This window comes from Chiloscyllium punctatum, chromosome 11, assembly GCF_047496795.1.
Source record: "Chiloscyllium punctatum isolate Juve2018m chromosome 11, sChiPun1.3, whole genome shotgun sequence".
Taxonomy (NCBI): Eukaryota; Metazoa; Chordata; class Chondrichthyes; order Orectolobiformes; family Hemiscylliidae; genus Chiloscyllium; species Chiloscyllium punctatum.
The window spans coordinates 21,545,267-21,689,445 of NC_092749.1; the positions used below are offsets into that span (position 1 = coordinate 21,545,267).

The window sequence follows — 144,179 nt, forward strand, 5'->3', positions numbered from 1 at the left end:
TTTCTGGCATCATGCTATTGTTTGGAAACTTGACTAATTCAATCCTGCTGTCCAAGACCAGGTCGAGTATATGGAAAGAATGCATTCATTTTTCAATCAAATGACACTGGAATGAAAAGCAATGAATAATTCTCCAGACCGCTGTGGCTCAGCAGCTTTTTTGGTTATTAGGAGACTAAGTTTCCCTGAAGCATCAGACACTCTCACTTTTCAAGAGTTGACAAATTTAATTAAAGAATATTCTGACCCCAAGTCTCCTCTAATTCTCAAATGCTATTGGTTTTACTGGGGAATTTGAGAACCGGGGAATCTTATCAGGATTTTTAACTGGGTTAAGATGACTAGCAGAGGCATGTGACGTTTGTTTAACCCTTAACAAGATGCTGAGAGATCATTCAGGATTAATGGTATAACCATGCAAAAGCACCTCCTAATAAAGCCTGACTAGACTTTAAACTATCCTTTTAGATTAGATTAGATTCCCTACAGTGTGGAAACAGGCCCTTCAGCCCAATCAGTCCACACTGACCCTCCGAAGAGTAACCCACCCAGACCCACTTCCCTCTGACTAATGCACCTATCACTATGAGCAATTTAGCATGGCCAATTCACCTGTCGTGCACATCTTTGGACTGTGGGAGGAAACCGGAGCAAACCCACCCAGACACGGGGAGAATGTGCAAACTCCAAATAGACAGTCACCTAAGGCTGGAATCGAACCTGGGACCCTGGTGCTGTGAGGCAGCAGTGCTAACCACTGAGCCACCAAGCGGACTTTGCCTTCTCGATGCATTTGCTGCATCAAGAGAAGTAATTTTTTCTGACAAATTCCAGGTGCAAGAGGCGAGCTACTGGGCGTTACATGCTGAACAGAGGCTGGAACCCAACCCGACGCTAAAACACCCCAGAGGAGTTACAAAAAAAAAAGAATTGGTTTATGGCCTCACACTCAGTGTAGGAGGGATGTCATGATTGTTGCAAGGTCAGCCAAGTGAGCCTCTTAGAGGTCCCCTGCTTGGGGCTGCTAACCTGGTTAACAGATATAAACAGGAGTGTGAGAGGTTCTGTGTATTCTGACAAATGATTCTGAGGAAGTTGAATCAGTGTCAAGGACTCTTCACATGTAAGTAAAGGATGACTTGGTGACGGGATACTGGCCTCTGTGGAGCTATTTCAGTCAGCGTGAGTGAAGTCTTTGGCTGAATAAGATAAACATTAAGTTAGTACATGAAGTGCTTCAAAAAGTTATTCATGGCTCACATCAACTTTAGCCTCCCAGCTTGCTTTGATCCCTTGCAATTTGCCTACTAGTGCAACAGGTCCATGGCTGACACCATTTTCCTAGTCCTACATTCATTCCTGGAGCATTTGGATTATAAGGATACCTATATCAGGCTTACTGACTACATCTCCACCTTCAGCACTATAATCCCAACCAAACTAATCTCCAAACTCTGAGACCTAGGTGTCTGCTTCTCCATCTGCAACTGGATCTTCGACTGCCTGATCCACAGACCGCAATTGGTGAAGATAGGCAACAGCATCTCCTCTACAACAATCCTCAACACTAGCACCCCAAAAAGATGCATGTTCAGCCCCCTAATGTCCACCTTGTACACTCATGACTGTGTGGCCAAACTTTGTCTGAATTCCATCTCCATGTTTGCTGATGACAGATATCAAGCAATGATTAGTCAGAATTCAGGAAGGAGATAGAATGCCTGTTGTCATGCTGCAATGATAATAATCTCTTCCTCAACGTCAGCAAAAGAAAACTGATCATTGACTTCAGAAAGAAAGGAGGAGGACTCACCTCTAGCTCCTATCTTGAAGCTGAGGTGGAGAGTGTCGAGAGCACCAAGTTCTTAGGAGTGATGTTAACCAACAATCTGTCCTGAACCTCCCATGTAGATGTGATGGTTAAGAAGGCACAACAACACCTCTTCTTCCTTAAGAGGTTAAGGAAATTGAGCATGTAAGTAAAAACTCGAACTAGTTTTGAAAGATACACCATTGAAAGCATTCTATCTGGATGCAGCAGACTTGAAACAGCAACTGCTCTGCCCAAGGCAGTAAGAAACTACAGAAAGTTGTGTACATAGCCCAGACATCACGCAAGCCAACCTTCCATCCAGTGACTCCACCTACACTTCTCATTGCCGCAAAGAGGCAGCCAACACCAAAGACCCCTCCCATCCCGGTTATAATCTTCCAATGTCAGGCCAAAGTTACAAAAGCTTAAACACGCATACCAACAGGTTCAAGAATAGCTTCTTCTCTGCTGTTATTAGAACAGACCTCTCAAATTTCAAATCTAATGTTGATTTTGCTTTTTGTACACCCACTTTTTTTGCTGTAACTTCATATTCCACTCTCTGTTCATGATGTGGAGGTGCCAGTGTTGGACTGGGGTGGACAAAGTTAAAAATCACACAACACTAGGTCATAGTCCAACAGGTTTATTTGGAAGCACTAGCTTTCAGAGTGCTGCTCCTGATGACAGCTCCCTGATGAAGGAGCAGCGCTCTGAAAGCTAGTGCTTCCAAATAAACCTGTTGGGCTATCATCTGGTGTTGTCTGATTGTTAACTTTGTCCACTCTCTACTCGATCACCCTATGATCCTTGCATGTTATGGTTTGCCCATACTGCATGCAAAAGAAAACTTTTCACTGTGCTTATGTATATGTGACAGCAATAAATCAAATCAAAATCAAAAAAATCTGGAAATTTGGTTCAAGATAGGAACTTTACTGGTATGTAGAATCATAGAGATGTACAGCATGGAAACAGATCCTTCGGTCCTACTCGTCCATGTCAATCAGATATCGTAACCTAATCTCATCCCATTTGCTGTATCAAGTTCTATTTTAGAGTAAAAGTCTGATTCCCAACATACTGTTGCATTAAAGTACTTGAATGAATTGGTATTTGTAAACATTTTAACTATAGTTATAAGAGATATTGTTGATAATATGTATGATTAATAATGAGTAAAACCAGTGTCAGTGTGTGAGGCAAAGGCAAAATGAGTACATCTGGGAATTCAGGAGAGGATGTAAGAAGGACTTGAAATAAAGTTTACTGCAAGAAAGAAAGTCTCTGCAGCAAAGGGTGAGCAAGAAAGGATAGAGGATTAGTGAATATTTCTACTCTTTAGAGTCTTCAGTTTGTGTTTATGTCTCTTGTGTCTTTTTTCTGTATCTTTTCTTAAAAATAGCTTAAATACAAACATGGTATCATGTTTAAAATTAAAATAAAGTGAAAAGAACAGGAATTCTAAACAAATTACTTAAGTACAATGATATTGGCAGGGTGAGCGAAGTATTGCTGCTCTAGCATGTAGAAACCACCTGTCATTAATGTTTATAAGAATGTGGGCATCTGGGAGGTATCACAAAATGGCTGTAGGAGCTGCACAAAATGGCTTCTGCTTGGCTTACTTGGTCTGATGAGTCCTGATGAAGGGCTTTTGCCCGAAATGTTGATTTTCCTGCTCCTCGAATGCTGCCTGACCGGCTGTGCTTTTCCAGCACCACTCTAATCTAGACTCTGATTGCCAGCATCTGCAGTCCTCACTTTTGCCTAACTTGGTCTGTACTGAGTCACACAGATACATGTGACTCAGAACAAACAAGAGACCACAGACTGATGTAAATCTGGTGAAATATTATAAATGCACAAGTAATCGTTTAACCCTAAACAAATATGATTCTAAGAACAAGTTGTTTACAAGAAATCATGATAGGCTAGCGCAAAAGTGCACGTGGACCTTGGGGAATCTGATTGATTGTTACTATGTGATCATGCTCCATGTCTGACTGTGAACAATGTACATCAACCCTGTGCAAACACTGTAAGTCGTCGGATTCTTTTGGTGGCCTAGGAGTACTCATACTTCTGGGCTGATCAGAGTCTACTGACCCGGCCGTATCAAATAATAAATAATTGATTACGTGGTTGACAAAGAGTCGTTTACAGGTGTGTTTATTGACCGATCCCATGAACCCGAAGTCCCAGACAACAGTCTGGATCGTCATTTGCAACTCAAAGAACCTCAGATCCAACACTTTAACTTGCAGATAGATTGAAAAAAACCAAATTGACAGAGATTCCTTGAGGAAGAATTCAGGGAATGTAAAGGGGACAATTTCCTGGAAGAATATGTTGCAGATTCAAAACAGGACCAAGCTAATTTGAATCCAGTAATTTTGAGGCAGTTTTAATAAGTAATCTTAGGGTAAAAGATATCCTAGAAAAGAGACCATAACTTTGTTGGATTTGGTAATCATTTTTAGAATAAGAACCTGGGTCAGAAACAACGTGGTAAACTTAATTAAAGGTCATTGCAAAACAGTTAAGGTAAAGTTGGCTACAGGGACAAAGTTCGTCTCCTCTCCTCTGGTCAGTGCTGCAAGAGACTTGTCAGAATGGAAGTATGACTGCATTTCTGAATCTCCTGCAGACATCCTTTGATGTATAAAACAGAAGGAGCTGAAATGGAAATCTGTATGTGATTGCCACTCCTTCGAAAATCTGACCCTTTATGTCAACAGAGTCATGGAACAAAATGCAAAGGAAGTGGTAATGACTGTTATGAAAAAATGTATTTGTCCAGAGCAGGTGCAAATGACAGAATAATGAACAGTCCAGAAGCAAAAACATTAAAAATCAAAATTCAGCATGGCATATGGCAAAAGAAACAGAGTGAAAATGGGGGACTGGGTTCATGGTCTGAATTTGTTGAACTCAATGTTGAAGGCTGTAAAGTGCTTCAGCAGAAGATGCAGTGCTCTTCTTCATTTAGCTTAGCTGAATACTGCTGCAGACTGAGAACAGCTGTAGCAATTCTATGCAAGTGGCATTCCTGGCAGGTCATCCAGGATTCTCTGTTGTTTAATTCTCCTTCCTTGAGAATGCTTTGGAGAGAGGTTCTGCATTCGTCCTCTGTGCTTTGCTGTAATGTAGTCTGTAATGGTCTGAGAACATTTTCCATTTGAATGCAACATCAAGGCAACATCAGCATCATAGCTCAAGGCAACATTTTCCAATAAGGAGGTCTTCTCTACTTCCCTCCCTGATCTTCTCATTCCTCTTTGTCCTCCTCATACTTTCGATCTGGTGCGTATTAAGGTTGGGCACTGGAAGCAGAAAACCTTGCAAATTCTGTTCTGGGAATACAGTGTCTGATTGCTCTGCCTTTCATTTGATAACATTCACAGCAGCAAATATAAAGACTAAGGTGCTGAGTGAACATGAACTATCATAAAGATAATCGGCAGTTAATCTTTTGGGGAAACAAGGAGAAATTCTTTTACGCAGCAAGTTTTTATCATCTGCAATGCACTGCCTCACAATGTGGTGCAAGAAGATTCAATAATAATTTTAAAGAGAAATTTGGATAAATAGAGAAAACACTGCAGTGATATGGGGAACAATCAGGAAGAGTGGAACTAACAAATCAAAATCAATGTAAGCAAAAGATTTTGACCAAGGACATCAATTATTAAACTTACTGCTCCCAGAAGGTAGACAGAAGTGTGTAGTTTTAGCTGCTATTCTGTTCATTTGTTCATCAATTTTCTCTCACCTTCCCTGCCTTTTCACCTTTCAGTCACCCAACATGTCACCTCTTGTTTCTTCCCTCTGGTGTACTTTGACAGCTTTTTTCCTTTTTTCCCTCATCTTCCTGACGTAACAGGGAGGCTGGAGTGGTGTTGGTGATGATTCCTGGCTCGGAGATCCAATGTGTGGACTCCTGGAGTGGTGGTGGGTGTCGGCTGCAGTGATGAGGGAGTGGGGCCTCCTGGAGCGGGAACCTTGCTGCAGTCCTGGAGCCATTTTTGGGAGCATGGCCGATGAAACTGAACTTCATTTAAGTACTTTCGTTTTATTCTTTTCTTACTCAAAATGGTGCCAGACTGTGGTGACAGAAGACCTTTCACTGTATCTCCCTAGATGTGTGTGACAATGAATAAATTATTCATTCATTCACTATCTCTAAGGCCTGAATCTTTCACTATTTTCCTAGTGTCCCAGTCTTGAATATCTTGAATAAATTCTCCATAGCTCATATTGCCCATTGAGACTGCTGTTACTCTGCCAAATGCCAACTTATTCATCCACTGGGGACTAACCTCAGTGTCATTTCCTTCTACTCATCTCATCCACCATTATTGCCTTGGAAACTGCAAGTGGACTCATATCACTATCCAGCTCTGCGTTTGCCTTTAGAGTTCCCTTTTACAAGAATCTTGCTGTACAGGATCACATTGTTTACAAAACTTCACGCAATGCACATAAAAGAGCACACAATTTTACATGCCTTGTACTAAATGTACCTGTTATTATCTTAAATCGGAAATGGTGTATCCGCAAAAACATTAAGTATAGGTGATATCCACCTCCACACACACTACCTTGATCTCCTTTCATCCTGAATTAACTAATGATACGACAGTACAGTTCCAAAGCTGTTGATCCTTTACCAATGTTTCATACTACATTTTGTGTGTGAAATACTCTGTGTTGACATTTTTGACAACAGGAACATTACAGATAAGACTGGAAATGAAAAATTTAACCCATCTGGTCTATGCTTTGCAAAAGCATACTCTTTGCATCCTGAATAATAAAAACAAAAGAACTGCACACGCTATAAATCAGAAGCAAAAACAGAAATTACTGGAAAAGCCCAGGTCTGGCAGCATCTGCGGAGAGATAACAGAGTTAACATTTCAGGCTGAGTGACCCTTGCTCAGAATGGTTTGCGTGGAGTAAAGTCATAAATGGTGATATATAAATACAAATTTTTCTTTCAAACTTATAGACCAAGGCTTGAACCTGGGCATCTTTCTTTGTCTTTTTCAGAATAGCACCACTGGGAAAATCATAACTTAACCCATTTGTCTGGACATTGATATATTTCTGCAAACTGCTGGTCAATGTTTCTAAGGTATAAAATCAGTGTTTCACATGACCCTAAGTGTTTCTCTCCCAGCAAAAATAGTTGGAAAAAGCTTTGGGGAGAATGGGATATAAATTTTTTCCTCATTTTATAAAATCTCATTTTGCAGCCCTCGCTGCCTGTTTTGGATTTGATCCGATAATTATCACTGGTTTTCAGGCACCTCACCCAATAAGCTATTAATGTTACGCAAAACTTTAGGAAACTTTATTAAGTGTTAACACACAGTACATGTTTGGCCATGTTAAGTTCTTGCTTTCATCCATCAGTGTGTCTGCTATAACAAGACAGTTCACTTCAAATTATGCCCTTTTCTAAAAACAGTGTCATTAAAACAAAGCACAAAGTGTTCCTATGGAGTTCTACTGAGTCACTGATTATCTAATTTTTGGCTGCTGATTACATTATTAATTTATGTTTAAAACAGACAGTTAATGCCTAAGGAAGTATTAACTTCTAGAAGATAAAGCTGTCTGGGCTTGACAACAAGTTTCAGGGAAATACTCAAAATCAGCTGTTAATACATCCAAAGCATCTCATAGAGATGTACAGCACTGAAACAGACCCCTCAGTCCAACTTGTCCATGCCGACCTTACATCCTAAATAAATCTAGTCCCATTTGCCAGTATTTGGCCCATATCCCTCTAAACCCTTCCTATTCATATACCCATCCAGCTTAAAGTACTTGATTGACTGTCAAATGTTTTGAAATGTTCTAGGATTGTGATCGGTTCTACACCATACAATGCCTACAGTGTGGAAACAAGCCATTTGACCCATCAAGTCTACACTGACCCTCTAAAGATTATCACACCCAGACCAACACCATCCACATAACCCTACAATTCCCATGGCTAACCCAGCTACCCTGCATATCCCTGAATACTATGGGCAATTTAGCATGGTCAATCCACCTAACCTGCATATCTTTGGATCGTGGGAGGAAACTGGAGTACGCGAAGGAAACATGCAGACACAGGAAGAAGGTACAAACTCCACACAAACTCTTGGATCCCTCATGCTGTTCAATTTCACCCACGGGCTGTGTGGAGTTTGCACATTCTCCCCTCATCTGCGTAGGTTTCCTCCAGGTGCTCCAGTTTCCTCCCACTGTCAAAAGATGTGCGGGTTAAGTAGATTGGCCATGCTGCTGGTAAACTGTAAATAGGGTGGTTGACTATTGTCTGCAATTTTAGACATGTGTGACTTGAAATGTTTGGGGGAATCTCTGTTAAAGCTTACTGAAAAAGCACATGACAGGCTAATAATAACATTATACTGGGTTGTTCCTGAAGTTTTATTAAAGGTGTTTTGAGAGATCAGGAGAATTTGCGTGGAGGTCCAGCACCTTACAGACTAATGTCTAACCATTGGATCAATTACAAACTTAAAAAAAAACAGATTCTTGTCTGGCAAAGGTATGAAGGTTTATGGAACTGAAATAGATGGATAGATTGAGTTTTAAGTCAATGCACCGGGTGTAACACTTCTTCAGGACTGGGGTTAGATGTAAGGGGGTGGGGGAGGGTTTAGGTTGGGGAGAAGGGGCGGAGTGGTGAGGTAAAGACAGGTGAACACAGATGGAGGGTACGGTATGGCGGTCAATGGAAGGAATGAATCCGTTTGGTAGCTGGAAGGAAGGGTCGGTCAGAGGAATGGAAGGGAGAGGGAGGGGCTGGAAAGGGAGTTGGGGAAGGGAGGTTATTTGAAATTGGAGAACTCAATGTTGAGTCCTCTGGTCTGTCAGCTGCCCAGGTGGAAGAAGAGATGTTGCTCCTCCAAGTTACAATCTGATTTGCTGTGGCAATGGAGAAGGCCAAGGATGGTCATGTCAGAAAGGGAGTGGGAGGGGGATTTGAAATGGGCAGTGAGTGGGAGGTCAGGTCAGGCCAGGTCAGGTGAGTTTATGTTTGGTCTCACCGATGTAGAGTAGATGTAGAGGAGCACCAGATACAGTAAACTAGGTTGAAGGAGAGGCTGGTGAACCTCCGTCTGACCTGGAAGGATTGTTTGTGGCCCTAGATGGAACTGAAAGAGGTGGTGTGCTGGCAGGTTTTGCATCTTTTAGAGTTGCAGAGGAATGTGCCGGGGGTTGGGTGACTTGATGGGGAGAGTGGCGCAAACCAAGGATTGGCGAAGGGAACGGTCCTTGTGGAAGGCAGAGAGGGGTGGGGAGAGGAATATGTTCTTGGTGGTGGGGTCTAGTTGGAATTAGTGAAAGTGTTTAAGGATGATGCATTGGTTGCAGAGAGTGGTGGAGTGGTAGGCGAGGACAAGGGGGATCCTATTTTCATTGCAATTGGTGTGGTGAAGGGGGGTTTAAGAGCAGTGGAACAGGGAATGGAGGAGGTGTGGTGGAGGGCTGTCTGGATGACGGAGTGGGGGGGGGGAAGCACTTGTTCAAAATAGATGGACATCTGGGATGCTTGGGAATGGAACCTCCTCATCTGAGCAGGTGAGACAGAGACAGAGGAATTGGGAAAACGGGATGGAGTACTTGCAGGGAGAAAATGAGGACTGCAGATGCTAAAGATCAGAGTCAAAAAGTGGAAAAACTGGAAAAGCACAGCTAGTCAGGCAGCATCCGAGCAGCAGGAGACTCAACGTTTCGAGCATAGGAACACTCCTGATGAAGAGCCTGATGAAGGGTTTATGCCCGAAACGTTGACTCTTCTGCTCCTCAGATGCTGTCTCGCTGACTATGCTTTTCCAGCACTACACTGGAGTTCTTGCAGGATACAGGGCGGGAGGAGGTATAGTCCAGGTAGTTATGAGAGTTTGGGTTTATAGTAAATGCCCTTCTGTAGACTGTCACCGGAATGAAAATGAAGAGGTCAAGAAAGGGAGAGAGGTGCCCGAGATGGACCAAGTGAATTTGAGGGCAGGATGAAAGTTGTGGGTGAAGTCGATGAACTATTCCAGTTCAGCCCGGATGCAGGATGCTGCACCAACACAGTCATCGATGTAATGGTGGCCAAGAGTTGGAGTACAGTGCCTCTGTAGGTACTGAAGGGGGACTGTTCAATGTAGCCAACAAAGAGGCAGGCGTAGCAGCTGCCCAACTAAATGCCCAAGGTCAACCCCTGGATTTGGAAGAAATGGGAAGAATTGAAGGAAAAATTATTAATGGTGAAGACTAGTTCAGCGAGGTGGGGGAGCTTATTGGTGGAGGAGGACTGAATGGGTCTGTTGGAGAGGAAGAAGCTGAGGGCCTGAAGGCCACCCTTGTGGGGTATGGACATGTATAAGGATTGCACGTCCACAGTGAAGATAAAGTGCTGGGGTCCGGGGAACTGGAAGTTACTGAAGAGGTGTAGGATGTAGTTAGTGTCGCAGATGTAGGTAGGAAGTGTCAGACATAATCCGCGACACACCCAGGCTGAACTGGAGACTTCACCCACAGCTTCCACTGCACCCTTAAATTCACTTGGTCTATCTCGGACACCTCCCTCCCTTTCTTGACCTCTTTGTTTCCATCTCCAGCGTCAGTCTATTGATGGACGTTTACTGTAAACCACAGAATCTCATAACTACCTGGACTACATCTCCTCCCACCCAGACAACTGTTCCATACAGTTCTTCCCTCAAACACACTGAGCACCCAATCACATAAACAATGCATTAGTGCAAAAGAGGAAAAGGGTACTGTCATCCGTTCCCAGCTCAGTCGAAGCAAAACGCTCAGAGACACAGTATAGTTTTACCTCCTTCATCTTTATTCCGGGCCCTGGAGGGAGAGAGAACAATCGCCCATGTGCATAGAGACCTGAGATCTCGGTCTTCTCTTGAACAGCAGATTCTTAATCAATTATATAGTCATCCAGTGCAACATCCGGATAAGGCAACATTCATATTGATTGAGTAACCATTACAATCAGCAAGTGTCAATAGTAGAGATTAAGCCATCTGGTGTTATATCTTAACTAGCTTCACATAATGAATGCTTTTCACCTTGTTAACTGACTTTGCATAATGAATACTTTTTCACCTTATTAACTTGATTTACATAATGAATGCTTTTTCACCTCGTTAACCCACTACCCTTGCCTCCAGCACCTCATTGTTTACTGCAAGTTCTTATCTGGTCAAAGTCATGCTAGCTGAGCCTTTTGTCAAGCAACCCTAAACCTAACTCTTTCCCTACCTGCTCATACCTTATGCAGTTTTTGATTCCCTCCTTTTATCATGTCATGATAACCACCTAGATGACACTACCTGCTTTCATAAGACTCTGACAGCCAGTATTTAAGTAAGTTATTGACACACTACATTCAATGATTATAACAACAAAAATTACTAGTCTGTTACAATAAATAGAGTTTGAAAAATCCTCCCATGTGGAAAAAATTCACCAGTGAAGTTCTTAAATCCATAGTCCTTAGTGACCTGTCCACCCCCTCTAAGTCAAGTGGAAATGAGCCCTCCGCCCCCCTCCCCCCCACCCCCCAGTTCTCCAAAATCTCCTTCAGTAAAGTCCAAACTGAAAACAAAATCTAGTCTGTCCTTGCACACCACTCCGTGGAGAAATTCAAATTCTTGGGTAAGGACAGTTAAATACTTAACAGAGCTGAAGAGACTTCCATCCTTGTAGAGATTTGCCAGATGAAGAATACATCTGAGCGTGCAGCGCCGCAGCTGCAGCAGCAGGCAAGGTGAACACAGCATTCTTTGCTGCTTCTGCTATTAAATGTAACAAAGCCAACTGGCTGTTGTGATGTTACCTTGATCAGTGAACCATCATATCCCTTACATGATCGAAAGACAAGGTAAAGCTCACATGGTTTAATGTCCATAGGAAGGCCACTGACAAAAAGCATCTCGACCTCCTCTTTGCCATTGATAGCTTCTTCACTTTTCATGCTCACGACTGGGGAGCTAATTGAATCTGTTGGTTCAGGTTGTGGAGGGGCAGGCTATGGTCCGAGGGCATGCTTTACCTGTGAATGGAGAAACTCTAGAGAAGATGTTAGCTGCTGAAAGTATCTTTCATTTCCTCTCTCATTCCTTCCTTACCAAGGTGGATATCAGTATGGAGACAGTCACACATTTAACTACACTAAATTGTGTCTGCCTATTTTAAAATTCTTTGAATTTTTGAAGTCCATTACTCTGTTCACTATTTATGACATTATCAAGTTTTATACAATCTATAAACTCTTAAACTGTACTGCCTAAACAATTCAGTCAATTATAAACAACATTGATCCTAAAATCAAACCCTCGTGGGACCCCATTCAGGTTATTCAAAAATTATTTTTCTTTAACAAATTGAGACTTGGTAATGTGAAAGCTGTCAGGAAAGGTATTTCAAAAGTCTGGAACAGCAAGAAAACAACAAAATATCTCCTGTGCTTTAGCAACTGAAGAGGCAGTTTCAGTTCAGATTTAAATCTCAAATATTTGTAGGAAACAAATGCTGAATATTTTAAAATATGTTCTCCAAATGAAATTTCCCAAATAAAACAGTTGGAATTACAATGGCAACTTTGGCAGAGATCAACATTTTTGAATTTGCAATATGAAGGTGGCCAATGAAGTCTTAACAATAATTAACAGAACTGAAATAGCTCAGCCTCAAGTTCTAATATTCTCCAAAATCTTAAGAAATCAAACTCAAAATTCACTCTTCTTTTTGTGAACACTCTGCATTAAAAGCACAGCAGCAAAGATATTTTAATACAATACTCTCATCTGGTTAAAGCATGACCACTGACCCAACTTTTTTAAACATGCATTATAGAATTTCAAACACATCAGGGGCTCAAGGCACGGAGTCAATTTGTTTTAAGGTTACAAGTTTGATCATTTTAAAAAGGACCTTATGCTGTACAGTTTCAATGCAAAAACAAAATCTGCTCCATTACATTACCCCCAAAACACACTGAATTGATATCCCAATTCAAACAAGGCAAACCAGACCACATGGTGCTACAGTCCAAGCTACTCTCTTCCCCTAGAACAAAGACTCACAGAGCCTCAAATTTCACCATCAGGGGAACTTTAACCCCTTTCTCACTTGACTTCTCAAGGGGGCTCGAACCCCAATCAAACACAGAGGACTCAAATCTCAATTAAACACAGAGGACTCAAATCCCACCACAGTGCAGAGGACTCGAACCCTGATACAGCGTGGAGGACTTAAACCTCAATAAAACCCAGGGGACTCAAACCACAATACAGCGCAGAGGACTTGAATCTCAAATTAACCCACCCAGGGACTCGAACCTCAATACAATGCGGATGACTCAAACCTCAATTTAACCCACTTAGGGACTCGAACCTCAATTTAATCCAGGGGACTCAAACCCCAATACAGCACAAAGGACCCAAACTCAATTAAACCCAGGGGACCCGAACCCCAATACAGCACAGAGGACTCGAAACTCTGTCAGTGCGCTTACAAAACTGTGTCTCTCAAATGAACCAATTACCATTTAGATGTCCCCCTCGAAGAGTACATAGAATAGAGCACAATCAAGGGAGGGGACTGTTTCCGGCACACAGGAATATTGAGAGGGACCAAGGTTTAAAATCTTACCTTGTGGGCCCATCTGTCTTGAGACATAGATGCTCCAGGCGATTGCTGACACCGTCCGATAGTCGGTATTCGTTTGGATCCTGCCGACTACGCCAATATTGTCATCCTGTTCCTGTCTCAGTCGAAGCAAAATACTCAGAGACATGGTATAGTTTTACCTCCTTCATCTTTACTCCAGGCGCTGGAGGGAAAGAGAACGATCACCCATGAGCACAGAGACATGAGTTCTTGGTCTTCTCTCGACTAGCAGATTCTTAATGAATAATATAGTCACTTACAGGGAGCAGCATCCAGATAAGGCAACATTCGTACTGATTGGGTGACCGCTACAATCAGCAAGTGTCAATAGTAGAGATTGAGCCATCTGGTGTTATACAATGAATGTTCAGAACCTTAACTGGCTTCACATAATGAATGCTTTTCACCTTGTTTAACTGATTTTACATAATGAATGCTTTTTCACCTTGTTAACTTGCTTTACCTAATGAATGCTTTTTTACCTCATTAACCCACTACCCTTGCCTCCAGCACCTCATTGTTTACTACAAGTTCTTATCTGGTCAAAGTCTTGCTAGCTGAGCCTTTTATCAAACAACCCTAAATTTAACTCTTTCCCTACCTGCTCATACCTAATACACTGTCTCAGTACAAAAGAATGATCAGCTAGCACGCAGACATTTAACCCAAACTGAATAAGGACAAAGCTTCAGAGTTCCAGATCTACATCTAAATACATGGGTTAATCAAGACATTATGCTATTGCGTCTAATTCAGGTGATCACATTTGATGCAAAATTGGTCAAATCCTACGAAAGAAACAGACAACACATCCAAGTTGTATATGCTCAACCATCTGTCATATAAGGTGATGACTCTGATATTGAAAGTATCATATCAGACAACAACCATACATCAATAATGATTGATATATATTCATCCATCATGACAGATCACTTACTGCAGAATGAAGCTACAAGCTGAGTCATTGTTGCTGAACAAGAATTAGATCCACATGTGTTGTATGTCCATAAAATATTGATATTACTAATATATCCATGTGTGTATTTATAACAGGTTTTCTATTCTTCAATGGGAAAAAGGGGGATGTTGTATTGTTGTACAGATTTCAGAAAAGACTATATCACGACATGTGATGCTCTGGCACTACAGGACTCCATCCTACTCTCGATTAGTCAGTCAATAGTCAGACAACCAGAAAGTTATCCAGCTAGACAGTCAGCTAGTCATCCAGTTAACTATGTGCATACTATGATAATAATACAAGTAAGCAAAGAACCCAGATCATACATATAAATCTAAGCTCTCATATTAGTGTATGCAGATGGTTAATAAACTTCCAGATATCTGTCTCAATAAGAAACTGAGTACCTGGGGCATATGTTGTGTGGGCTAACATATAGAAAACAATATCATCTCAGTCACTGGTCAAATAGGAACCAAGAGACATAGATTTTATTTGTGCAGAAAGTTTATTGACTTAGCAATCCAACTGTTCTCTCCCCCACTTCCAGCTGTCCCCCTCGATACATGTGTTGATATCAATTAATAACCATCAACTGTTAACCTCTAACCTAATTACTTATTATATTAACAAAAGATAGAAATATATTTTCTACAATTTGAATCGAATCATAGAACAGGCTCAAGGGGCTGACTGGCCTTCTCCTGATCTAACATTGTGTGTTCTCATGGTTTTCTATATTTGTTTTAGATATTAAATGCAGTATGTTGATTTCTGTTAAATTGTAAGAGTCACATTGGGGAAAGACAATTAAGAGTCATAAAGTCATAGAGATATACAGCATAGAAACAGACCCTTCAGTCCAACCCATCCATGCCGACCAGATATCCCAACCCAATCTAGTCTCACCTGCCAGCACCCAGCCTATATCCCTCCAAACCCTTCCTATTCATATACCCATCCAAATGCCTCTTAAATGTTGCAATTATACCAGCCTCCACCACTTCCTCTGGCAGCTCATTCCATACACATACCACTCTCTGCGTGAAAAAGTTGCCCCAAAGGTCTCTTTTATATCTTTCCCCTCTCACCCTAAACCTATGCCCTCTAGTTCTGGACTCCCCGACCCCAAGGAAAAGACTTTGCCTATTTATCCTATCCATGCCCCTCATGATTTTGTACACCTCTATAAGGTCACCCTTCAGCCTCCGACAATTCAGAGAAAACAGCCCCAACTCTCCCTATAGCTCAGATCCTCCAACCCTGGCAACATCCTTGTAAATCGTTTCTGAACCCTTTCAAGTTTCAAAACATCTCAAGCATCCATCAAATGCATTTTCTGCATTTTAACAATTTTTAATTACAAGTTTCCGTCACTTGCAGTCTTTCTGATTTCTGTAACAATGTTTGGCATTCTATCAGAACGAAAGCTATTCTCAGCTGAATTGCCTCGGTATCTCTAAACACTGGACTAGTTTAAAATAATTTAAAGCTTTCATAGTGGGAAATGTTTCCTTCTATATATTCCATGCAATTTTTCAATCTTATTTTAAACTGGTTTGGATTGCTGACTCATCCCCTGATATGCAGTATAGGGATATGAAGGTAGATGGTGGGCACCCTCTACTGCCATCTTTCATAATGTTCTCATCTATGTATACTAACACAGTGTCTCCTGTAATTATTCATTCATTTGCTAATATGGGGCAGGGGGTATAAAAGATCCCAGGGAGTAGCTACAACTCCCGCCTCACCTTAAAGAAACACATCAAGATGAATGGAAACCTGTGGAAACTATTGATATTTTGTGTTTTTACTACAAAAATAATAGATTTATGTGCATTCATTATTTTTATTAAGTATCATAAACAAATCATTAATTCATACCAAATGTATAGTCATGCTCATGTTATAAATATTAATGCTACAAGGAAACTTGTTTATTTATCCCAATTTGTGACTTAAAATCAACCTCTGTGCATTCATACAGAGTACCTTTAGTTCTGCCAGATTTCCTTCCTGTTATCAATGTGATATAATTCACTTATGCCAACATGGCTAATTTTAATGAAATCTGTCTTTTATTTGGGTTTCATCATGAGGCTAGAAAGTCTCATGAAACTTCGACAGTAACAGTTCTACATTAACTGAAAATTCTTTCACCTGTTGATCCACAACTGGCTATCCCTTAAATAACAGTCATAGAGACGTACAGCACGGAAACAGACACTGTGGGCCAACTTGTCCACGCTGACCAGATATCCTAACCAAATCTAGTCCCATTTTCTAGCATTTGCCCCATATCCCTCCAAGCCCTTCCTATTCATATGCCTATCCAGATGCCTTTCAAATGCTGCAATTGTACCAACCTCCACCATTTCCTCTGGCACCTCATTCCATACATGCACCACTGCCTGCACGAAAATGTTGCCCCTGAGGTCCCTTTTATATCTTTCCCCTCTCTCCCTTAACCTATTCCCTCTAGCTCTTGGCTCATCCACCCCAGAGAAAAGACTTGGTCTATTTCTCCTATCCATACCCCCCATGATTTTATAAACCTCTATATCGCCACCCCCAGCAACTGACGCTCCAGAGAAAACAGCACCAGCCTATTCAGCCTCTCCCTATAGTTCAAATCATCTAATCCTGGCAACATTCTTGCAAATCTTTTCTGAACCCTTTCAAGTTTCACAACGTCCTTCCAATAGGAAGGAGACCAGAATTGCACACAATATTCCAAAAGTGGCCTAACCAATGTCCTGTACAGCCGCAACATGGCCTCCCAACTCCTATACTCAATACTCTGACCAATAAAGGAAAGCATACCAAACGCCTTCTTCGTTATCCTATTTACCTGCAACTCTACTTTCAAGCAACAATGAACCTGCACCCCAAGGTCTCTTTGTTCAGCAACACTTCCTCAGATCTTACCACTAAATGTGTAAGTCCTGCTATGGTTTCCTTTTCCAAAATGCAGCACTTCACATTTATCCAAACTAAACTCCATCTGCCATTCCTCAGCCCATTGGCCCATTTGATCAACATCCCATTGTACTCTGAGGTAACCTTCTTCGTCGTCCACTACACCTCCAATTTTTGTGTAATCTGCAAACTTACTAACTATGTCTCCTACGTTCACATACAAATCATTTATATAAATGGCAAAAAGTAGTGGACCCACTACTGATCCTTGTGGTACTCCACTGGTCACAGGCCTTCAGTCTGAAAAGCAACCCTCCACCACCACACTCTATCTTCTACCTTCGAGCCACTGCTGAATGCAAATGGCTAGTTCTCCCTGTATTCCATGAGATCTAACCTCGCTAACCAGTCTCCCCTAGAGAACCTTGTCAAATGCCTTACTGAAGTCGATATAGATCGCATCTACCACTCTGCCCTCATCAATCCTCTTTGTTACTTCTTCAAAAACCTCAATCACGTTCATGATAATGATTTCCCATGCACAAAGCCATGCTGACTTTCCCTGATCAGGAAGTTTAGAACTAGGGTGAGGTGGGGGAAGGGGAAATGAGGAAACCGTTGAAGTCCACATTGATGCCCTGGGGTTGAAGTGTTCCGAGGCGGAAGATGAGGCGTTCTTCCTCCAGTCGTCTGGTGGTGAGGGAGCGGCGGTGAAGGAGGCCCAGGACCTCCATGTCCTCGGCAGATGGGAGGGGGAGTTGAAATGTTGGGCCACGGGGCGGTGAGGTTGATTGGCGCGGGTGTCCCGGAGATGTTCCGTAAAGCGCTCTGCTAGGAGGCGCCCAGTCTCCCCAATGTAGAGGAGACCACATCGGGAGCAACGGATACAATAGACTAATATCATCTATTGTATGGAGGTCATACATGGAGGTCCTGGGCCTCCTTCACCACCGCTCCCTCACCACCAGACGCCTGGAGGAAGAACGCCTCATCTTCCGCCTCGGAACACTTCAACCCCAGGGCATCAATGTGGACTTCAACGGTTTCCTCATTTCCCCTTCCCCCACCTCACCCTAGTTCTAAACTTCCAGCTCAGTAACTGTCCCCATAACTTGTCTAGACTTGTCCTACCTGCTTATCTTCTTCTCCACCTATCCACTCCACCCTCTCCTCCTTGACCTATCACCTTCATCCCCTCCCCCACTCACCCATTGTACTCTCTGCTACTTTCTCCCCACCCCCCACCCTCCTCTAGCTTATCTCTCCACGCTTCAGGCTCACTGCCTTTATTCCTGATGAAGGGCGTTTGCCCGAAATGTCAATTTCGAAGCTACTTGGATGCTGCCTGAACTGCTGTGCTCTTTCAGCACCACTAGTCCAGAATCTGATTTCCAGCATCTGCAGTCATTGTTTTTACCTCTTTCCCTGATCAGTCCTTGCCTTTCCGAATACATGGACATCCTGTCCCTCAGGATTTCCTCCAACAACTTGACCACCACCGACATCAGGCTCATCAATCTGTTCTTCCCTGGCTTTTCCTTACCACCTTTCTTAAATATTGGTACCATGTCAGCTAACCTCCAATCTTCTCGCACCTCAACTATGACTATCGATGATACAAGTATGTTGTGGTTCTGTTCGCCGAGCTGGGAATTTGTCTTGCAAACGTTTCGTCCCCTGTCTAGGTGACATCCTCAGTGCTTGGGAGCCTCCTGTGAAGCGCTTCTGTGCTGTTTCCTCCGGCAGTTATAGTGGCCTGTCTCTGCCGCTTCCGGTTGTCAGTTCCAGCTGTCCGCTGTAGTGGCCGGTACATTGGGTCCAGGTCGATGTGTTTGTTGATAGAGTCTGTGGATGAGTGCCATGCCTGTAGGAATTCCCTGGCTGTTCTCTGTTTGGCTTGCCCTATAATGGTAGTGTTGTCCCAGTCGAATTCATGTTGCTTGTCATCTGTGTGTGTGGCTACTAAGGATAGCTGGTCGTGTCGTTTCGTGGCTAGTTGGTGTTCATGGATACGGATCGTTAGCTGTCTTCCTGTTTGTCCTATGTAGTGTTTTGTGCAGTCCTTGCATGGGATTTTGTACACTACGTTGGTTTTGCTCATGTTGGGTATCGGGTCCTTCGTTCTGCTGAGTTGTTGTCTGAAAGTGGCTGTTGGTTTGTGTGCTGTTATGAGTCCTAGTGGTCGCAGTAGTCGGGCTGTCAGTTTGGAAATGCTCCTGATGTATGGTAGTGTGGCTAGTCCTTTGGGTTGCGGCATGTCCTCGTTCCGTTGTCTTTCCCTTAGGCATCTGTTGATGAAATTGCGAGGGTATCCGTTTTTGGCGAATACCTTGTATAGGTGTTCCTCTTCCTCTTTTTGCAGTTCTGGTGTGCTGCAGTGTGTTGTGGCCCTTTTGAATAGTAATCTTGATGCAACATCATTTGTGTGTGTTGGGATGGTTGCTTTCATAGTTTAGGACTTGGTCTGTGTGTGTGGCTTTCCTGTAAACCTTTGTGGTGAATTCTCCGTTTGGTGTTCTCTGTACCATCACGTCTAGGAATGGGAGTTGGTTGTCCTTTTCTTCCTCTCTAGTGAATCGGATTCCTGTGAGTGTGGCGTTAATGATCTGGTGCGTGTTCTCTATTTCTGTGTTTTTAATTATTACAAAGGTGTCATCCACATATCTGACCCAGAGTTTGGGTTGAATTTGCGGTAAGACTGTTTGTTCTAACTTTTGCATTACTGCTTCTGCTATGAGTCCAGAGATCGGTGAGCTCATGGGTGTTCCGTTGATTCGTTCATATATCTGGTTGTTGAATGTGAAGTGTGTTGTGAGGCACAAGTCCAGTAGTTTAAGTATGCCGGCTTTGTTGATAGGTTCAACGTCCTGTTGTCTGTTACGTCTGTCCAGCAGGTTGGCTATTGTTTCTCTGGCTAGGGTTTTGTCGATAGAGGTGAACAGTGCTGTTACATCGAATGAGACCATAGTTTCTTCCTTGTCTATGTGTATATTTCTGATGATGTCCAAGAATTCCTGTGTCGATTGTATAGATTGTCTGGATCCGCTGATGAGGTGTTTCAGTTTCTGCTGTAGTTCTTTAGCCAGTTTGTGTGATGGTGTCCCTGGTAGTGATACTATGGGTCTGAGAGGGATGTCTGGTTTGTGCACTTTGGGTAGTCCATAGATTCTGGGGGTGTTGTTGCTTTCAGGTTTCATTCTTTGTAGGTCAGACTTGGTTATCTGTCCGTTTTTTTGTAGATTCCTCAGTGTGTTGTTTATCCTATTGGTGAGCTGTGGGGTGGGGTCAAACTCCCTCTTTTGGTAGGTGTTGGTATCTGCAAGTAGTTGTTGTGCTTTTTGGATGTAGTCTGCTTTGTCCAGGATGACTGTCATTCTGCCTTTGTCTGCTGGTAGTATGATTATGTTCTTATCGTTTCTTAGTGACTTAGTGCTTCCCTCTCCTTGGTGTTGAGGTTATGTGTTTGTCTTTTTCTTGTTATCAGTGGTACGATACTTTGTCTCACTGTTTGTTGTGTCTCTTCTGTCTGTCCATTGTTCCTGAGTGTGCATTCTAGTGCTGCTAGGAAGTCTGCTGTCTTGGCGTCCCTGTCGTTGTAATTGAGTCCCTTGGCCAGTATTGTTCTTTCCGTGTCTGTGAGCTGTCTGTGGGAGAGGTTTTTAACCCAGGTGTGTGTTGTGGTGTCCTCTTCTTTGTGTGTTAGTTTGGCCATTTTTTCTTTTAGTGCCATTTTTTTGCGGTGTGTTGTCCTGTTCTGTCCTATGATCCGGGTCCATTCCTGATTGGTGGTTTTTGAAATTAACGATTTTTGGCACGCAATTTCTTGTCTGTTGTGAGCATCTGTAATCATTACCTGGATCATCCTGAATCCGTTCTGCCTGGCTGTGTCCCTGGCTTGTGGATTGTTGACTGGTGGTCTGTATCTGACACATCGTGGAAGGATTCGATTCTTTAACACTGACAGAAGAGACACAACAAACAGTGAGACAAAGTATCGTACCGCTGATAACAAGAAAAAGACAAACACATAACCTCAACACCAAGGAGAGGGAAGCATAAAATCACTAAGAAACGATAAGAACATAATCATACTACCAGCAGACAAAGGCAGAATGACAGTCATCCTGGACAAAGCAGACTACATCCAAAAAGCACAACAACTACTTGCAGATACCAACACCTACCAAAAGAGGGAGTTTGACCCCACCCCACAGCTCACCAATAGGATAAACAACACACTGAGGAATCTACAAAAAAACGGACAGATAACCAGGTCTGACCTACAAAGAATGAAACCTGAAAGCAACAATACCCCCAGAATCTATGGACTACCCAAAGTGCAGAAACCAGACATCCCTCTCAGACCCATAGTATCACTACCAGGGACACCATCACACAAACTGGCTAAAGAACTACAGCAGAAACTGAAACACCTCATCAGCGGATCCAGACAATCTATACAATCGACACAGGAATTCTTGGACATCATCAGAAATATACACATAGACAAGGAAGAAACTATGAGGACATGCCGCAACCCAAAGGACTAGCCACACTACCATACATCAGGAGCATTTCCAAACTGACAGCCAGACTACTGCGACCACTAGGACTCGTAACAGCACACAAACCAACAGCCACTTTCAGACAACAACTCAGCAGAACGAAGGACCCGATACCCAACATGAGCAAAACCAACGTAGTGTACAAAATCCCATGCAAGGACTGCACAAAACACTACATAGGACAAACAGGAAGACAGCTAACGATCCGTATCCATGAACACCAACTAGCCACGAAACGACACGACCAGCTATCCTTAGTAGCCACACACACAGATGACAAGCAACATGAATTCAACTGGGACAACACTACCATTATAGGGCAAGCCAAACAGAGAACAGCCAGGGAATTCCTACAGGCATGGCACTCATCCACAGACTCTATCAACAAACACATCGACCTGGACCCAATATACCGGCCACTACAGCGGACAGCTGGAACTGACAACCGGAAGCAGCAGAGACAGGCCACTATAACTGCCGGAGGAAACAGCACAGAAGCGCTTCACAGGAGGCTCCCAAGCACTGAGGATGTCACCTAGACAGGGGAAGAAACGTTTGCAAGACAAATTCCCAGCTCGGCGAACAGAACCACAACAACGAGCACCTGAGCTACAAATCTTCTCCCAAACTATGATACAAGTATCTCTGCAAGGGTCCCAGCAATCACCTCCCTAGCTTCCCACAGAGTTCTAAGGTACACCTGATTAGGTCCTGGAGATTTAACCACTTTTATGCATTTCAAGATATCCAGCACCTCCTCCTCTGCAATATGGACATTCTTCAAGATGTCACCATCTATTTCCCTGCATCGTATATCTTGCATATCCTTTTCCACAGTAAACACTGATGCTAAATACTCGTTTAGAATCTCCCCATTTCCTGTGGACCTACACAAAGGCCGCCTTGCTGATCTTTGAGGGGCCCTATTCTCACCCTAGTTACCCTTTTGTCCTCAATGTATTTGTAAAAAAACCTTTGGATTCTCCTTAACTCTATTTGCCAAAGCTATCTCATGTCCCCTTTTTGTCCTCCCGATTCCCCTCATAAGTATATTCCTACTGCCTTTATACTGTTCTAAGGATTCTCTCGATCTCTCCTATCTATGCTTCCTTTTTTTTCTTAACCAAAACCTCAATTTCTCTAGTCATCCAACATTCCCTACACCTACAAGCCTTTCCTTTCACCCTAACATGAATATACCATCTCTGGACTCTTGTTATTTTCCAGCCATCCCTTTACCTGCAAACATTTGCCCCCAATCAGCTTTTGAAAGTTCTTGCTAATACTATCAAAATTTGCCTTCCTCCAATTTAGAACTTCAACTTTTAGATCTGGTCTATCCTTTTCCATCACTATTTTAAAACTAATAGAATTATGATCACTGGCCCCAAAGTGCTCCCCCACTGAGGCCTCATCATCACCTCCAAGCCACTCACCATCCTGACTTAGAATATATCACTAAACCTACAATGTCACTCAGTCACAAACCCGGAATACTCTTTTAAATAGCATTACGGGTGTCCCTACATACCAAAAATGCATTGACAAGATGGTTCATCAGGGCAATTTGGGGGTAGGCATTAAATGTTCATCTTGCCAGTGAGACCCATATTCTATTATAAAATAAAGAAAGAAAGAAACTCTACCAGTTGCCACAGTGAAATTTGAACATGTGTCTCCAATGGTTTGGATGAGGGAAATGAACATACTGGCGTCAAGTCTGGGAATGACACAAAAATGGATGGGAAGTTAAGTGGCTAGGATGACACAAAGAGTCTAAAAAAGGATTTGTGAAGGTTAAGTGAGCTAGCAAAAACTTAACAGATGAAATTATAATATGGGGAAATCTGAGGTTATGCACTTTCGCAGGTAGAATCAAGGCACTAAGTATTATTTAAATGGGAAAAGACTGCAGACAGCCACAGCACAGAGGCATTTGTGGTTATTATGCATAAATCACAAAAAAAACTAGCATCCAAGTTTAGCTGGTAATCGGGAAGGCAAGTGGAATGTTGGGTCTGTACTCATTGGGAGTTTAAAAGAGTGAGAGGTGAGTATACTGAAACATGAGGTCTTGGGGGCCTTGATAGAGTAGATGAGGAAAGGTTGTTTCCCTCTCTGGGATAGTCTAGGACCAGGGGGCATACTCTTAGGGTAGGGAATCAACCATTTAAGACAAGAAATAAGGAGGAATTTCTTCTCTCAGGCTAGTGCAGATTATAGGCTGTCAAGGCTAGATCATGAAGTATACTAAAAATTGAGATGGGAACATCAGAACAAAAGTAGGAACTTGTTACACCACTCAATGTGATCATGGCTGATCTGTGGCCTAACTCATACACCTTTCTTTGCCCCATATCCCTTGATACCTTTTCTTAACAAAAATATATCTATCTCAGATTTAAAATCAACAATTAATCCTGCATCCATTGCCATTTATGGAAGAGAGTTCAAAATATCTACCTCCCTTTGTGTGCCAAGTGCTTTCTAACATCTCTCCTGAATGATCTGGCTCTAATTCTCAGAGTGTGCGCCCTAGGTCTTGAATTCCCAACCAATGGAGATAGTTTATATTTATCTACTCTACCTTTTCCTGTTAATATCTTGAAGACTTCATTCAGATTATCCCTTAACCTTCTAAATTCTGTAGAAACAGGCCTAATCTCTCCTTTATAACAACTCCTGAAATCTAGCTATCAGATAGATAGATGGATTTTTAATCAGGAGGGGAATCAAGGATAATGTGGAAAAGGTAGGAAAGTGAAGTCGAGGATTATCAGACCAACCACAATCTTATTAAATGGCAGAACAGACTTGATGGACTGAATGGGCTACTTCTGCTCCTATACCTTACGGTCTTATGACCAGTTAAATGAAGAGTTTTCTGCAAGGTTTGTGAAGGTTTGTACCTCAGGTTGAGGTTTAGGGCATAGGTTTACTCACTGAGCTGTAGGTTTGATATCCAGACGTTTCATTACCTGGCTAGGTAACATCATCAGTGGCGACCTCCAAATGAAGCAAAGCTGTTGTCTCCTGCTTTTTATTTATGTCTTTCTACTGGATGGGGTTCCTGGGGTTTGTGGTGATGTCATTTCCTGTTCGTTTTCTGAGGGGTTGATAGATAGCAACTAGATCTATGTGTTTGTTTATGGCATTGTGGTTGGATGCCAGGCCTCTAGGAATTTTCTGGCATGTCTTTGCTTAGCCTGTCCCAGGATAGATGTGTTGTCCCAGTCGAAATGGTGTTTTTTTTTCTCCGTGTGTAGGGCTACGAGGGAGAGAGGGTCATGTCTTTTTGTGTCTAGTTGGTGTTCGTGTATCCTGGTGGCTAACTTTCTTCCTGTTTGTCCTACATAGTGTTTATGGCAACAGAGGAGAACCACCTATACAACGTATTCAAGAAGAATGGATACTCAAAAAATACAGTGCGCAGATTCCTCAAGAGCAAACCACGACAAGCAGACCAAACACAGCCAGAAACCCTAACCACCTTACCATACATCAAACAAGTTTCAGAAATGACAGCCAGACTACTAAGACCCCTTGGAATCCTAGTAGCATACAAACCCACCAACACTCTCAAACAAAAACTAACAAACTTAAAAGACCCAGTACAATCCATGGACAAAACCAATGTCATCTACAAAATTCCATGCAAGGACTGCCACAAACACTACGTAGGACAAACAGGAAGAAAGCTAGCCACCAGGATACACGAACACCAGGTAGCCACAAAAAGACATGACCCTCTGTCCCTCGTAGCCCTACACACGCATGAAAAAAACCGCCATTTCGATTGGGACAACACATCTATCCTGGGACAGGCTAAGCAAAGACATGCCAGAGAATTCCTAGAGGCCTGGCACTCCAATCACAACGCCATAAACAAACGCATAGATCTAGATGCCATCTATCAACCCCTCAGAAAACGAACAGGAAATGACATCACCACAAACCCCAGGAACCCCATCCAGGAGAAAGATATAAATAGAAAGCAGGAGACAACAGTTTCGCTTCGCCTGGAGGTCGCCACTGATGACGTTACCTAGCCAGGTAATGAAACGTCTGGATATCAAACCTACAGCTCAGCGAACAAACCTACACCCTGAAGAGTTTTCTTTAATTTAAAGCGAGACAGGTTGACTCCGGTGGGATCTGAACACAGAATCTTGTGACTCAAAGGCAAGAGAGATACCTACTGGGCTACGTATATCACCAAAACCTTAGAAAGGGTAAATAGAGAGTTTACTAGTATGTAACCATTGATGTGGAACTTTAGTTCAGAGAAGAGATTAGGAAAGTTAGGATTGTTCTCCTTGAGATAGTTAAGGTTAAGAGAAAACTTCATAAATACTTTAAAGATGATGAAGCTTTTTGATGAAGTCAAAGAAAAACCTTCCCTCAGGAAAGAAGGTCAAGCAGTCATAGATTCAAAATCATTGGCAAAACATCTAATTTTGTGTTTCATATCCAGAGTTCTTGGAATCTGGAAGGTTTCCTGAAGCGGTGGTGTGATAGCTAGTTCCAAAAAATATTTTGGTTGGTCGAGCAGTTTTTGAGGGTATGGAACTTACAGGGTGACAAATAAAAGATGGAACTATAAAACCTTCAAAAGCCAGCAGAAGTATGATGGACTGAATGGCCTCCTACTATAGGCCTTGTGCTTCTATGATTTACTACAGCAGGTTAAGGCACTAAGGATAATGAACTATTTGAACAAATAAAGGCTAAGACTGACAAGAAGATGCATTAATGAAAGGAACTGGTATACTGCATAATTCATTCTTCGAAATATTTAATAATCTGTGAGTTCCTACATTACAAGAGTGATTCCCAGAAAGATTCTGTGTTACTATTTCAATTGATACAGTACAGCCAGTCATCACCAATCATATTGTTCATCAATTCATTAACTTTTACACTGTATACTTTAAATTCTAACTGATATGCAGCCGAATGAATTGGAGGTAGCAATCCAATCAAAGAGCTCAACTGAGAGTTTGACTTCACAGAACTGATTTATGTCACAAGTTTCTGGAATCCAATCATTATGTTGTAATGCATCAGCAGCCATCCTATTAGGGCTTTACAGGTTGCCCTGTCTTCACAATACAAGAAAGATCCTTTGGTAAATAACAGTAAAGTTAAAAGGCAGCTTTTCCAGTACATGCAATGACTCACACACGAACAAACTATGAATGCTATAAATAATGCCAAAAATGAAATGTTTGCAGAATTGACACATTGGGACAACATTATGTGAGATTTATGATCTGTTTGACTGATAAAGATTGCACTTGAACTTAACAAAGCAATGTAGAATTTTCCAATTTGATCTAATATTGCTGCTTCAATTGTCCGAGCTAAACCTCCCAGCTATGTGGTCCCGTGGCACCAATCTTCCTTCATACATCACTGGCGCAAACCACACAAATTTATCCACCAAAGCCTGCAGTGACTGAGGTCACTAAACTCCAGAACCAATGAAGTTTTCTTTGAATCTTCTTCTCGGAGTATTCTTGGCCCAACGTTTGGTGGCACTTCCCAGCTGCACCAACAAGCTCCTGATTTTCTCAACTGCTCCACATCCCTTATGCTGCTCACACCTGCTGTCCTTGGAGATTTTACTGTTTCCCATTCACAGTCTCCTAATTCTCTTCAAAATTTCAAAAAAGCAAGGAAATAGGTTATCCACTTAGTTTAAAATGTTGGCAACTGCATGTGTGCATGTGATAAAAGCAGGAGTCAAGGGCAGGGATGAAGGGATGTTCAGGCAATGACAGAGAGGATAAGAGAGCAACAAAGGATGGAATGTCAGAGAATGAAATGAGACACAATCAGGCTGTACACATGGGCAAACTGTGCAAGGAAGTATAACCATTTGTACATACTTTCCACAGAGAATATTTCCTTTTACTTCTCTGATGAATGGAATACCATTTGCCAATTTCCATAAATGTACTAGGCAAAAGTGAGGACTGCAGATGCTGGAAACCAGAGTTTAAATCAGAGTGGTGCTGGAAAAGCACAGCAGGTTAGGCAGCATCCGAGGAACAGGAAAATCGACGTTTCACACAAAAGCCCTTCATCAGGAATAGAGGCACGGAGCCTCCAAGGTGGAGAGATACTCCATAAATATATCTACTGGAGCTTTGTCAAGTAATCCATTGAGGTAGAAACTGAAGAATACAAATGGATGCAAAGAGTAAGTGAGAAATGTTCACATGGAATTCAAAGTAATGTATGAGGTTCTCCATTTGTATTCATGAAAGAAAAAGGCTCGTGGTGAGAGACCAGATGTGTATTAGCAAAGGATTTTAGTATTCAATTTCATAAGTCAATGTAAGTTAATGTACAGGTACAAAATGTTAGCAAGAAAAGGAAATTGAATCCTTTAAAAGGCCTTAAAATATTTGAATTCATATGAGGAACTAATGCTTCAGTTCTACAAAGCTTTGACCAGATTCTAATAGTATAGCATTCAGTTTTGCACACAAAACCTGAGGAATACTGTCCAGGTTCACAATAATATTAGGTCTTAAATTGTTAAATTGTGAGGAGACGCCGTATAATCTTGCTTTGCATTCCATTGTATTTAGGAGAGACTGGGCTGATGTGGCAAGGTTGTTTAAATGTTAAAAGAATTTCATGCAACAAGAAAGCAATCTTGTCCTGTGGTGGACGAATTTAGAAAAAAAAAATCAAAATTAAAGCTAGACTAAATGAAATCTGGGAAAAAAAACTTTTCCAAACAAAAAGAAGCAATGCTTTGGAATCTGATTCTTCAAAGGTTGTGGATGTGTTGAAACTTTCAAGACTGAGGTGAATGGATATTTGTTCAGTAACAGTATAAAGAGATACTGATATAATTGACCATGGGCCAATTGAATGATGGACAAGTTTGTAAGACTGAATGATCTACCCTAAATTCAAAGCCTGATGTCAACATTCATCCCTAATCTGAAGCACAAGTTACACTGCTGCCAGATGCTTTTTCCATATGGGACTCCTCAAAGCCCAGAAAATACGTTTGGTCATTGAAAGGTCCTCAACACCTTCACACCATATCACTTGCTGATAGGAGAGAAAAACCAAAAAAAAACAGCATTAGTTTTCACGTTGACACTCATGACACCCAGCTCCACTCTTTCACTGTCTCTAAATCGTCAGATTGCTTGTTTGATACCTTATCCTGGATGAGAAGAAGTTTCCTTCAACTAAATGTCTGAAATACAGAAGACTTTGCCTTCAGACCCAGCAACAAATTCAGTTTCCTAGACACAAACTCCAACCCTTCTCACCTTACCACCTGAAGGTGAATCAGACCATTTGCAAGTTCTGCATCCTATGTGATCCTGAGTTTAATGTCTGAGCACATATCAGCAGCATTGCCAAGACATCGTATTATTTCTGTTTGTGTTACCTACCTCAGCTCATCTGTTGATGAAATCGTTGTCCTGGCTTTTGTTACCTCCAAATTTGGCTGTTCAAACACACTCTTGTCCAGTTTCCCATCATCCAACCCTCAACAGAACTGAACTCATCCATTGTGGAAGTCCAGTGGCTTAATGAAAGAGCTGGGGATTGTAGGTGCGATGTAGAATTGCACAACTGCATTGTTCAGGGGATGTGGTGGTGATGCCACTTGATTCGCAAATGTTCTGAAGATGTGTGTTTGAGCCATAGTAGATGATGAAAGTGAATTTATTAAAATCTGAAATAGAGACCTAGCCAAATGATGACAATGTAACCACAGTTCTTTGAGATAAAGATCCATCTGGTTCACCAAAGCTTTTTAGGACAGTAAATCTTCCATCTTGTAGAAAATAAGGACTACAAGTGCTGGAAGTCAGAGTTGATAAAATGTGGAACTGGAAAAACATAGCAGATCAGACAGATCGGAGAAGCAGGAAAGTAGGTCAGGACCCTTCATCAGGACTAAGGAGGGGGAAGGGAGCTCAGAGATACAAAGAGGGAGGGGGATGGGTCCGGGGGAAAGGTAGATAGGATAGTAATAGGTGGATGTGAGAAAGATAGGTGGCCCAGGTAGGGAGTCATTTTGATTGGTCAGTGGAAACGGTGGAGGGTTGAGGTGAGAAGGAAGATGAATGGTTAGATCAGGTCAAGGAGGTGGGGAGTAAAAGGAGGGCGGGACATGGGATAAGGATGGGGATGGGGAGATTTCGAAACTGGTGAACTCTATGTTGAGAGAGTCTTCCCACTGACCAATCACTATAACCCCCTTACCTGCATCCACCTATCAGCATCCCATCTACCTTTCCCCCAGTCCCTCCCTCGATTTATCTCTAAGCTCCTTTCCTTCTCCCCAGTCCTGATCTGAAACATTGACTTTTTTGCTCCTCTGATCTGCTGTTTTTCCAGCTCCACGTTTTATTGAATCGTCCCTCTTTACCTGGTCTTGCTTATATGTCATACCAGACCTATAGCAATATGGCTGACTCGTAACTGCTCTTCCAGTCAATAAATTGTGGCCTTGATAGGTGTGGGATATAGGTAAATTAATGTTACTTCTGCAATTCTGCAATTCCATTTTACAAAGTAAAATGAACTCACACCAGTGTGTAATTGTTTTAGCCACGAGCTGAGTCAACAAGAATGGAAACGATGTGGAGGAAATATATAATTGTTTTTGTATTAGCTAAAATTGTATGTCAGAATGAGGTGTGCCAGCAAAACAATGGTAGACATTACGGGCAAGTAGATAAGATGTTGTGAGGGGATGAAGTTAAGCTAGATACGCCTGTACAAACGGTAGGTATAAACATCTGTTTCCCACTTTTACAGAGACAGAGGAACAAACCCCAATTAAAAGGGTCATAGGGATCAGAACAGCCTCGGGAAAGGCACAGATGAAGGGGGTAGATAATGATGAAGAAAGAATATGCCCAACAATGACCTACAGCAGGATGAGGTCAAACAGCCTTGTGAGGCCAGGAATAAGCATTTTGTCACAGACAAGGCCGGATAAGGCAAGAGATAAACAGGGGTAATGGGGGTCGGTCTTAGGGAAGTGGACGATGTAAGCAGGGGAGGAGCGATGTAAAACAAAAGACATCAAATCATATAAATATTATGTATGAATTGAACTTGGTGTGTGTATGTCCTCTACCTTATAGGCACTGGACATCTCACCCACTTGCAAGTATAAAATAAAGGACACTGCTGATTCAGATTTTGTCTCGGACTGCAATTATTGAGGTGTGTGAGCTTTGTTTCTCACAATAGGGTTGGCAATATAAGATTAACAAATCAAATAACTCACACCCGAGTACTAATATCCGTTGTTCTTCAGCTAACTCACAGACATTGGACTCACAGACAGTTTCCTGACATGAAAATTCTCATCCTTGTTTTGAAATTTTCCACGGTCTCTTTCTTATAGAACATAGAACATAGAACATAGAACAATACAGCACAGAACAGGCCCTTCGGCCCACGATGTTGTGCCGAACTTCTATCCTAGATTAAGCACCCATCCATGTACCTATCCAAATGCCGCTTAAAGGTCGCCAATGAATCTGACTCTACCACTCCCACGGGCAGCGCATTCCATGCCCCCACCACTCTCTGGGTGAAGAACCCACCCCTGACATCTCCCCTATACCTTCCACCCTTCACCTTAAATTTATGTCCCCTTGTAACACTCTGTTGTACCCGGGGAAAAAGTTTCTGACTGTCTACTCTATCTATTCCTCTGATCATCTTATAAACCTCTATCAAGTCACCCCTCATCCTTCGCCGTTCCAACGAGAAAAGGCCGAGAACTCTCAACCTATCCTCGTATGACCTACTCTCCATTCCAGGCAACATCCTGGTAAATCTTCTCTGCACCCTCTCCAAAGCTTCCACATCTTTCCTAAAGTGAGGCGACCAGAACTGCACACAGTACTCCAAATGTGGCCTAACCAAAGTCCTGTACAGCTGCAACATCACCTCACGACTCTTGAATTCAATCCCTCTGCTAATGAACGATAATACTCCATAGGCCTTCTTACAAACTCTATCCACCTGAGTGGCAACCTTCAAAGATCTATGTACATAGACCCCAAGATCCCTCTGTTCCTCCACCTGACCAAGAACCCTACCATTAACCCTGTATTCCGCATTCTTATTTGTTCTTCCAAAATGGACAACTTCACACTTGGCAGGGTTGAACTCCATCTGCCACTCCTCAGCCCAGCTCTGCATCATATCTAAGTCCCTCTGCAGCCGACAACAGCCCTCCTCACTGTCCACAACTCCACCTATCTTTGTATCATCTGCAAATTTACTGACCCACCCTTCGACTCCCTCATCTAAGTCATTAATAAAAATTACAAACAGCAGAGGGCCCAGAACTGATCCCTGCGGAACTCCACTTGTAACTGGACTCCATGCTGAATATTTACCATCTACCACCACTCTCTGACTTCGACCGGTTAGCCAGTTTTCTATCCAATTGGCCAAATTTCCCTCTATCCCATGCCTCCTGACTTTCCGCATAAGCCTACCATGGGGAACCTTATCAAATGCCTTACTAAAATCCATGTACACTACATCCACTGCTCTACCCTCATCCACATGCTTGGTCACCTCCTCGAAGAATTCAATAAGACTTGTAAGGCAAGACCTACCCTTCACAAATCCGTGCTGGCTGTCCCTAATCAAGCAGTGCCGTTCCAGATACTCGTAAATCCTATCCCTCAGTACCCTTTCCATTACTTTGCCTACCACAGAAGTAAGACTAACTGGCCTGTAATTCCCGGGGTTATCCCTATTCCCTTTTTTGAACAGGGGCACAACATTCGCTACTCTCCAGTCCCCTGGTACCACCCCCGTTGCCAGTGAAGACGAGAAGATCATTGCCAACGGTACTGCAATTTCCTCTCTTGCTTCCCACATAATCCTAGGATATATCCCGTCAGGCCCGGGGGACTTGTCTATCCTCAAGTTGTTCAAAATGTCCAACACATCTTCCTTCCTAACAGATATCTCTTCTAGCTTATCAGTCCGTTTCACACTCTCCTCTTCAACAATACAGGTTATCTGTAACCTTCTCCAGCCTTACAGTCATCTGGTATCTCTGATGGCAGGAGTTGAAGAGGCAGCTGACTACCGCCTTCTCAAAGGCAATTCAAAACGCTGACATTGCTTGCAATGCACAAATGCTGACTTTGCTGTCAATGCTAACATCCCATGAACAAACTGGGGGGGGGGAATAATCTTCTTCAAATGAGTGTTAGATCTCATTCCATTATGTCCCCTGTGAAGGAGCGAGGAATTTCAAAGGGTGCTAAACGGACAGGAGTTATTGTTCAAGGAAGAGCAGCAGAACATTGAACAGGAAAATAAGCAGTTACGCCAATTTTTCTATGTGCAAGCACAGTGGGAGCCAGACTGGGACAATATAAAGTAAAAAGGAACAGTTGTTGAAAGTGTAAACTTGTGTGGATATAGGGGAGGTGTCAGTGGGAGATTGAATGGATTGCAATAACCAAGTTGATGAGGGAAAAGGCAAATAACATTTTGTTTTTGTAAGATCCCACAGGCGAATCCCTTACCTCTGCAAACAGGCTGTTCTGTGGTAATGGAAGACACGGTTCAGCGGCGGCGGCATCCTCCAGTAAGAGGGAGGGGGGAGAAGGAGGGCGGGAAAGGCGGACGGGCAGAGAGAGAGAGAGGGAGGGGCGGAGGAGCCAGGGCACCTCCCACTGACAGTGACTCGGACACCGGGAGGGACGGCAACCGGAGAGACCATGACAGAGAACGGAGCCGGCGGAGGAGGGGGCCTGGGTCAGGGCCACGGCCACGGCCACAACGGGGAGCTGAGCTGCGGCCCGGAGCCGGGCGAGAGGCCGAGGCCCCGGCTCAAGAAGCCCGAGCTGGGCAACAGAGTGACGGTGGTGCTGGGCGCGCAGTGGGGGGACGAAGGCAAGGGCAAAGTGGTGGATCTGTTGGCGCAGGACGCCGACATCGTGTGCCGCTGCCAGGTGAGGAGAGGGAGAGGAGGGGGACGGAGCGGAGACTCCCGGGGTTTCCCCGTCTCTAACCAGCGAGGCTGGGCCCAGGCCCGGGGCCTCTGTGTTGCCAGAGGAGACAGTCAGCAAACTCCCTCTCTCTGTCCTTGCTCACTCCTCCTTGTCTTCCCTTTCTCTCGTTCTCTTTTTTTTTCCCCCGTTCTCTCCCTCTTTCTTTCTCTTTCTCTCTCCATTTCCTCCCTCTCCTTTTTTCCCATTTCTCTCCCTTTTTTCCTTTCTCTCCCTCTCTCTCTCCCCCACCCCCCCTCTCTCTCCCCCACCCCCCCCTCTCTCTCCCCCACCCCCCTCTCTCTCCCCCCCACCCCCCCTCTCTCTCCCCCCCACCCCCCCTCTCTCTCCCCCCCACCCCCCCTCTCTCTCCCCCCCACCCCCCATCTCACTCCCCCACCCCCCCTCTCTCTCCCCCACCCCCCCTCTCTCTCCCCCACCCCCCCTCTCTCACCCCCACCCCCCCTCTCTCTCCCCCACCCCCCCTCTCTCTCCCCCACCCCCCCTCTCTCTCCCCCACCCCCCCTCTCTCTCCCCCACCCCCCCCCCTCTCTCTCCCCCACCCCCCCCTCTCTCTCCCCCACCCCCCCCCTCTCTCTCCCCCCACCCCCCCTCTCTCTCCCCCACCCCCCCCTCTCTCTCCCCCACCCCCCCCTCTCTCTCCCCCACCCCCCCCTCTCTCTCCCCCACCCCCCCCCTCTCTCTCCCCCACCCCCCCCTCTCTCTCCCCCACCCCCCCCCTCTCTCTCCCCCACCCCCCCCTCTCTCTCCCCCACCCCCCTCTCTCTCCCCCACCCCCCCCCTCTCTCCCCCACCCCCCCCCTCTCCCCCACCCCCCCCCCTCTCTCTCCCCCACCCCCCCCTCTCTCTCCCCCACCCCCCCCTCTCTCCCCCACCCCCCCCTCTCTCTCCCCCACCCCCCCCTCTCTCTCCCCCACCCCCCCCTCTCTCTCCCCCACCCCCCCCTCTCTCTCCCCCACCCCCCCCTCTCTCTCCCCCACCCCCCCCTCTCTCTCCCCCACCCCCCCCTCTCTCTCCCCCACCCCCCCCTCTCTCTCCCCCACCCCCCCCTCTCTCTCCCCCACCCCCCCCTCTCTCTCCCCCACCCCCCCCTCTCTCTCCCCCACCCCCCCCACTCTCTCCCCCACCCCCCCCTCTCTCTCCCCCACCCCCCCCTCTCTCTCCCCCACCCCCCCCTCTCTCTCCCCCACCCCCCCCTCTCTCTCCCCCACCCCCCCCTCTCTCTCCCCCACCCCCCCCTCTCTCTCCCCCACCCCCCCCCTCTCTCTCCCCCACCCCCCCCTCTCTCTCCCCCACCCCCCCTCTCTCTCCCCCACCCCCCCCTCTCTCTCCCCCACCCCCCCCTCTCTCTCCCCCACCCCCCCCTCTCTCTCCCCCACCCCCCCCTCTCTCTCCCCCACCCCCCCCTCTCTCTCCCCCACCCCCCCCTCTCTCTCCCCCACCCCCCCCTCTCTCTCCCCCACCCCCCCCTCTCTCTCCCCCACCCCCCCCTCTCTCTCCCCCACCCCCCCCTCTCTCTCCCCCACCCCCCCCTCTCTCTCCCCCACCCCCCCCTCTCTCTCCCCCACCCCCCCCTCTCTCTCCCCACCCCCCCCTCTCTCTCCCCCACCCCCCCCTCTCTCTCCCCCACCCCCCCCTCTCTCTCCCCCACCCCCCCCTCTCTCTCCCCCACCCCCCCCTCTCTCTCCCCCACCCCCCCCTCTCTCTCCCCCACCCCCCCCTCTCTCTCCCCCACCCCCCCCTCTCTCTCCCCCACCCCCCCCCTCTCTCTCCCCCACCCCCCCCTCTCTCTCCCCCACCCCCCCCTCTCTCTCCCCCACCCCCCCCTCTCTCTCCCCCACCCCCCCCCTCTCTCTCCCCCACCCCCCCCTCTCTCTCCCCCACCCCCCCCCTCTCTCTCCCCCACCCCCCCCTCTCTCTCCCCCACCCCCCCCTCTCTCTCCCCCACCCCCCCCTCTCTCTCCCCCACCCCCCCCTCTCTCTCCCCCACCCCCCCCTCTCTCTCCCCCACCCCCCCCTCTCTCTCCCCCACCCCCCCCTCTCTCTCCCCCACCCCCCCCTCTCTCTCCCCCACCCCCCCCTCTCTCTCCCCCACCCCCCCCTCTCTCTCCCCCACCCCCCCCTCTCTCTCCCCCACCCCCCCCTCTCTCTCCCCCACCCCCCCCTCTCTCTCCCCCACCCCCCCCCTCTCTCTCCCCCACCCCCCCCTCTCTCTCCCCCACCCCCCCCTCTCTCTCCCCCACCCCCCCCTCTCTCTCCCCCACCCCCCCCTCTCTCTCCCCCACCCCCCCCTCTCTCTCCCCCTCCCCTCCCCCCCTCTCTCTCCCCCTCCCCTCCCCCTCCCCTCCCCATCCTCCCCCTCCCCTCCCCTCCCCATCCATCTTTCTTTCTTTCTCTCTCTCTCTCCCTCTCTCTCCCCTTCCTCTTTTTCTGTCCTCCCTCCGGTTTATTTCTGTATTTTGGCGGATTCTGCCTTGACTGTGATGTTTATACTCGACACCCAGTACGCTGCTTCCTCTCTTTAATTGTCTCTGTGCTTTTGGCAAAGAGGAAACCACAGAGACCTTTATTGTTTATATTTTAACTGAGGGAATTCTTGTTTTATTATATTCTTTGGATTAAATTATAAGTGGATAAAGATGTTTATTCGAACCTCGCCCTTGATTCGCTAGTTTCTAATGCCCCTTGGCGGGAGAAATATTTCTGAGTCAGCCGCATGTTCCTGTCTCACTGAGTGTGACAGAGTAATGGGACTAGTTCCTCTCGCCTTTAACCCTCTGGCCTCATTTCTAAATTTCCAACACCCCCAACATACAGTAATTAAAGTATTTGATTGTGAAACCACCAACAGTCACAACTTTCCATTTTAAAATTAAAGGCCATTCACTACAGAGGATACAGATGTGCAAATAATTTGAGGTTTGATCACTGTTCCTTCAGATAAGCATTAAAGTGGCCAAGGGCATATCCCCCTCAGTTGGAAAATAAGATTGTTTTGCCTATTTTGAAACTATACTGAGACAAAGTTTGCCATTTTTAAAAATAAACTCAAACTTGTAAGGGTATTGTGTTCAATGAAATTTTAATGACACACTTAAATAATAACTTGTGCACTAAACTTTGTCTTCCTGAATGCATTGAGGCATTGTGATATTTCATTAGGAGCAAGCAACATGGAAACATCACATTGTCACTAATATTTTCTGTTAAAAGTTGCAGAATTTTTTTGAGGATTGTGCCTGACTCATCAAAGACAAAAGTGAGGACTGCAGATGCTGGAGATTAGATTCGAGAGTGTGGTGCTGGAAAAGCACAGCAGGTCAGGCAGCATCCGATGAGCAGAAAAATTGATGTTTTGGGCAAAAGCACTTCATTTTCCTGCTCCTCGGATGCTGCCTGACCTGTGCTTTTCCAACACCACACTCTCGACTGACTCATTAAATTCTGTCCTTCTAAAGCACTTGCATCCAGCCTGCACTAGAATAGCAAAATTTGCACTTGTGTAGTCTTTTATGCATATTCCAATACAGTGCTTAAAAGTGTCCTATTTGTAATATTAAATATTAAGTGCATACCAAATAAAAGAAACCTCAATGTGCTGTTCATTGTAGAGAAGTGAACCCTCATGTCTTGGTGAAAGTTTGTCTTTCCACCAGTGTCAGCAAAATTACATTATTTAGCCATTCATCTTCATCTTTGAATTTAATTATCAAATTCTTTTGTAGAACAATGTGCACCATTGTAATTAATAAAATTTGAAGTGCTTTCAGATCCTTGGCAGGGACGTGATTAGATGCTGCATAAATGAAAGGCTTTCTTGCATGTGACTACTTATTCGTTTATGGGTACAGCATTTATTGTCTCTCCCTAATTGACTTTGATATGGTGGTATTGAACTCTTGAGTCCTTGTAGTGTATGTATACCCGTGATGCTTTTCCGGAATTTAGAAATGTGTGATGTTAAGATATTTGTAGTATCCCTGTATCACCCTTGAAAGGATGAATGAGTTCTTTGGTATTAAAGCTTACTTATGAACTGTTGTTATGGAACTCTAGATCTTCCATTATCAGAAATAACAATGCTGTGATACAGCAGTCGCTGTTGAGTCAATTCTGTGTCCATAAATATTTCTGGCTTTGATGCAACAGTTTATAGCATCTTTTCTGTTAGTGCACACCGTCTTGGCTTCATTTGGCGAGCCTGCTGAACACGATGAAATGTGTTGCTATGTAAATTTATAATTAGTTTTTGATACCTGTTCGAATGGATCAAGGACTGAACTTCGTTGACTGTTGCTTTGGAACGACTCTGTCAACAGTAAGCAAATTATGCTTCCAAAAAAGGTGCTAATTTTCTTGACTGGGTTGATGTAGTAACTATAGAGAGATCAACATTAAATGATGTATTATGTTCTGTTCCTTTGACGATATGTCAAATTACAGAACATGCAAGCCAAACACACAGACTAGTTTGGTAATGTAACTTTAATAGGGAGTTTGTGAAAGAAGTAGGAACATAAGCAGATATTACTTTACTTCTCTTTCCCCACAACAGTTAGGCAAAACTGTCAACAAAACAAGTGACTCTTGTGAAGTTTAAATTCCCTCATGGTCACTTAGCAACCCTAGAACAGTAACTAATACTGTTTTCTTCAGTATACTTTCTGCTGCAAAATAAAGCCACATCCAAACTTTGCCCTTTTGGACAACATAATTAACACTGGTGTAGCAGTACACTGCATCGGTCCTCACCTACTCAGAAATGGTAATTGAAAGCAGGGCTGACAGTCTTCTGTCTTTACAAGGTAACCTTGGTCATGAAATATTCTTTGGCTTGGGGAACAGATGGCAGACCAAGTCACTTGTCAGTACATTGACTTATGGTGCTACATTTATTACTAGAACTGCTACATGAAGCAGTTTTGTAATGGTCATAGCTGCTGTGCTGCAGAAACCACCCAGTTACATTGCTCAGACTCAATTCATTGGCAACAACATCTGCACATTTGTTTAAAGTGGGCAAATGAGAATTTATTGCTTCTTTTACCTGTTGGGCATAGTTGGTGATTGTGGACACGATATGAGCAAAGTAATTTGACATTATGCTGAAATGCATTGCTATTTTAGAACCTAATATTTCAAATTGTATTGGACTTGTGTTGTAGCTCACTGAGATCGTCCTGATACAGAATTGGTCACCCTCTCATTCACCCAAAACCCCTCTGTGCCCTGAGAATTCTGGAATGTATGAATTTGGTGTCTGTTTATACACAATAGGGTGTCTGAGTTATATATTATATATTTTTTGTTACATTTTTTTCTACTTATAAATTCCACATTGCATTTTACAGAAATTAGAATGTCTGAAACTGAATATCTGATTATTTCATGCACGTAAAATGCTTTATTTAAACAACTTTCTCAGTCTGCCCTGCCACCTTAAGTGATTGTATAGCTCTGAGCTGATCAGACATACACCATAGAATTATGTAGGTGAGGTCATGTCTCACTAATGTAACAAATTTGTTTTGAAGAGCATAATAACTAGGTGGACAGATAAGTCTATGGATGTTGTTCCTCTGAACTTTCAGAAGGTAATTGATAAAATTCAACTGAAGATTATGAACAAAAAATGACCTATGGAATTAGAAATAGTGGGTATGGGTTGATGATTGTTTGTCTAATTGATGGAAGTTAGATTAAAGTGAAGTACTCTGATTGACTTACTGAAACAATGGTGTTCCCAAGGATCTGGACTGGGCCTCTGATTGTCACCATGTGCATGTACCATGACGTTGATGAAGGAATAGAAAGTTCTACATCCAAAGTTTGCAATGCCACTCTGATGGACCAGTCAGTTGTGTAGATGGGAACTGGAAGTTACTACAGTTATACACAGATTAGATGAGTGGACAGAAATTCCAGATGGAGTTCAGTGTAGTACAATATGAAGTAATGAACTGTAAATCTAAGAAAGGCAAATCAAAACATTTTCTTACTGGTGAGAGACTACAGTCTGTAGGAAATGTGAAGGGATCCTGGTTGTCCAGGAACTTGAGTCACGAGAAGCTTGTGGTTCAGATACAAAAAGTAAACAAAGATCGACGAAGTAAGGATGCCAAGAGAAAGGATTCAAAGATGAATAAATAGAGGAAGTTGAGGAGCACTTCGCCTATAATACAGATGTCTAGCCTGCTCCACCCTATAATCTTTGGCTTTATTACATAGCTGTTCATAGCGAGAACCTACTCCCATAAATAATACCCAGTTAAATTGCCCAAATTTTGTTCTGTTCTCTGTTGCTTTGCCCATATTGTCTAAGGTAGTGCTGTCTCGAATATCACTGATTGCCTCACAGTAACTGCTGTTCTGTTGATATGGAGACCAAGTATTCTAACTTTACATTTAATTATCATTTCAGGGTTTATGCATTGAAGTGGTGGAAAACACACTGGGGGGGGAGGAGATGAAGTATTAATTTGGGGGTGGTGGGGTGGAGGGAAAGTATGCTTTCTATTTTTGTCTAACCTTTTTCACAACTACAGGTCATTCCAAGATGGTATATAGCCAAGAAGGTACTTTTCGAGTATAGTCATAGTTGTAAGAAACAGGGCAGCTAATTTACCCTCAGCAAGTTCCCAAAAAGAGCTATGTGGTAATGACCAGGTAATCAGTTTTGTGATGTTGCTTGAGGGATGGATAAATACTGGCTAAGACTTTTCCTGTTCTTCTTAAATTCACACCATGGATTAATTTTTGCATTTACCAAAGAGCATCTTGGTTAACATGTCCAAAAGTGCAACATTTCTTCGGTGCTGCACTGGAATGTTAGCTTTTATTTTTGTATTCAAGTCCTAAGTTGGGTCTTGAACCTCCCACTTTCTGATTCAAAAGCCAACTGAGCCATACATGATACAAATGGTAGAGTTAATGTGTAGAATTTTTGAGTGGGGCAGATAGGAATACAATTATGCATCGTTATATTTGTCACATGGTGTTTTAAGAGTTCAGTGATGGCTGCAGAGATTAACAATGGCTACAATTGTTTATCCTCTATGGTACAAGACCTTAGAGTGCAGGTTCATAGTGCCTTGAAAGTAGAGTCACTGGTAGATAGGATAATGAAGAAGGCTTTCCTTTATTGGTCAGAGTGTTGAGTATCGGAGTTGGGCGATCATGTTGTGGTTGTACAGGGCGTTGGTTATATGTGCAGTTCTCGTCTCCTTCCTATCGGAAGGATGTTGTGAAACTTGAAAGGGTTCAGAAAAGATTTACAAGGATGTTGCCAGGATTGGAGGATTTGAGTTATAGGGAGAGGCTGAATAGGCTGGAGCTGTTTTCCCTGGAGCGTCGGAGACTGCAGGGTGACATTATAGAGGTTTATAAAATCATGAGGGGCGTGGATAGGGTAAGTAGACTAGGTCTTTTCCCTGGGGTGGGGGAATCCAGAACTAGAGGGCATAGGTTTAGGGAGAGAGGGGAAAGTTATAAAAGAGACATAAGGGACAACCTTTTCACACACAGGTTGGTACATGTGTGGAATGAGCTGCTGGAAGAAGTGGTGGAGGCTGCTAGAATTGCAGCATTTAAAAGGCATCTGGATAGATGTAGGAATAGGAAGGATTTAAAGGGATATGAGCCAAGTGTTGGCAAATGGGGCTAAATTAGGTTAGGATATCTGGTTGGCATGGACGAGTTGGACTGTAGGGTCTGTTTCCGTGCTGTACATCTCTAAGTTGTAAATCCTATGTGCTCGTGAGGTATTCTTGATATGCATGCCCCTGAATTAAAATAAGATACTGCTCTGCAGAGAGAAATCTGGGAACAGCTGGGATTTATTCCCTTTTCTTAAGCACTTGTTCTCTGCTTGTGTCCTACTCGATAGGGAGATAGTAACAATCAGGAACCATGTGATGGAGAGGATTGTCAATGTCACAAAAAAACTACATTCACATGTGAATTGTGCATCTATTTACTTCCCTGACGAGTTATAGGAATGCTGATAAGCTAAGAGTGCAAATTCTTTAAGTTTGGCTTGAGGTTCTCCTATCTTGTTTTCATATTTTGAAAACATTTCAGTGTTTGATAATGAATATTTCCCTAACAATGACTATGACGTTTAGTAAAAGAGAAGAATTTGACTAACCAGTTAAACATGTTGTTTTGTTGACTTTTTTTAAACATATGCTCATAGTTGAAACAAGTTTTCATTCTTGCTGTCAAATTGAAACATTTAAGATCATGGCCTTTTCCTCTTAATTTTGTTGGCGTGGTAAAAATGTTGTTGGCTACTTTATTCGCCTTGATGTAGATCATTAAACCAATGACTGCTCTCTACAACCAGGATGAGCAGCAAAACTAGGGAAGACAATGGTGTAGTGGTAATGTCACTGGCCTAGTAATCCAGAACTCCAAGTTAATGTTCTGAGAACATGAAATTGAATGCCACCATGGCAAATGGTAAAATGTGAATTCAATTTCTTTTTTTGAAAAAACGTCTGATATAAAAAGTTAGTCTTTTGGCCACCATATAGCCATTGTCTTGAAAATACATCTGGTTCACTCAAGTCCTTCCTGGTCAAACCGTCATGTTTCCAGATACATCGCATTACCCCTCTGGGCAATTAGGGATGGGCAGTAAAGCCTGGCATAGCTAGCAACTTCCATATCCCATGATCAAATTTAAAAAAAAATTTAGTTCTGGAACATGTAAACAAAAGTTATGATTTTCTTGGGATTCTTGATTAAACTGAACTTGGACAAACTCTAAGGTGGTATCACTGGACTATTTATTTAGTCTTATTGCCAAGTTTTTCTCTAGTAACTGCTGGTATTCAGTGTGTCACTTAATGGCTTGACCTTCAGTGTGATCCACAAGTGAGCTGCTATTTGCTGCACTATTTTTGGAAACAGTAAAGTTTGCATATCTGATTGGCTACACAGAACCTGAGGCATTTGCTAAGCGACACCCAAAGGTTGAATGTTAATTTGCAAACTAAAATATTAATTGCCTTGCACAGCGAAGGATCCATTTGTCAAGATATTGTTAAATAATGGGCAAAGTCTGTTTGATTAACATTAAAAAGATAGATTTATAATTTATTTAATATTAAAATAATGTTAATTAAAAATAATTCTACTTACATTAACACTTGAAACACCATGGCATAAAAAGCTATGGCCACGTGCTGGAAAATGGGATTAAAGTAGATATGCAGTTGATGACAAGTGTGGACATGTGAGCCAAATGATGCCTTTGTGCTGTAAGATTCTGTGACTGTATAATTCTTGAGACTTGCTGTTTGTCACATCTATATCTTGTTATATTTACAAATACTTAAGTGCTGGTTATGCAGCATAGTATTTTATCAATGCGTACTGTTATAGCCTGTATCATCTTGTAAAAACAGCACTTGCATAATTTTTTTTTCATTTTTTCATCAACCTGTTCAGATATGTTATACATACCTCTGGAACAAATTGGTCTTGAACCTGGCCCTCAACCATAACACAATATATTACATTTCTTGCTCATCAATGTGTTATATTCTCCCAGTGTAATTTTAATCCAGGCCTCTGGCTCAGAGGTAACGACACTAGCACCACAAGAACTATAACATATTAATTTCTTTCTTTATTAACCTGTTTTTCTAATCAAGCTGTTCAAGATGTTCCGAGATGGAGCAGGTAGAACTTGAATCTGGACCCCTCAGTCCAGAGGGAAGGACAGTACCACCGTGTCACAAGCGGGTCCAAATGCAATATTATTGGTGGTACGGTGGTTTAAACCACCTGTCTTTGCTTGCCATGTTCTTCCTATGAGAATAAATGCAAGTATTCCTAACGATTAATTGGGAGTAAGACCATAGAGTATTCACTGATATGCATTATTGCTGTGAGCAATATTTTAAGTCGTCAGCAAATTATTGTAGAACGCAAACCTAATTTCCAGCGTTGCTGAATAAGCATGTGATTGCAGTTCCCAGTGGCGTTATTGGAAAAGTGTTTATTTTCTTTTCGAATCCCTACAGAGTGGAAAAAGGTCTTTTGGCCCAACAAGTCCACACTAATCCTCCGAAGAGTAATCCACCCAGACTCATTCCTACCCTATATTATTCCTGACTAATGCACCTGGCCTACACATCCCTGAACACTGTGGCCAATTCACTTAACCTGCACATCTTTGGATTGTGGGAGGAAACCCACGCAGACATGGGGAGAATGCGCAAATTCCACACAGTCACCCGAGGCTGGAATCGTACTTGGGTCCCTGACACTCTTTGGGGCAGCAATGATAACCACTATGCCACCCTTGTGTATGGTGTGAAAGGCAGTAAAAACACTAGCCGTTAGCTTCATTATCAGTTCCGTTCAAAGCACGCTTTTCTGTTCAGTTCAGAAAACACCAGAGTTGAATTCAGAAGCAAGTGTTAGACCATAAGAGTTGGAGCCATATTAGGCCATTTGCCCCACTGAGTGTTCTCTGCCATTCAATCATGGCTGAAGTGTTTCTCAAATCCTCTCTCCTGCCTTCTGTAACAGAGACAGACATAGACGTCATATGGGAATCCACAAGGCGATTGGAGGAATAGAAAATTTGCAAGTAGAAAAGGCAGCAGTTTTAGAGAATAAACAAGGGGACGCCACAATATTAGTGGAGAAAAGCTCAAACCTAAAGATGTTAGAAAAATAATAACATGCTTTCATTAAACAAGACGGGCCATTCCAAAGCTAATTGCTTTAAGTTAAATGGCAAACTGATTGTAGTCGTATAACTGCTAAAAGAATGCTCCGAAAAATGTGCTTCAGAAAACAAAATGGTATTTAAACTGTGATTATAGTATAAAGAGAATAGTTTTCCTTAGAATCCACTAAGAAGGGTGAGATGACTTTGAAGGGTCAAGGAAATGCTTTCTTAGTAATTGCTACATAGAATCAGACCACTATAAATTCTGAATATTTGTATTGCAATGGAGAGATATTTCCTTATTCTTCTGATCAAAGAGGAAAGCCAATAGAGATATTGAGACACACTGGAATAGGTCAGTCACTGATAGTAGCTGATCATTTTTTTTTGCCTTTCAGGCAGAATAATGCAAAAGAAAATGTGAACTGGAGATAAAAATGGAGGTTACAAATCAGTCCCTTGTAGCAAGTTGGATTAGAGAGTATCTTAGTAAATGAAGAATTTCTAATTGGACTAGTGAAACAAATCCTGACAGAAGGAAATTATTTCATCTTGGGAAATGACTTAGCTGGTTCAAAAATATTAGAAAAACCATTGAAGGTAAAATTAACTGAGATGCCACAAGAATTTATGGATTGTTGACTGTCGTGACTTGTGCCCACAGAAGACAGGATGAGTCATTGTCTAAGGAAAATATTTGAAAATCCACTGATCCAAACCAAGTTTTGAAAATGGACCAGGTATATCTAACCCATAAAATGGAGAACAAATACAAACCAACCTCTGACCAGCCCATCAGACTTCTCAAAAAAAAACTGGTGCGCTGTACTTTGTGATCAACCTTTGTGAATTAAATGAGCCTTTGTAGTCTGTTTTGACATAAACGATGACCCAAGTGTGAAAAATACTTCAACCAAAAATCAGACTTGTCTCTGAATGGCTTGAAAATTTTTCCATTGCGTTTGTTGGAAGCTTGGTTAATTGTAGATTTTAAGAAATAAAAATACAATATATACAAGACCTTTCATGTCTGTCTAAGTTTATAAAAAATACCGGTCACAGTATGTTTAGTGAATACAATGTCAGCCTAACTAATACTGAATTTTCTCATTACTAGCCCAAAGGTTGAGCCTTCAAGTCTGACTTCACATTTTGGGCATATAACTTGGGTGAATGCTTCAGGGCAGAATCAAGAGAATATGATGTCAGTATTTCAGATGACCATTGAAGATCAAAGAGGAACAGTATGTTCTGGCTAGCATTCCCCCCTCAATCTAAACTGATAAAAATCAGAATAACTCATCATTCACCCTGTTGCTGTTATTTGGAGTCTTGCTCTGTGCAAAATGGCTGCTACAAATTTCACTTACTTTCAAAATAACTTGCTGTATGTGAAAAAGTTTTGAATATCTTGACATCTTAAGATATTACATAAATGCAGATCTCTTCTTGCATTACTGTGACGTGATCTAGTTAGTAGTTCACTGGTTGACAGCCTCCATTTCTAACATGCGGTGAGGCACAACTAACTGAGGTGCTACCGTGCAATAGACTGGAGTGCTGTCTTTACCTGGAGGCATGGAGTTTGGGTCCAGTTCAGGATCACACAACACAAGTCTGTACTGGCCATACAGGTCACTAATGAAACAAAGTTGAACCTTATCAATCCAAGCATGCAATTCAGTGCTAAATTAATCTCCTGTAAAAGGTCTGATGGAGGCTGGTGTGAAAAATAGAAATGTCAAGCTGATCATGTGGCATGGAGTTCTGATCTAAGGTTATGGTTAAACATGGTGCAACAGAGTGAAAAGAGCTTTACTCTGCTTCTGACTGTAAGTTTGGTGTATGCTAGACATCTCAATTTTTAAACCTTTTTCCTTCAATATACAGAGATATATTGCAATAGATCTATAGCTGGAATTACATTCCCAGAAGTGGTATCTGTTTTTAAAGTGATATAGTTTCGCAATATAAAACATGCAGGTGGGGGGGGGGGAAGGGTGGATTTGGAAAAGTATGTAAAACATTCTTGAATACTAGCATTGCCCACCCTGTGAGGTAAATATACTTAAAGCAAGCAATGGTCCAAAACAACAGCTTGTCTGGGGAGTAACATTGAATAAGTCTATGGAAATATTTATCAAATCCACCCTTTCGGTGACGGAGCTAAGTTTGGTTTGGCGAAGGACCATGTTATTCTTTGTAATTTTAATTTAATTAATTCTATGCTGTTTTTTCAACATAAACAGGGCTTGTGAGGCCATTTTAATTTTTCCAATTGGTTTGTACTCATGCTGAACAAATGTTCAGGTGGACATTACCCACATAATAAATTGTTGATACCATTGATGTTTCTATAAGTTGAATTATCATCCATCTTTTAAAGATGTTTACAAGCCAATCATTCTATACATGCTGCACATTCTCTTGCATTCATTTTTACAGCTTGGCTTAATTTGTTTTGAAGAACAGTGTTTCTTCTCATTATTAAACATTCTGCATTGAATCTTAAAATAGCAGGTGTGAAATATTTTTCAGTTGTATGAAGGTGAACTTGTTCACTGTTATCCTGAACTATATTTAAAAATGAAATTGGAATCTTGGGAGAAGGAATAATTTGACAGGGTCAAGAAGTTTACTTCTTCTGGTGATTAGGTAGGAAAATAGGGGGGGGGGGGGAGAACCTTAAGTTGTAGGAAATCCCAGAATCAAGTTTAACTTAGGTTTTACTAATTTTTCTTGTGGGGTCGAGCCTGTTTTTTTAGATTAGATTAGATTACTTACAGTGTGGAAACAGGCCCTTCGGCCCAACAAGTCCACACCGCCCCGCCGAAGCGTAACCCACCCATACCCCTACATCTACATTTACCCCTTACCTAACACTATGGGCAATTTAGCATGGCCAATTCACCTGACCTGCATATCATTGGACTGTGGGAGGAAACCGGAGCACCCGGAGGAAACCCACGCAGACACGGGGAGAATGTGCAAACTCCACACAGTCAGTCGCCTGAGGCGGGAATTGAACCCGGGTCTCAGGTGCTGTGAGGCAGCAGTGCTAACCACTGTGCCACCGTGCCACTGTTATTTGGTAACTCTAAAACACCTCCACCCAGAAAATAACTCACTCAGTAGCTCACCATTTAAATCATGAAGAGCTGAATGGTGACTGAGGTCTAGTATCTCGCTGTATCACAGGCCTCAACATTGGCCATCTTGGTTGGCAGAAGCTGTCCGCCTACTGGAGACCAGCGATGTCCAGGAACTAAATTCTGCCATTTGAAACATACCCCTCGGGCAATTAAGCAACAAGCATGTAAGTTTTTCTTTCCCTCCTTAGGTAGGGCAGGGTTGAAGGTGAGAACTGGAGTGGCTTTCTGAGGCCACCTCCTTTCTTGCCATCTGTGCCTCCTATTTCCCCCAGATTGGAGCAACTGGTGGCCGTCTTGCAACTTGGCAAGCAGTTTGTTCTGATTTCAGTTAGAAAGCTCGCTTCAAAACAGAAAATGCTGGAGATATCCAGCAGGTCTAGTGGTATCTGTGGAGAGAGAAACAGTGTTCATGATTCTAGTTTAATATGATTTCTTCAGCACGAAAAAGGGCTGGAAATGCTGTTAACGTAGGAGGAGGAGCGAATGGAACAGATTGTGCATCCTCACCATTTTTTTTTAAATAGAGTGCTAATAGTAGTAAAGGAATGATTGAGATTGTAAAGTAGGCGTAAATGATAGTGTAAAGAAACCCATAAATAAGTGCTGGGAAGGGGTTGTAGTCAAAATGAAGAATAGAAGCCATGTTCTGAAGTTGTTGAAACCAGAGTTGAACCCTTGAGGTCCTTAAGTGATAATTAATGGTCACTTAATTGTCAGTGAATCGATAAAGCCTCCATCATCATGTCTTTTCAGCAATTAATTGGAGAGGTGGTGAGATGGGATGAGGTAATCTCCAACTCAACAATTATCTCCTCTTGTCATCACCCCCAAAGATGGGAGGATATCACACAGTGAGTGTTGACTATGATGGCTGTCTTAGAGCAAGCGAAGATGGAGCTGAGTGTTAGTGAGCCTTAAGTATGTTTGCATAGAATGAACCTACACCTGTTCCAGGATGCCGTTTATCATCTTGCTTTATATGACGAGTGACACATTTTTAGCCCAAACTGCATACACGTACTTACTGCTTGCCTTCTGGAAGATCTGTTTTGCAGTTAGCATCCCCACTAAATTTACAAGCCAGTGACCATCTTTCAGTTTTGCATGAATATATGAATTGTGCTAAGTAACTGGAGGAGCCATTGAGACTTAATCAAGCAGGACTTGCTTTTGATTCTTTTGGTCAACCACTTTTTAGTTTAGCAGAATGTTACTGTTGTTGGTGAGGTCTCTACTGAAGTTACAACACTAGTTTGGGACAATGAGGAAGTCCCTAGTGCTCCTCTTATAAATGTATATTCTGATCCAATTCGGGTAAGTTTAAGATTTAAGTTTTAATTTTACTTCTTACGACATCAATCTGGATAAAGGAAACAAATACTTAATGGGAACTGGAAGAGATATTTATTAACATGCCTTTCACTTGAGGAGATAGCACCAATACTAATTGCCAATTTTCAGTTGTTTGCAATTTGACTACCTCCATGTCAAAGAAATGACCAGGTCCTTTAAACTGTTGGTCCTGTGATGGTTTTGATCTGAAAATCATGCAAGTGCCAAAAAGTTGCCAAGCTTTGATTATAACTAATCAAAATTTTAGTTAGGCCACGTTTGGAATATTGCCAAACTACCAGAAGGACATGGACGCTTTGGAGAAGGTGCACAGAAGGTTCACCAAGATGTTGCCTGGTCTGGAGTGTTTTACTTATGAGGGAGAGGTTGGATAAACTCTGATTGCTTTCACTGGAAAGACAGAGGCTGAGGGGTGATCTGACAGGTCTACAAAATTGAGGGGCATAGATAGAGTGGATAGTCAGAGGCTTTTTCCCAGGTTGGAAATGTTAATTGGAAATGTTAACCACAAATGAGCGCAGGATCAAGGTGAGAGGGAGAAAGTTTAGGAGAGAAATGAGGACACAATCTTTCTCTTGTGTGGTAGGTGCCTGGAATGCATTGCCAGTGGAGGTGGTTGAATTAGGCATGTTAGCAACATTTAAGGTGTATCTTGAGAGACGTGAATGTGAGGCGAGCAGAGTGATAGATGCTGAGCATGAGCACCGTGGCTCAGTGGTTAGCACTGCTGCCTCACAGCGCCAGGGACCCGGGTTCAATTCCTGCCTCGGGCAACTGCCTGTGTGGAGTTTGCACATTCTCCCCATGTCTGCGTGGGTTTCCTCCGGGTACTCTGGTTTCCTCCCACAGTCCAAAGATGTGCAGGTCAGGTGAATTGGCCATGCTAAATTGCCCGTAGTGTTCGGTGGATTAGTCAGGGATAAATATGGGGGGGTTGGTTTCTCTTCGGAGGGTTGGTGTAGACTTGTTGGGCCGAAGGGCCTGTTTCCACACTGTAGGTAATCTAATTTAATAAGCAGCAGGTCTAAATGAGGATTAGGGATTGGCACAGTCTTGGTTTGAAGGCTGTTCCTGTGCAGTATTGTACAATAAGATTATGCCTTATCAAAGTATTATTGACATGCAAGGAATGAGTTATTATTCAAAAGTTGAAGATACTTCATTTATGTATTTGAAAGTCAAAGATCTTAAATTTATCACAGCTGAAGAAGACATTAGTGATCACTTCTTTAAATTCTGACTGATCTACTGTAGAGCTGGATCAAGACTGACCTCTGTGAGGAATACAGTCTTTCAAAGATTGTGTCAAATGGCCCAGTTTTTGAAGAGACTGCAATGTATCTAAAACTTAAATGACTTGTCATGTTGGGGACAGTTTAATCTGCCTGTGAAAGTTACTGTATTGCTTTAAAAAAGAAAGGAACAATTTGCTTCTAAATTGATGGTTTATAGGTTATGCTCTAAATGCAATCTGCCTGTTCTGTGCTAAATCCACCAAACCCTGTGACGTAAAGTTAAGTTGTTGACTCGAGGCACATTGCGTCCATTCGTTATATATAGGGATAGACTTCAGTTTTCAGTTGCCACAACCCTGCATGCAAATGTTGCCTTTTTCAGTGAACACAAGGTGAAAAACTACTAACTTGTCAAACTTGGATCCATGTCAGTCTAGGCTAGATTGCTAGTTGCTGCTGGTTCTTGCTTCCTGGCCCTCTTTTTAAGGATCATGCCCTTAATCACACAAAAGAAAATGTAAAACTCAAGGTGATTGAGAGAAAGTTGAAATAACATAAGGAAAAACTTTTTTATGAGTGAATGACAAAGATGTGAAATGCCCTGGTTATAGTACGGTTGAAATGGATTCAGAAGTAGCTTTCAAATGGAAATTAACTAAAAACTTCGAAAACATTTTGCTTGAATACACAGGCAAGAGTAAGGGGAAGTGGAACTGGCTGAATTGCTCTTTTAAAGAGCTGTCATGGAATCAGTGGCACTTGGCCTCTTACTGTGTGGTACTGTTTCATGTTGTGCAATTGGAGTCACCCTCCACCTACTTAAACAAGTCATGCTGCACTTTCGCGTTGGGTTTATAGCAATTTGAAACAAGACCCCAATTGGTGCCAATCTGCTGGTATTCTAAATGTAGTATGAGATGGATCTGTAAAGAACTGGGGCTGTCGAGGCCACGTTTTACCTGTTACTGATGCTCTTATGAGTGCGTGATACAGGTTAAATTGGGCTGGGTTCTGATATAAAAGACATACAGAAATCTCAAGTTATCAGATTAAATTATGATTTTATGTTTCTTAAAGTGTATTTCCATTTGAAAGAAGCTGAACCTATTAACATCTCTCACATGATTTTGCGTGAGTGAAGATATTCCAAAGTGGTTCCACCCTGTAATAAATGCCCAATGCTCTTCACAAAGGAGCTGCTTTTAGGATTTATTTACAAGAGGATGGTTTTAATTTCCTTTGCAATACATTCTATTATTAATAAATGCAATAAGGACAATCTTGTACAGCAGTTCGGATTGTTCTCCCTTCCCAGCCAAAACATTTTGAGATGTGATTTTGAATTCATCCAATCCAACTTGGCTTCTCCCTGCAATCAAATAATGTTGTCGCCATTGGTGAGATTGCTGCTGTGCAGTGAAAGGGACTTGAATTTCTTTCATTAGCTGAAAAGGGTATGCACGTTTTTACTATTCCATGCTGCATGGAAATGAGTTAATCTCCATCAACAGCAACTTCATCTGTACTAAATGTAAATGATAGGCTTTACAGAATATGTATCATAGGACTTTCTCTTCTCTCCATACCACAAACCCAAAAGAGCTTTATTGTTGAATGCTACTGACTTTTTTTTCATCAGGCCATGTTTTACAAGTGTGTTTTGTTTTATTCTAAAATTAGTTTGCCTTGTCTCTTTGCATTATACTCCTGACCTAATTAAAAATCACTTTGATGTCTCTTTGTAGTTATGACCAGCATGCATTGTCCTTGCTTTGCTATCTCTGCAGTAATGACATTGATACTACCAACAGAGGTGTTTGAGGATATGTCTCCAAGAATGATTTCTCTTTCCACTCCTGATCTATTTCCCAATGGACTATTCAACGATTTAACCTTGGTGACTTCCTCTTGCTCATCTACTTATTGCTTTTTAGTGACAATGTCTGCAGGTTGCAATCTACCACATGTGCACTGACCGTCATCCAGCACTATTTCTCCCCTCCTACCCCCACCATCCCAGTATTGTTAGGTTACAGGACCTGCTCAGCATTCAGTAATCGATGAACTGCTGTTTCTTTTAAGTTGTACATTGGAAGATGGAAGCCATTGTCTTTGTCTTCTGTCATAAATTTCATTTGCTTGTTATTGATTCCATCCCCTTACCATTCTATCTCTGGTGAAATCAGATTGTTGTCGTCTCCAAGAGATCCATTCAACTTTAAACCCAAGGTGCCTGTAATATAATATGCCTGTAGTTGTAACATTACCTTACATCTGCTTCAGCCATCTGAAGCTGAACCACTCCATCCATACCTTTGTTACCTTCCACTTAACTAATCCAGAACTTTTTTGGCCTGTCTACAATTCTCTGAAAACTTGGCTCATACGAAATATTGCTGTCAGATTTTATCCTGTGCCAAATCCTACTTGCTCAACATCTCTTTCCTTGCTATTTATTGTCTGTCTCTGATGACCTTGTCATTAAATCATCCTCGTAATCTTGCTCCTCCCTATCTCAGTAACCTAATCCAACCATATATTCCTCCATCCCTTTGTCGCTAACCATGAATACGAAATACCTTCTTTCACCTCACCATAAGCTGCCATGCCTTGAATTTCCATATGCTGTGGAATTCCTTCTGCAACATTATTTTTTTCTCCATCTCTGAAAGCATGTGATCACCCCATACATAATGTGTCGTCCTTCAGTTGAATTTTGTTTTGGGAACCATATTGGGAGCTTTTGTTTAACAGTATGTGCTGGAAAATACATCTTGCACATTCATTGGTTGCTCAATTACCCAGTAATTTGAACAAACGGATCTTGGACTTCTATCAAATTTTAGCTACATAAAAGATGCATTCTGATTTCAGTTTGTTTTGGCAAGGGAGCAATTGTCAAATTGAATTAATAGTTTACATATTTTAAATCCTCTTTGCAAAGCACAGGGGCGGTATTGTTTTCATTTTCTTTTTACAGTCATCCAGTGGGTGTGCTGTCTTGGAGCTGGATTTACATTGACTAAACACAGTTTTAAGCATCGGATTCGACAGTCTGGTGTTTGGTCTGTGCTGTTCATGACACATCTTTGGATAAGGGTTCAAGAAATTAGGTGGTACAGTAATAGATTTCCCTAAAGTCCAGGGTTTCCACTCAGTGAAAATTTTAGTTGCTCGAGTAAGCAACGAATAATTGGTTCGCAGTTGTCACTTCTGGAAAAGAAAACCTGCGATGCATTTGAAAATACCAACCATCCTAAGATTAGATTAATTCCCTGATTAATAAAAGATGCTACAGGACTGCAAGTTATTGTAGTTTCAGGCGTCTATCATGTGGGCCAATTGAACAAGCTGTTCATTTGAAGGTGTAACTCATCAGTGAGCTGACTGAAGGTGCTTCTCCGTGGCTGAATATCAGCCTTTATTTGGACTTCAGTGGTATGCGACAGTAAAATAGAGAAATAACCATTTGAAGGAGGATTGTGGCTCGACAGGAGCTCTTTGTCAAGAGTTTCCATTCAGCTGTGTTTGTTTAGTTGGTTTGCTGCTTCAAATGTCCTGAATATTTGTGGATTAGCAAACAGGATCTGATTTACTGCTATGACAGTTTGTGTTATTTTAGGAATCATTTATATTCCAATACTTCTTCGTGTATAATGTGATGCTTCCTATGACTTCCAAGAGTAAATGCCATTACCCTTATCTGTCTATTTTCTCTCTTTAAACACCCACCACCATCACCATTCCACTCTCTCCACACCCCCCCTATATTTAGCCAGAGAAATGCTCAATTGAAAGTCATCAAAGGCATACAAAAGCAAAGTGCTGTGGACGTATGAAACCTGTAAAGCAGAAAATGTCTGAAATACTCAGGTCTGAGAGAGAAACAATTACTGTATCATGTTTGTGACTTTACATCAGAGCTGGCAACATTAGCAATATAGTCGGTTTTGAGTAATAAGTTAGGGTAGGATGGGAAGATCAACAAATGTAGATATGTGATATGGTGGACAACTGGAAATATTCAACTAAGAATTCCTGGTGCAAGACTAGATAGAGTGGTTAGAGGGATAGTACAGATGCAAAAGATGTGTAGAGGGGGTATTAATAGCAATGGCTGCCATCTGAAAGCAAAGAAAAAGGAAGCAAAATAGGGTAGAGGTAATGATCTAAAATTCATGAATTCAGTCATTGAGTCCAGAAGACTATAAAGTGCTAGTTGAAAGGTGCTGCTGCTTTGGTTTGCATTGAGCTTCATTAGAACATGAAGGTATACCAGAATATAAAGGTCAGAGTGGGAGGCAGTTGGGGAATTAAATTGAAAGATGTTTGGAAGTTCAGGTTTAAGAACTGTCCAGAAGTATTCTCCAAAGCAAACACCCAGTTTGCATTTGGTCATCTCAACATAAAGTAGGTCACACCCTGAGCACAATATATTCAAGTGGAAGAAGTGATATTTAACTCGAATTTTTGAGACCTGCTACAGAGTGCAGAGAGGAGGTAAATGGGCAAGTGCTGCATCTTGTACTTGAGGAAAGGTGCCAAGGGAAGAGGGTGATCTAACTAAGAAATGGAACAGGGTATCAGGGTGAATGATCCCATTGAAAAGCTGACAAGGAAGGGAAAGGTGTGTTTGGTGGTAGCAGCATGTGAAAATGGAGGAAGATGAATTGTTGAAAATGGAGGCTGGTGGGTTAGACTGAAGGGTCTGTTTCCATGCTATACATCTCTATGACTCTATAAGAGGAACCCAATGATGGTTCGGGGAAATGGAGAGAGCAAAAGAGGGTGAAATGGAACATGTGGCAGAGGGCCTTGTCAATCCTGGTGGGGGAAATTCTCATGAAAAGCTCTTGAATGGAAAGTTGTGTCATCAGACAGATGTAACAGAGTCCGAGAAACTGGGAGAATGGAATAATGTCCTTAGTGGAAAGATGCTGCAGGGCAGTATCACTGAAGTAGTACTTTTGAGCAGCAAGTTGTTATATGGAGTGCACTTCTTGAAATGGTGATGGAAGTACTTGAAGGGAAATCATTATAGGCCAATGGAGAAAGAGAACTAATTGGATAACTCTGAAAGATCAAATGTCCTCCTATGCTGTCATGTACTTCATCTTTTGTATTTAAGGAAAATTGGTGCTATCTTTATATCTTCTGCTTTACTGTCTCTCTTCAAAAGATTTGATTTGCCTTAAGCACAGCAGTCTTTAGGAGAGTGGATAAAGTGTGCTCTTTGACAGAAGAAAGCATAAAAATAGCCTTCATCTCTGAGAACTTTGACTCAGTTAGGAAGTGCAAGCTCTGAATTTGCTTCTCTTTCTGCCCATATAAGCTATTCGTGCTGTTGGTCAATTCACTTTTGTGTCTATTCATACATTTGGCATCTACTTTGAATCAGATATTAGTCATTGTGCTTGTGCATTCTTTCCAAGTTACTATCGTCACAAGCTGAGCTTCTATTGAAACTGATGTAATTTTTGGTCTGGGTGGAGATGTTTGGATTTTCCCCTCCCTTTATTTCCTTCTGTGTTCCATTTGACACCCTGAAACAGTTCAGATGGTCAAAATAGTTTGTACACTTCATACAACAACATGGCTACCATGCCCTGGGTTGCTCTCTAAGACAGCTACAAAGGAAGAGGTCAGGGCAATGGCATAGTTACAGACACGATGAGCCAGCAAAACTGATTGTTACAATGTGGCCTGATTATATTCCAATCTTATAAAGTTCTGTTGCGGGATACATTAAACTTGTGGCACCATAACATTGCTTTGTTTCACTTTAAAGATTAGAATTGTTAAATAGTTCAACGGTCATGGTATTGTATATGTATTTGCTGATCCTTTAACTACCTGCAGTTCATCAGACAAGGTGGTGCCACAAGAGTCTTTAATAACCTTTTAGAACAGAAGCACAAAACATGTTTATTGCCAAACTGCAGTAACATGACTGCTTTGTTCTTAACATCAAACAGCTACTGTGGAATAGTATCTCAGGTTGTCCATGCCATTGCATAATCCTTATTATTTTTCTCTTCCCCATTTTTTTGTTTGACTTATTCTGTACAAAGATCACAAAAGTGTTTCTACAAAAGAACTAATTAGATTCAATTTGGGCTGCACAAATTGCAGAAGCAAATTACTAGAATGGTTCCACATATGAGAGGCTTCCTTTATGAAGATAAATTGAAAATGTTGGGACTGTCCACCTTGGACAGAAGGCTGAGAAGAGATCTCTTTGAATTTTTCAAAATCATATGTAGGCTTGACAAAATCGATAGGGTGAAGCTGTTTGTAAAAGAAACAGTAATGAGAAGGCATAGATTTAAGGTGATGTTAAAGTGAAGTAAGCGTGATGAGAGGAAAAAATGTTTTCACACAGTTGTTAGGGTATGCTGTCACTTGGTTAGCTCAAGTTGGCTTGATAGCTGTTTTGCAATGTACAGTGACACCAATAGCATGGGTTCAATTTCTGCACTTGCTGAAGTTGCCATGAAGGATTCTACTTCTCACAGTCACCCCTTGCCTGAGGCACGGTGAGCCTCAGTTTAAACTACTACCAGCCAGCTGTAATTGTGACATTCAAGAGAGCTTTGGATGGTTACTTCGATAGTAACAATGAGCAGGGATATGGAGAAAATACAGGAAATTGGTACTAATAATAGAGCTTGCAAGATAATGGGTTGGTACAGACATGATTGGCTGAATGGCCTCCTGAACCATCATAATTCTGTGAATTCTGAGATTCTGGGTCTAACTTTAGGCTTAGTAATGAGACCACTTATGGAGTACTGTGACCAGTTTTGGTTCCCTTAGTTAAAGAAAGATCATTTCATTGGAGGCAGATCAGAGAAGGTACATTAGGATTACCCCTGGTATGGAGGGATTCTCTTATGAACAAAGGCTAAATAGATTGGGATCCTACTCGTGTTTAGAAAAATGTTCAATGAAACCTGATTCTTCAGAGCCTTCACAGGATAGATGCTGAGAGTATGTTTCTCTTCATGGGAGAGTCTAGGACCAGAGAACATCATCTCAAAATAAAGGGGTGCTAATTTAAACTTGAGATGAGGAGGAATTTCTTTTGTGGGTTGAGTCTTTGGAACTCATTGCCACAGAAAGTAGTAGAGATAGTCCTTGTGTATATTTAATGATGAGTTAGATTTTTGATCAGCACAGCAAGTCAGCATCTGAGGAGCAGGAGAATTGATGTTTCAGGCATAAGCACTCCATCAGGAATGAGGCTTGTGGGTCAGGGCTGAGAGATAAATGGGAAGGGGTAGGGTTTGGGGAAAGGTAGCTGAGAAAGCGATAGGTGGATGAAGGTGAGGGAGAAGGTGACAGATTGGGGGTGGGGTGATGGACAGGTCCAGAGGGCGGTGCTGAGTTGGAGGCTTGGGACTGGTATAATGTGGGGGGAGGGGAAATGAAGCTGTTCAAATCCACATTTATCCCGTGTCGTTGCAGGGTCCCAAGGCGGAATATAAGGCGTTCTTCCTCCAGGCGTCAGTTGGTAACAGGTTTGGCGGTGGAGGAGGCCCAACACCTGCATGTACTTGACTGAGTGGAAGGGGGAGTTTAAGTGTTCAGCCACTGAGCGGTGTATCCCAGAGATGTTCTCTGAAACGATCCACAAGAAGGCATCCTGTCTCCCTGATGTAGAGGAGACCACACTGGGTGCAACAGATGCAGTAGATGACATTGGTAGAGGTACAGGTAAATTTTTGATGATTGTGGAAGGATCCCTTGGACAGTGGTGAGGGGAGTGGTTTTGCATTTCCTGCAGTGTCAGGGAAAGGTGCCAGGAGTGGGGTGTGGGCTGGGAGTGGGTGTGGACCTGACCAGGGAGTCACAGAGGCAATGGTCTTTTCGGGGTGGGGAGGGAAATATATCTCTGGTAGTGCTCCTGACCTATCACCTTCTCCCTCACCTTAATCCACCTATTGCTTCTCAGCTACCTTTTCCCCAAATCCCACCCCGTCCCATTTATCTCAGCCCTGACCCACAAACCTCATTCCTGATGAAGGGCTTATGCCTGAAACGTCGATTCTCCTGCTCCTCGGATGTTGCCTGACCTGCTGTGCTTTTCCAGCACCACACCCTCAACTCTGATTTCCAGTATCAGCAGTCCTCACTTTCTCCTTAGATTCTTGGTCAGTAGGGGAATCAAGGGGAAAATGCAGGAAAATGGATTTGAGGGAAGTTGGATTAGCCCTGATCCCATTGAATGGCGGAGTGAGCTTGAGGGGCTGAACAACCTGCTGTTTTTTTATTATGGTCTTAACATGTGTACAGAAAGAGACAAAGATGCACTGATACGTTTTAAATGTGTATCAGTTGTGCGTTTTCCTTTAAGGTTAATATTGGCAAAGTAACAAAAATGGAGCGATGTTCATATGTATCTAAACTTAGTAACAATTTAAGAGGATCCTTAGCTTGTGTAAGATTAGATTTCTGTGATAAATAGTTTAAAAGACTTGCTATTGCTAAAGTTGACTTTGACAGTCTCTACAATTTAGTGTTTAATAGCTTCAACACCACGCTATGCTTTGGTTTCAAGATATTTCTGCAAACTGTCATTATATATGATTGTTCCCTTAAAACCCCTTGCCTCTGTAAAAGAGAAACTGTAGCAATGACAGAATGCCTCACTTTGTATATAATGGGGTTACACTGTTATCTTTATGTCCATGACTTCAAATTAACTGACTGTAGAATTAATGAGTATACATGTACACCATTAACCAAATTATTCAGAAACCTGTTAACTTTCAACAAAATAAAGTAGTTATCTGCCAAAGGGTGAAAGAATGTGTTCTTTCCATTAGTACTTCTGCACATGCATAATCCAAAATATCCTAGATATCTCGTTTACTATTAAAGCACATTGGTAATGTTTAAGGTGCATTTTCCAAGGTTTGAATCTTTGTACCATCAGCCAAGCCTCAGTCATTTTGATACATAACTATGTATTTCATTTTTAAAAGCTTGTGAATATATTTACAATATTTTAATAACTGATCAACATGTGCCTTGGTGTATTGCTGCTCATGTTTTGTTGACTTTGATATAAGCAACTGTTGAGTATTTGTTCTCTGGTCCAAAAATGCTGGTTGTTTAACTCCATGTGTATGTTTTCTACGTGAATGAGTCTTGTATTCTATATATTACATTCAACATGTAAAATATTAATGCATTAATATGCTTGCTATTTTCTGCCAGGATATTAATAGCCACTATTAATCTTAACAACCTACTTAAATTATAAGTTTCAGTTTTCAAAGTGGTGGCAGTGCACTTGAGACAGACAAGGTCTTCTAACTGAAGTAATCTAGCTGAGAAAATCTGAAACGAAAGCAAAATACTGATGACGCTAGAATTTTGAAACAATCAGCGTGCACATGAACACAGGAGATGCAGCACTTAATCTTTTCCCTCCTCCCTTTTCCCAGTCTAAGGCCCTATGCACTTCTTCCAGGAAAGAGGGATTTACTTTCACTTATTTGCACTTGCAATATTTGTTGCTTCTGATGTAGTCTCCATGTTGAGGAGACCAAATGCAAGCTGGAAGACCACCTTTTGAAACCTTTCTATCATTCTTCCAAATGTCCAGCTATTGTCAATTTAGTTCTCCATCTCCCTCCCACTTTAACTGTTCTGTCCTTGGGCTCCTGCAGTGTTCCAGTGAAGCTCAATGCAGGCTTGACAAACTCCACCTTCTTTTTCATCTTGACACTTTTTAAACTTCTGAAATTAATAAAATGGAGAGGTGGTATTAAGTTCAACAGTTTTAAGTCATAACGTCTTGCCCATATTTTATTTCATATCTTTTACTAGATGTTTTCTTCCCCCTCCCCTTGTTGCATTCTTACCACCATTTTGCATTTGGACCACAGCTTTCCTGTTATTTGCCGTTTCTCTGGAAGTATCACGTTTCTTCATTTGTCCAATACTGCTTCCTTTGGCTGTGCACAATTAAACTTTTTGCCATTTAAACTCTCCTGCCAATTAGCCTATCACAAATCTTCCTCCTCTTGCTCCTCTTGCATTTCCATCCCTTCTCCTTTTAATCACCCTTCACGGGTTATTCATTTACACACAGCATATTACATTTCTAACCTCTTTGTTTTAGTGAAACCTAAAACACTAATGTTGATCTTTTCTACACAGATGCTGCCCTTACCTGCTGAGTGTTTCAACATTTGGTTTCTTATAATTGTTGAAATCTAAGCTTTTGCAGGAACACATTAAAGTTATCCTTGATACTTAAGAATTAAATTACTTTCATTCTGAATATTTTTAACTGCCACTTGGCTTACCAATGTTGGAACTCTGAAACAAAGCATGATGAAGAAACTCAGCAGGTCTGGCAGCATCATTAGAGAATAAACGTTAATGTTTTGAGTCCAGTGAGTTTCTCCAACACTTTATTTCAGATTTCTGGCATCCACAGTTCTTTATAAATTTTTTAACTCTGTTCTGCAACTTTTGTGTCTCTCAACCTTTCCAGTCTTCCTCCATTTTAAAACCCACCTTTTTCACCAAGCTTTTGCGTAAACTCATAATATTGCTCCTCATTTGACTTGGTGACCATTTTTTCCATATGCACCTTGGGGCATTTTCTATGTTGCTATAATTTTAACCCTATGCACAAATGCAAGTTGTTGATACAAAGCACTTTGGAAAATAAGCAGATAGAAATTCCAATCAAATAAATATCATCTATGGTAAGCTTATTTTGTTAGTAGATTTCAAGTCGGTTGGAGAGATTGAAATTTAAGGTGCACGCACCCTTATCAGGAATGTTTATTGACTTGCTCAGTCTTACACCTCCAATTCCATATTCTGGAATGAGCATCATGCTAATTTGCTTCAGGTGTGATGCCCTTCAAGCATATATTCCCATGTTAGTGACTTCTCGTCCCTCATCATTTACAAGTGAAGATAATCTAAAACATTTGTACCCCAGCTTTTTGTGATTAGGTCTATTTGACATATGGATTGTTGTAAAGCACCTTAATTAAGAAAACTGCTCCTCAGGAAGTTTTTGCAGTTCCAATGTTGTCATTGGACATCCTTACTGTATTGACACCAAGCTGTCGCAATACAAACCTGGCTTGAGCTGCTGTGCTTAATGTTGAGAAATGTATCAGCCATGATCAAATGGCAGAGCAGACTGCATATGGTCTTATGGTTGTATCTTATGCCTCTAGTGTTTTTAAAAATCTGTTGACACCACACACACCGTACTGCCAGCAGCCAGTTTTCTTAGAAGACATAAATAATCAGTCTTTCTGGCATATTGATTGGACGATGATTACATTGTCCTCCTTCCAGCTTAGGACCCAAAATAGCATGGGTTTAATCTCTTAACCAACTATACCCCTCTGCACTTTGCAGTTCAAGTGGACATAATGCAGATATTTCACATAATGACCATTTGAGCTTTATGAAATTCTGGTGACATCTCTTCATCCTTTGACTCTAGGCAGCAAATGCTTTCCCAGGACACACTGAATTCAAATTGGTAACTAGCTAGGATGAATCGCTAATGATACCTCCACTGCCTGCACACCACACCACATACCTCCGTCTACAAAATCTCCCATTTCTTTCTGATCCTGTCTTGGTTTGTTGAGAAACTTAGGCCATTTTTTGTCACCTCTTGCTGACAGCTTACCTTGTCTGATGTCATGAGCTGATACTTGAGCCTAATCAATGCGTGCAAGAATTAGTTTTGTGATACCAGACCTGCCATTCTTCCACAAATGATGAAAACAATTGTTGTAATATTTGAAGTCCCATCCCCATATGATCAAGTGCAGTTGGTCTTGATTCATATGATCCACAATCGACAGATTTGTTTTTTTAATGGAGTGTTACTATTACATGCTCTGAAATATCCTTTCATCCAAGTAGAGAAAGGGAAATTGGGGTTTATAATATTGTGATTGCTGGCAGCATACAGGGCAGTTAGATGCCAAGTTCATACACTGACCTTGTCTGTTCAAAAAGTGTTGAGCGGTGGATTTGTTGCTTATCTGTATTGCACATTACTGAACGAGTGTTGATCTGTAGTTGACTTATTCTTATCTGTATCACTACGGTGCTGGAGTAGTCCCTGTTTTTCAGTGCCAGATAATTCTGACTTGGAGCATGACTGTGTAAAATGTTCAGTGATGTTGTGACTAGCCTTATCCAGTATATCGGGGAGGTCAGGGGGAGGAGAGAGGGCGAGAACCTCAGCAGCCAATGCTGTGTGCAATACATTTCATGCTCTGAATTCATCACCTCAAATTGATCCTAGCACTGCTAACAGGCTGTAAATGTCAGCATTGCCTCCAGTTTAAAATAGTTATAGTTCAACATGTTCTCTCGCAGTTAGTAGTTTTGAAGGACACTCTATGATTGTACTGATGGATATTTTCCACCAGTCCAAAGCAAATGAAGAGAATCCACTTTTCACTTTTACTGAAGTACTGGGGAGATAAGATAATATACACTACATTGTATACGTTACACACCAGTGTTTCTTTCTTTCATGGGATGTGGGCATTAATGGCAAGGCATTGTTTTCCATCCCTAATTGAACTGAAAGGCAAGTTAAGTTAGGTGTTGCATGAAGCCAAATCTGTTAAGATTGCTGGATTTAGTATGTAATGAACCAAATGTGATCTTTAATTCTATTTTATTAATTGAAATATTATTTGAATTTAAATTCCATCTCGTGCAGTGGTAGGATTTGAGCCCAAATCCCCAGGGCATGCCAGCACTCCATCATCTGCTTAGATGGTTCAGTAATGTTCTGGTGACTGTAAAAGTAACTAATAACACAACATACTGATTTTTAAAAAACTTTTAACTCAACTGCTGAAATTAGAATTTAGTATTCAACCAGGTTTTGTCCCCTTCTATTCTGCAATTTTACTAAATGCTATTTAGTACTGAGGGTGCAGAGTTAACTTTGAGTCAATGAGTTACTGGACCTGAAACATTAACACTGCTTTCTCTGCACAGATGCTGCTAGACCTGCTGGGTTTTACCAGCAATTTTTGTTTTCATTTCAGATCTTCAGCGTACACAGTTTTTTTTAGTATGTTGTTTAGAACTGAAGGTGGATCTACAGTTGCTGAATTGCTTGCTGTGTGAGCTGAAACATTAGTGTTTGCAGACTTTAACTGTGGCTATGTAGTGAGCCCAAGACTTATCTAGCAGACCCTCACCTATGTGTCCATTTTCACAGAGATTCAGTGGCAGGAACCCCATATATTTACTTAATCCAAGGGAATACCCCTGAGTCACTTCAGAATGCTGAGATTATTTGTGGTGGTGTTTTTCACCAAGTCCCTTTTCACCTGTTTTCTCCCTCCATATGTTCTGGTCCAACAGCATCTCAGTTTCAAAGTTGTCAGCCTTGTTTTTTAAATTCCCCCTAAGGCGTCACCCTTTCCCTACAAATTACAGCCTTAGGGTTCACTAGATATTTTTAATCAGTCTGGCCAGACATGTCAGACACACCTCTAGAACAGACGGGACTTGAATATGGGCCTTCCGGCTCAAAGGTAGCGACCAGAGGTCACTGTACGCTTGCAATCATGACATCATGCACCTTGTATATTTTAATCAATCTACCTGTCTAGCTCTTGAACTCTGAATAACCTTGTTTAAGCATCTGTAACCCTTTCTATTTTAAGATACTGCTAAAAGCTAGCGTCTTTGAGACTTTTGGTCATCTGCCTGAATGTCTTTAAAGTGTGGTGCCAAGTTTTATTGTGCAGTGCTGTTAAGACTGACCTTGGGACATTATACTAAGTAGAGGTGTTAAATCAATGCATATTGTTTTGAATCATGTAACAGGGCCATATGTTCTCTATGGCTGACCTACATCTTTGACTTACCAATTGGAGGTATTAGTGAGTTTGAGTTCATATCTGAAACAACTCCATAAAGGCCAGTATCCTGTCACCAAACCCCCCTTTATTTGCATGTGGAGAGTCCCTGACACTGATCCCATTTCTTCAGACGTTGCTCTGAGTGAACAGAACCTCTGACACTTGGATGCTGCCTGAACTGCTGTGCTCTTCCAGCACCACTAATCCAGAATCTGGTTTCCAGCATCTGCAGTTATTGTTTTTACTGTTGTTTATATGTCAGCCAGGGAGTTCTGATTGGACCAGATTAACAACTCCAATCACTATATCCTTACCTCTCTGAGTCCAAGGACATAGACCATTGTTTATTTTGTAGCTCCTCCTGGAGCATTTTAGCACAATGTCCTGTTCCTTCAACTCTATCTCTGATACAGGTGGATGCACAGGAGCTCGCATCTTATGCCTGGAGTATCTCGAAAGAAATTCATTCTCCTCTTTAGGGGGAAGAGATGACCATATCTGCAGTGTCCTCCTCCAATTCAGCGTTCCCTTCTCTGATTGACAGAGAACCCACTAGTTCCAGAACAGTTGGAAAGGCAGTCAAGGAGCTAGGCACGTTGTGCTCCCACACTCTTTGCAGCTTTCGTATGGTCCATGTGCTTGTTCAGGACTGTTGCACCTAGCCCAACTTCATACATAACTGGACCTGACCTTGTGTCAACCATGCCTCTCACCCATGCAGGATTGTTCCTGTGGTACCTACACCAAACTTTGTTACATGAAGTAAACTCACTCTCTTGCTTTGTGGAGTCTTGTGTTTGGAGTTGGTGCACCTGGTGCCGTTTCACCACAACATTATGACAAATTATGTCTGTAAGGGTGTTGGTGGAATTTCCTGACTCCAAATATGACCAACAAACTTTCCTTCTCTGCTTGTATATACACTCTGCATTAGCCAAAGTCCTGAACGCACATGCTATTTTTCATTCCTCTCCCCGGGCCACCGATGAGCTAATATTACTGTGATGCTGTACGGGGAGGCATCGCATGTTAATACCAGATGCTGCTTGAGATCATAAGACTTACCAACACCTTAGCTGTTTCTTCACTTCCCTGAAAGCTATGGCATGGCTATGCAACTATTTTCGAGGCTGACCTTTTAAGAGTTGATGCAGAGGTGTCAGGATGGAGTCCAGGTTATCCATGAACTTTCTGTAATAATTCACCAGCCCAAGAAAAGACCTAAGCTCTGCTACAGATGTGGGAGCTGAGACACTTTGATTGCTCTCACTTTATCTTTCAATAGGTATAATCAAGTCTTGCCATTTCTTTGCCCAAGTAGGTCATTTGGGGTGCCTGGAACACACATTTTTCTCTTCTAAGGTTTAAGCCTGCCTGGGAGAAATGTCAAAGGACTATGTCCAAGTTCTTTAAGTGCTCCTTATTGGTGTTCCCTGTTGTTAGCACATTATCTAGATAAATAGCGAATTGGGGTAGACCTTGTAAAATGTACTCATCGTTCGCTAGAGAATTGCACAGGCTGACAATACCTCAAATGATGCACTTGTATATTGGTACAAACCCTTATGGCTATTAATTGGAGCATGCTTCTGGACATCCTCATGTAACTACAATTGCAATATGCTTAGCTGATGTGTAGCTTCGTGAAAGACAGCCCCCCCCTGCCAGCTTTGCGTGTAAATCCTCTATGTGAGGGATTGGGTATTTATCCACCCGCTAAAAGCAGTTTACTGTTTGTTTAAAATCCCCACAAAGGCATAGCAACCCTTCAGGCTTCACAAATTGGTAAAATCGGTACGACCAGTGCTGCCAATTCTGTAAACCATACTGGTTTGATGATTCTTTCGCTTTCCAGTTTTCTGATTTCTGCCTCTACCTTTGCATGTAAGGTGAAAGCACTGGGCAGGACTTGGAGAATTGTGGAATTTCTTCCTGGTCATCTTGCATTGTGGCCTTGACTCCTTTTGATAGTCCCTAGAACTTCCAGAGAAACCCCTACGTATTTAGTTAGGACTTAACTTGTGCAGCCATTTTCTAATCTCACAACCTATGTGAATCTTTCTCAACCAATTTTGTCCCAACAAACGTAGGCCCGAGCCTTTTACTATAGTCAGTGGTAACTGAACCAGCTACTTCTCAGAAGAGACCATAATTGAAATTGTACCCTTACTCTGTAAAGGTTCCCTGGCATAGGTTCTCAGTCTAGCCCAAGGTCTTGTGCAAACTTAAGCGGTGACTGAAATTTGTTCAAGACTAGTTCAGCGATCATTGAAATGCACGCTAGTATTGAGCTGCATTCGAAATGGATGACAATTTAACTTAGTCATTTATTTTGATTGGTTCAGATTTGGATTTTGCTAAGCAATTTAACTTCCAAAACCGATGCAGCTGGGCTTTCCAGGGTGTGCACTCTCCTGGAAATTGGCCTATGAGTTCCCTTACTCCGTTTAGGTCTCGTGGCATTCTTTTGCTGTTTCGAGTCCGTATACTGGCAGCAACTACAATGGCTTGCTGAAGTGGTGTTCCCAAAGATCATTTGGGACGTCCATTTCAATCGGAATACCCTACAATTCATATGCTCCAATTATCGTATTTTTCAATGATAAACCAGTTTTGGTGCCTGTTTGAAATCTAGTTGGGCTTCAGCTATTAGATGTTTTTGCATGGTTGCATCATTAATCCCTCATACCAAACAGTGTCTCAGCATCTCATTAAGGGTTAAACTGGCTCTGCCAGTTATGGTAACCTAGTCAAAAATCCCAATATGGATTCCTGAGTTCTGATATTTTGGAGTAAGACCGCTAGTGTCTCAGAATTAAGAGGCGGCCCGGGATAGTAATATTCCTTAACTAAATGCATCAACTCTTGAAAGGTTTCAGTATCTGGTGCCTCAGGGAAAGTTAGGCTCCTAATAATGGAAAATGCTCTGGGTCCACAAGCTGTCAGGGGAATTACTCATTGTCATTTTCCTGGGGAGAGAAAAAGCATTCTTTCCATTAACTGGGCCTAGTCTTCGACAGCAAGGTTGAACAAGTCAAATTTTCCAAATAACTGCATGATGCCAGAAATGCCTAACCCAACTCAAAGACCACGACAAATGAATTTCTTCAAGAGCATGCTTTTCTCTCATCACTACTGACATCACTGCACAGAGGCTGGTATCCTGTCATCAAGTCACCCTTCATTTACATCTGAAAAGTCCTTGACACTGATCCAGCTTCATCAGAGTGAACAAAACCTCTGATATTCCAGTTTATTTTGTTCAGTACACTCCTGTTTATATCTGTCAGCCAGGGCTCCCTAATTGGGGCTGTTAATCTGGTCCCATTAGGGAGCTTGTATTCTGAGGTCCACCTAGCTTACCTTATTATAATCACTCACATCCTGTGGTTGCGCAGAATAGAATCCCATTACCTCAAATAAATATCTCCCATCGTAGCAGTCTGCTAGGCTGCTCTATTTCATGAAGGAAACTTTGTGATTCAAGAAGAGAATTGAGACATGTTAAATTTTTGAACTGTGCCTCTTTTATCCAGAAAAACACATGCATTTGAACAAATAGACATGTTCCATTAAATCTTTTTCTGTCACACATAGGGAGGAAACAATGCTGGCCACACTGTCGTCGTCGATTCAGTTGAATATGACTTTCACCTTTTACCCAGTGGAATCATCAACCCCAATGTGATTGCCTTCATTGGTAAGTTGTCAGATGTATTTTGTCAAGACCATAAATGTGAACTGCTTAATTATTCTGGATCAGTTAAGAAGCACCTGTGAGCTTAGAGGCACGATTGAACAATTGGGTGTGCAAATACTAGTGTCAAGTATAGATTAAACTTTGTTGTTGTGACCTGCTGCAGAATTGCTCTGTCACTAAAAGCCTCAGTTCTGTTAGTTACATTTTCTACTGCTTTTATAATGTTAACTCATTGGTTCTTTGGTCATCAGTTGAAACTCCTCACCCTTCGATCCCCTGATATGTATTGTGGGTTGCTTCATAACTATCTACTAGAAATCTAGCTGAGTCACACTTCCTCTGTTTATCTCAGCCCCCCCCCCCCCCACTTAGTGTAAAACACCAGTATAATGTTGTATTTAAATTGCGAGTGTGCTCCATGAATGCAAAGTCATGGTGTGGACTTCTGATCTCATACCTGGAATTATTAGACCATAAGACATAGGAGTGGAAGTAAGGCCATTCTGCCCATCAAGCCCACTCTGCCATTCAATCATGGCTGATGGGCATTTCAACTCCACTTACCCACATTCTCCCCGTAGCCCTTAGATTTTTGTTGTCTCGAGGAATTATCAATCTCTGCCTTGAAGACATTTAGCGTCCCGGCCTCCACTGCACTCTGCGGCAATGAATTCCACAGGCCCACCACTCTCTGGCTGAAGAAATGTCTCCGCATTTCTGTTCTGAATTGGCCCCCTCTAATTTTAAGGCTGTGTCCACGGGTCCTAGTCTCCTCAACTAACAGAAACAATTTCCTAGTGTCCACCCTTTCCAAGCCATGTATTATCTTGTACGTCTCTATTAAGTCTCCCCTTAATCTTCTAAACTCCAATGAATACAATCCCAGGCTCCTCAGCTGTTCCTCGTATGTTAGACCAACCATTCCAGGGATCATCCGTGTGAATCTCCGCTGGACACGTTCCAGTGCCAGTATGTCCTTCCTGAGGTGTGGGGACCAAAACTGGACACAGTACTCCAAATGGGGCCTAACCAGAGCTTTATAAAGTCTCAGTAGCACAACGGTGCTTTTATATTCCAACCCTCTTGAGATAAGTGACAACATCGCATTCGCTTTCTTAATCATGGATTCAACCTGCACGTTGACCTTTAGAGAATCCTCGACGAGCACTCCCAGATCCCTTTGTACTTTGGCTTTACGAATTTTCTCACCGTTTAGAAAGTAGTCTATGCTTTTATTCTTTTTGCCAAAGTGCAAGACCTCGCATTTGTTCACGTTGAATTCCATCAGCCATTTCCTGGACCACTCTCCCAACCTGTCTAGATCCTTCTGTAGCCTCCCCACTTCCTCAGTACTACCTGCCTGTCCACCTAACTTCGTATCATCTGCAAACTTCGCTAGAATGCCCCCAGTCCCTTCATCCAGATCATTAATATATAATGCGAACAGCTGTGGCCCCAACACTGAACCCTGCGGGACACCGCTCGTCACCGGCTGCAATTCCGAAAAAGAACCTTTTATCCCAACTCTCTGCTTTCTGTCAGACAGCTAATACTCAATCCATCCCAGTAGCTCACCTCGAACACCATGGGCCCTCACCTTGCTCAGCAGCCTCCCATGTGGCACCTTATCAAAGGCCTTTTGGAAGTCTAGATAGACCACATCCACTGGGTTTCCCTGGTCTAACCTACTTGTCACCTTTTCAAAGAATTCCAACAGGTTTGTCAGGCATGACCTCCCCTTACTAAATCCATGTTGACTTGTTCTAATCAGACTCTGCTCTTCTAAGAATTTAGAAACCTCATCCTTAATGATGGACTCTAGAATTTTACCGACAACCAAGGTTAGGCTAATTGGCCTATAATTTTCCATCTTTTGTCTTGATCCTTTCTTGCTTGCTGCTTGTATTTGTAAATTTGTATGAGGGAATGTTAACGCTGTATAACTAATTGCCTGAAATGACACAGAAATAGAAGGTGGAAAATGTTTGTAGAACTGAGGCAGTCGGGGGACATTGGGCATGGACATTGCAAAGCTGCAATGTAGAATGTGGAGCTATACAGACCTACCTGCATCATTTCATAAAATTATCAGCTAGTTGTACTCTCCATTGGACACTGGGGTGGAATGGAGTCAGCAAACCTGGCAGCAGTTTAAGATCTATAAATGAGAAAGAAAAGGTCTTCAACATTACCGACCAGAACAACTAACAAGTTTAATTAGAGTTGTTTGTTTTTCCAGAGCCTCCTTATAGGCACAATGAACTAAATGGCTACCTCCTGCCCTATAGAATTCTGTAAAGCCCACATGATTTATTCCTTCCTTGTTTAAAAAAATGATATTGTTAAAACTGTAGAAGTTAATATTTTAGAAAATCAGATTATATTGCTGCTTATTTCAACTCAAATAAATATCTGCAGACAGGTCCTTTGACCAGCATTTTCTAAGTTATGTAAACAAACTTCTATGTTACCACTGGGTTTAAGTATGCACTGTAGGATTAATGACATTTGGGCCAATGCACATATGTCGCACTCAGTAATTGATCATTGAAAATTGTTCCTGACATGCTGTTTCTGCAATGACAAATGTCCAGCCAACAATGCTTTGCTCACCATAAACTCTCCATAGATTGGAAGGATAAAGCATTTAATTGTACCACAGATGGTTTTAATAAAAATCAATTGATTGTTATGCTAAACAGAATTTTTTTTCCTTAAATTCAAGTGAAAATGCATACTGCCCTTCATGTTAAAGGACTGTGTATTGAAGCTGTACACAATATGGTCTATAATCTATATTGTGTATGTTGATAGTCTCATTAATCTGATAGTGCGTTAGCTACATGTGTTTGAGTTCAGTGAGCTGTTCTGTGTTACTGCAAGATAGCAATTCCTTTGTTAAAGATCTTCAGTCGATATTTTAATGCAAAGAAAGGCTGTTTATATATTTAGCGTGGTTCCTAATTTCAGGTGAGAGAGAGATTTTTAACCAACCTGTTAAGACATATTACAACATACCTTTAGAGCAAGTGGTATTTGAAGTCAGGTCTCCTGGCCAAGAGGTAGTGACACACTGCACCACAAAAGCCTAACAAAAAAAAGGTCTTTGCTTGTGGATGATCTAGAGCCACCAACATTTGGTTACCAGCGGAATGTGCTAACCAATTACGTCAGAGACCGAAACATTACATGTGATATATGTTGGGAGTAAATAATTATTTGATTGATTATGATGATTGATTATGTGTTCAACTACTTGATTATGACAACGTAATTTGGTGACTCATGGCCATCTGTATCTTAGTACTTTTTAAATCAATTTAGAATTCTAATGGCAATGGTGCTTGGATTGCAGTCTTAACACCTGAAGCGAAGGCTGAAGAGCAAAATAATGGATAGTGGGAAAATAACTTGTTGCTTGTCAATGGATTGTAGGTGATGATGGCTAGGCCAACATTTATTGCTCACCCCTCATTGTCCTGAAGAAAGTAATAGTGAGCTGCCTTCTTGAACCACTGCAGTTCTTGGAGTGTAGGGATATCCCTGGTGCTGTTAGTTCCAGGATTTTGACCCAGTGACTGTGAAGACAGTGAACAGCATAGTTCCTTACTGCAGTTTGTGTATGTTTGTATTTTATTACTGCATTTTTCCACTATTTAAAGGCCAGCACCAGAAAAATAGGTTAAACAAGCCACTACTAGTCTGAGCTTGGTAGTGAAGAACCATTTGAGTTTCATTATTACTCTTACTTGAAAATTCAAGTTTCAGTTCCAAGTTCTTCATTAATTTACAATAAGTGGAACAATTCCACTAATGATAGGCAAATAGAATCAAAGTATTGGGAGAGCAATTGTACCAAATTTCATTGTCAACCATGGGCTGTTTCTAGAAAGCCCAATTAAGAAATCTGACTAGTGGGTTATTCTAAGAAATTATGACGACTTGCTGTCTATGATAAATATTTTCTGCTTCTCCACAATTATTAGTAAAGCTCACCCTCAAGGGAACTCCAGCCAACATTGCCATTCGAATTGAACATGGTTTCTGCATTCAGCAGCATTATTCACACCAAGTTTTTTTAACTCCTTTTCATTTTGTCCATATCTTTTGTCACATACCTTTTCATTTTTAGGATGGTTGTTGTTTTCTTTATTAGCTAACTATTTGTATTCTGTAGGTAATGGAGTGGTCATTCACCTACCGGGTCTCTTTGAAGAAGCTGCAAAAAATGAGAAGAAGGGAAATGGTTAGTACAGTAGGTTCCAGACTGATCTGGGAGTTAAAGTATATTGGTACTGCTGGTTATGAGATAAGAGCAGCATGGTTACTGTCAGTTCAGTGTTTGCAAAAGCTGTTCATCTCTTAAACAGTACTATTCCATATTTTTGCAGGAAAGTTGTCTTTTGAAATTTGAGATTGTTTGCTATTTTTCTTTTTTCTGTCAATTTGCTTTGACTGTGTGACATGTTAATGTTCTCTGACATTTTGTTCACATTATGGCTGTTTATTACATTAATCATGACTCTGTGACCTTTCGTTTCCTATATCCCATATAAAACTCTTATTTCCTGAGTAAGTGCAATGTCAGACTCTCTTTCAGTTACCCAGTTGATTGATTTTGGCTTTCTAGTGTCATGATTTCAATAATCTCAAAGCCTGTCATGCAAAGTAATTAATTATGGACTTTTTTCTTCATTTTGTATCAAATTTTTGTTTGCTGGTCTTCAGTCATTAATATACAGACTGAAGACTTATGATGGGAAAAACTTGTTTCATGCTCACAAAAAGAGGATAATTTGCACTTGTAATCCAGATAGTTTCACAATAACTAGACTTAAGATAGATGTCGTTTTTCCATGCCAGAAATCAGTGAGAATGGCAGTGGAATATGATGGGAAAATATGGGGGAAAGTTGACCCATTGAAGACCAGTTCAAGTGTTTGTAATCAGTTTGAAGTCAGACTGAAGTGGTGGTTTAATTTCATGTAAAAAATGAAGTAGATTGTTTAAAATGTTGACATGTTGAATAAAGCACCATGGAAAATTTAATGTTTCCCATGACTGAACCGTTAAAGGTACAATTTGTAGGAAGATTTTAAATGAGCCAACTTAACACCTTGTCTGTGAAAAGAATGGCTGTGGCATAAAATAATTCTTGTTGTGTTTTCATGCCTCTCATACTGATGAAATTTAAATTGAGAATGTTATTTATGTTCCATATCGTGAGTTTTGTTGATTGATTGCCACATCCAAAAGGCCTATTGTTTTCAAATATTATTTTTATTGATTCCAAGAATGTTGGTTTCATAAGTAATCTTCTATATACAGTGTACAAAATTAAGAAGCAATTGTTAATTCTGGGCATGTTGTTCCATGTATGGTCAGTATAAAGGTCTGTGTTTCATCAATTGGGAATCGTGTTCCAGCTGTGAACGAGACTAGAGATTGGGGTGAAAGACCTAACAAAAAAAATCCCCTTATTCCAAGTTCCCTCTCTAGAATGAAGAGGCATTCTCCTTGTCAATTCCCTTCACTATTTTAAACACCTTTAAAACAGATGGCCTCTTCACTTCACTTCAAGGCAAATTACTCTGTTTATCATTGTACTTTTGTCCCAAGGTATTGTTGAATTGGATCATTGTTGGAGTCCTATAAACACACAGTAGGAACCAAAGTAGGCCATTTGCTGTTCAAGCCAGCTCTGTTATTCAATAAGATGAGGGCTGATCAGTTTGTGTTCCCAAGTCCTACAATCACATCTCCACCATAATCTTTAATTTCCTTACCTGACAAGAATAAAGAATATGCAGCTGACCTTGAATTGTCTTATATCTTGCTGCTGACGTCCTGCAAAAATCTAGACATAAAGTTAAAACCCGATTAGATTGTTTCTCAAATAGTAGTCAGAATAAGTAAACAAAACTTGTTAATTTTTTTTGTTCATGCTTTAATTGTAATGGTCCTTTTAGGGTAACTCTGGAAACTGGGTTGTCATATTCATTATGGTAAGGGTATACTGATGTCCTCCTTTTTGTTTTTTATAATATTCCTATAAAATCCACTGACAACTTACTAAGAAATGGTGACATTTTGAAAAATGTCCATGTTACAGCTGGATGTCTTGAAAGGCATAAAAGTGGTTAAATCCCCAGCACCTAATTAGATGTACCCTAGAACTCTGTCGGAATCTAGGGAAGTGATAGCTGGGCCCCTTGCTGAGATAAGTGTATTGTTGATAGTCTCAGATGAGTTACGGGAAGACTGGAGGTTGGCTAACGTGGTGCCACTATTTAAGAAGGGTGGTAAGGACAAGCCAGGGAACTCTACACCAGTGAGCCTGACATCCGTGGTGGGCAAGTAGTTGGACAGAATCCTGAGGGACAGGATGTACGTGTATTTGGAAAGGCAAGGACTGATCAGGAATAGTCAACTTGGCTTTGTGTGTGGGCAATCATGTCTCACAAACTTGATTGAGTTTTTTTTTTGAGGAAGTAATAAAGAGGATTGATGAGGGTAGAGTGGTAAACATGATCGATATGGACTTCAGTAAGGTGTTCGACAAGGCTCCCCGTGGGAGACTGATTAGCAAGGTTAGATCTCATGGAAAATAGAGAGAACTAGCCATTTGGATACAACACTGGCTTGAAGGAAAAAGACAGAGGATGGTGGTGGAGGGTTGTTTTTCCATTTATATAAATGATTTGGATGTGAGCATAGCAGGTATAGTTAGTAAGTTTGCTGATGACACCAAAATTGGAGGTGTAGTGGACAGCGAAGAAGGTTATCTCAGATTACATCGGGATCTTGATCAGATTGGCCAGTGGGCTGAGGAGTGGCAGATTGGATTTAGTTTAGATAAATGTGAGGTGCTGCATTTTGGGAAAGCAAATCTTAGCAGGACTTATATATTTAATGGTAATGTCCTAGGGAGTGTCGCTGAACAAAGAGACCTTGGAGTGCAGGTTCATAGTTCCTTGAAAGTAGAATCGCCAGTAGATACGATAGTGAAGAAGGCGTTTGGTATGCTTTGCTTTATTAGTCAGAGTATTGAGTACAGGAGTTGGGAGGTCATGTTGCAGCTATACAAGACATTGTTTAGGCCACTTTTGGAATATTGTGTGCAATTCTATCTCCTTCCTATTGGAAGGATGTTGTGAAACTTGAAAGGGTTCAGAAAAGATTTACAAGGATGTTGACAGGGTTGGAGGATTTGAGCTATGGGGAGAGTTTGAATAAGCTGCATATGTTTTTCCTGGAGTGACGGAGGCTGAGGGGGTGACCTTTATAGAGGTTTATAAAATCATGAGGGGCATTGATAGGAGAAATAGACACAGTATTTTCCCTGGGATGGGTGAGTCCAGAACGAGAGGGCATAGGTTTCGGGTAAGAGGGTGTCGTTCCATTTACCCCTTAGTCGAAGCAAAATACTCAAAGACACAGTATAGTTTTACCACCTCCATCTTTATTCTTGGCCCTGGAGGGAGAGAGAACGATCTCCCATGTGCACAGAGACATGAGTTCTCTGTCTTCTCTGGAATAGTAGTTTCTTGATGAATTATATAGTCATTTTACAGGGAGGAGCAGCCAGATAAGGCAACAGAGATGTTGATTGGGTGACCATTACAATCAGCGAGTGTCAACAGCAGCAATTAAGCCATCTGCTGTTACGCAATGAAGATTTTTAACCTTAACTGGTTTCACATAATGAATACTTTTTAACCTTGTTAAACTGACATTACATACTGAATGTTTCCAACATTGTGAAATGGCTCTACATAATGAATGCTTTTCCACCTTGTTAACCCATTACTCTTGCCTCTGGTACCCATTGTTTTTATCTGATCTGAGTCATGCTCGGCTGAACCTCTTGTTTCACAAAACTCAGTACTTTACTCTTTCCCTACCTGTTTATACCCGATACATGTTCTGAAGGGGCAAGATATAAAAGAGATCTAAGGGGCAACCTTTTCACACAGAGGGTAGTAAGTGTATGGAATGAGCTGCCAGAGCAAGTGGTAGAGGCTAGTACAATTGCAACATGTAAAAGGCATTTGGATGGGTATATAAATAGGAAGGGTTTGGAGGGATATGGGGCGGATGCTGGCAGATGAGATGGGATTGGGTTGGGATATCTGTTCGGCATGGACAAATTGGACGGAAAGGTCTGTTTCTGTGCTGGACAACTCTGTGACTAAGTAAGTGGTTCTTAAAAATATAGTCTCAGTATCAAGATGTTGATTATATGTTGAGGTCTTCCTATGACCTTACATGTATAATACGTTTTACAGAATTGGACCACATGTTTATGAAATCTTGTCCTTAAAGTACCTCTGTCAGTGCTTGCCTTTCACCACTTCCGCTATGTCTTGAAACAGGAAATTCATATGCTACTTATATTATCTGTATGATATCGAGGCAATACCACAATTTGATGAACAACTGTTCGTTCGTCAGCTGCAGGTCTATGAGGACGTCTCTGTTTCCTCATCAGAGCTCTATATTTAATAGCATTATAGAAGTTCTTCAGCTTCAACTTCAGTGTGAACTGTCTGTGCCAAATTATTTAACTCTGGATCTGCTTCTTGAGCCTCATTTAATGAAGAATTTCTAACAGTTCTTTTGCATTATCCTCAATCCTCATCCCCAAATAGATTTTTGATTACCCTGACATCAGTGTGCAATATTACTGTCACTACTGATGGTGGGCATTGTTTAGCCATTTCTCTAGTCACCGCACACAATGGAAAAATACTCAACCGATTCTTCAATTGTTCAAATGACGTGAAAAAAATGGAACTTTTCTTGATTATATACGAAGCTATAATTTTCACTCCAGCCAGATCATCCCCCAGTAGTAAATCCACACAATCCATGGGTATTACCTTAACTGCACCAACTACCTCTGGTCCAGATAATAAGTTACACACTCTAATTGGATTTTGTATGATACAGTACAAAAGATATAGTCTCTACCTGTTCCATTTACTGACACTTCAACTTTTATTGAACTTTATGGAGGGAAAGCCAAATTCTTCTCCAAGAAGAGAGTTTGAATGTCACCTGTATCCCTTCGTACAGAGAGGGGTAGATAAATAGTCATACAGATGTACAGCACGGAAACCGACCTTTCAGTCCAACTCATCCATGCCGACCGGATATCAAAATCCACCTGCCAGTACCCGGCCCATATCCCTCCAAACCCTACCTATTCATATACCCATCCTGATGCCATTTAAATGTTGCAATTACACTAGCCTCCACCACTCTGGCAGCTCATTCCATACACACACACCCTCTGCGTGAAAAAGTTGCCCCTTAGGTCTCTTCTATATTTTTCCCCTCTCACCCTAAGCCTGTGCCTTCTGGTTGTGGACTCCCCACCCCAGGGAAAAGACCTTGTCTATTTACCCTATCCATGCCCCTCATGATTTTATAAACCTCTATAAGGTTACTCCTCAGCCTCCAACACTCCAGGGAAACAGTCCTCGCCGACCCAATCTCTCCCTATAGCTCAAATCCTCCAACTCTGGCAACGTCCTTATAAATCTTTTCTGAACCCTTTCAAATTTCACAACATCCTTCCAATAGGAAGCAGACCATTGCACGCAATATTCCAACAATGGCCTAACCGATGTCCTGTACAGCCGCAACATGACCTCCCAACTCCTGTACTCCATACTTTGGCCAATAAAGGAAAGCATACCAAACACCACCACCTTCACTATCCTATCTACCTGCCACTTTACTTTCAAGGAACTGTGAACTTGCACTCTAAGCTCTCTCTGTTCAGCAATATTCCCTAGGATCTTACCATTACATTTTTAAGTCCTGCTAAGATTTGTTTTTCCAAAATTCTAAATTAAACTTCATCTGCCACTCCTCAGCCCATTGGCTCATCTGATCAAGATCCTGATGTAATCCGAGGTAACCTTCTTTGCTGTCCACTACAGCTTTAATTTTGGTGTCATCTACAAACTTACTAACTATATCTGTTAAGCTCACGTCCAAATCATTTATATAAATGATGAAAAGTAGTGGACGCATCACTGATCTTTGCAGCACTGTATTGGTCACAGGCCTCCAGTCTGAAAAACAACCCTCCACCACCACCCTCCGTCTTCAACCTTCGAGCCAGTTTTGTATCTAAATGGCTAGTTCTCCATGCATTCTACGCGATCTAACCTTGCTAACCAGTCTCCCATGGGGAACTTTGTCGAATGCCTTACTGAAGTCCATATAGATCACATGTACCGCTCTGCCTTTATCAATCCTCTGTTATTTCTTCAAAAAACTCAATCAAATTTGTGAGACATGGTTTTCCATGCACAAAGCCATGTTGACTATCCCCAATCAGTCCTTGTCTTTCCAGATACATGTACATCCTGTCCCTCAGGATTCCTTCCAACAACTTGTCCATCACCGACGTCAGGCTCACTGTTGTATAGTTCCCCGGCTTGTCCTTACCACCTTTCTTAAACAGTGGTACCACATTAGCCAACCTCCAGTCTTCCCGCACTTCACCTGTGATGATCGATGATCCAAATATCTGAGCAAGGGGCCTAGCTCTCACTTCCCTAGCTTCCCACCGAGTTCTAGGGTACACCTGATCAGGTCCTGGGCATTTATCTTTGAGAGTTTCTGCCTCTGCCACCTTTTATAGGCAGAGAGCTCCAGATTCCCACCATGATTTGTGAGAAAAGGTTTTCCTCACATCTCTCCTAAATCTTCTGCCCTTTACCTTAAGTGTATGCCTCCCAGTCATTGATCTTTACATCAAAGAGAACGGTTTCTTCCAGTCTACCCTGCATAATTTGCATAAAAACATTTTTTTTCTGTTTGGACCAATGCATTTTATATCTCTTATCTACACAATGTACCTCTTCTGCACCCTCAGCAGTGTTTATCTCCAATGATGTACTTGTAGATACAGCTACAATTTGATCTGTGGCATTTTGTGTTCTCTTTTCTGATTAATACTTAAATATGCCAATAAGTCCCATAGGTTTCCCCCTCAAATTCAAGCATTCTGATAGTGAGAGACCCAATTTGTTATAGTGGAAACATTTCAATTGTTGATTTTCACCTCCACTCTACTTTTTCTTCTGACCTGTGGAGGAATTCTTTGGGCATTCCTAGTGATCTATTCTTTCCCATTTTTGATCCCTTTCATATTTTTAAAGGTGATGCAGAAATCATTTAGTTTTCTGGATCAGCTCGTAACTGTGGACCATTATTGCTGCCTGTCCAGCATTTGCAACCCTTTGGTCCTCAAGGTGGTGAGTCTTTAAAATCTTCAGAGAATAATCTCCTTAAGGACTTCACACATGGCTTCAGCTTGAAAAGCTCATATCCACTTGTCAAAATTATTTGGCTTCACTCTTTCAAATTCAGTATTGGTTTGCTTGAGCTGTTCCTTGAGTTCCAGAACTTGAGCCTATAAGCCTCAGGAACTAAAATAAAGCAAAGAACTGTGAATGCTGGTGATCTAAAGCAAAAACAGAAATTGCTGGAGAAACTCAGCAGGTCTGGCAGCATCTGTAGGAAGAAAATAGAATTAACGTTTCAACTTTAATCTGCTGAGTTTCTTCAGCAATTTTTGTTTTTACCTCCGGGAATAATTCCTATGCAACCTATGTATAATGTCATAATCCCTAAAAACTACCTCTGACAATGAAATGTAAATTTCCTGTGCTTTCTGTTAATGCACTCTGCATGGCAAAGTCCAGGCTCCATTTGTCCAATTCACTTGTCTCGCTGTTTTCTCAGTGGGCATACAGAATGCCTCCCCATCCTCTTCCTCACATTTTGACAGGACTTGTACAAATTCAAAGATTTTGTTTCTGGATTTTAGATTATGATTTGGATTCACTACATCTGTCGTCTTTACGTCCACATAAGACATTTTACCAAGAGTAATTCGTGTGTTCTCTCTCGTCTTTCCTTTGTTTTGGAATTCTAATTCTAGTTTTCTCATTTCCATTTCCTGTCTTTTTTTAAAAAATTCTGTCTCTTTCTTTGAATGCCAAAAGTGAAGCAAATTACAATCTCCTGCTTCTTCTTTGTTTCTTTATGATCAAGCTGGTCAGTTAGCTGAGTTGGCTGGACAGCTGGTTTGTGATGCAGTGTGGTGCCAACAGCATCAATTCCAGCACCAGTTGAGATATCATTAAGGACTTTCCTTCTCAACCTCTCCCCTCACCTGAAACATGGAGAACCTTAGGTTAAACCACCACCAGTTGTGTCTCTCCAATGAAGAGCAGCCCAGTGGGCTGGTAGACTATGGCAATTTTACTTTACTGCTTCAACCATAACTAAATGTCATCTGATCGTGGTGATTCGCTACCTTGAGTTACCTGATCTGCCTTGTATTCCTCCTGAACCAAAATGCCGTATTAGAACTTCAATTATATCTGTTCTCTTAGCTTTATCAGGCAAAGATACTGCCAACTTACATGCCAATTCAAGTAACCTGCTTTTTGGAAATCCACTTAATATTGTTGAGGACAATTCTGCCATCTGCAGAAAATCCTTTGCAACTTTCAGTGGTATTTCTTAACTGATACCACAGGCAAAGCAGCCAATCCCCCCTCTTTCAAAATGATGCTGCATGAGCCCCAATCTCTTGTTACAACTCACTTTGAAAAGCCCTGATTGTCAAGCTCTACTACTCCCAGAGTTATTAAACAAAGTCCCAGTTTCCCTGTCTGTTGGAATCTAGTTAACAGAAAATACTGACTAGGTTTTTCTATACTCTTTATTAGAAATAAGTAAATTCTAATCACAAGTAAACAGCTAGGAACTGTCAACATATAGCTCAACTCGTTAAAACTCTAAACACCACCACTCCCACCCCATCTATTGATGTACAGACAGATATAATGCAAACAAAAAAAACCATTCCTTTCTTGGTGGATTGAAACTAAAACCAGGGAGCCAGAATTCAATACACTAATTCACAAGGGTGTTGAGACAATCCTTTTGCTTGCCAGGACTTTGTTCTTCAGCTTCCTTTCTTAGGATTCTTTTCACTTTGCGTAGGAGGCATTTGGTGATTGTTGGTTAAAGGCAACAGATTACAGCAAATAATGAGAGAGAATGTAGTTTTTTTTACAGCCAAGAGCGATAAAACACCTGCAATTCCAACAATCTAAAGGTTTCTCACTTTTGTTCACACAACAAGCTGATCAGCTGGCCCAGGAACCAATCGGTGTTGTTATCAGGCTGATGTTATTTAACAACAATGACTGGTCACAATTTGCACAAACCAAACAGCTACTTGTAACTGCCTAATGCTACCTGCGAACAGTTTCCCCCACTGCTTGGATAAAGCAGTGTAAGTATCATGTGTGGAGCTTCAGTAAATATTTCTTAGTGCAGCAATTCTTTCACAGACTTTTGGTTTTAAACAGTCCTTTTTTCCATAAATAAAAATGCAGAAAATAAAACGATATGGTCTTGGCTATCCAATGCATCAGACATTTTGATAGAGCTTTCTGATCAGTTCCATAACATTGCTGTTTCCTCCTCATCCTGTATTTATTTCACCTTTCAACTGTTTATCTAAAATGTTCAGCTGATGCACCTCATTAAAGACTCACTGTGGATAAGTTAGTAACCAGGGCATATAAATATAAGATGATGTGAATGAAGGAAGAGGATAAGAACTCTATGTTCACTAACAGTATTGGAGGCAGAACCCTTACATTTTAAAAAGGAAAATGGATAAATATGTGAAAACTAAAGATTGAAGGGGGAATAGGGCTAAGTGGTTGCTCTTTAAAGGCATAGACAAGTGGACTGAATGGGCCTCCTTTGCTGTGGAATTCTATCAAAACCAGAACACCTTTGAGCTTAGGTCTGAAATTGGCTGGTTTGGTCAGCAAGTCAAAGACTCAACCCAGTCTAGCATGTGAATATTCTACTGCAGTGCTGAGGGAGTGCAGTGTATTCTAAAGTGCTGACTTCAGATTTTGTTCCTTTTAAAAGCTAGCTATTACCTGGGTGTTGAGATGACTGTCAAAGCAAGAAGTCGCTATTTTTAAAAATATTCCATCGTCATGGTGTTTGAGGCTTCAGCAAACCAGGGTTGTCACCAGGTTTTGATTAATAGTCACTGTTTCCAAAAGGAATTTACCATGTGCAGCACTTTTGGGTGTTGTGCCACATGAATGAACATTTTCCTCCTTTGTCATTTTTATGAAGTATAACAACTTTTTGTTTATCTTCAGGCCTTCAAGATTGGGAGAGTAGACTAATCATTTCAGATAGAGCCCATATTGGTAAGTTGGATTATTGTTATTAAAATACTCTCTGATGAAAACTGAACTCCTCTTGCTTTTTACGTAGGCTACATTACCTTGCTGCTCCTTTCATGAAATGCTGTGCTGTTGTCACAGATTATGATCATATACAGTACTTTCTGCGTCCAGTGAAAACATTTAATTCCCAACCATGATGGTAGATTTTGTTGTCTCTTTCCACTATTTTGATCTATTGGTTTATATTTCTTTGGGGGAAAAAACCCACTGTTTATTACCCCACTTGATGTGTTTTTATCACCTCCAGTGAAAGATTGTTCTTGGGTGCTGTATAACAGCACCTGCATTTGAGCCTTCATAAAATACCTTTGCTCTTACATTAGAAATTTGGCAGTGAAAACAATTAAACAGCTTCAGTCCACAATGCAGTGGGCTCACAGTGCAAACTGAATAATGTAGTAATAACAAAATACTAGAAATCTAAAGGAGGTCCAAAAAATACTGGAAATATTCATTCAGGAAATCTGGCAACATCTAGGGAGAGAAAAGAAAAGGTTGACATTTCGAGTCTATGAACTTTGATCAGAACAGGAGGCAGAGTAGTTCAGCAGACATATTGAGAAAGCAGTCATATAGTTGTCCACTGGAAAGCAAAATGTTATTTACTTTATGTAAAGTTTGTCAGCTGTATTATTCCATGATTTTCATGCCATTACATGTTAGATACATATCACAATCTGGTTAATGCGTTATACACTTAAACTGACATAGTGATTGCATAAAGTCTGCCAATAGCCTGGGTTGTTGTCATTCAGGATCTGACCTGCTTTTATCAAAGTTAGTACCTCACCCAAAAAAATACCTTGCAGAGGTTGGACAGGATTGTTTTGACAGAACTGCAAAAGATGGTAATAAAAGTGGTTGAGAATCCCAGCAGGTCTGGCAGCATCGAACACAGAAGACTTGTGTTATTTGAAGCATTAACACTATTTCTCTCTGCACAAATGCTGCAGTTTCTCCAGCACTTTTTAATTTTATTTTATTTTCAAGTACCTGCAGTGTTCTGCTTTTATGCAACAGACAGTATTGGTTGAAATAAATTACTGCATTTGATTCTAAATGCCAAAGGAAGAACCATAAACACATTGTTCTTTGAGACCACAAACGCACATCGTGCAATGGATATGCTGATGATTTTGGTGGGAAGTTAACTATAAGTAATTCTATCTCTTTGAACATCTGATGGGTGTGTGTAGTGATTATGCTGAAAGGGTGTTTGCAAGTGAAGATTGTAACTCCGAGATCACTGTATTTGGACACAGTACAGATATTAACATGTTGACTTTGATCCATCAGATTGTCGATAACAGTCAAGGCAAGAAGACTTGGAACAATTTGTGCATTATTGTCCATCAGTTAACAAGTGCATCAAGTCTTTATCTGTTTGTTTTTAAGTGTTTGATTTCCACCAAGCTGCTGATGGTGCTCAGGAGCAGCAGAGGCAACAGCAAGCCGGAAAAACGTAAGGATTTATATGTTTCCAGGGAAATGTGTTTAGCATCTCTAAAGTAGAATTTGACAAATCATAGCTTTCATAATAAATAGTATCTTTCGCCACTGGAATAAGCCATTCGGTCTTGTCTTGCTGAAGCTGGCTCTTTACAATAGCATTACTTGTGTATTAGTGTTAAACCTAGTGATTAGTGACCTGACCTTTTTTTCAAATAATGACTCTACCTTTTCTCAATTGTCATGCTTAAGCTATGTTGATTAAGAAATTACTCCCCTGAATTTAGGAATGCCTCAACAATCATGGTGTTGTGAACCTTAGACAGAAAGAGACTATTTTGACCATCTTCCGACACAGCAAACAAAAACAGTCACCAAATTCTCACCCTATCCACCACCATGCCCACTCACCTCACAGGTTGGGAGCCTGCTATTTAGGTTTCTTAAATTACAAAGGAAGAATAGAGGTAAAGGCTATTTTCTAAATGGGGGGAAAATTCAGAAATCTGAAGTGCAAAAAAAACTTGGGAGTACTACTCAGAGTTCTCTTAAGGTAAACTTGCAGGTTGAGTGAGTAGTTAGGAAGGCAAATACTGTTGGCATTTATTTTGAGAGGATGAGAATATAAAAGCAGGGATGTGTTTCTGAGCCTTGATAAGGCTCTGGTCAGACCACATTTTAGAGTAATGTGAGCAATTTTGGGCCACATACCTCAGGATGCATATATTGGCCCTGGAGAGGGTCCAAAGGAGCTTCTTGAGAATTATCCCAAGAATAAAAGGCTTAACATATATGAGGAGCATTTGGGGATTCTGGGTCTATATTTGATGGAGCTCAGAATGTTTTTGGGGATCTAATTGAAACTATAGAATACTGACTGTCTGGACAGAGAGGACATTGGGAAAATTGAGGAGGAGGGACTTAGCAGGAGAGACTAGGACCTGAGGACATAGCCTTAGAACAAAGGGAAGATCCTTCAGAACAGCGATGAGGAGAAAAGTCTTCAGCCAGAGAGTGGTAGGTCAATGGAATTCATTGCCACAGAAGGCAGATGAATAGATCCTTGATTGTAAAGGGGATCAAGGATTACGGGGAGAATGAGGTTGAGAAACCTATCAGCCACAATTAAATGATGGAGCAGAGTTGATGGGTCGAATGGCCTAATTTCTGGTCCTATGTCTGATGATCTTAAATAGTATTTAAGCACTTCAGGTGCCACATAGATATAGTTTATTTTTCAATACATTAAAGAATCTCCTATGGTATTGGTAATTCACATTATATGATGTGCCATGCAATCATGATATATCATTTGGTTGTTATAATATAACTGTGTTCCTGTGTAATCCCAAGGTCCAGTGTTGAGTAATCATGGCCTCTGGTAACTGGGAATTTAATTGTCTTTGGTCAGGAATTTAGATTAGAAAATACGTGAAAATTTCAAACTCCAAGTCTGAGACTGCTTTTTAGGGTTAAATAAAAATAGACTTACATTAAAAGATCATGCGTAATGGAGGTGGGGGCTAATTAGAGCAGTAGACATGCTGTGGTATTGCGTAGCAAGTTGAGGTCATATTTAGTCTTGGGTACTAGAGGTCAGGGAACAATTTAGCCTGGATGTAAACTAATTTCCATTTTAAAGTTCCATCTTGTTATCTTTGTATAACTCAGAAAATAAATAAACAAAGTTGAGAAGAAATTCATGCAAAACCTTTTATGTTAAGTCATGCTTACCATTTTAAACAAAATACCAAACTAGACCCTTTTTAAATCTGTGTACTTCTAAATTGTCGCTTTCAGTGACAATTTGTTGTTTGTTTCTGACTCTGCAGATGCATATGGACATGTACACAGACGCAGGTGCTAGTGTTGGACTGGGGTGGACAAAAGTCAGATGTCATATGATGCTAGATTATAGTCCAACAGGTAAAGTCACATAATGAAGGAGCAGCATTCTGAAAGCTTGTGACTTCAAGTAAACCTGTTGGACTATAACCTGGTGTCATGTGACTTCTGGCTTTGTAGACATTTGAAATAGAGCCATACATTTGTTGCTTTGGAACTCCAATACTATAGGGATTTATTTGTAATGAGCTCAGTTTTTCTTGTATTTAGCTAAATTGAGATTCTGTTTCTGTTTTCAGATTGACCTGACAATAATGTTCATGGCGTTAAGCTAGAAACTATTCTTGGCTCTTGTGCCTTTCCTTAAACTATATTTTTCCTTATCAATCTATTCAGAGAGGTTATTACACACCTCTGGAACGCATAGGACTTGAATCCAGGCCTCCTGGTCCTGGGGTTCGGACACTATCACTATGCCACAAGAGAGCCCCAGCTCCTTTCTTTAAAATTCAGATAATTTTAATAAGGGCCACCTATTTATTGTTTCATTCAAATTACAATATAAAATGCCGTTATGTTTTCCACAGTGTTTAAAATAATGACTTTTTCTACATACTAACACCACACCATGGCCGATTTGATTTTTGACTAGCACTTGTCCGTTATTACTTTTTTAATGTCTTGATTTTAACCATTTCAATGCATGTTAAAGTGGTAAATGGGTTTATGTACAGAAACCATTTTGTTACCAGTGTTCATCTACTTAATTAGAGATATTGATTAAACACAATTATTGATTGCTTAATCAAACAAAATACACGTTTTAAATTTATTCATCTGTTATTTATTTTTGTAGTTTGGGCACCACAAAGAAGGGGATCGGACCGGTTTATTCTTCAAAAGCATCTCGAAGTGGGCTTAGGATATGTGATCTTCTGACTGATTTTGATTCCTTTTCAGAAAGGTATTTGAATGCGCTCATATTCCGTGTTCTTGTTCACCCAACCAGCTAGATGTCTGTTTCATTCATTTTTAAGCTGCTGATTACTGGTTGAACTTGCTTTCTTCTGCTGGGCCAGTCTGGTTATTTGAGTTACTCAAGCTCACAAATGACAGCTCCCACCCCTCATTCATTATTTCTAGTATTACTTGTGTGCTGAGGTCTGATATTTCTGCCCATTTTGCAGACTATTTCAGCAGGTAACTCCTAAGTAGTAACCAAGGATTTAAAACATCCAGTGGTTGGGGATACAAACCTTGTACATTCTGATTTTGCTGTTGTCATTTTACAAACTTATGCACAATACGTTAAAGTGCATATGCTTCTACCATGTGAATAAGGGACTGTTGTGGTAACATGGCCCTACGTCTGGGCCAGTAAGCCTGGGTTCAAAACCCTTCTGTTCCAGGGATGTATTATAATATCCCAGAACAGATTGATTAGAAACTAATATACCATGTGAATATAACCACTGAGATCACATTATCAATGCAGTGTCTATTACTCATTTCTTCATTTACTAATCAGAAATGCAATAAGACTGCATATTGGTTTGTGGCTGATGGTTAACTCAGTGGGCTGCATTGCTGTAGAAGTTGCCAGTAAGGAAGGCAAGTAAACCTTTTTGTGAGGATAAAGACCCATTAGATTAGAGTTAATATTGGTTGGGTTGAAAATGGACTGAATTAGTAGGGAGAAGTTGATGACTAACCTGTTGGAGGGAACGGCTAATGTAATTTGTCCAGCGATTTCTTTTTTACAATTTTGTTTTCAAGGTGACTATTGTAAGCGAGCCTGATGGCATCAACCACAACATATTCTCAAAATTGACTGACTAGTAAGGAGATGGCAGATTTCGATGTGAATTTTATACACACACACACTAAATTTGAACCATGTACAAGGAACCTATAAGAAAGCTATGAAGGCATTTAAATGATTACTGATCACGAAGCATGATGTTAGCCCTGTTGACAATGAAGCTAACTTATATGTGCATTAAGCAGTTTGCTTATCGATCAAAACAAATCAGTGTATAGTTGTATCATTTTGATAAGGACATTCTCAGAAATTCAGAGAAGCTGAAGGTACATTTTGTTCACAGGTATAAACAAGCATCCCTAAAATTGATTCTGCTTTCACATAAAGGAGTCTTAAGATGTTTAAACCTTTTGTGATTTGTGAAAAATGTATAGTCTTTCAAAGACTGTTTTATGATAATCTGCCACTTTTCATTTACCTAACATTGGGATGGCATGGTGGCTCAGTGGTTACCATGCAGCCTCACAGCACCAGGATCCCAGGTTCAATTCTAGCCTCTGGCAACTGTCTGTGGAGTTTGCACATTCTCCCCGTCTGTGTGGGTTTCCTCCGGGTGCTCCAGTTTTCTCCCACAGTCCAAAGATGTGCAGGTCAGGTGAATTGGCCATGCTAAATTGCCCGTATTGCTAGTGAGAAGGGAAATGGGTTACTCTTCAGAGGGTCAGCTTGGACTGTTTGGACTGAACGGTCTGTTTCCACACTGTAGGGAATCTAATCTAATCTAACATTGTAAAGTCCTGAGCAATAGATAAATTCTTGATCAGTAGGCTAAGGAAGTGTTATGGAGAAAAGGCAGGAAAGTGCACTGTGAGGAGTGTCAGATCAACCATAATATTCTTGAATGATGGAACAGGCTAGAGGTACCAAATGGCCTGTTCCTGTTCCTACTACTTATGGTCTTATTTATTTTGTAAGAGCTCCCTCTATTGGATACTAATCACTTTATCTGTGTGTGTGGATGACTGCAACGTTCAAAGTGTTCTCTTGCTCCTTGTTCTTTAAATGTGGTTTTCTGCCAATGTAAGTGTTTTGGTCATTTAACAGCATAACTTGATCACAAAGGTGCCCAGTAATCAAGCTTCAGTTTTTCTGTGACTGAATCTTGGGTTTTTTTTTTGGTATTTGGATAATGTATGTCCTTGAATTAGATGTTTTGTTTCTGGTGAAATGAATCTTTAAACAGGACTCAATCATGTAATGTAATGAAATGTATTTTGAAGTGTTGCTCATTCCACTCCACATATATGCAGCTATATCTGAAACTGCAATATGACTGAAACATCAAATCATGAATCAGATTAGTTATTCATCATTATGTTGTTGCCCCATTTACCTGCATAACCTTCAAAAATCCATGAATGTGAGATCCTGTGAGACATTTTAATGTGACAAGATGCGACACTAGCATAAACGTTTCATTTGTTCTCACCATTCCCTGCCACATACATACACAAGTACATTTTTAAAAATACAGATATTGTTTTTCTATTTGACAGATTAAATGATTAAACACAGTTGTTGTTACTTGAATTCCTGCTGTTAAATTAATATATTGAATTATTTGGAAATATCAGATGTCAAAGATAGCCATTTAAATTTCGCCTAGAAATGAATCCCTGTGATACAATTGTGACATTCATTTAAAACGGATATCACAGTTTTTAATTACTTTAGTCTACGTTACCCTTCTAATCATAGCCAGATCATCTCCAGTGATGTTTCTTTTCACACTCTTGCAACGCAACCTCCAAGTGCCACCTGGAACCAACCTCCCTTTCCTGGCTTAAATGGTATATTTTTATTTTAGAATCCCTACAGTGTGGAAGCAGGCCCTTCAGCCCAACAAATCCACATGAACCCTCTGAAGAGTAACCCACCCAGATCCATTCCCCTATCCTATATTTACCTCTGACTAATGCACTGAACCTACACATCCCTAAACACTATGGACAATTTAGCCAATTCACCTAATGTCTTTTTGACTGTGGGAGGAAACTGGAGCACCCGGAGTTTGCACTGGGAGAATGTGCAAACTCCACACACAGGCTGGAATTGAACCCGGGTCCCTGGCGCTGTGAGGCATTAGTGCTAACCACTGAGCCACCATGCCGCCCATCTTAGTAGAGCAGTGATATCAGCCATTTGTAACATTATGGCTTAAATCTTGTTCGTTCATCTTTACCCATGTTGCCGTAAATTGCAGTGCATACAGTAGCTCAGCAAGCACTCTGCAGGTTGCTCACACTTTGTCCTTTTTAAAATACCAGATGCACCTCTAAAAATGAAGTGACTGTGCAGTGAAATGGATAGACCCCATATAATAAAAATTGAGGAGGAGGTGGCAAATGTTTAGAATGGACCTTGCTCCAATACCATGCTCCTCCACTGATGATGCAGAAAAGCTGAAATAAAAAAAATCAGAAAACGCTGACATTCAACCGGCCAGGTGGGGCTGGAAGTACAGTGAACATATTTTCTGATGGAAGGTCATTGACTTGAAATCTTAATCTTGCCTTCCACTTTTCAGAAAATGCTGTTTCGAATGTTTACTGTTCTTTGTAATCAGTGACATTTGCAAAGTGATTATGCATGATTATCCTCATTTACGTAACACTAATTTTTAAATGTTTTTGATTGCAAATGAGGTGGAATATAAAAGTAGGGGTGTTTTGCGGTTGTATAGGGCATTGGTGAGACCACATCTGGAGTATTATGCACAGTTTTGGTCTCTTTATTTGAGAAATGACATAAATGTATCAGGTGAAGTTCAGAGGAAGTTTGCTTGACTGATTAGATTACTTAGTGTGGAAACAGGCCCTTCAGCCCAACAAGTTCACACCGACCCTCCGAAGAGCAACCCACCCAGACCCATTCCCCTACACTTACCCCTTCACCTAACACTACGGGCAATTTAGCATGGCCAATTCACCTGACCTGCACATCGTTGGACTGTAGGAGGAAACCGGAGCACCCGGAGGAAACCCACACAGACACAGGGAGAATGTGCAAACTCCACACAGTCAATTGCCTGAGGTGGGATTTGAACCCAGGTCTTTGGCAGCAGTGCTAACCACTGTGCCACCGATGCCTTTCCACCTTCCCTCCTATTCCTTTCCCCCCCCTTCTCCTTCTTTCCCCCCCCCCCCCATTCCTTACACACTCCCTCCTATTCCCTCACCCCCTTCCCCCCCTATTCCCTCACCCCCCTTCCCCCCCCCTATTCCCTCACCCCGTATTCCTTTCACCTATCTCTTCTATTCCTTCACCCCTCCCTTTCCATTCCCTCCCCCTTCCTTTTTATTCCCCTCCACTTGCCCCTGCTCCTGAAACCCCCCTGTCCCCACCTCCTTCCATCCCTGCACTTGCTGCCCCACTCCCCCTCCCTGTGTGGATACTTGAGATGTGGATACAGTAATCTGAGCAAAGGTTAGATACAGCTTGTATCCAATGAAGTTTAGAAGTATTAACAGGCAATCTCATTGGCATGCGCAAGATTCAGACAGGGTGGATGCTGATAAGGATGCTATCCGTTGTGGCAGTGACTAGAGCTAGGAGGCACGGTTTAAAAATAACAGGTATCCCATTTAATTTGGAGGTGAGTTTTTTTTGAGGGTTTGAGTCTTCAGAATTTTCTTCCCTAGAATGTGATGAAAGCAGGGCCGTTGAATGTTTTTAAGGTAAATTTAGATTTTTAGCAAGGGAGTCACATGGTATTGGGGGTCAGCAGCAATATGAAATTGAGGCCACAATCAGATCAGTCATAATTTTATTGAATAGTAAGGAGCTAGTTGGTCTACTGCTGTTCCTAATTCATATGTCTATATGTGTGATCTTTCATCCATTTAAGGTCCAGTTCTGAACAAATTACTGAAGTAAAAACCAACTTTGAATTCTGTGTCAGAACATTGAATTCTGTCCTTTTCCTCTTTCAGCAGTTTGCTGTTTACGTTCATGTGTGTAAATGCAAACTGAGGAGGCTGAAGCATTCACAACAATCTGCAGCTAAAAGTGCCAAGTGGACCATCCATCTCTAGCACCACAGATGCTAGTGTGCAGCTATTTCAACTTGCACAGTATGTTATCATTTGGAGGCGCTGGTTACTGCAATGACTGTGGGCCCTGACAACATTCCTGCAGTAATACTCGGGACTGTGCTGCAGAACTTAACATGCTCCAAGCCAAGCTGTTCCAGTGCAGCCATAACACTCTAATCTACCCAACAATGTGATAAATTGCCCAGATATGTCCAGTACATAAAAGGCCAAGTACCATCCCATCAGTCTACTCCTGATCATCAATAAAATGATGGAAGATGTCATCAACAATGATATCAAGCAGCTCTTAGCAATAACCTGTTCAATACCATTCACAACTCCTCACATATGGAAACAGTCCATGTTCAAATGCAACAAGATCTGGACAATATCCAGGCTTGGGCTGAACAGTGACAAGGAACACTCACACCACACAAATGTCAGGCAATGACTATCCCCAGTAAAAGAGAATCTAACCATTACCCTGTGACATTTTAATGGTTTTGTCATCCTGGAATCCTTCACTGTCAACATCCTGGGGTTACCATTGACTAGAAACTGCACTGGGTTCACCATAAAAGTACTGTGATTACAAGAGCTGGTCAGAGGCTAGGAATTGTTCAGTGATTAATTCACCTCCTGACTCCCCAAGGTTTGTTCACCCTCTGTATGCCACAAGTCAGAAGTGTTATGGGGTAGTCTCTACTTGTCTGAATAGGTGCAACTCCAACAACACTCACACTGGACACCATCCAGGATACAACAGTCCTATTAATTGGCACAATATCCACAAATATGCACTCCCTTTACTACTGATGGTCAGTAGCAGCAGCTTATATCATGTACAAGACGCACTGCAGCAATTCGGTAAGGCTCTTTGATAACCTCTTCCACACACTCAACCTGTTCCATTTAGAAGGACAAGAACAGGAGATACATGGGAGTGCCCCTGCTTGCAAGTTCCTCTCAAAGCCACTCAGTCTTGGAAATGTGTCGCTGTTCATTCAGTGTCACTGGGTTAAAATCCTGGAACTCACTTCCTAATGCACTGTGGGTCTACCTACAGCAAACGGACTGCAACAATTCAAGAAGACTACTCCTCAAAGGCAATTAGGGATAGATAATAAATGATGGCCTAGGCAGTGATGCCAACATTCCATGAATTTTTTTAAAAATAAATCTGAAATATATAATGGAGCTTGTAAAATATCTCCACAGAAACTGCAGTTACCTGTAGTGTCTCAGATCCACTGTTTTCTGAAAGGCACCAATTTAATTGGTCCTGTCAACCGACAGTTTCAGTAAACACAGAATTCCTCAGTAATGATTTTTAGTTTCCTTTTCTGTCCTAACAATGTCATTTGCAAAGTAGCCAGCAAAATCTGCAGTTTGATGACTGCCATTGGTTTGGTATGCAGCCAACATTTTAAAATATGATGTATCCTGGCAATTTTATACTTAATTAACTGTTTTCTGGTGTAGGCCCAATTTTTATTTTCCTAGTCAGCTTTTATTCCTCGCCTCTATAAAAGACAGTGACAGAATCTGGGATCTGATCCCACTGGTGGCTGGCACACTGCCATCCATCCATGTGCTCACTCTTAACCCGAGGTTCTGCAGGTTCTCAATGGACTATTCCAATTCGAATGCCATGCAATTGAGTAGCAGTTGGAAATAAGGAATGTTGCTGAAGCAGACAGTATTCCCAACATTGCTAAATAGCAACAACCTAAGTAATGTTAATGGTGATATGAAAAATCTAGAAAGGATGACAATGAAAATTAGATGGTCATAGTATTGTAGTAGGACAGACAGAGGAGATTAGTGAGATACTAATAGTGATTGAGTTGATAATCATTAGCACGATCTGAATAATTTAACTTTCAAAAGGAAAACTGGCCAGATCTCTCCAATTCTGGTCACCATGAATTCAAAGAAGTGGCAAAAAGCTTTTGGCTATAGTCTGAACTTTGAGCAAATATTTAAAATACTTCAGCGATGTTAGAGATGTGCAACGTAGTAAATGTTCTGGAAAAGATAAATCTGTAAAATTACTTTAAACTAAATAACAGGAAAGTGTGACACTGGTTCAAACTAATCCAAGCTGAAGTTAGGGCCACTGTCCAGAAAGTCTCCAGATAAAGAGTGATCAATGAGTCAATATGTATACTTATAGAATAGCAGAAAGATTGCCCTGACATCACTTTGGAAGAAAATAGATGCTGTGATAAGGGAGGACCATGTAGAGTTTCTCTCAATGTTGAGCTACATTGACTTTTATTCAGTTACTTTGGCATAGGCCAGTGATCAAACCGGGTACTTCCCTTGTCCGTTTAGCCTTTTTCACAAACTAAAGTGCATTTTAATGACTGGGACAGCAGGTCAACAATAGCTGTCCTTTCTTAACTTTTGTATTTTCTTGCTTCATGGCATTGTTGGTACTAGTCACCATTGCCTGTGTGAAAGGCCTTGATTTCTGCCAGATACCACTACCTAAGCTGTTGCTAAGATGTATGCTTCAGAGCTTTACAGAGTTTATGGGGAATACTGCCTGCAGCTATCGGGTATTTCGCTAATTGAGCATTTACCCTTATTACTTTGTCACTATCTTGTCAGCTGTTCCTTGGTTGGAGATGTGCAGAATCTCTGGTTAAGTGAGCTTACTTGCTCTGAGTGGTCACAGGTTTTTCTTTTTACCCTATTTGTCCAGACAAATAGCGTTTGTTATAATTGTAACTGTATAGTACTTGAAATTGCTAGTTTATTAATTTCAGTATAGCATTTATTTGATGTGTTACTGCTAAATATCTGATATCAGAAGGTGTAAATTGGAATTTGAAGTACTCATTTGTAAAATTATACAAATTGCATTTTTCTGCATGTGTGGAAATCCACTGTTTACACTATTTAGTTGACTTCTCATTTCACAGTTTGAGAGTTATTTTATTAGCTAGTCAGCTGATGTGTTGTTTGTTTGTTTTTCCTAATTCTCAGGGAAATGAACCATGAAGCGAGTATAAAGGCTAAAATCAAAAATTTGTGTAATGTTAAACTGCACAGGAAAATTAGTGGTGTTTTGTTTTTTAATATTTGGTATTGTTTCTTAAAATGGAATTCCTAAAACTGACCACAAGTCAGTGCTTTTGACAAGTAAAGCACCATTCATAAGATGATTCTTGATCAGAAAGGCCAATGGGCTGAGGAGTGGCAGATGGAGTTTGATGTAGATAAATGTGAGGTACTGCATTTTGGAAAGGCAAATCAGGGTTGGACTAATACACTTAATGGTAGGGTCTTGGGAGTGTTGCTGAACAAAGAGATCTTGGACTGCAGGTTCATAGTTCCTTAAAAGTAGAGTGGTAGGTAGGATAGCGAAGAAGGCATTTGGTACGCTTTCCTTGATTGATCAGAGTATTGAGTATAAGTGCTGGGCAGTCATTGGTTAGGGCACGTTTGGATTATTGTGTGCACTTCTGGTCTCCGTCCTATCGGAAGGATGTTGTGAAACTTGAAAGGGGTCAGAAAAAATCTACAAGGATTTTGCCAGGGTTGGAACGTTTGAGCAATAGGGGAGAGGCTGAATAGCTGGGGCTGTTTTCCCTGGAGCCTCAGAGACTGAGGGTGACCTTTATAGATGTTTATGAAGGAGAAGGTAATACAGACAAGGGCTTTTACCTGGGGTTGGGAAGTCCAGAACTAGAGGGCGTAGATTTAAGCTGAGAGGGGAAAGATATAAAAGGGACTTAAGGGGCAACTTTGTCATGCAGAGGGTGGTGCTTGTATGGAATGAGCTGCCGGAGGAGGCGGTGGAGGCTAGTACAATTAGAGCATTTAAAAGGCATCTGGTTCGCTATAAGAATAGGAAGGGTTTAGAGGGATATGGGCCAACTGCTGGCAAATGGGACTAGATTAATTTAGGATATCAGTTCAACCTGGATAACTTGGACTGAAGAGTCTGTTTCCATGTTGTACATCTTTATGGCTCTGGGCCCATTACTGTTTGTTATCTATATCAATGATTTGAATGCGAATGTACAAGGCATGATTAGTAAGTTTGCAATATCATGGACAGTGCAGCAGGACTTTGATCAGCTGGGGAAATGGGCTAAGAAATGGCAAATGGAGTTTAACATAGATAAGTGTGAGGTCTTAGATTTTGGAAAGTCAAATCAAGGTAGAAGTTTCATGGTGAATGGTAAGGCCTTAAGAAATGTAGTGGAACAGAGGGACCTTGGAGTTCAAGTTTACAGTTCTCTGAAAGTGGGGTCACAGGTAGACAGGGCAGTGAAGAAGGCTTTTGGCACACTGGCCTTCATCAGGCAGTACATTGAGCAGAAGTTGTGAAGTTATGTTGCACTTGTGCAGCACGTTGGTGAGGCCACATTTGCAGTATTGTGTTCAGTTTTGGTCTCCTTGCTGTAGGAAGGATGTTATTAAACTGGGAAGACTGCAGAAGGAATTTGCAAGGATGTTGCCAAGACTCAATGGTCTGAGTTATAGGGAGAGGTTGGACAAACTGAGACTTTTTTCTTTAGAGCATAGGAGACTGAGGGGGGACCCCATATAGGAGTGTAAAATATCACAAGGGGGATGGATAGAGAGAATGCACTCAATCTTTTTCCTCGGGTTGGGGAGTAGAGGGCTAGAGGGCATTAGTTTCCTAATGAAGAGCTTATGCTTGAAATGTCAATTCTTCTCTTCAGATGCTACCTGACCGGGTGTGCTTTTTCAGCACCGCACTCTTGGCATTATTATAAGGTTTGAGGGGAAAGAATAAAAGGGGAACCTGAGGGACAAAGTTTTTACACGGGGTGGTATGTACTGTATATGGAATGAGCTGCGAGCAGAAGTGTTGAGGCAGGTACATTAACAACATTTAAAAGGCATTTGGACATATACATGGATAGGAAATGGTTAGAAGGATATGGGCCAAGGGCAGGCAAATGGGATTAGCTTGGATGGACATTTTGGTTGGCATGGACCAGTTTGGGCCAAAGGGCCTGTAGTACTCTATGAATTTTGTTTTCTATCATTTCAGTATAAAATGAAAGTTTCCTGTTGTTTATTGGCTTTGTTGTCATAGAGCAGTCCATTCTTTTGAATTGCCTCTATCAGTTTAAACAATTGTCCACAAATTCAGAGGGCCTCCACATCACACTCTGAAGAATCTTGCTACCTCTTTCATTGCATGACAGAGTCATTGAGAACATGCAGCACATGAACAAGCCGTTTAGCCCAACCAATCCTTAAAAGTGTTTGTACTCCACCCATGTCCATCTCCTTTCAGTTCTCACCAGCATGTGTTTCGGCTCACTTGACCAGTGCAGATTAACTATCAAAAAAATATACATTTCTCCAGAATGAATGTGATTCTCATGGAAAATGGTCCCTTTCACAGTTTATTCCTACCTCAATTGAAAGTAAGAACGGTCTTAAGTTCTCCTCTTGCAAATTTGCTTCCATGAGGTTTCATGCAGTTCATTGAGTTTTATCACCTTTTGATTTCAAAAATGTGCTTATTTTCCTCAGGTTTAAAGTCTTGGCAAATCAGCATATGTCAATGTATCCAAATCTGGAAGTTGATGTGGAAGGGGAACTGGAAAAGCTTCAGGTAAGCTGATCAGAACTTGGCTTCATTGTACACTGTTTTTATAGTTACACCTGTTGCAATGGCTAATTATTGATCATAATCAAAGAAGTTTTTAGAACAAAATGAAAGAGACCAAATAGTTATCTTGACCTGGTCTAAAAGTTCAGCGTAGGTGAAGAATAATTATAAAGATGCCCAGTTGTCTTCCTCAATCCATGTCCAAAGCTTTCTGAGCAGATCTTCATCCACAAGGTTGTTGGGTTGAGCATGTGGTGCTTGTCTCAGTTAATGAATGGCATCTGTGTATGGCCAAGTAGCATGTAAACAGACTCACTCTCTACTTAAATAATGCACTTGTGTCAAGTTGCTGAAGATACTGGGAAACTAACAAATTGTATTGAAGTTGGATCTACTAGCTGGTTTTCCCTAGTTGCAGGGAAATGCAAACTTAAAATTTTTCAGAAGATGGCTTAGGTTTAATGTGCCTTTCAAATGTAAAGTCAGGAATTCTGCAAACAAAACAATGGGGTTCAAATTAGAGGAGATAAGCAGATTATCTTCTAAACTGGCATTTAAATTATTGTCGATGCAGTTCCATAGTATTTGATGTTTGCCATAACTGAATAAAGCAAGGGGATTAACGGAAAGAAAACTGTCACTCAGCTATTCACACTTGTACCCCACCAATTTTCATTCCTATCTTCTAGAATGATCGTTCCAGGTTTTGTATTCAAATTGATAGAATCCAATTTTTGTTGAAGTCTGAATTGAATGTTTTATTTCTGAAATGTCTTGTTTGAAGACTATTTCAAAGTCACTCCTGATTTCACTGAGATTTTGGACTGGCAGGGAAGCTTTATTTTCTGATGAGGTGTGCACTTAGAGGCTGGAAAATGTGGGATAGGACAAAAGAAAACCATTGATCCCACAGTCTAAGCTTCCACAGGCTAGGTACAGCAAGCTCTGGAAGTCTGGCAGCATCTGTGGAGAGAGAAACAGGGTTAATATTTTGAATCAAATATGACTCTTCCTCAAAACAGTACTACTATGGACTGGCTGTTGACCTGATACGTGGTTTTAATTGTTCCTTATTTGTTGCACCCAAAGTCAGACCTCGTCTGACAAAAACCTAAACTTAGGACAGTAAAGATCTTAATGAATAAATGTAACGTCTGATATTAGATTTCAGGCCCAGTCCAAAAGCGCGATTAAAGGCTCACCCTCCTTACATAGATGAACAGGGAGGTTTCTGTATTTTAGTTTCAAATAGATTGATTCCAGGTGAAGAAATCAAGCTTCATGCTTGTTGAACTGAGCATGCAGCAATTAACTTGAGTATGTTAAATAATTGGCGTTGCTGCTCCTAACACACAGGAACATAGGTTTAGGAGCGCTACGCCATTTGAACTTTCGAGTCTGCCCCCCCATTCATTGAGGTTATGATTGATTTGGTTGTGGTCTCCTCTTTACACTGTGCATCCCATAATCTTTTGGCACCCTTGGCTATCAATAAATTCATCTCACTCAGCCTTAAATTTAACGACTCAGGACCCAATATCTTCTGGAGAAGAGAATTTCATTCTCTTCATCAGCTTCTGAGGGGAAACAAAACTCTTCATCTCTGCCTTAACTTGGAGACCTATTATTTTTAAACTGTGCACGAGTGGTTGTTTTCCCACACAAGTGGAAATACACTCTGTCAGTCCCATCAAGAGCTTATGTTCGAGTAAGATGATTTCTGATTCTCACCTGGTCTCTGAGCTATTTGTGAGTGGTCCGCAGTCTATTTCCAGAATAGGAGTGCAGTTGTGTGCATGTCTTGCTGCAGACTAGAAAACAGCTTCCAGTCCTTCAAAGCTCCTACTATGTTCTCGCCACTTCACAGCTTTTTTAAATACTTCAAAGAATTTAGACCCAGTTCCTAGGGTGACAGATGTGACCTAGTGCGGTCGTTCTGCTATAACACAACCATTACAGTCCTCTGTGACCTCGTGCTATAGAAAATTGTGTTGTACAAGATCGCAATAGAAAATCGTGAGACCTGTTCAGCTGAAAGGTCACATTATTGAAACAGCGTCCATGATTCATCAATTGCTTTATAGCCAATTCATGTTAATGTAACTTAAACCAAAATGACCTGTAGTATAATATTGCTGGGTCCATAGGAGTGGACAGCAGTGGGAAAAGGTGATAGTACTTGAAATGGAGTGAGGATGTGCAGCAAGTGGGAGTTTGAAAACAGGAGGAAGGAAAAGTAAATAGCATCAGAGCAGGAATGCTAACTGGAAGGAAGGGCTTAGATGCGCGAATTATTCAGTAGGTCCCAGACAGGTGACACTGCGCACTAGAGTTGCTATTGAGAAGAATGAGTTGCTCCAAGTTGAGTATAACAACTAGGTTTAGAATTATAACCTTTGTTCTTTCTCTCTGTGATCTCAATAATTCTCAAAGAACTGAGTAAGAGTACTGAATAGCAGTACTAGTTCGTTTCTCAGCACTCACTGGAAATTGATGTTATCTTCAGGGATACGTGGAAAGAATCAAACCTATGGTAAGAGATGGAGTTTACTTCATGTATGAAGCTTTACATGGTCCAAAAAAGAAGATCCTAGTTGAAGGAGCCAATGCAGCATTGTTGGATATCGATTTTGGTAAGATACCGTCAAATACCTGTAAAATATACTAGGTGGGTAAAAGTGTTACACAACTGCAAGTACTACCTTTTGGTATGGGATTTCATTTCCAAGCTATGCTGCTGTGTGACGCATGCCTACACCATTACTGAAATAACACCAACACCTCCAACTGTCTGTCTTTCCTTTGCCCTCAGAAGGAGATAAATTCCACTGCAGTGATATCACAAGGCAGAGTATTGCAGAAAAGCTTGTTTAAAAAGTTTGTGAAAAGATCAAGATGTGGGTGTAGTAATGCACAAGTATGTTTAGTAGGTTTTAGACCATTGCATTATGATCTTTGGGTAATTTTGTTACATACTTCATGATTTATTCTCTCCTCTCCTCTTCATGCTTATTTTCTGATTATTGCTATCCTCTTAAAATGACACTGGTTCCCAGGTATTGTAACAAGTCGGCCGGTGTATTCTGAATCCAGCCTGGTACCTCCAGAACTGTACTTCAATTGTAGAGTCATATAGGATGGAAACAGACGCTTCGGTCCAACCAGTCTGTGCTCACCATAATCCCAAACTAATTTAGTTCCCTCCTACCAGCACTTGGCCCATATCCTTCCAAACATTTCTCATTTATGTAGTTATCTAAATGTTTTTTAAAAATTGTGACTGTATCTGCATCCTCTACTTCCTCTGGAAGTTCATTCCACACATGAACCACTCTGTTTTTAAAAAAAAGTTGCCCCTCATGTCTCCCCACACCTTAAAATATGCCCTCTGGACTTGAAATAACCCACTTTAGGGAAAGGACACCTGCCATTCAGCTTATCTGTACCCCTCATTATTTTATAAACATCTATAAAGTTGCCTGTCAACCTCCTATGCTCCAGTGAACAAAGTCTGAGCCCCTCTTTATAACCTAAACTCTCCATTCCTGGCAACATCTTAGTAAATCTCTTCTGAACCCTCTCCAGCTTAATAGCATCCTTCCTGTAACAGGGCAACTAGGACTGGACACAGTACTCCAAAAGAGGCCTCACAATGTCCTGTACGTTCTCAACATAATGTCCCAACTCCTATATTCAAAAGTCTGAGCAATAAAGGCAAGGATATTAAATGCCGCCTTATCCAATTGATCTACAAAGTTAAAAATCGCACAACACCAGGTTATAGTCCAACAGGTTTAATTGGAAGCACAAGCTTTCGAAGCGCCGCTCCTTCCTCAGATGGTTTAGTCACCAGGTCGCATCCACCTCATGAAGGACCAGAACTCCGAAAGCTAGTGCTTCCAAATAAACTTGTTGGACTATGACCTGGTGTTGTGATTTTCAACCCAGTTCAACACCAGCATCTCCAATTCACAAGTTATCTACATGTGATCCAAACTTCAAAGAATTATGTTCCTGAACCCTAAGATCTCTATTCTACAAACTGCCCAAGGACCTACTTTTAATTATAGAAGTCTTGTCTTTGTTTTGTCCAAAATGTAATAGCACACATTTATCCAAATTAAACTCTGTCTGCCACTCTTCAGCCAATTGATCAAGATCTCTTTGTAATCTTAGACAATCTTCCTCACTTTCCACCATTATCAGCAAGCTAACTGATTATGCTTTCTATGTTCTTATCTAAATCATTTACAGAAATGATGAGCAAAAGTGGACCTCGTGGTGGTCCCTGTGGAACACAGCTGGTCACAGGTCTCCAGTCCAAAACACAATCCTCCACCATCACTCTATCTCCTATTGTTAAGCCAATTTTGTATCCAATTGGCAAGATCACCCTGAATCCCATGTGATCTATCTTTACTAATTAATCTACTATGTGGAACCTTGTCAAAGGCTTTACTAAAGTCAAGTAAACAATGTCTACCACTGTGCCCTCATCAATCTTCTTGGTTACTTTCTCACGTGAAACCATGATTTGCCTCACATGAAACCATGCTGACTATCTCTAATCATTTGTTGCCTCTCCAAATGCATATCAATGCTATCTTTCAGAATTCCATCCATTAACTTACCCACCACTGAATCACAGGTCTATAGTTTCTAGGCTTCTCCTTGCATCCTTTCTTAAACAAAGGCACAACATTAGCCACTCTCCAGTCAACTGGTACCTTTCCCAAAGTTATAGATGGTGCAAATATTTCTACAAGGTGCCCCATAATTTCCTCCCTAGCCTCCCACGAAATCCTGGGATAGACTAGAACAGGTCCTGGAGATTTATTCAAGTTGCTAAATCCTCTAGCACTTTCTCTTCTGTGATGTGAACTGTTTTCAAAACATCAGCATTTATTTCTCTGAGTTCTCTAGCCTCCATTTCTTTCTCCAGTTACCTCAATTCAGTTTAGGATTGCATTGCTTTAAAATTAAACTGTTGCTCCTGTAGTTAAGTCAATGAAACTTGTTATTCCATAAATATGCATTGCATTAGCCATAACCTTTCTTGGCATGGGTCCTTTATACTGAAATAGTATTATGCTTGGTACCTGTGTATTTTGACTTTTAATTGGTAGACAGTCATCTAACCACTGGGCAGAATAGCAGCAAGAATGCATAGGCAGCAATTTATTCACAAACTTTATCCTCCAGATCCAAGAGAAGCTGATGAAGGATTCCTCTGACTATGGGTTGCAAAGGTTCCTGGGTGAAGCAGGTTTTGGGCAAGGTCAAACCTTGAGTTGAGATAATTGCATACAAAGAAACTGCCTTTAACTTGAGGGTGATGGGATTGTTGATTCGCAGGAAGAAAAATACAGCACAAGGATAAGGCTAAAGAATGATTGGTGGAGGTTGAGCTTGTAGAGTTTGATTCTGGTATTGCATTCCTAAAGTGAAAATGATTCCATCCATTAGGACTAACATCTTTCTACTTCCAGAACATAGGTGACCCACAAACAAAAAATGCTGAAGGTACCTTCTAGATTGGGGTAACAGTGGTGTCGTGGTAATGTTACTGAACCTGGTAATTCAGAGGCTGGTTCCAATCACAATATGGCGGCTATTGAGATCAAAATTCCATTAATTGTGAAATCTGGAATTGAAAGCTAAGTTCCATTAAGGGTAGCCATAAAAATCAACAATTATTGTAAAAAACATGTTTGCTTGACCAAAGTCCTTTGGGAAGGAAATCTGTCTTTGCCTGATCTGGCCTACTTGTGGTTGACTCTGAGCTGGCTGCAAGCCACACAGTTGAAGGGGAAATAGGAATGGGAAACAAATGGTAGCCAATATTTCAAATGTATGAAAGATATAGTTATCCAGTCGATGGATTGTGGAAAATAGAGCTGTAATTCTCAAATTGTCATTTACTGAAAAATACTTGTGTTTGTATAGTGTCTTTCACATCTTCAGGCTGTCCCAGAGCTTTTCACAGCCTGTGAATTATATTGAGGTGTGAAGAAAGTACATATCCTCATTTATATTTAGAAGTCATATCCACGCTTGTATGCAGCCCTGAATTGAATACTGTATACAGCAATGTACTCTTTTTATTCTTTCAAAGGTACTTATCCTTTTGTGACTTCATCAAATTGCACAGTGGGTGGTGTGTGCACAGGTCTGGGAATCCCTCCTCAGAATGTAGGAGAAGTATACGGAGTGGTGAAAGCCTATACAACAAGGGTTGGAATTGGTGCATTTCCGACGGAACAAGATAACGTAAGCCTTTAAGTCAGTTGGGGGACTCTAACTCACTTCTCCCCAAAACTTTCCTGTAATTTTATTATCTGTCTATTCAGATTTCCTTTGAGTTGACAGTCACACAGCTTACTCTTATGTCTTTGGCATATTTATGCAAACCATAAGATATTTGACAGCTGGCAGTTAACTCTTTATGCTTTATCTCCCCACTCTTGAATTTTGTTCACCTTCTTCTCTCACTGAGGAATGTTTTGAAAGTGGGTGGTGATTCTGTAGTACCCCAGCCAAATTCCCACTCTTGGAGCATTCTTGTGAGGATCTGGGACTGGCTGAGTCTGCTCTGGTCTTTGCCTAACATCTACCCGTGTATATTGCCAGCAGTGGGTTAGAAAAGCAAACGTCACTCAACATTACCACCACCATCGCCCCCACTCTGATCCATGAGAGTTGTCGACCTCACCCCATCACCCAGTGAGAAATCAGAAAATGTACTTAAAATTTTTAGAATTAGATTGTACTGTCATGTACTCAAGTACAGGGATATTGGAGTACAGTGAAAAGTGTATAATGTCGCAATTTCCAGTGCCATCTTAGGTATACAGTTACCTAGGTACAAAGTAGAAAAATAAGAAAATGGTGTTCTAAACCATCATTTTGCAGTCCTTCTTAAGTGCATAACCATGCCAGTCTCGCAAACCTTTCAAGGGTACGATCTACCCTGCACTTGACACTGCCACAGATGCTGGGCTACCTTTATCGTTGCTGTGTTGGGCTCGCTGTCTCCCCTGCGCTTGGCTCACTCTCCCCTGCGCTGCATCAATGTTGACTGTCTCCGCTGGGAAGAAACCTTGCCTCAGACCCAATGGACATCTTTAAGCAGCCTGTCTCTCCATGGAAGGTAAGTAGGTTAAAGAAAAGGAAATATTTGGCGGGGGGGGGGGGGGGGGGGAGCAGTGGTACATGAAGTAAAAACAGACGGACCAGATGAGCTCTGGGCAGGAACTCGCACTGAACTGCTACTTGGCCATCATCTTGATTACTTATTTGTGGAATCTGTGTCCCATCAGTTCATTAAGAGCCAACTCAATACATTGGTAGGCTTTCTACGGGTTTTGCAAAGCAAATTTTTGAGATTATAACCAAATGTGCAATGAGCTCTTGTTCAAAGTCTAGTTTTTAAATTTCAAATTCAAGATTAACTTGATACATTAGTGTTTTTAAAAAATGATCTTGAAATAATCAAAGTGACCTTTACGTTTTCTATATTCCATACAATTTCTGCAAGTGGCATTCATGTGTTTACGTGTTGATAATACATGAGAACAGACTTAATTTCTGAAGTTTGAGGGTGGTGGGTTGGTCACAAAAATGGGATCTCCTTAAATTCAGGCAGTACTGGCAAATTTAGTCCCAGACGCGCACACAGTAGACTTTTAAATATTGCTGTCATGAGTAATGTCTTCATTACTAAGGCAAGCTGTCCACAACTCAATTCCCTCTCTTTATGGTGATTCTGCTGGGAAGCAAGCATGTTGTGAGACTTCATTTCATATTTTGTATCCTCCATAATCTAATAAAATATCAGATTTAGCTTTGTGTTTCCTATTTAGTTTGCTCTATTGAAGAGCTTTGTTGGGGTCAATGAGAAATAGCTGTGAGAGTCGGAATTGCATTTCGTTGCTGCTAGCTCAAACATTCATTGTGCCTCACTGATATCTGCTCTGGGATTGTGAAATATTCTATCATCATTTTATAGGATATTGGTGAATTGCTACAGTCTCGAGGATCAGAAATAGGGGTCACCACAGGTCGACGGAGGAGGTGTGGCTGGCTGGATCTTGTCTTGCTCAAGTATGCTCACATGATCAATGGATTTACTGCGTAAGTAATTTCAAAGATTTATTTCCTCCTTTGGAAACAGAAACTTAAATTGCTCACAATCTTGATTATTAAAGATTGAAATAAATATTATTTTGAGTTGAGATGCAGCTGGTTATGAATGGTTTTGGATGTGAGGAGTACTTGGTAAGATTTTAATATTGCTTTCTGATTCATTCCTTGAGTAGTTTAGCACTAACCAAATTGGACATCCTGGACGTATTCGCAGAGATTAAAGTCGGAGTTGCCTACAAGGTTGATGAGAAAGTAATACCTCATTTTCCAGGTGAGTGTTTTATTTTAATTCAGGGAATGTGGGTTCTGCTAGCTGAGTTATTGCTGTTAAGGTGGAGGTGAGCTCCCTTCTTAAACCATTGTCGCTCGTTTAGTGTAGGTAGCCCCACAATACTGCAAGGATGAGAGTTCTAGGATTTGACCTAGCAACACTGAAGGAATGGTGATGTATTTCCAAGTCTAGATGGTGAGCAATTGAAGTGGCACTTGTCGGGGTGGTGTTCCTAACTGGTTCCCCTACTGTTCCAGATGGAAGTGGTCATGGGTTTTGGATGGTGTTATCTGGGGAGTATTGATGTTTGGGTGTTGTGCGAATGAAGTGAGCTACTTTGTTCTCAATGTTATCAAGCTGCTTGAGTGTTATTGGAGCTGCATTCATCCAAGTAAGTGGAGAGTATTCTGTCGCACTCCTGACTTGTGCCTTGTCGATGGTCATGAGCTTTGGGGAGTCAGGAGGCGAGCAACTTGCTGCAGGATTCCCAACTTTGTCCTACTCTTGTAACCGTTGTATTTATGTGGTTAGTCGAGTTCACTTTCTGATCAATGATAACCCAAAGATAATGTTAGTGAGATATCAGTGATGGTAATGCCATTGAATGACTCAGCATGATGGTTAGATTCGTTCTTGTTGACTGAGTATTGTTGCCTGGCAGTTAGATGGCAGCTAATACTCATGTCCTGTCTGGATATTGTCCTGGACTTGCTAAAGTTTGCTATGGACTAGTTCAGTATCTGAGAAATAGCAAATGATGCCGAACATTGTGCAAGTCCTGTCTGTGCCATGGAATTTATATCAATGCAGCTTCGCTGCTTATAGCAGTTTGGACAATACTACTTTTAAGTTTTGTACAAAAATGTGCATGTGTACATCAACAGAATTTCAGTTACCAGCACTCTTGCCATATACCAAGGATTCAAAGAATAATATGAAATGTTCCCAATGTTTCAGAAATCGAATGTCCTTCCCATCCACACCAATTCTGCAGTCACATGTTGACTCGATCAATACTTCTATTACTATGCTTATTAGCACATAGCATCGGGACTTGTCATGAGATTAAGCTGTTGAGATGCTGCTGCTTAATTTTTTTCTGACTCCCAAAATCTGTTTAAGGAGTTCATTCCTCTTCCTACCTATTACGTTAGTACCAACATCAACCATGATCTTTGATTCTGGATTAGTGGTGCTGGAAGAGCACAGCAGTTCAGGTAGCATCCAAGGAGCAGCGAAATCGACGTTTCGGGCAAAAGCCCTTCATCAGGAATAAAGGCAGAGAGCCTGAAGCCAGGAGAAATAAGCTGGGGGGGTAGAAAGTAGCATAGAGTATAATAGGTGAGTGGGGGAAGGGATGGAGGTGATAGGTCAGGGAGGAGAGGGTGGAGTGGATAGGTGGAAAAGGAGATAGGCAGGTAGGACAAGTCCTGTCTACCCCTCCTCCCCACTCCAACCCCTCACTCTCATAACGCGCAGCCCTCCAATCACTCTGCTCCAATCTCAACCTCACCATCAAGCCAGCGGATAAAGGGGGCGCAGGGAATCTGATTTCCAGTATCTGCAGTCATTGTTTTTACCTCATGATCTTCGATTATTCACCCTCCCCAGAAAGATTTCTTGCAGCTGCTTCAGGATATCCTTGACCCTGTTACTTTGGAGACAGCACTATCCTGGAGTCATGTTTACTGCTGCAGAAACACTTGTCTCATCCCTTGACTATGGATCACTGTGGCTCTTCTACTTTTCTTCCTCAACTCATGTACAGATGAGTCACCCATCATGTCATTGTGTTATGCAGCATTGGAACAGATTCTTCGGTCCAACTGGTCTGTGCTGACTGGACATCCCAATCTGACCTAATCCCATTTGTCAGCATTTGGCCCATATCCCTCTAAACCCTTCCTATTCATATACCAACCAGGTGCCTTTTAAATATTGTAGTTGTACCCACCTCCACCACTACCTCTGACAGTTTGTTCCATACACCCACTAGCCTCTGTGACAAAGTTGCCCTACAGGTCCTTTTTAAACTTGCCTCTCTCAGTTTCAACCTATGCCGTCTAGTTTTGGACTCCCCTGCCCTCGGGTAAAAGACCACATCTATTCATCCTATCCATGCTTCTCATTATTTTATAAACCTCTGTAAAGTGTCATAGATTTGACTGTGGCTGCACTCCTTGGAGGAACAATTGACCTCACCAGTATCCAGAATGGAAAGTCAATGAACAAGCAAGATGCAGACTCCTGCATTGCATGCCTAGTTTTCTTGGATTGACTGGTAGGTCATTCATTGACCCCCCTGTCTGTAAGTTCCAAGCCTGTGGTGTGACATCATCTCTAAGCACACTATCCATGAGGTTCTCTGTCTTCTAGATGCTCAACAGTGACTCTCGTTGCACTCGAGTTGTGAAATCTGGAGCTCCGACTCCTATTGCTGGTGACACTACATATAAACATGTTCATCTAAGACACATTGTGCATCCACAAAAACTTGCCACGTTCTGCAGAATGTGCGTTTTTCTTAGCCAAGCTGACCTGCCACCATAACATTAAAATTACTTATTACAATTCGAACAAATAGAATATTCTTCCAGTTACTTGCCAATAATCAGCTTCTTCACCTTTACCAAATTAGGAGTCAATTGCTGGAAAGTGAAAAGGGTTGAAAAACGAAGGAGCACCCCCTTACCCCTTTCACCAAACTAACGTTTCAAGCTTCCGCTTTAAACTCTGTGTACGTAAACCAGCTCCTGGTGAACACCACAACAGCACGGAAGGAGGCCTCCTTTTGAGCTTCATTTAGACAGAAACAGATTCAAGCTTCTGGAAACTTGTTTAAACCTCTCCCCTCAGACACCCTTTATAGCCTTGTTTTAAAGCTGGAATAAAAAATAACTAACCAACAATTACTCTAAGAAGTTTCTAAATTGAAGAAAATAGACTTTAGATCAAAATTTACTGTTAAAATACTATCTCACCAGTTGCCGGAATAGACCAGCAGGCATTTGGCCCATTGTTTCTGTGCCAGCTCTTTTATCGAACTATACAATTAATCCCACTTTTCTCTTTTATTTTAGCTCTACAAATATTTTATGTCTTCCCAAGTATTTATCCACTTTCCATTTGCAAGTTACTATTAAATCTACTTCCACTACCCTTTCAGGCAGTGATCACACTCAAGTGCAGATTTTAGACTAGTATTGCACTGAGTGAGACCTGCAATATGTGGTCTTCACCTCTGATAAGGCTGTTGAGAGTGTGGAGCTGGAAAAGCACAGCAGGTCAGGCAGTATCCTGACCTGCTGGACTTTTCCAGCATCACACCCTCAACTCTGATCTCCAGCATTTGCAGTTCTCACTTGCTGCCGATAAGGCGTCAAATGTAATTATCCACGGTGATAAATAACCATGGTTTGGTCATGTAATTAGGGTGATGCAGTAGAGATTTGCTCATTATTTGCTAATAAGGGAAACATTGAAACAATGGTGTCTAGAGAGGTCAAAGATGTGGATAAGGTTTTCAGATCGGCTGAGGCATAAATGCGCTTTGGAATCTGCTGCATTAGTGTAAGTTGCAATTGGTGTTTGGTTGTTGGTACCTGAGCTCCAGCATGTCATCTGCAGGACATTCTGAGTAAAAGCAAGATTCTTCACAAAGAACGCTGACGCATGAAGCATTTTGACCAAACTGCACTGTGTTTAGTCTCAAGATGACTGTTATTTTCAGTATGACCAAGATCCAAGTATACAAGTTGGAATAGACCATAAATTACTAGAATGTTAAGAACTTTTTTTAATCATAATAACTTCTAAGTTTGTTTTGACTTAATTAAAATGGCAATGTGTCCATTGTTTCCCAGCTAACCAAGAGGTCTTGAACAAGGTGGAAGTTCAATATGTGTCTCTACCTGGCTGGAACACCAACACAGCACAATCAAGAACATTTGAAGATCTGCCCACAAATGCACAGAACTATGTCCGGTTCGTTGAAGGACATCTTGGTGTGCCAGGTAAGTATTAGTCACCAAATGTCACATCTCTCAAGTTACTGAAAAATGCAAGGTAGCCAGAAGTTTCTTCCAAGAATTTTAACTTTTGAGGCCTTTTCTTTGAATCACTCTGTTTGAGTGTGCTATGGCATAACTCGTGCTCATCACACCTGAGGTGGGTCTTGAACCTGGACTGTTCTGGTCTATTTAATACCTGGATGTATGAGATGTATTTAAAGATGTTTTTTAATCAGTCTGTTCAGGCATGTTATGACACACCTCTGGACCACGTAGGCCTTGAACCCAGGTCGTTCGGCCTACAGGTAGGAGCACACTGCACGACAAGAGCCCTGAGATTATCCTTCATAGTAATAGCTTTCATCCATTATACTGAACTGTCTTGAGCTTATAAGACCATAAGACATAGCAGAAATTAGGCCATTCAACCTACTCAGTCTGTTCCATCGTTCAATCATGGCTGATAAGTTTCTCAACCCCATCCTCCTGTTTTCTCTCAATATCCCTTGATCCCCTCAATACTCAAGAACCTATCTATTTCAGTCTTAAATATACTCAATGACCAGGCCTCCACAGCCTTCTGTGGCAATAAACTCCATAGATTCACCACTGTTTGTTTGAAGATGTTTCTCCTTATCTCCATTCTAAAGGGTCGTCCCTTTACTCTAGGACTGTGCCCTCAGATTCAAGTCTCCCCTAAAAATGGAAGCATCTTCCCGACATCATCTCTGTCCAGGCCATTCCGTATTCTGTATGTTTAAATTAGATTCCCCCTCATCCTTCCAAACGTCATCGAGTGTAGACCCAGCATCCTCAAATGTGCCTCCTATGTTAAGCTTTTCATTCCTGAGACCATTCTAGTGAACCTCCTCTGAATACACTCCAAGGTCAGTGCATCCTTCCTGAGAAATGGGGCCCAAAACTGCACGCAATACACCAAATGTGGTCTGACCAGACCCTCAGTGGTACATCCCTGCTTTTACATTCAAGTCCTCTCAAAATAAATGCCATCATTGCACTTGTCTTCTTAACTACTGACTCAACCTGCAAGTTTCCCTTGAGAGAATTATGAACTAGAACTTCGAAGTCTCTTTGCACTTAAGACTTCTGAATTTTCTCCCCATTTAGAATATAGTCTATGTCTCTGTTCTTCCTACCGAAGTGCATGACGTCACACTTTTCCATGTTGTACTCCATCTGCCACTTCTTTGCCCACTCTCCTAACCTGTCCATATCCTTCTACAGCCTCTCTGCCTCCTCAATGCTACCTGTTCCTCTACCTATCTTTGTATCATCTGCAAACTTAGCCAGAATGCTCTTAGTTCCTTCATCTAGATCATTAGTATACAAAGTGAAAAGTTATGGTCCCAACACTGAGCCTTGTAGAATACCACTTGTCACTGGCTGCCATCCTGAGACGAACCCTTTTATCCCCACTGTCTGCTTTTTGCCAGATAGCCAAACTTCTATCCATGCTAGCACCTTTGTCTCTAACATTGGGCTGAAACGTGGGGAGGGAACTACTTCAATCTCCCACCACGATTCCAGCAGAAGACTGGTAAAACGCTACCAGTTGGGTTGGGCCAGTCTGCATGAGCTTCCTCTTTGCCTTAAAGTTCTTCACCGTGAAAATGACAATAGGAAAAACAACCTAAGTGGGACTGTCTGTTCCTGAGTCTGGAAGGGACTTAATGTAGAAGTGATGGCTGCTATGCTGAGTGGAAGTATAGTGGGTTTGCTGAGAGGTTAAATCACTCTGTCCTATGCCTTCCTACACTAGTATGTGCTGTTTGGCACTCTCTAATGCAATCCCAACCAGATGTCAATCATAGAGATATTGGAGCATTTTTTAAAAAACGTCTTTGATTGTCAAGTAAAGCCAGTATTGTTGCTGACATTTCTCTTCCATCTTCATGCCAAAAGCCAAAACAAAGATTGTCTGTGATTCCACAACAGTTCAGCTTTTACTGATGTATTTGCACAGCAACAGAACTTGGGTTAGAATATGTGTAATTATGGTGGTCTCCTTTTACCCCATACAAATCCTGTTGCATATGTGTTAGAGTGGCTATTGCTGAATAGTCAGCATCGAGAGAAAAGGATCCTGACACTCTTGTGACATATATTAATACTGTAACTGACATACTTCACAGTGGTCTGTGGCAAAACCAACATTTATTTTCGGCATGGGGTCACTTCTAGGCAACTCTTATTCTTTCCCTTTTGTTATTGGGTAATTACATATGTTGGAAGATTGGCTTTCTTAAATTTTGTCAATATTAAGTCATTATTCCCTCTTCCTTTCCTTGTCCTTGTACAAACTTTGAATATTTTAGGCTTTCATCTTATTTTCGTTCCATCCTCCAGAATGTTTAAATATTATTTTCACTGAGAACTGTCACTGAAGTTTCTACTTCCCTTGATCACGTCAACTATCCCCATTGTTAAATTGCTGTCCTTTCTGTCAGCTTCAGACCTGACATTACTAGATGTGCTTTTTAAATGTTCGCATACGTCCTGGCCATGTCAACCTTGGCTCTGATATAACGTTCACACTTCTCAGGGTCAGTAGGTTGTGAGTTTGAGACTCGCCTTCCAGATCTTGAGTGCTTAATCAAGATGAGCAGTTCAGTGAAGTGTGCAGGACATACACAAAAAAAAAGTCATCTTTCAGATAATCCTGCTACCCTTATATGGCCATCATAGCTATCTGGTAATTTTCAAAGAGCTATTTTTCCTAAGACCTTGCCAATATGTGTCTGAATCAACACTGTAAATGATCTGGTCCATGGTAGCTATTCATGGAATCTTGTTGTGTACAAATTGGTTACGATATTTCCTATTGCATGTACTTTTGCAAAGAGTTTTATTGATCGTAAAGACATGAGTTTTTGAAAGATGCTGTTCCACTGACATTTTTTCAACTTATTTTCCCTTCAGATTCATCTATGTTACAATGTGTTATTTGAGCAGAGCTAATGAGATCTCTTATCATCTTGTGTTCGCAGTTAAATGGATTGGGATTGGCAAGTCAAGAGAATCGATGATTCAGCTATTTTAGAATTGGTGTTGCCAAGAAGAGCCCCAGAGTTAACTTCAAGTTGATCTTTGGAAATGTTGCATCTTCAAATACCAAAATTAGTATTCTTTTTATCTGACAGAAATATAGGGATGCACAAGCTCTGTGTTTGGATGGGGGAAGAATGTGGGAGTTCATTTAAAAAAAATGACTTGTTGAAATTCTGTTCAACGTTCAGAAAATGTACACTCTTCATTTTATTCAGGGATGGTTTAGTAAGCTGCTGTTAATAAGTATTAAGATTTCATTGCTCTGACACTGTTGAGCTTCAGTATAACCTACTGACACTTCTTTGATTTTTAGATGTATATTGGGTTTTTTAAGATCTAGCCAAAATTGCTGATTTTTTTAAAAAAAGATTGATAACATAGGTGAATAAAACAAAATGAAAGATTATTCCTTTTCCTCTGGAAGAATGTGGTTCTGGTTTCTCAATGAGGCGGACTGACTTTCCTTTCCTTTGTGCTATAATTGCTCTATTGACAGGGCAAGAGCTTTGACCTTTTGCAATGGGTAATGGTGCAAATATTTTGTTACGTGTAACACAAATTGCAATAATTTTAGCATTATAGGCAGCCCATTGAATTGTGTTTTGGAACATCAATACATGTGAGCAGAAGATTGATCATTTGTTTGTCAGATTCTTGCTGATGGTCATATTCTAGTAGTTATTAAAAATGAAATTTATTCCATCAAACTTTATTTCTCCACAAAGGTAACTGAGCCTCCCCCTCACCACTGTATAGTACTAACCAGGGAGGATTTACATAATATATATTAAATTGAGGTTATCTGTGTCATCCATGGGAGGTTCAACTGAATTTTGTTTATGTTGCTGACACCAGCAGCTATGACAGATTCTGTCAAACAGTGTGAAGAATGATTTTCTGTAAAGGGATTAATAGATGCAGCATAAACTGTTTTAACAGTTGATTACCTGGAACAACACTACTGTTACTTAAAGTTTTAACAACAACAATATATCAGAAGTTTCAAGATTTAAAAAGGGTTGAAGTGGTGGAGCTATTTCTAAAGATATGAGAGATGTATCTGTGGAGAGATTTCACCTCAAATGATGGTCTGCCTATACAGTAATCACTCAGCAACTTTCATCCCCTATTGGTTGGAGTCTTTCTGATGTCTAAGTCCTGTTATGTGGTGATGAGAAACTCTATACGCTGACATAGTGACCAATTTCTGAGCTGTAAATCTTGGTGTTTTTTTAAACTCACATGGGAAAGTGAAGTACAAGGAGAGTGGAAATGGGATTTGAAGTTCAATGCAAAGTTTAACCAAGAGCTAGAGAAAAGAAATAGTTGACAATTCAATATTGTTGCCTCACTTAAAATTTTATTATTAATCATTTCTGAAATATGATCCCCTTTTGCATGGACAAATCCCTCGTAAATGTTGAATATTTGAATGCTTCAGGAGAATCCCAAATTAATGTGGGCCTTTTTTTTCCCTACAGTCTATAACTGATTTGCTTTCCAGCCTTATGCTGTTGTCCATTTTGGGTCATTAACTCTTTTTGCTCAGAGTTTACGGTTGACCTACACCAGCTTAGAATTGTTACAATTGGTAGAATTTTACAACCAGCTCTTTGAAGGAGTTGGCCACTTAGTCTAATTCCCCATAGCTTTTTATATTTTTATTGAATATTTTCTGGTCCTTTTTAAAAATTATTTGTTCAAAATCAAGTAGAATATTTCATGTCTTAATAGGCTTATTTTGTATAGTTTTAAAAATTACATAAAATTTTAACCTCTCTGAGCACTGGCAGTCACACAGGAGAACACTTCAGTACTTGTTCATAACATTGGACTAAGTACATATCGCTACTCTTCTAGCATTGAACAAACTGGTATCCTTCAAGGTGAAAGTACTGGACCTTCAAGTAATGGTTCATTGGCTTCTTCCAGCCTGTGGAGCATTTTCAATTCAGTTAAACTTCATCCAGTGAAACCCAGCACTTGTCAGTGTACGTCCGTGAAGATAATTGGGAGACTTCTAATTTGATTTGTCATATTTACACCAGAGATGAATGCAAATTTGCACAGTTTATTTGCTCCTTTAACTGTTCTCTAAAGATTCTGTTTTCCTATGTTTCTGCCTACAGAATTTTTCTTTAAAAGAATGTCAGTCACTTTGTTGTACTGTAAATTCATAATGTGGCTGGTGTGCAAGATATTTTCTTGGGGTTGGAGAGGGCACAATTACAGAGAGGATTCATGTATATTGTGCATGGATGATTAATTTGTATGTGTACAGGCTGTAAGTGTTTTACTTTGTAAATTATGCAACTCTTGACTTTTTAAACACATAACTATTGAAACTGCAGGTGGGCTGGTAAACTTATCCTCAGAAAATAAATTCTGCAATGACCCTCAATGTCTCTGATTATTTTTACTAGTGGTCCTTGAATTCGAGAATGTATATTGTACTGTGTAAGGAGATTCAAATATTAAAATTCCTCTTACAACTTTGCAGTCGCTTCATGGAAATGACTTGATGCTTGCTGAATTTAACTACAGTAAATCTGATCACTTCAGATTAGGTTTGTGACAGGTCTGATGAAGGATCTCGTGCTGAAAAATTCATCTCAAACTTTTCGCTTTCTGATGCAACAGCTGTTGATGCTGGGAATCCGAATTAAAAAAGAGAAAATGCTGGGATTACTCAAGATAAGCGGCGTCTGTGGAGAGAGATGGATAAGAGAGAAAACAGAGTTAATGCTTCAGGTCTATGGCCTTTCATCAGAATTGGGGAAAGTTAGAAATATCATAGGTTTTAAGTAAGTGTAGATGGAGCGGAGGGTCTGTTGCATAATATTTTGAGCTTTCAGCAGCTCTTCTGCCAGAGTTATTGCACTGGTAAGTTGACGTCCCATAGAAGTTTACTCTGTATGAGAGAAAGGGCATTTAAATGTACCATGGCATTCCAACCGGAACTCTTGTCAACAAACACATTGACTTGGATCCCATTTACCAACCCCTGAGAAAAAGAACCAGAAATGATGTCACCATAGGAAATGACATCACCAACCCAAGGAAACTCAAACATATAAATCAAAAGCACCGGTGCTTCATTCGGAGGTTCACTGAAGATGTTACCTAGTATGGTGACGAAACATCTGAAAACAAACCTTCCAACTCAGCGAGTAAACATACTATCCCATTTATAAATTATCCAAGCAATGCTTTGCGATGTGATATTGGTCAGAGTATTGAGTACAGGAGTTGGCAGGTCATGTTGCGGCTGTATAGGACATTGGTTAGGCCACTGTTGGAATATTGCATGCAATTCTGGTCTCCTCCTTATTGGAAAGATGTTGTGAAACTTGAAAAGGTTCAGAAAAAATTTACAAGGATGTTGCCAGGGTTGGAGGATTTGAGCTATATGGAGAGGCTGAACAGGCTGGGGCTGTTTTCCCTGGAGTGTCGGAGGCTGAAGGGTGACCTTATAGAGGTTTACAAAATTATGAGGGGCATGGATAGGATAAATAGACAAAGTCTTTTCCCTGATGTTGGGGAGTCCAGAACCAGAGGGCATAGGTTTAGGGTGAGAGGGAAAAGATATAAAAGAGACCTAAGGGGCAACTTTTTCATGCAGAGGGTGGTACGTGTATGGAATGAGCTGCCAGAAGAAGTGGTGGAGGCTGGTAAAATTGCAACATTTAAGAGGCATTTGGATGGGTATATGAATAGGAAGGGTTTGGAGGGATATGGGCCAGGTGCTCGCAGGTGGGGCTAGATTGGATTGGGATATCTGGCCGGCATGGACAGGTTGGACCGAAGGGTCTGTTTCCATGCTGTACATCTCTGACTCTACTTAATACAAATGCACCTATAGTCAGAAACCAACTTGCTAAAAATGTGGAAGGTCTGCCTCCAATTGTCTTAAATGCTATGGACATTCCTGCCTGTTACTATCTCGTCTTTTAAGTTTTTTTTAAAAAGTCCAGATATATCAAAGTTGATTGGTAGGATCCCTATCTGGCTCTACGCTAAAGCAGGAAACTAAAAATTGTTGCTTTGCTTTTGGGCATTATACTCAAAGCAGCAAATCGAATTTGAGCAATTCACTTTGAAAGGGAACTCCAAACAACTGAGTAATTTATTACTTAGATTGCTCTTCTGGGTTTTTTTCAAAGAATTATTTAAAGAGGGCCAAGAGTTTGGTTAAATTTATTAAATGGAAAAATGAATGGAATTGTATAATTGCTTTTTGTATGTCTTTCTCCCAACAGTCAATTCTTTAACATGATGGTTGTGTTCTTGTGTAGTCCCGTGTTATAGGAAAATTGCACTTTAGAAACTGCTTTCAAAGTGTTGGTGTTGTAATTGCGTTGCAGTCAACACATTCTAAAACTTTGAGCTTTCGAAATAGCATCCCCAGTTCGCCAATTGCGTTACAGCGAATTCGAGTTGACAAAATGCATGTTTTAACAGAGCGATCTGTATTCTGCAGCGTCTGGAAAAAGGTTGGAGTCTGTTTAAAGCTCCAGCAATTTTCCTCTCCCCAGAGCAGCAATTTTGAAGTGAATAGTTGAGTTTCTGAATAATTTTGCGAAGTAATTTGAGAATTTCAACTGATGTTGATACCACTTAAAGTAACTTTTTTATTCTATGATTCAAACTTTTCAAATTTACAAAAGGGGATTTTTTTTGATGCTGGAAGTGATGGTTTAAATCCAGTGCACGGTTGCTACTTTCCCGCTCAATGTTTCCAGATGCGGTGTCTCCAAAGAAAATTCAAACTCCGAATCCAAATGGTGTCTGCAGTATTAGGCATCTTCTGAAGAGCAATCTAATGATGAAAGTAACAAATTGCTGAATTGCTTGACGTTCCCTCTCAGTGAATTGCTCAAATTTGATTATCTGTTTTGAGTTGAGTATCATCCCCAAGCCACAACTTTTAGTTTTCTGTTTTAAGCTTCCCCCCCCCCCCCCCCACCTCCAATGATCATCAACTCCAAATTCTATCGCTCTTGTAATCATTTTTTCTCTCTTCCCAACTGCTAATCTACCTTTCCCATGCATATCTTTCAGAGCTCTGTTTTGAGAAGTATGAATGGCGCCATCAATACTGTCAATGTAGATCTGGTGTGACGTCAGACAGGAGAGATCATGGCGATTAAGGATTTGTCCCACACATTTCGTGAAATCAGTAGCTGCACTCTATAGAATACGCGCACGCTACACATCACACTGTAATCACAAATGTCAAGATAATCCCAGGAAGCATTTGGTTACCTGAATCATATGGTTCATAAAATTGTAGCTGACTCTTGTATCTGCGAATTTGCTGCAACCCACCTGACCATACATGGTGGATGACTACAGTCGACAAGACGAGAAGCTTGGACTTGGACTTGTAAGTTTGCAAGGTGTAATAAGCAAGAAATAATAATTTCTCTCTACCTCTGACCGTTTCCAATTTCCTCAAACCCTTGCCATCTTTGTTCCATGGTTGTCATCCCATAGTCCTGCTCCCTGCCCTCCACACTGCTACCACCAATCCAGGCTGTTGAAAGGTGATTGTCTCTGTTTCTGATCAATGTGGGATGGAGAGCCTGTGGTGGTGCTGCAGCATTAAATGTAAAGACCAAAATTCATCCGAGGATTCGTGAACTATTCCAGGAGAATCAAGAGTTGTACAGCATGGAAACAGACTCTTTGGTCCAACTTGTCCATGCTGACTTGATATCCTAAGTGAATCTAGTCTTGTTTTCTAGCATTTGTCCCATATCCCTCTAAACCTTTCCTATTCATGTACCTATCCAGATGCTTTCTATAATTGTACCAGCCTCCCCACTTCCTCTGGCAGCTCCATGCATGCTCCAAGCTCTGTGAAAAAGTTGCCCCTTAGATCCCTTTTAAGTCTTTTCCCTCTCACCTTAAACCTATGCCCTCTATTTTTGGACTCCTCCACCCCAGGGAAAAGACTTTGCCTGGGGTGGGGGCATAGCTTTAAATTAAGGGGGGGTAGATATAGGACTGATGTTAGGGGTAGGTTCTTCACTCAGCGAGTCGTAAGTTCATGGAATGCCCTGCCAGTAGCAGTAGTGGACTCTCCCTCTTTATGGGTATTTAAGCAGGCATTGGATAGGTATATGGAGGATAGTGGGTTAGTGTAGGTTAGGTGGGCTTTGATCGGTGCAACATCGAGGGCCGAAGGGCCTGTACTGCGCTGTATTCTTCTATGTTCTATGTTCTATTTACCCTATTCATGCCCCCTCATGATTTTATAAACCTCTATAAGATCAGCCCTCAGCCTCCGACGCTCCAGGGGAAAATAATCCTAGCCTATTCAGTCTCTTCCACCCTGGCAACATCCTTGTAAATCTTTTCTGATTAGGGATAGTCAACATGGCTTTGTGTGTGGAAAATCGTGTCTTACTAACTTGATTGACTGACTTTTTTGAAGTAGATTAGATTACTTAGTGTGGAAACAGGCCCTTCGGCCCAACAAGCTCACACTGACCCGCGGAAGCGCGACCCACCCAGACCCATTCCCCTATACTTATCCCCCATTCCCCTACATTTATCCCTTCACCTAACACTATGGGCAATTTAGCATAGCCAATTCACCTAACCTACACATTTTTGGATTGTGGAAGGAAACTGGAGCACCCGGAGGAAACCCACACAGACACCAGGAGAATGTGCAAACTCCACACAGTCAGTTGCCTGAGGCGGGAATTGAACCTGGGTCTCTTGTGCTGTGAGGCAGTGGTGCTAACCAATGTGTCACCGTGCCACCCACAAATATTACAGCGTAGTAACAAAGAGGATTTTAACATCCTTCCTTTAGTAGCGAGACCAGAATTGCATGCAGTATACCAAAAATGGTCTAACCAATGTCCTATACAGCTGCAACATGACCTCCCAACTCCTATACCTAATGTACTGACCAATAGAGGAAAGCGTACCAAATGCTGCCTTCAATATCCAGTCTGCCTGTGACTTTCAAGGAGCTGCACTCCAAGGTCTCTTTGTTCAGCAACACTCCCAGGATTTTACCATTAAGTGTATAAGTCCTACCCTGATTTGCCTTTCCAAAACGTAGTGCCTCACATCAGAATTAACTCCATCTGCTACTGCTTGGCCCTTTGGCCATCTGATCAAGATCCTGTTGTACTCTTAACCTTCCTACACCTGTCCACTACCCTTCCAATTTTGGCGTCATCAACAAAGTTATGAACCATACCTCCTATGTTAACATCCAAGTTTATTTATATAATTGGCGAAATACAGCGGAGCCAGCACAAATCTTTGTGGCACACTGCTGGTCACAGGCCTCCAGTTTGAAAAGCAACCATCCACCACCACTCTCTGACTTCTCCCTTTGAGCTAGTTCTATATCCAAGTGGCTAGTTTTCTCTGTATTCCACAAGATCTAGCCTTGCTAACAAGTCTATAATGAAGGTCTTTGTATAGCGCCTTACAAAAGTCCATATTGATTATGTCCACTGTTCTGCCCTCATCAGTCTTCTTTAATACTACTTCAGTCCTTGCCTTTTCAAATACATGTAAATTTTGTCCCTCAAGATTCCCTCCAACCACTGCCCACCACTGCTGTCTGACTCAGCAGTCTATAGTTCTGACTTTTCCCTTACCAACTTTCTTAGATAATAGCACCATGTCAGTCAATCTCTAGTCTTGCAGCACCTAACTTGTGGCTATCAATGATACACATATCTCAATAAGGGGCCCAGCAATCATTTCCCTAGTTTACCATAGAGTTCTGGGGTACGTCTGATCATTTATCAACCTTTATGCATTTTTAGCAGCACCTTCTCTGTAATATGAGCATTTTTCAAGATATCGCATTTACTTCCCCAACTTATTTCTCTAACTTCCATATCCTTCTCCACAGCAAACACCAGTGAAAAATACTCATTTAATCTCTCCCCTATCTCCTGCAGTTCCACACGTAGACAGCCTTGCTGATCTTTAAGGAGCCCTATTATCTCCCTTGTTACTCTTTTGTACTTAATGTATTTGTAGAATCCCTTTGGATTTTTCTTAACCTTATTTTTCTTTAGCTATCTCATATCACCTTCTGTGCCCTCCCAAAGTCCCTCTTGAGTATACTCCTATTGCCTTTATACTCTTCTGGGGATTCACTCAATCTCTGCTGTCTGTACCTGACATGTGCTTCCTCCTTATTCTTGACCAAAACCTCAATTTCTCTCGTCATCCAACATTTCCCAACATTCCAGCTTTGCCTTTCACCCTACCAGGAACATACTCTATTTGGACTCTCATTATCTCATTTTTGATGGCTTCCTATTTTCTAGGTGTCCCTTTATCTGTGAACATCTGCTGCCCCCCCCCCCAACCTTTTGAAGAACTAAAAATCTTAAAAACATTGTTGAAATCATTCAAGTGCTAGTGCCAAAATGTATTTTCACAACTGTTCAAGGTTTCTGGAAAATTAATAGGGAAATCCCTGGCAATTACAGACCAGTCAGTCTTACGTCTGTGGTCAGCAAAGTTTTGGAAAGAACTCTGAGGGATAAGATTTATGACTATTTGGCTAAGCATAGCGTGATTAAAGGCAGTCCGCATGGCTTTGTGAGAGGCAGGTCATGACTCACAAATCTTATTGAGTTCTTTTGAGGAAGTGACAAGACAGGTTGATGAAGGTCGAACAGTGGATATGGTGTATATGGACTTCAGCAAGGCATTTGATAAGGATCCCCATGGTAGGCTCATTCATAAAGTCAGGAAGTACAGGATACAGGGAGACTTGGCTATCTGGATTCCGAATTGGTTGGCTGACAGAAGGCAGAGAGTGGTTATAGATGGAGGTCAGTGCTGAGTGGGGTCCTGCAGGGCTCTGTTCTTGGGCCTCTGCTCTTCGTAGTTTTTATAAATGACTTGGATGAGGAGGTTGAGGGGTGGGTTAGTAAATTTGCAGATGACACAAATGTTGGAGGTGCTGTCGATAGTATCGAGGGCTATTGCAGGCTGCAGTGTGATGTAGACAGGATGCAGAGCTGGGCTGAGAAATGGCAGTTGGAGTTCAACCTGGATGAATGCGAAGTGATGCATTTTGGAAGGTTGAACTTGAATGCTGAATATAGGATTAAAGGCTGGATTCTTGGCAGTGTGGAGGAACAGAGGGATCTGGGTGTGCAAGTACATAGATCCCTCCAAGGTGCTACCCAAGTGGATAGGGTTGTTAAGAAAGCATACGATGTTTTGGCTTTCATTAATAAGGGGATCGAGTTTAAGAGCCGCAAAGTTTTGCTACAGCTCTACAAGTCCCTGGTGAGACCACACTTGGAATATTGTGTCCAATTCTGGTCACCCTACTATAGGAAAATACAGAGGCTTTGAGGAGGGCGCAAAAGGTTTACCAGGATGCTGCCTGGACTGGAGGGCTTGCCTTATGAAGAAAGGTTGAATAAGCTCAGACTTTTCTCTCTGGAGAGAAGGAGAAAGAGAGGAGACCTGATCGAGGTAGACAAGATAATGAGAGGAATAGATAGAGTCAATAGCCAGAGACATTTCCCCAGGGCAGGATTGACTGGTACGAGGGGTCATAGTTGTAAGATATTAGGAGAAAGGTATAGAGGAAACGTCAGAGTTAGGTGCTTTATGCAGAGAGTTGTGAATGCATGGAATGCGTTGCCAGCTGTGGTAGTGGAAGCAGAGTCATTAGGGACATTTAAGCAACTGCTGGAAATGCACTTGGATAGCAGTGAGTTGAGGGGTGCATAGGTTAAGTTATTATATTTTACATTAGGATTAAACCTCGGCACATCATCGTGGGCTAAGGGCCTGTTCTGTGCTGTACTTTTCTATGTTCTGTGTTCTAATGTGGTTAAAATGTTCGGCACTTTTTGCAAATATTATATGATAATTTAAGAAACTATAAATTGGATCGATTTACTAATTTTTAAAAAATGGTCAAGAGTACATCCAAGTAGACATAGAATAGAGTCATAGAATCCTTAGAGCGTGGAAACAGGCCCTTCAGCCCAACAAGTTCACACTGACCCTCCGAAGACTAACCCATCCAGACCCATTCCCCCTACCCTATTATTCAACATGTACCACTGATTAACGCACCTAACCTGCACATCCCTGAGCACTATAGATGAATTGGCTATGCTAAATTGCCCAATCTGCACATCTTTTTCAGATTGTGAGAGGAAACCGGAGCACCCAGAGGAAACCCACATAGACGTGGAGAGAACATTCAAACACAACACACAGTTGCCCGAGGCTGGAATCAAAGCCGGGTCCCTGGTGCGGAGAGGTAGCACTGAGCCACCGTGCCGCCCTCACATCTTGTATCATGAAGCCTGTTGCATTTACTGATGCTGAATGAAAGTCTTAGTTTAGGTAGCCTGCCATTTAAAAAATAAAATCAGGATTCTCAATCCGGAATGCACTGCACAATTCATACCTGCCCTTCCTGAGTAAATAGGTGTCTCGTTGACTATCAAAAATAAACTCTCAGCCAGAAACTAGATGATGCTGCATCACCTTCAATATTGAAAGTTACATTGTGTGAATTTGACACCAAGTTCTTCATGTTGGGCCATGATTTTCAAATGTGATATGTAGGATTCCCAAGAATAGCCCAAAAATAACTACCCAGAAGATAACTGCTTTCGATGCAATCATTAAAAAGATACATACACCAGTGTGGGCGGCACAGTGGTTAGCACTGCTGCCTCACAGCGCCGGAGACCCGGGTTCAATTCCCGCCTCAAGCGACTGACTGTGTGGAGTTTGCACGTTCTCCCCGTGTCTGCGTGGGTTTCCACCGGGTGCTCCGGTTTCCTCCCATTGTCACAAAGATGTGCAGGTCAGGTGAATTGGCCATGCTAAATTGCCCGCAGGTTAGGTAAGGGGTAAGTATACGGGTATGGGTGGGTTGTGCTTCGGTGGGTCGGTGTGGACTTGTTGGGCAGAAGGGCCTGTTTCCACACTGTAATCTAATCTAATCTAAATGGTGAGCTAAATTGTAAAACAGAATTTTCTAAATCTTAGTTGATAAACTATTATATTGTCTTTGCATAGCTGATGACCAGCAGAAGTTTTGCAGATTTTAAGAACATGAGCGAGTCAACATGTTCTGACAAGTAAAAGATGAAAGTTTAACTTTAAATGAAGAAATTTAATGTAAAATAAGTGATCCTTGAATGTACTGTATTAACCTCAAGGTGATAATATGGCCAAGTGGCCCAATTCCTTTAAATCATTTTACTTCAATTTTTTTTCCTCTTTGACGACATTTACATAACTGTAGTTTCTCACGTTATCATTAAGTGAAAATCTGCTGTTGTCAGTTGGGGCCATTTCTCATTGTATATTAAACGTTTGCTATGAATTTACTTTATAACAGGAATTTAGTGTGCTGTTATTTAACATATGTCCATGCAAACTGGATCGATGCAAAACTGTTAGTATAGACTGAGGGGATTCACTTTAAAAATATGGGAGCTCCCATTTAAGACATGAGGAGAAATGTTTGCCTTAGATGGTTGTGTTTCTGGAACTCTCTTCCCCAGAGAACAGTGAACGTTGAGTCATTGAATATTTTCAACGCAGAGGAAGATAGATTTTGACTAACAAGGAAGTCTGAGCTTATTGTAGGTTGGCAGGAACATGGAGTTGAAACTGCAGTCAGATGAGTCATGATCCTATTGAATAGCACAGCAGGTTTGAGGTGCCAAATGGCCTTCTCCTGCTCCTAATTTGTATGTTTGTGTGTTACACAAATGTGTAGAAAAATAGAGCAGACGGAACAAAACTATGAAATTATTGCCTATTTTATTGAAATGTTGGTGACTGCCTTTTCCATTTGATTCCATAATTGACAAAATGGATAGCTGAGTAAATTGTACATCACTATTGTCTTAATTGGGGGCAGAGGTAATTAAAAGGTTTAACATTCAATTGATCATATAACACGCTTTCTCTCAGACTAATACTTGATGTCCTCTCCATAACACTTCAATATTCTGGGTGTAAATTTGCTCGCTGTGTTGGAAGGTTCATTTTCAGATGTTTTTTCACCACACTAGGTAGCATCTTCAGTAAGCCTCTAGTGAAACACTGGTATTATGTCTCACTTTCTATTTATGTGTTTTGGTCTCCTTGAGTTGGTTATGTCATTTTCAGTGTTGGTGATGTTATTTCCTGTTTTTTTCTCAGAGGATGGGGTCTAAGTCGATATGTTTGTTGATAGAGTTCTGGTTGGAATGTCATGCTTCTAGGAATTCTCATGCGTGTCTCTATTTGGCTGGTCCTAGGATGGATGTGTTGTCCCAGTCAAATTGGTGTCCTTACTCATCTGTATGTAAAGACACTAGTGAGAGTGGGTCATGTCTTTTTGTGGCTAATTGATGTTCATGTATCCCGCTGGCTAGTTTTCTGCCTGTTGTCCAATGTAGTGTTTGTTACAGATCTTGCAAGGTATTTTGTAAATGATGTTTGTTTAGCTTGTTGTCTGTATAAGGTCTTTCAAGTTCATTAGCTGCTGTTTTAGTGTGTTAGTGGATTTGTGGGATACCATGATGCCAAGAGGTCTGAGTCATTTGGCAGTCATTTCCGAGATGTCTTTGATGTAGGAGAGAGTGGCTAGGGTTTCTGGATGCATTTTGTCTGCTTGTTTAGGTTTGTTGCTGAGAAATGTGTGGATTGTGTTCATTGGATACCCGTTAGTTTTGAATACACTGTATAGGTGATTTTCCTCTGCTCTTCATAGTTCCTCTGTGGTGCAGTGTATGGTGGCTCATTGAAATAATGTTCTAATGCAGCTTCATTTGTGGGTGTTGGGATGATTGCTTCTGTAGTTCAGTATTTGGTTCGTATGTGTTGTTTTCCTGTAAACGCCGGTTTGAAGGTCCCCATTATCTGTTCACTTTACTGTGACATCGAAGAATGGCAACTTGTTGTTGTTTACCTCATCTTTTGTGAATTTTATGCCAGTGAGGATATTATTGATGGTCTTGAAGGTTTCCTCTAATTTGTTTTGTTTAATGATGACAAAGGTGTCATCCACATAGCAGACCCAAAGGTTGGGTTGGATAGTTGGCAGAGCTGTTTGTTTGAGTCTCTGCATTACTGCGTCTGCTAAGAACCCTGATATTGGAGATCCCATGGGTGTTCTGTTGGTTTGTCTGTAGGTTTTCTTATTGAAAGTGAAGTGGATGGTAAGGCATAGGTCCACTAGCTTGACGATGTTGTCCTTGCAGATGAAGTTGTTGGTGTCTGGTGTATGTGTCTTTGCTTCTTCTAATAGTGTAGTCAGTGCTTCATTGGCCAGGTTGATGTTGATGGATGTGAACAGGGCTGTTACGTCAAAGGAGATTCATCCTTTTCTACCTTGGTGTCTTTGGTGTTCAGGAATTCTTGGGTGGAGTGGATGGAGTGGCATGAGTCTTGTACTAAGTGTTTAAGACTTTGGTATAGTACCTTGGCTAATCTGTACATTGGTGTTCCAGGTAGCGAGACAATGGGTCTTGGGGGGGGGGGGGGGGGGGGGGGCTCCTGATTTGTGAATTTTGGGTAATCCGTAGAATTGTGTGTATTGGATCCATCTGCTTTCATTTTTTTTGAAAGTCAATCTTATTTATTTCTCCAGATTTCTGAAGATTTTTTGAGTAGGGCTGTGTTTCGGTTCTCCAGTTGTGGGGTCAGGTCTATCGCCTCCTGTTGGTAAGTGTTGGCATCTGCAAGCAATGTGTTCACTTTCTCAATGTAGTCTGTTCAGTTTAAAATGACTGTCAAGTGTCCTTTGTCTGCAGATAGGATAACAATGTTTTTATCTTTTTTAATCTTTCTAGTGCTTTCCTTTCTTGTGTATTGAGTGTGTTTCCTTCCTTTTTCCTGCTTAATGTTGGTGTGACTGTCTGTCTCATGGTTTGCTGTGTTTCTTCTGTGAGTTTCCTGTCTTTCAGTGTTGTTTCTAATGCTGCTAAGAAACCTTTCTTGTCCGCATTCCAGAAGTTGTAATTTAATCCTCTTACTAAGACGGCTTTTTCAGTGTCTATTAAGAGTCAGTCAGATAGGTTTTTTTAATCCATGCTTCTGTGTTGTTATTTTGTGTAAGTGTCTAGTCTTTTCTGCAGGTCTACTTTTTTTGTTTTCTGTGTTTGTTGCTGTCTAATGTCTATGGCTCATTGTACTGTGTCTGTCCATTCATGGTCTGTTGCATTAATGAGTATTGTGTCGCGAAATCTCCCGATTGTAATTATGGAGTCTGTTGTGGACATGGTTAGTTATTTCTCTAAGCATTCTGTGGCCGTTTTGCTCTGCTATTCTTTTGGCTAGTGGGGTGCCGAGGGGAGATTTGTATTTAAGACATCACCGACCCAATGAAACCTAAACACGTAAATAGAAAGTGGGACATATCCCCAGCACTTCACTGGAGGCTCACTGATTTTACCTAGTATGGTGACAAAACATCTGAAAACAAACCTTCCAGCTCAGTGGGCAAACTTAGAACCAGAACCTCAACCTTGAGCTACAAATCTTCTCAAAACTCACTAACTTCAATATTATTTGGGTTTACCAGACAAGATTGACCTACAATTTAATCAGTAAAAACAATGACTGCAGATGCTGGAAACCAGATTCTGGATTAGTGGTGCTGGAAGAGAACAGCAGTTCAGGCAGCATCTGAGGAGCAGTAAAATCGATGTTTCGGGCAAAAGCCCTTCATCAGGAATACAATTTAATCGGATTGCTGTTTTGATGGTATTTCATTTCAGAATCTGAACAGAGAAGACTTCTCATCTGCAAGCTTAAGAGTTACAATACCTACCCTTTCACCACTTCCCTACTCACTGTTCAATGCCCCAAACATTTTTTCCAAGTGAAACAGCAATCTACGTATTTCTTTCAATGTATTGTACTGTATCCACTGTCATAATGTGGTCTCTGCACTGAGGAGACAAACACAGACTAAGTGAGCATTTTGCAGAGCACCTCGATTCAATCTGCCCCAAGCTTCCAGCAGCTTGTCATTTTAATTCTCCACCTTGCTCTCATGCTGACCTTCTAGAGAAACTCCCTGCAAGTTCAAGGAGCAACACATTGTCTTTCTATTTGCATTCTACAGCTTTCAGTACTCAACACTGAGTTCAACAAATGTGTATTGTGGGTGGCATGTTAGCTCAGTAGTTAGCACTGTTGCCTTACAGTGCCACGAACCTAGATTCCATTGCAGTCTTGGGTGACAGTCTGTGTGGAGTTTGCACATTCCTCCAGGTTTCCTGCCACAGTCCAAAGATGTGTAGGTTAGATGGATTGGCCATGCTAAATTGCCCATCATGTTCAGGGAGGTGCAGCCTAGCTGGGTTAGCCAGGTGAAATACAGGATTAATAGTATAGAGTGGAGGGAGGTGAGTCTGGATGATATGTTCTTTAAAGAGCTGGCGTGGACTTGATGGGCCGAATAGCCTGCTTTCACACTAGGGTTTCTACATTGATAACTCCTGCCTCTACCTTCAATTTTTTTTGTTCTGCTGGGTTGCTCTCTGTTTTTTTTAAATCCCTTCATGCTGTATTCAGATGGTTTATATAAAGAACAATCACTTCTCATTTGGATATGACCTTTGCTTCTTTCATTATATACATGACCACTAATTTTGGACAATGCAACATTAAATATTACTGTTGTTTAATCTCACCTGGCTCTACCCTATTGCACCTTCTCCTTTAGTCTTCCATTTACCTCACGATTTGTGTTGGCTTAAAAATCCTTACATTTCTGTATCTCTTCAGTTCTGATGAAAGGTGATCAAACATTAAGCCTGTTTTCTTACAGCTGCTGCCTGACTTGCTGAGCTTTCGTTTGCTCATTCGTGAACAGTTCACCTTCTGGTTTGTTTTCAAATAGAACGAGTGCTTTGCTTTGTTGGTTAAATTATTCCAGCATTGTTACTGTGCTTATCATGAAATTAATTTTTTACTTTTTTTATGCAAAGTAGTCCAGTTGAAATTTGTTGTGCCACACCATGACAAAGAGTTTGGTAGGCACCATGTCTGAATTATAATGTCAACATTTCTCAAAGAGGATAATGTCTTTTTTTGATTCTGTTGTGGGATGTGATCACCGTTGGTAGGGTCAGCATATGCTACTCATTCCAAATCGCCCCTAAGATGCTGGTGTTGAGTTACCTTCTCAAACAACTGCCATCCATCTGGTGTAGGTACATCCATACTGCAGTCTTTGTCCTTGTTGTCAACTCAAGCTTATTACTGTAGTACATGATGAAGTTCTTATTTGAAAAATAACACAGATACCACAAGGTAAGTGATGTTCTCTTAGCATATCGGTTGGCATTGAGATAATTTGAAAACTTCTTTGTACATTGTTTGGAATCGTGGCCTGCTGTTTGTTCTTTCAAGTATCTTTTCAGATTTGAACATTGTGTAAAGTTTGAAGGTCAAAGCTACAAGGGTCAACTGCAACTGAACGTCAGAACTTGGTGGTTTAGTCCTTGAAAACAAAATGGAATAAATGTTAACAAAAATAAACCAAAATTCTTTCAAAACAATTAAGTAATCACAACACATCATTGTAGAACAGTTATTAATTTGTTAAAGGTCCCAACTGTATTCGTATTTGAGCTGACTTGCTGTTTGCTACTATTTGCAGTACACTCCAGATGGATTCACAGTAATCCTCATGAATTGATTTACTTCGTTCACTGAACAGTCTGTTTTAAATTCGTGCAATCCCAACTGGTGTTTAATTTTAATTCACTCTTTCACAAATCTAATTTAGGGAAATTCTGATCATTTTTAAGCACAGTACAGCTTTGAAAACTTTGAGTTCTTCCTACTGTTTATAAATAATTGAATATTTAATCATGCTAGCTAATTTTAATATTACAGAGACTAACTACTGAATTGCATTGACACTTAATTCAAACTTGCTTGATTCAAATTCAATCTTGTCAGCACTGAACACAGGTTTTCTAATGTTTACATTACCTATTTCAAGTCATTGGAGAATTCAATTTTTTTTATCCTTGTCCAAAGAACTTACCCTGAAATATCAAAAGCTTTAATTCTTGCTGCAAAAGGTCCAATGGAAATCTAACTAAACTGTCCTGGGGAAAGAGTTCTGACGTTAGTTGAGAAATGTTGGCTGAACCTGTAAGCCACAAAGCCTCCACCCATTTCTTGCAAGGCTTGTCAAATCAAAGAGAATGGGCTGGGGCTGATACTGCAAATGCTGAGTCTTTACCATCCCTCCTCCAAAGGACTCTGACATAAAACAGGAGGCTGGTATGCCATGTCAGATGAGGCCCACTAGCTTCCTCAAGGATGCGGATGGGCTCCAACAAGAGTAGTTGTTGGCAGTGAATCTACCCAAAACATGTCTGATGGTAACTATTACCTCAACCTTAAAACTGTGGAAATCGTTTTTACGTTATATTTTCGCAGTGCTGAGAGGACATGAAGGAGGGTGGTTTCCATGGGGGAATGATCGATTATACAGCACAAAACAGACACTTTGATCCAACTTGTCCACACCAACCACGTTTCCAAAATTAAACCAGTCCCACTTGCTTGCATTTGGTCCATATTTCTCTAAACCTTTCCTATTTATGTACCTGTCCAAATGCCATTTACATCGTATGCAAAAGCAAAACAGAATTAATCATTTGAGTTTGTATGTCTTCTTCGGAAGAGTTACATTGGAGTCCATTTTCATTGTTTTGTCTCTCTCCGGAAATACTGCCACAAATTACTGGGTTTCTCCAAAACTTTCTGTTTGTATTTCAGAACTCTAAAATTTTGGCACTGTAAAAATGCAGTGAGTGGGGGTGCAGGCCAGCAGCACTATTGCATAAATTTTAGATTCCATTGCTTTCCTGAATTCGTTGAATTGAGGTAATTATTCCATTAGTGATGTTTTATAGACAGTTTGTATCATGGGTAAGTTTGAAATTTACTTTCCATGTTCTTAACTTTCATAATTTTACTGAATTCAAAAGCAGGTCTCAGGAAAGTTAATATTATAGATAATGCAATTCCATATTCAGCCATTTAAATTAATTGAAAATTGTTAAATGTAGGTGATCTGATCCTTTCTTATTGCAAGGTTGCTATGTTCTACTGTTGTTTAATTTTTAGATAATCAGACATTACATTGCAATAACAATTTTGAGTAATTAGAAGACATTGCAATTGCACATTCTTAAAAGGACAATTCTGTAGTTTCTCAGGACTAGATATACAAGTATTGGTTATCTTATCTATTCTCCCACGAATAAGGAATGTGTATACACCTTATCTGACCTGGATACAAGACCAAAACATATCACTTATGCTCGCTCACACTGTCAAGACTTGAGAATAAGAAACATAAGGTTATAGATTCTTCCACTTTCTAAACAACAACATTTTTATTGCATTATATGCAGTTAAGACAATCCAAGCATCAAAATATATAATGTTGAGCAGAGGTTCACATTTGTTACTATGTACCTTTATAATAGCTATATAAATAATTAAGTGAAAAACGACATATTGCATAATTATATCATCCATGGATTTATTGCATATCAGTAAATTTATTTGTTTAGTTGAATTCCATTAAGGGAAGAAAAAAACTAAGGAATAAACTAAGATAAATTGTATTATCATGTATAGCTATAACTTGAGTGGTTTTGTGAATCACAGTCCAGTGATGGTGTATGTTTTTATTGCTTTCAGTAGTGGTTTCCCACAAGAGCCAGCATCATACTTTCTCTTGGAGGCCATGTGTTGTATTGGTTGCTTTCCCAATTTGTGTCTGAAAGATTTACCATCTGCAAGCTTGATTTCTCCAATACTTTATCAGCTCTCAAACTTCATGCAACATAATCTTCGACACGTTTGGTGCCTCACAACTCGAATCCTGATCTCACTGTGAACAAGTGAAGAAAATTATTTCAGAGCAGAATGGGATAAGATGGAACAATTGGCCGAGGAGTGGCAGATGGAGTTTAATTTTGATAAATGTGAGGTGTTGCATTTTGGTCAGGAAATTGAGGGGCGGAGTAATACAATTAATGGTAAGGTCCCAGGTGTGTTGCTGAACAGAGAGACCTAGGGATGCAGGTACTTAGTTCCTTGAAAGTGGAGTTGCAGTAGACTGGGTGGGGAAGAAGGCATTTGGCATACTTGCCCTCATTAGTCAATGCATTGAGTATAGGAGTTGGGACATCATATTGCAACTGTATAGTTCATTGGTGAGGTATTTTTAGAATATTGTGGTCAATTCTACTCTCCCTGCTTCGGGAAAGATGTTGCTAAACTTGTAAGGGTTCTGAAAAGATTTACAAGGATGTTGCCAGGATTGGACAGTTTGAGCTACAGGGATCGGCTGAATAGGCTGTGACTTTTTACCCTGGGCCTTTGGAGGCTGAGAGGTGACCTTATAAATGTTTATAAAAACATGAGGGGCATGGATTAGGTGAATAGCCAGAGTCTTTTTCCGGAGTAGGGAGTCCAAGACCAGAGGGCATAGGTTTAAGGTGAGAGGGGAAAGATTTAAAAGGGACCCAAGAAGCAACGTTTTTACATGAGGGTGGTCTGTGTATGGAATGAGCTGCCAGAGGAAGTTGTAGAGATGAGAATAATTACGATTTTGCAAGTTATCTGGATGGGTACATAAATAGGAAGGGTTTAATAGGATATGGGCCAAATGCTGGCAAATGGGAGTAGATTAGTTTTGGATATCTGGTTGGCATGGATGTATTGGAATGAACGGTCTGTTTCTGTGCTGTATAACTTCATGGTTTCTCTATCATCCACATTGTGAGCACATTCTGTGCAAATCTCTTCACCTGCACTTTATTCTCGTCCCACCTTACTCCATCCAACCCAATCAATTTCTCCTCCAATTTCTTCACCACCTTGTATTGACTTTTAAATTAATCTATGCTATTCAGCTCACTCCTTGTGCTAGTGAGATCCACATTCTAACCACTCTCTGGATAATGATGTCACCCCTGAAATACCTCTTGGATTTAGTAGTCACTTGCTTATGTTTAGAGATACTGGGTCGGGTCTTGTCTGCAACTGGGAACACTTTCCCTATGTCTACCCTATCAAATACTTTCATAACCTTAAAGATCTCTATCAGGTCATCCTCTGGCTGTTTTTGTAGTAAGAACAGGTTCAATTCCTGTATGATTCTAATAAACTTTTGTTTTACTTTCCCTAGTGATACTTTGTCCTTTTAATGAGTGATGTGCTAGACTGTTTGCATTACTCCACATGTGCTTGAACAAAGGTCCTGTGTAGGTTTAACATGACGTATCTACCTCTCAACATTATATCTTCGAGTCATAGAGATGTACAGCACAGATACAGACCCTTCGGTCCAACTCGTCTATGCTGACCAGATGTCCTAAATTAATCTAGTCCCATTTGCCAGCACTTGGCCCATATCCCTCTGAACGCTTCCTATTCATATATCCTTCAGATGCCTTTTAAATGTTGTAATTGTACTAGCCTGCACCAGTTCCTCTGAGAGCTCGTTCCATACACGCACCAACCCTCTACATGAAAAAGTTGTCCCTTCGGTCCCTTTTATATCTTTCCCCTCTCACATTAAACCTAAGCCCTCTAGTTCTGGACTCCCCCATCCTGGGAAAAGACCTTGTCTATTTACCCTATCCATGCCCCTCATGATTTTATAAACCTCTATAAGGTCACCCCTCAGCCTCTGACATTGCAGGCCTATTCAGCCTCTCCCTATAGCTCAAATCCTCCAACTCTGGAAACATCGTTGTAAATCTTTTCTGAAGCTTTTCAAGTTTCAGATAGTAGGGAGACCAAAACTACACACAATATTCTGAAAGTGACCTCATCAATGACCTGTACAGCCGCAACATGACCTCCCAACTCCTATACTTAATGATCTTCTTTCAACATTATATCTCCTTTTAACATTATATCTTTCTGAATGAACCCCAGTGTTTTGCTGACTTTACAAATGGCCTTACTCACCCACATTGCTACTTTTAGCATTCAGCTCCTCTTTATGGAGTCAAGATGCATGTGAATATTACAGTCAAACTGTCACTAAAACATACTTCTCCAGCAGAAAAGTATCTGCTCAAATCTGCTTTAAATGGGAGAACACTTTGAAAAAAGTTTATTTCCTTTGCTTTTTTTAAAAACAAAATCATTTTTTCCTCATACAATAAATACTTGGTCCACTTTTCAAATATATGCAAACAGTCGCTTCCATAGTGCCATGGAAATAAATGAATTGCAACTAAAATTCCCTGCTGTAGTAGATTGGTTGCTGTGGTGATACAGCCCATTCATTGCCAGCTCTGATTTGGAGTCATTAATAACTCGCGTCCACAGTGAGCAAAAATGCATTTGTCTAATTTCCCTCAATGTCCTTGAATCCTGCGAAGCAACACCACACATAAGCGACAAATCAATTCACACTTTCTGCCTCTACTTACTTGCATTAACTTCCTGTTAAAATTCACCACCAGAAATTTTGAGCCCCAGATGTTTCTTATTCCCCCTGTGAGGCGAGAAGGAAAATGTGTCATGTACATTAGCCTGAATGTGATCAAAAGCTTCCTATAGTTAGAGACTTTGAAGCTGTCTGCTTGTCTACCAGCCAGGAAATAAACTCCGAGTGGGAAAAATCTAGAGGTGGTGAGAAAACAGAACACTTGTTGATATGCACGTATAAGTTATGAAGCTGCAGAAAGTAACATGGCCTGCAGACTGTATGTTGCAGAAGCTTAGTTTAATATGTAGTACAGTAATCTTAAGCAAACTGCTCCCCACTCACTATAGGAGAGTATAAATTAATGTTATAAAGGAAGCCTTCGTAGCCTTTTTTATCTCATTGAATCTGTCACATTCTTGTGTGTGACATGAAATTTATTGCACGGTTATCATAAAATGACAGGTATTTGTCGCACTCAAAAATCACAGAGAGAATTTGATGCTGAATGCAAATTGAGTGCTGCAGCTCCAGGCACCCTGCAGCCCTTGTGAACTTGTTCCCCTTGTCTCACACAGTGCAACCAAATGCTGCATCATTCTTGGAATCTGTAAGTATTCAGAATTCTTAATTTTTTTCTCTAAAATCACAGAACATTTTTCATTTTCACTTTATTTCCAGGTAACTAAGTCTTAAAATATGGCTTGAATAGTCAGCAAGCTAACCCCAAAATTGCCCACAATTTAATGACTTGGTAAGTCCTGTCTGCCAACAAGATCTCTTATTTAACCCAGCAAGGTAATTTACCAGAAGAGCCATTCATCTTCAAGAAGAGTAATGTATAAAATATAGGTGATGAGATAGGAGACACCCATGGTCAATAGTGGCTACTGCAGTAAGTCATCAGATTGATCTGTATTACTCCTTCAAGAGTTTGCTTACAAACAATCATTTGTGAAGTAAAGTACCTTTGTACCTAATGGATATGTTGTTTGCAGAATAGTGTGCTCAACTTTCAAATTCATTTAACTTGTCGTTGAAGTCCTGAAAAAGGTCACTGGACTTGAAACATTAACTCCACTTTATGTCCACAGATGGTGCCAGACCTCTCGAGTTTCTCTACCAATTTCTGTTTTTATTCCAGATTTCCAGCATCCCGCAGTCTATTATTTCTTTATAATTTGCTTTTGGTGTCTGGCTCTGGCAACTTCCTCCAGCAAAAATATGGCGATAAAATTATGATCAGGGTCTCGGCCTCCAGCTGCGCAAAAAAGCTGTGAACATTGAGGAACTCACAGGAGAACTTCCCAATGAGGGGCCTTTTTTGTCTCTATTCTTCCTTTATTGAGTAACAAGACTGCTTCAGCTGTCACTGCTTCTTTTGTTGTGTTGGGGTAGATTTTCGATGCTGTGGTTATTTGATCCACAACCGTCAAGAACCTTCTTCCTTGTTAAAAGTTTAAAGAACGAGAGTTAATGTGTTGACATTCATCTGGCAGCAATTTTAACTGAGGAAGCTATTTATTTTGATCGATTAATAGAAGTACCAAGAGAGCAGGGGTGGGGAGGAGATTGTGCTGTGTCTACCAATATCACTGGCAATAATTCTTAATGTTGCACACTTATCAAAGTTTCTTCACAGTGTATCTCAAACCAACCGTCTTAATAATCTAGATGGACAATGTTAACAGGTGCAGAGGGAGTTGCCTTGAGAGTCCCCAACATTTATTCTGAACACCATGAAGTCTCATGACCTCAGTCAAACATGGTATGGAAACTTCCCTTGGCTGATGACTCTGCTCCTCCATGTTGAACAACACTTGAAGGAAGTACTGAGGATAGTAAAGGTGCAGAATGTATTCCAGATGGGGGATTTATGTGTCTACCACCAAGTCTGGTTAGGGAGCAGCGCCACTGATTGAGCTGGTCAAGTCCTAAAAGACATTGCTGCTAGACTAGGGCTACAGGTGGTGAAGAAACTAACAGGATAGAAAAACATACTTGGCCTCACCTTCTCTCCATCAGAAGTCAGAAGTCAGGGATCCTCACTGATGATTGCACAATTTCTGGTAGCATTTATGACTCCTCAGACACTGAAGCAGTTTCATGTCCAAATGCATCAAGACTAAGACAATATCCAGGCTTGGGCTGATGAGTAGTAGATAGTATTCACACTATATAAATGGCAGGCAATAACCATCTCTAGTAAGAGACAATCCAACCTTTGCACCTTGACATTCAATGGTATTACCATCAATGAATTCCCCCACCATCAACATCCTGGCGGTTGCCATTGACCAGAAACTGAACTGGACTCGCCATATAAAAACAGAGGCTACAAAAGCAGCTCAGAGTGTAGGAATCCTGCAGCACGTAATTCACCCCTGTGTAACTCCCCAAAGCTGCCCAATACCTATAAGGCACAAGTCAGGAGTGTGATGGAATACTCCCCAATTACCTGGAGGAGTGCAGCTCCAATGACACTCAAAGCTTGACAACATCCAGGACAAAGCAACCTGCTTGATTCAGTCACTCCACTGTTGGCACTCAGTAGTAGCAGTGTGTATTATCTACAAGATGCACTGCCAAAATTCATCAAAGATCCTGACACAGCACCTTCCAAATCCACAACCATGCCCATCTAGAAAGATAATGACAGCAAATATATGGGAACATTGCCATCTGCAAGTTCCTCTCCAATCTACTCACCATCCTGACCAGGAAAATTGTCATGTTCCTTTAGTGTTGCTGGGTCATTATCCTGGAATTCCCTCATATGGCATTATGGATCTACCAATAGCACAAGGATTGCAGCGGTTTAAGAAGGCAGTTCACCATCTTCTCAAGGTGAACTAGGGATGGATAATAAATGCTTACCGAGCCAGTGGTACTCACATTCCACAAGTGAGTTAAGTCACATGTCATCAGATGGGCTGATATTGCTATTCCTTTATCATCAAAAACCTGGAACTCCCTAACTTACAAAATCATGTGGTTTATATATTTTTTTCATTATCAGGATAATTAACTTTTGAAGCTGCAATATCTGTAGTATATTTACGTAGTCAACAGATTATGATTTAAATTCAATATTTTCAGAACAAGAGACAGATGAAGAACGGCAGATATAAGTTGTGGTAAATTGAAAATTGTATTGTCCACTTTGTCCATTTAAGGTTACCACCCACGTGTAACAGCAGAGGAAATCTAGGAAATGAATATGGGAGTTCATGATTTAACATGGTTAGCATGTCCAGAAGCTAAATACATGAATTTTACTGTTTCTACCTATGAACTACACAAGGTTCCAACACATTCCAAATTGCCCTGCCTCACTCCCTTACTCTCATAGGACAGTAGGTTTGGGAGGTAGATGTAAGAAGGCACTGAAGTTTGAGGCTATCTATCTGCTTTAGGAAGAAGAATGCAAGGAAATGTACTTTAAATAGTATAAACAATTTAATAGTTGAAAGTAGAAGGATAAGTCAATGTAGCTGTAAAGAAAATCAAAAGAACTGGCAATGCTAAACCTAATATAAATCATGTAGGTTTGCTCACTGAGCAGGAAGGTTCATTTTCAGATGTTTCATCACCATATTAGGTAACATCATCAGTGAGCCTCTGGATGAAGCACTGGTGGTGTAGCCCACTTTCTATTTGTGTTTGGGTTTCCTTGGGTTGATAATGTCATTTCCTACTGTGATCGTTTTCTCATGGGTTAGGGTTGGAATGCCATGCTTCTAGGAATTCTCGTGTTTGTCTCTGTTTGGCTTGTCCTATGATGGATGCATTGTCCCAGTCAAAGTGGTGTCCTTCTTCATCCATATGTAAGAATACTAGTGAGAATGGATCATGTATTTTTGTTCATGTATCCTGCTGGCTAGTTTTCTGCCTGTTTGTCCTATGTAGTGTTTGTTACAGTTCTTGCAAGGTATCTTATAAATTCCATTAGTTTTGCTTGTTGTCAGTATAGGGTCTTTCAAGTTTATTAGCTGCTGTTTTTGCTGACTACACTATTAGAAGAACCAAAGACACATACACCAAACACCACCAACCATCAGCAAGGACAATACTGTCAAGCTAGCGGACCTATGCCTTACCACCCACTTCACCTTCAACAACAAAACCTACAGACAAACCAACAGAACACTCATGGGATCTCCGACATCAGGGTTCTTAGCAGACGCAGTAATACAGACACTCGAATAAACAGCTCTGCCAACTATCCAACCCAAACTTTGGGTATGCTACGTGGATGACACCTTTGTCAGCAATAAATGAAACAAATTAGAGGAAACCTTCAAGACCATCAATAATACCCTTATTGTCATAAAATTCATTAAAGAGGAGGGAAGCACCAACAAACTGCCATTCCTGGATGTTGCAGTAGAGCGAACAGCCAATGGAACTTCAAACCAGCATCTACAGGAAAACAATACATACGGAGCAAATATTGAACTATAGAAGCAATCATCCCAACATCCACAAACGAAGCTACATTAGAACATTGTTTCAATGCGCCACCTCATACTGCAGCACAGATGAACTATGAAGAATGTGTTGCTGGAAAAGTGCAGCAGGTTAGGCAGCATCTAAGGAGCAGGGGAATCGACGTTTCAGGCATGAGCCCTTCTTCAGGAAAGCTGATCTCCAGCATCTGCAGTCCTCACTTTCTCCTACAAAATGACATGGCCCACTGTCACTAGCATCCTTACATATGGATGAGGAAGGACACCACTTTGACTGGGACAATGCATCCATTGTAGGACAAGCCAAACAGAGACATGCACGAGAATTCCTAGAAGTATGGAATTCCAACCTGAACACTCTCAATAAACACTTTGACTTGGATCCCATTTACCACCCCCTGAGAAAAAGATCAGAAAATGACATCACCATAGGAAATGGCGTCACCAAAGGAAATGACATCACCAAACACAAGGAAACCCAAACATATAAATAGAAAGTGGGCTACACCACCAGGGCTTAATCCGGAGGCTCACTGAAGATGTCTGAAAATTAACCTTCGAGTTCAGCGAGCAAACCTACATCCAGAACCTCATCCTGAGCTACAAATCTTCTCAAAACCCACTAATATAAATCATTACTTCATTAATATTTTGTGCTCTACTCTAACGAGAATGTCAACGGCATGACATGATACTAAAGAGATTCATTAAACTAATACCAGGAATAATTTTGATGAGAAACTGAAGCCACATTCATTAAAATAATGATCAAGGGGATCTGCTCGGAATATTCAAAATCTCGAGGACCTTTGATAAAGTAAATTGGGGAGAAACTATTTCTGCCAATTCTTATCTATGATAGCTGTAAAGCTTTTAATGAAGATTTTTCATTGGGGTAACTGAGAAAAAGGATCTCCTTTATATTATGTACCAAACATAAAACCACCTTTATAGATGAAAGTGGACAAAAATAACTTTAATGATTTATATTTAAATGGACCATAAAAGTAAAGAAAAATGAGCTTCCAGTAATTAGAATTACTTCAATTTAACACCATTGACAAAATAACCAAGTGACAGGTTGGGAATTTTTATTTTAAAATTGTCATAATTGGGAGTTGAGATTCCCAACTAGAACTTAGTGAAAACAAAATCCATTGCAGTTTTTAAATGGGAAGTGAATTCAATATTATAAAAAATTTAAAAAGCGTGGTGCAAGGGCTGAGTTTTGGAACTAAAAGGATGGTCCTAATAGTCAGATAACTTCAATAAAATGGACTGATGACCTCCTTCTGTTCCATGAATGTCTACGATTCTTAGAAGTGCATGCCCTGGTATTTAGTATAATCTGAAGATCAAGGCATAGCTGCATCAACTCTTAATTCTGATGCAAATCAACTTAATCTTTAATAGGGCTTCTCCTGCTGCTTTAGACAAAACTTTGTACTGTTCTGATCACCAAAGAACCAATTTTCATTGACACCAAAATAGGAGACAAATTTATCTGTCTGTTGTCAAGATTAAAAATCACACAACACTAAGTTATAGTCCAGTGGGTTTATTTGGAATTACTAGCTTTCAGAGCACTGCTCCTTCTTCAGGTAACTATCTGAAAACTAGTACTTACAAATAAACCTATTGGACTATAACCTGGCATTGTGTGATTTTTAATCTTGTCCACCCCAGTCCAACACCAGCTTCCCTACAGCATGTCATCAACAGGTGGAATTAATTTCTCATTTCAGTGTTGCTTTTCATCCAGTATTGTTTCAGTGAGCTTCGATGCAACTTAACAGTTAGGGTACTGATCTGTGGTTAATAAATTCCAAAAAGAAGAAGAAAAATCTGCTGACAGAAACAAATGCAATGTGCAAATGCAGAGGCCATCTTTACATTGGGAGCACTAACATTTCTGACATCACGCATGATTTTTCACTCCCTAATTCTGTTCTTGGTGCTGATCTTGGAAGATCGTTGATATACAGCAGCTTCAACATTTGAACAGAGGAGTGAAAATCTGATCTCGATGTAAGAATAATAGAGTTCATCTGAATTTCCATCAATTTTTGATGGCTCTCTGAGAACCATGCTTTTTTTGAGTTAGGTTTTAAGTTGGACAATCAAGTATCTGATAATAGCACCATTTCTTAACCTAATTATTCTTATACACTTTACTTTTGCCTGCATGATCTTATCTATACTAAACCATTGATGTATTTTGGATATTGTTTTTATTGGGTTAACGGCTTGAATGGAAAATTGCAATGTGTACACTTGAGTTGATCTGTTTTATGCAAGCAAAGCTGGAGAATGTAGTAAATTGACAAGTAATTTGAAGGTCAAATTAAGCTAAGAATTTGCTGTTTGACATCATTCCAGTCAGCTATGTCTAGAAGAGAAATTTTGTACTCAGCATTCCTTTCCAAGGCCAACAAAAGATCACTTGCATACAAACCCGTGGTGAGATATGCCAACTATTGCTTTGTTGTGTGCTTCAACTGAGTAGGAGAGTCAATTCATTCTCGATCAGGGAAAGCAATATCTCTACCTTGTACATAATTATCTGGGTGATGCCTTACTGAATGGAAAGTAAGGTTTTTTTATGATTATGGTGGGCTTTGAACTGCTAACCATCTTGTTAGTAAGAGAATGGCATATCTTGAGGTCAATGACTGAACTCTACCAATGATATGTAACAGATAGATAAACGTGGATTTAGTGACAGATGGGGGAGAAACTGTTCCCAAGAGGCCTCCCATTTCCTTAAGGATGACTCCAAAGGACTTCAAAGGCACTTGATACCAAATGGTGCTGGCAGAAGGTTGGCAACCCAGAGTTTTTAACATTGATCAACTTCAGGACAGTTTGTGCCACATTTGTGTTGAAAGAGGTCGTAGCCAGGGATGAATGCTGGCTCACTCAAATCCTGACTGTTGCAGGTTCACAAATGGATCAAGGATTGCAATATGGGGATAAATAACCTCACACTAGTTAGTGTCAGCTAAACCATATGCCTGATGCATTGCTTTTTAAAAGCTGTAATAGATTAAACAAGGAGATAAAATTAATTTATGATTTGGAATAAATATTGCTGGAAATGTTAAGTTTTATTTTTGTTTCTATTTCTAGAAATAGAGTATTAAATTTTTTAAAAATGTGGCTTCTTAGATTTATTTTTATAATTGTTGCTCTTTAAGGTAGATTCGATATTATCGTATTTTATGCAGAATTGGCCATATCCTTCAATTTTATCCAGTGTACAATCTCTATTAAAAAAACTTCGTAACCCATAGTGGATTCAGATTATTACTGATTAAAAATGTCCAACACTGAAAAATACCTGTTTTAATTATATAATAGACAAGGGAAGTTTTCTGAAGCTCTTTCAGGTTGTTTAATGAACATTTCAAATTGCTAATTGAGCCAAACTAGTAAAACATTTGAAGAGAATCTAGTTAACTGCTTCTATTCCAAGCAGTTGTTGCATCATTTGCCAACAAATCAATGCAGCTCCACAATGACATCAGCTGCTAGTCAACATGGACTAAAACATTGCAGATTCATTGTCTGCTATGGTAATGTTCTTTAATGACCTTTTCCCATCATATTGGTCATTTACCTTCATTTCTACTACAGATCCCTCTTCCTAATACACTCCTATCAAGAAAGTGGAACTCATCATAGTCAGTGTCATTGCCATTTTGACCAGATTCTGGTCCTAACTAATTTGACTGCCCTTAAGCAAGTAATGCATGGCTGCACTATACAGTAACATAAATTAAGAAAAAGGTCACAACTTCAGTGAAGTTGCCATGTATGCATGAGATGTAAGCTCATTACCTTGACTGATGATTCCAGTACATCTTACTCAGTATTGCCTTATATAACCCTATTGCCTTATAGTTGCAGTAACAGCGAGATAAATTGATTAATTGTCTCTCAAAGCAGCCACTAAGAATTAGCCATTTATCTCATCTCTTTTTCAAACTGCCTGGGGTTTGTTTTGACCTAAGGTGAACACAGGCTATCAGACAATCTATGACAAGAGGACAACCCTTTTCCAATACCTTGTTTCAGAATACAATTTTGGTCCTAGTTGCTGATCACCATAATTTGAACTTAGCTGGATGTGATATCTGCAAGTGCCAATTAGATACAATTTTCATGGAACAGTATATATGGGCTCCATTTACCAGTCTGAACTAAAGTCAGGCAGTAGACTGGCACAAGGCAGCACATTGCAAGATGACTCCGGGTCCCGGGCAAAGATGCATGGGTTCTGGGTTATGGGGCTGGAGGACAGGATAGGAAGAGGAATTCCTTGCACCCCCAAGGGAAAGGAGTTCCTCCCACCCTTCCTCCTGCAGTGGTTGGTACCATCTCAAGCCCTTGTTTCATTTACATCCAGTTCACTGGAGTCCCTAACATGGTGCCTTCTACTACTGACTCCTATAAGTAATCCAATAAATCAGAGTAGCACTGTGCATACTCTTCTTAGGTGAAGCCCCAAGAGACCTTGCAGAATAAATGTTACTCAAGTCTCCCAGAAAGTTTCCCAATGTGTATCAGAGGTCTGCTTGATAGCTGCAGCCACAGGTGAATATAAAATAGTGAGTATTCGTTTAAACAGAACTTGATACCCAAATCAATGCCATGTTTACTTCCAAACAATTGACCACTTTTAGGAAAGTATGTTAGGATAAGAACAGTCAGAAACCAACTTAATGAATGTTAGTGGAATACGTAAGTGGGAATTAGTAACTTAATAAGCCTCTACCTAGTTTTTGGAAGAGCAAGGTTCATGTTATCGACCACATTGGCACCTTGCATCAAAAATGGCCTGAAAAGGGCTTCAGCTCAAAATTGCATCTTGGTCACTTTGGAGGCTCTTAATGTGTCTCTGCCAATGTTGCCTCTCATCTCTCTTTCCCATGGGAAATACTTAGTCCTGGTTCATTCCACTCCTGAGTTAGTAGGGGATCAAGGAAATGAGTGCCTTATCCAAACAGCTAATCTGATTTTCTTTTAGTGATAACAATATTTTGATCTTAACTAAAGTCTGATCATCAAAATGATGCACAATGTATGCATGTATTTTAAAAGTACAGATGAAATGTATTTGGAATGATAATGATACATTTATTTCCAAATCATCTTCTCCCTGACAATAATGTCAACTTGACCAGCATTCAGAACCCTAAAGAGATCCATTGTTCGAGTGTACAGAGAGCCATTGAAAAGTCTAATAATATCACAAGTAATTTTTCTCTTTTTTTAACCCTTTGAACTTGAATATCTTGCTCTATCTCACATGTACACAAACCATTGGTTAGTATGGTGGGACATCAATAGAACTTGAGTTCGTAACATTCAAGTTGGGAGTCAAACGACCAACTCAGTTTAATTTTGTTTTAAATTTCCACTAGAGTTTACAAGAAGCAAAATTGTGCTGTGTTTCTGAGTTTTGGCATTTGTCTTTCTTATCCTGGCACACAATGAAAAACAACAGCATTTAGCTGAAGAGAGAAGAGAATGGGGTTGGTGTGTGGTGCTGGGTCTGGATGGGATGCTTTTGGAAGGGTCAGTGCAGACTTGATAGACCAAATGGCTTCTTTATGCACAGTAGCTATTCTGTGA

The 144,179-nt window shown here is 41.1% G+C and overlaps 2 protein-coding genes across 3 annotated transcripts; one reads left to right on the top strand and one right to left on the bottom strand.

Annotated features, from left to right (window-relative positions):
• Positions 1–18,671: 18,671 nt before the first annotated feature.
• On the bottom strand, positions 18,672–33,610 carry LOC140482811 (uncharacterized). 2 transcript variants are annotated; one of them, XM_072580458.1, is made up of 2 exons: positions 33,535–33,610; positions 18,672–21,365 (listed from the first exon to the last, which is right to left on the bottom strand). In XM_072580458.1, the coding sequence occupies exon 2, from the start codon at positions 20,780–20,782 to the stop codon at positions 19,826–19,828; it is 957 nt and encodes a 318-aa protein (XP_072436559.1). In that variant the 5' UTR covers positions 20,783–21,365; positions 33,535–33,610; the 3' UTR covers positions 18,672–19,825. The 2 variants fall into 2 exon arrangements, 1 of the variants encoding a protein (XP_072436559.1); XR_011961794.1 differs by lacking the exon at positions 18,672–21,365 and adding an exon at positions 26,764–27,629.
• Positions 33,611–33,671: 61 nt separating this feature from the next.
• Positions 33,672–115,011, top strand: adss2 (adenylosuccinate synthase 2). The gene is made up of 13 exons (XM_072580459.1): positions 33,672–33,963; positions 67,937–68,039; positions 72,217–72,285; positions 82,268–82,318; positions 83,753–83,819; positions 86,508–86,615; positions 97,037–97,118; positions 99,622–99,748; positions 103,231–103,385; positions 105,124–105,248; positions 105,434–105,531; positions 109,395–109,544; positions 112,550–115,011. The coding sequence occupies exons 1-13, from the start codon at positions 33,730–33,732 to the stop codon at positions 112,600–112,602; spliced, it is 1,422 nt and encodes a 473-aa protein (XP_072436560.1). The 5' UTR covers positions 33,672–33,729; the 3' UTR covers positions 112,603–115,011.
• The last annotated feature ends 29,168 nt before the right edge of the window (positions 115,012–144,179 follow it).

Excerpts from the sequence above, each read along its gene's own strand:
- LOC140482811 (XM_072580458.1), bottom strand. The coding sequence starts at position 20,782 with ATGACAGTCATCCTGGACAAAGCAGACTACATCCAAAAAGCACAACAA.
- adss2 (XM_072580459.1), top strand. The coding sequence starts at position 33,730 with ATGACAGAGAACGGAGCCGGCGGAGGAGGGGGCCTGGGTCAGGGCCAC. Across the intron at positions 68,040-72,216 it reads CAATGTGATTGCCTTCATTG|GTAATGGAGTGGTCATTCAC; the intron begins GTAAGTTGTCAG and ends TGTATTCTGTAG. Across the intron at positions 105,532-109,394 it reads AGTAATACCTCATTTTCCAG|CTAACCAAGAGGTCTTGAAC; the intron begins GTGAGTGTTTTA and ends ATTGTTTCCCAG.